We start from the raw sequence: 144,179 nt of genomic DNA, 5'->3' as shown, positions 1-144,179 counted from the left end.
TAGTGTAAGTGTAGCTGTGTTCAGGTGTGAATATGAAATTTACCACTATAAAGCTCCCTAAAGAACAGCAGATATACAGTACATATAGGAGGACCAGAGCTATCGTAGGACCCAGGAGTCCTGAATCCAAATCAGCTGCTATACTCTCTAGTCTACATTTCTTAAGGGTAATGACTGATGTTTATATAGCACCTTTCAACCACGCAACAATGTTTAATAAATTAGAGTAATAAAAAATGCTGTTAATCAAAGACCAGCTGTCCAACATGGGGCTGGCTTTGTGGATTGTGTTGAAGGCTATGAGGGCAGCTTTTGTAACTGTCTAGCATTCGCTAATTTTTAACCTGATAATGTTTGTCTTGCTGGTTGAACAATGAATTCTGTCTGTGACTCTGCAGTTCTACTTCAAATAGGAAACCATTTTGGGCAGGGGAGGATTTTGCAAGTATAATATACTTGCAGACTGTCAGGATGCATTGTTCTCGGCCGACACAGTGTATTCGCATGCTTGAAGATGGTGGTTTATAATTTTAACTTCAAATGTGGCAGTCAGGGCAGAAAATCAGATCAGCAAACTTGAGTTGCTATGAACTACCCCCTCCCATGTACTTCTCTCAGATACAGAGTACATAGTTAGTGACAAAAACAAAGGGAGGAATTGGATGTGATCATTTTCTGTTCTGCTTATTGTAAGCCATTTACTCTTTCATGAATACAGTCGCGTAAAACAAACTTGCTGTGTCTCAGTTACTGCATTGTGTGTGTGATGGATTCTTTAATCATTATAGTTTGGGTGTCTAACGTAGTTCAGTTTCTGTAATACTCAAAAACTCATGCTATCTGAATTTAGGGCCATATTTGGTAACAGACAAAACCATACGATTATATTTTTGCAGCAAATACTTTATGGGCTGTATGCTTCCTCACGCTGTGCACTATGGAGAGGAAAGGAAAGCAAAAGACCAGAAAACCTAGTAAAACAGAGCTGGAATTTGCAAAAGGCTGCACCACATCCTCCCCCTTTTTCCTGAGATCTCAGAGGTTATTTTGGAGGAACATCATGAAAATTGTTGGGGTTAGGAGCTGTGCTTGGCTTGAGGGTAACAACTGCTCGAGATGGGCTCTTGATGCCCTGAGGAAACTTTGTATTTTCAGATGGATAAGTTCACTAACACTAATGCTGCTCAGAGCATCAATCATTTCCACTCCATTAAGTTTATTCCTTCGAAAGGAGTGGGAGTACACAGCACAGCAGATGACCCAACAGCAGTATGAATCAGTGGTAAGCCATGTCGTTGGAGGCAGAGGGACTGGAGAGTGGGATGGAGGGGCAGTTATGCTGCAGGGATGATCCAAAAACTGCTACATAAGGGGCAGGATTTCCCATGGATCACTGGGCTCCATCTGTTTAGTATCTAATGTCCTGTGCTACTTCTGCCTGGCCACTAAGCCCCGCCCAGAATGGACAATTTGTTGGGATTTCCTTTTTCAGAGTTTTAGAATAATTCCCCCATATGTCCTGATTGCTTTCACTGACGCGGACCATATGGCCTTTGTGCTATTAAACATCAAGCCTAGTGAGACAACAGTGAAAGCCATTTGAGAGCAAAACCCTTACTGAAGGCTGAGCATCTGCAACTCCCACTGAACTCCATAGGCACTGCAGGTGCAGAGTGTCTCTAAAGAAGTTCTGAGGCCCCTCAGCTCGCACTGAAGTCTGTAAAAAGACCCGGCATTGTGAGTCTGCAGGATCAGGCCTGTATTTTAGAAGGGAGAAGCATTGTGCTAAACAGGATTCCAATACTACCTGGTGTTGAGAGCCTCCTGCAAGGGGGTAGTTACCCCTGACCTCTATTGACTACCCAGGGGGAATTGAGAGCTCTCGGGATCAGACCCCAGTAGATTTTGTGTGCTCTGAGAGGAAAAGAAAACCTACTTTTTCTTTCAAATTCATTCATACTGAAACACCACTAAGAAACATTGGAAAGTTTCTTGAAGAGCTGTAGCTCACGAAAGCTTATGCTCAAATAAATTGGTTAGTCTCTAAGGTGCCACAAGTACTCCTTTTCTTTTTACTCAGTTTTGTGTTGCAGTATATCGGGGATGGGTGTCTAGGTGGGTTTAAAAATGTTTTAATCTCTCCGTTACAATGAGCCTATTGTAGTAATTTCTGGGGCTACTGGGCCTGATTCTCTTCTCACTCACAATGGTTGGAATTAAGTGCAATGCCACTGAAGCCAAGGAGAATCATACTCATTGTCTGCAATGGGTTTTTTCCACTAGGTTTAACTGCATTAAACTGCAGTTTGTTTGTTTTTTATATTGGGATTGACACAGCTGTTGCTTAAAGTCAATAAGATTGCACAGACAGAGAAGGCCAAATATGTCAGGGATTAGAGTTTATATAATGTAGCTGCTGCGTTGGATTGGTTACTCATTGATCGGGATAAACACTCATTTCCAAGTGCTGCTACTTCCTACTTTGTAAAACACACTACGTGGAAATGTGCATTTTATTAATTAATGAAATACTAGATTAAAGTTGAAAATAAGTATTTAATTGCTAGAAGGGGAAAAGGTGTGGTTGAAAGATATTCATCAAGTGGGGTTACAGAGTCCATTAAAACATCTACGTTCATGGTTTGCCACCTGCTTCCATCTAACGAAAGCCAAACCTGAGCCTCCACGTGAGAAGTTTTATTGTTATTGGGCTTGATTGTCTGAAGAGCCCTTGACTTCAGTGGGACCTGAGAATGCTCAGTTCTCAAGCACTGTGCAGGACTGGGCCCTAAAATAGGCCAGTTTTCCTTTGCATACACAATACAAGATGAACAGGCCATAGGCATGGAGTTTTTCTTTTCCCCAGGGGTGTTTCCCCACCCCCACTCCACCCCTACCCCAAGGCCCTGCCCTCACTCCACCTCTTTCCGCCCCAGCTCCATCCCCTCCCTGAGGCCCCCTCTGGATTGCTGCTCTCTGCACTCCCCAAGCCCCTCCCTCAGCCGCCAATGAGCTGTTTGACAGCGTCGCTGATGAGCTGTGGCTGGAGGGTGCTAAGCATCAAGTATTTTTTTTCTGGGGTGCTCCAGCCCCGGAGCACCCAAGGAGTCAGTGCCTATGGAACATGCCACTGACTGTTGAGTAAGTCACTTCTCCTATACTTTCAACTTGAATAATAAAACTAAGCCTGCCAAAGACTCTCCTCTGTTTAAAGAACTCCACATGCACATATATGGACAGTTTTGCACGTACAGGCAAAAAACCCCAACCTCTACACTCTGGGGATGGGGCAAATAGCTCCTCAACTTTCCCTGTCTCAACCACTAGAAATATTTCTTTCATTCACACGTGATTGATTTTTATTTCATTAATCAAGAGATTTACAATCTGTTTAGAATAAATTCTCATATACTAGAACTCAGTGTGTAGTGAAGAGGAATGAAAAGCGCATGTGTATCTGTGCATCCTACTGTGTAGATTTGCTATTCTGGTTCATGCAAGCCTCTGCTTAGATTGGGGCCTGATCCTAGCTGTAGCCATTGTTTATGTGAGTCAAGAGGAGTACTCACATTAATAACGGCTGCAGGATTGGGTCCAGAATGGAGCTGGTCAGTAGGAAAAAAAATGACTTCACTAAATAAGGCTCAAACTTACAACACTTATTATGTGAGTTTAACTCCCACTGATCACCTAGGAGCAAATGTAATAAGGTTCCATTGTTTACGGTACTGGAGTCGGACCGAGCTGAAATGCAGTTAGATGCTAAAGATACAGGATGAATTATTTTTTATAGTGTACACAGTGTGCAGGGTACTTAATTACTAACTGCTAGGGACATCAATTCAGCTGCAGCTGGAAGATGACCCCTAAAAATTCATTTTGTCACCTGCCCACATCATATTAGCTGCATTTGGAGGACCAGTGAGACCTCTGCTCTTTGGAAGGGGGCTAGAATCCAAGGGGTGTGAAAATGTAGGGGAGAAGGGAACAAAGAGGGGAATGGAGGTGAGAGAAGTGAAAATGAAATGTTTAAAAAAGGATTAAAAAAGTAGGACAAATAATCTGAAAGAAAACATGGACACAGAGAGATTCTCAGCAAGGGAGAGAGGGAAATACCCAGAGACACCTTGTTCCACTCCAGAAAGCTTGTTCTAGATACACGTTGAATCATTGAAGTTTCTGGTAATTCCCCTGATTTTTGGATGGGAGATGGGCTGACACCTCTCCCACAGACCTGACCCACTCTGGATGCTACAGACTGACCTGACATTTCATTTTGGAAAAGTCCGTTCCAAAGTAGGAGTGTCCAAGACTAGAATGGTCATCCCAAAGTGAGCATAGATGCCCCACAGTTACTAAACCTATTCACAGGCATGAATCACTCGACCTAGGGGAAATCTGCCTCAGGGGTTCAAACCATGCGTCATATTTATTAAGTGTTGTTTCAGGCTGCTCTGATGGAAAGATTGTGCCTGTGAATTTACAATGTCACTAAACCAGCAGCACTGCATGCTTTGTTTAGTGCAAGGAGAGTTGTTCTCCCTGGATTGTCAGGAGAATTTAGAGACACGATAAAAAAATCTCTAATACTCAGAGAGGCCTTGGTCTAGTCTGGACAAGTGTTGTACAGACTGCCAAGAAAGTTAATTGATTAATTAACAGTAACCAACATAATCTAAGGAAGGTCACCCCAAACAAGAGCAAATTAAAGAGAGGAAGAAAACTTGTCCATAAAGGAAGGATAAGATTTGTCCTTGTTAACTGGCTGCAGCTTAGGGTCACCATTCTCCCTCTGTACAGAGATATTTGCCAGAAATGTAAAATGTTTTTATGACCGATTAACTGGGCTGCTAATATTTTAACAGCAATAGAGTACTCCATGAGTAACTGTACTATGCCTTAGGACTGGTGCCAGAGCCTGAATCCTTTACTCACAAGAGAATCACTTGCACAAGTATACTCAGTAGGATTTTTCAGGAAATCTCTCATTGTTACACTCTCACTAGTGGCAGTGGGAGTTCTAATGCGGACAGGGTACATGCTTTTATCGCCGTGTTATCCATACCTGATCTGAGCAGAGTTACTGTCCACAGAAGAAATGCAGAATGGACAACAACCGTGTAAGCTTCTGTACATTGACCTGCTATTATTGATATTACTATTGTACTTAGGAACCCTAATCAAGGATCAAAGCCTCATTGTGCTAAGCACTGTATGGCCAATTCAGAAGTAGCATAGTCTAGTGAACAGAGCACTGTCTTGAGACTCAAGAGATGGGGGGTTCTACTCCAGCTCTACCACTGATCTGCTGTGTGACATTTGGGCAAGTCACTTCCCCTCTGTGGCTCTGTTTCCCCTGCCACCCTCTGTCTTCTCATTTATTCAGATGGTAAACTCTCAGGGATTGGGGGAAGAGGCGGGGGTGGCAGCCTGGGGGAAGGGGTGGAGTGAGGGCGGGGAGGGGTTGTTCCGGGCCCCGCACACCCTTAGGGACTGCCCTGCTCAGGGCAGTGACCGTCTCTCCCTACACAAAGGGGCCACGCTGGGGTCCCTGTGTACTATTGTAATACATACTGTAAATAATAACCAATGGAAATCAAGTTGGCCTTAACTTTCCATTTCAAATTTGTACCTTGAATGGTTAGTGACTTTATTTCTTCCTTAGATTTTTGAATGGTACACTACTAATGCACCTGACTCCATCTGCTGTTTTTCTTACGTTTTTTAATTTAATGCATGTCATTGTAATCCTCTGACAAGGAAACGACAATATATGCTACATGCCTCGAATGTGTACATTGTTCCAGAATTGTGTACTACAGGGTTGCTTGGACATGTCTAAGACCCAGAGACTGCATTCTATGTGGCGGCTTAGCCACTCAGCGGCTTAGGAAAACAATAGCATCGTTTTGATATCAGTTGCATTTTGAATGTGTTTCCTTTTTCCTTTTGCAGAGGGGTTTTAGCTCCACATAATTGTTTAAAACACATTCAGATTGAAGTTTCCGATTTCAGGATTTAGGGGAAAAGAGCCCAAGAGTGTAACAGGTGTCTCATTTACCCTCTCCCCCTTCCCTTCTTCATTTTGCCCAGTCTGGGTCTTTGTTCTATCTCGGGCTTCAATCTGCAGCCTCTCCTAACAGTTTATGCCCAAGACCCCGGCTTCAAGCCCAGTCAGACAGGTCTTTTCCCTTCAGGTATTGAAGCTGCCTCTGCGGCCTTGGAGAGACTCATGTTCCCTGCAAGTGTAAAGTCTGCTCAGGTTTCAAAAGCAGGTCTCAAAAACTTAGGGAGGACAGAGACTAAAACTATTGTTGATGGAGTGTTCTCTGAGAACTGTGGGGTCTGAGTCTCCTTCCTGTACATTGGCTTCGGCTGCTCAGAGAGACCCGATGACCATTCCTGCTGTGGTAAGTGAAGACCCGGGGGGACAGGGGGCCTTCAGAGTCATCCAGACTGCCAAAAAAGAAGAGACCATATAGTCTAGAATGAGAATCCAAGAGAAGGGGAAAGCCACCCTTTTAGACTGGGTTTAAGGAGACCTTGAGTCCTGGGATAGGTACTGCTGAGGCTTCTACTTCCTCTGATACCAAGACCCCAGCGCCAGGTAAAAAGATCATGAAGATCATGCCAGGTTCTGAGAAGCCATCTGGTAAACAACCTTGAGCAGCATCGACACCAATACTGGATCCGTGTCTCCGAAACACAAGGACTCATCTATGAGCAAGGCTAAATTGTCTTCAGACCATGGTGGGAGAGTGCCTGGTCAGACTACCCCTCAGTACTATCTAGGCTTCCTGGTATCATCCAGGTATCATCATCCTTTTGCCACAAAGACCTTTAGATCCTGAAGAACCTGAGTTACCTTTGCTGAGTGGTACTGAGAGAGATTCCTCCCTTGTATTGACTTACCTTCTGGAGTTGAGTTACCCTCCTGAATCCAGGAGATTGGTTTGTCTCTCTTGACCTGCTGGACACTTATTTTCATATAGGCATGCACCCATCTCACAGATGTTTCCTACATTTTGTAGTTGGCAGGGACCACTATCAGCATTGTATCCTACCCTTTGGCCTCTCCACTGCCCTAAGAGTTTGTATTAAAGTCTTCTAGGCCATCACAGCCCAACTCCCAGTGTAGTTTCAAACAGAACTACACCAACACAAACTAGATATCTTTTGGAGTATTGCAGCAGGGTCTACGCAGGGCAGTCGGAGTGCAGCCCATTGTGCACTTCGCAAATGATGCCCCTCTTGCGCACTTTGTCAGCACCATGTGAAAGATTCCTAGTCTGCTAAGTTAACAGATGTAAACAGGTTTCAGAGGAGCAGCCCTGTTAGTCTGTATCCGCAAAAAGAAAAGGAGTACTTGTGGCACCTTAGAGACTCACCAATTTATTTGAGCCTAAGCTTTCGTGAGCTACAGCTCACTTCATTGGATGCATGTAAACAGTGTATCTAAAATTTGTATGAAGGTAAATGCGTTAGATTCTGATTCTAATTTTATGGCCTTGCTGTGTCAATGCTAACTCTTCCCCTACTTCCAAAGCAAACTTTCTGTGTCTATTTTTCTTTCTATCGCAGCTTCAAAAGCTCCAGGACTCTGCTCTTTGCCAGATATCCAGTGTTTTATCTTCCTGAACTTCTTAAATGTGGCTCCAGCCTTACCCCACTGAAGTCAATGGGAGTTTTGCCATTAGTAAACCTATTATGCTTAGCATTTTCACATGGTGGCCCCTTATTCAGGGCCCGAATCTAACTTCTGTGTCTGTTTGGATTGTCTCTAAAACAAAGCCAGCGCTCTTCCAAGAGTCAAGTAGATCTTTCAGACTTAAAAATAGTTTGGTTAATTCTATTTCCCATTTGCATTATTCTGCATGAAAACAATTTTATTCCCAAAGAACCCAGCACAAATTTCCACACTATGCTGCTGCTCTGCCATCGCTTTCCCAGAAGCTAGTTAATTTGTTTACTGTGCCTTGCAAGTCCAAGTTCCTTTTATAAATTAACTTGTAGCTGCCCCTCTGCTTGGCTGCTCTCCACCTTCTCTCTTGGTTCAAAATGAATGATACCAGGACTGTCTTTGAAACAAGCCAGGAATGTGAGGCTTTTTTGTTCAAACAGCAGCATCACCAGTGAAATCTTTCTCCCCCTGCCAGCTGGAAATGTGCCTCATAGGGGATTGTAGATTAAAATTCTGGTTAGTTCTTGACTTTTTTTTCAGAAAGGAAGACCATCTATAACTTTGACTGCGTTTGGATATAATTTGAATCTCTTTGGAAAGTGGGTCAGTATTAAGGAGCTTGGCATGGAAGGTTTTGAAGAATCTGGTTTCTTTTTATGTTGGTAACTAATTTAAAATCACTGTGATCATCAGGTTTAAGTGCAGTTTTAAAGGGGAAATATTGAACTGGGTCACTGGATGGGTCCTCTCTGACTCTGCCAAGCTTTAGTACCTTCTGTGAATACATCCAAGAGGTTCTGTGCTGAGGTGGGTTAGCTAATGTGAATATTTGTTATGTTTAATAGCTCCAAATGTCTTTAGCCAGTTTGCTTTATCTGCTTAAGTGAACTGCTTGCGGAGATGTTGCTCATTGTACTTGATCCCCATGCATCATAAATAATAATAGTGTTGTGTCAATGTCAGGTGCTCCATATTTGGTCCTATAAACATAGGGTGTTTTTTAAACAATTGGCAGAGTTGCTCTCATGTACAGAACATTTATTATATGTGAACTCTTAGCAGCTGCTGCTGCTTTTTCCATTGCATTTAAGTGTCTGTAAGGGAGTTCTGAGTCTCCCAGTGCTGAAAGTATTTGCCTCTCTTTATGATGTATATCGTGCTGCTGACAGCACAATCTGTGAAGACAGATTGAGTCTCTAGCAGCATTTAATTTTGGTGGTCCCTCTGCTATCAGTTAAGAGAGATTTCACAGGATGTAGAGTTTTAAGTTAGAGGATAAGTGGCATGAAAGCTTAACTGAAGTAATGAGCGGCTTTTATGACGCCCGTCAAACAAGGCATGAACTAGTACTTGCTTCTCAATGAGTCTTTGTGGAGCAACTTACCAGTGTGTCCCCTGGGACAGTATACTGGCCCTTGTTTGTGTTGTGTATTGCATTAGAAATGATTTACTCCACATGTATTTCAAGCCTGTGAGAAAAGCCAGCCCACAATGCTTTGGGCTGGGTAGCTTAATTTTTTTATTTAAAGTAAAGTTAGTGCAGATGAAAAGTGCTGGATTGGCTGGGGTCCTCTGTTTTACCTCTGAATAGATAAAGCACAGGCAGGGACCGCAGCTGCTGGTGCACCTCAGCCAGATCCTAGAGGGAGTGCTGCTGCATGAGTGAACACGTCAGTCTTCATGGCTCACAGTGTCAATCTGGGAAAACTGGCTGTGCCATTGGTGAATTCTGTGTGAGATTATGAACTCTCTGTGTGTATCTTTGCCAAGCTGCAAACTCCACTTTGACTCTGCAGTGCTTTGCCTTCTCTAGTGTCCCTTTGCCTCCATGGTGGACTGAAATTCCAAAGGTGGATGGCAAAGGGCTAACAAAAGAGGGCTAACGTTAATTTATGTGCCTGCCATACCTCTGAAATGTAATAGTTCTAGACAAAAGACTGGCTGCCAACCTAGGGTGACCAGATAGCAAATGTGAAAAATTGGGGCAGGGTTGAGGGGGGTAATAGGTGCGTATATAAGAAAAAGTCCCAACTGTCAGGATTGTCCCTATAGAATCGGGACATCTGGTCACTCTATGCCAACCAGGAGAACTGGTTCAACAGGGTAGAGATCACCTAACAATGAAGTCACCTGGGAAGATTCTGTGATCACCTGCTCATTCTGCCCAGGGAGTCACCTGACAGAAGAGACTGGAAGTTTATAATGGGCAGAAGCGGCCTTTGCTCTTTCAAGGGAAGCTAGAAAGGGAAAATGTGTGTAAGGTTTATTTTTTGTATGGATCTGAGTATTGCATGTGTGATTAAGTGAAGAGTAACTGCGTTGTATAACTCTGGGCAAAGTGTCTGTGTGTTATGTGCTATAGCCACAACGTGCCTCCTGAGAGAGTTAGACTGTAACCCAGAAGGTTCACATCTTCAGTGAGATTCTTGGAGAAGGTGTGTTTAAGCTACTGGGGTACCCTGGGGATCAGTGCTCTTTCTGGAGGCCTAGGCAGGTGGGTTGAGGGACTCTTCAAAGAGGTAACAAGACAGAATTGGTGCACCAGTAGTGTGCCAGAGAGGCCAAGGGAGGTAACAGTGTGCAACTTGCTGAGACCCAGGGAAGTTTGAAATACCAGGGGAAACCAGAAATGAGATTCCCCTCACAGCAATCTGGTGGGTAGCCATATCTGACACACTGCTCACTCGAGTGTGCCTCTGCTGAGCTTAGCAACATGTTGTAAAATTAACGCCTATTTTGATGGTGGTTTTTTGTGATGGATGCGAATATGCAAAAGTTGACTCATTACTGACCTGTGCTGGATTCAAACTAGTGGCCTAGAGGAGATAGTGTTGGTATCCTAGGGTTAGTCCCTGAAGAGTAATCTAGTTCCTTCTAGTTTTATTTATTTTGAATGAAAAAACATATCCACTTCTGACACTGAAGTACAGTGTTGCTATGAGTGGTAGAATATGGCATTGTAAGAGGTACCATGAAAAATTATCAGTTGTGCATGTTCCTTTTGGATGACTAGGTGGAAATGTATGTAGGGACAACTTATTCTGTTGTATGCTCCAGCTGTCTCCTGTCAACCCACCTCCTTTCTTCTCTTTTTAATCATATTCTTGTTCTCCCTGTTTATCTCATTCTTGGCTTCTCTCCCTGTCCTATCCTTTTTTTCTTGCTCTGTGCTTTTCTCTGTCTTTGTATCTTCACCCTTTCTCTGTTCCTGGGTTCTATTTCACTATACCAGCTTTTTCCCCTCTCCATCTCCCCCTCCTCTTCACTTCACTTCCCCTCTGTTTTTCTCCTTCTATCACTTTGTTTTCCTCTGCTCAGTTTGCTTTCGCTCTTTGTTTCCCTTCTCTTCCTCACTCGATCCCCTCCTTTTCTCTAATTCATTTTTCCTCTTGACTTTTGAGACAGACACATTTTTAAAAAATTCTTTCCTAGATGAACAGATTTTATAAAGACGTACGCAACCCCCTAAATGTTAAAACCAATCCCAGCTAACATTAAATCAAGAGTGAGTATGACCACACTGTGCAATCGCAGGGGAGCTACACAGAGTGATTGGATTAACAGCTGGTGCTAACAAGCTGTACCATGCAGCTGCCTCCCCACTGCATTACTAGCTCCAGCATTAGCAGCACTCAAGCTTCAATCCATTTTCCCCCAGATGGGCCAGCTAGCTAAAGTATTATTTAACTTGAGCTAGAGATTTTTGTGTGTGGACTAGAGTCAGGTTAGGGGCAATAATTGAGTTCTACCTTGAGATACACTGCAATGAAGATAAGACTATTCTGTATTATTGACAGTGACCCTAATTTGACTCTTTTTCATTAAACACCTGAACCAAAGCCCATTGAAGTCAATGGAAAGAGTACCACTTCAGATGACTTTGGAAAGGGTCCATGAAATACAAACCCACAAAGCACTTAAGAACATGCTTAATATGAAGGCTCTTGATAAACTGGAGAACTGGGCTATAGGCAGCAAAATGAAATTCAACAAAGACAAATGTAAGGTGCTACACTTTTACATTTGTGAAAAAACAAATGCACAAATATAGAGTGGGGGAAAGCTGACTTGGGAGCAGCACTGCTGAGAAGGACCTGGGAGTTGCAGTGGATCACAACCTCAACATGAGTCAGCAATGCGATGCTGTTGCGCAGAAAAGAAAGAAAGAAAAAAAAAAGCAAATGCAATTTGGTTGCATTAACATGCATGTGTCAAGGTTCCTTCCCCACTCTAAACTTTAGGGTACATAAATGGGGACCTGCATGAAAGATCCCCTAAGCTTATTCTTACCAGCTTAGGTTAAAAACTTCCCCAAGGTACAAACTTTGCCTTGTCCTTGAACCCTATGCTGCCACCACCAAGCATGGAAACAAAACAAAGAACAGGGAAAGAGCCCACTTGGAGAAGTCTTTCCCCCAAAATATCCCCCCCAGCCCTACACCCCCTTTCCTGGGGAAGGCTTGATAAATATCCTTACCAATTTGTACAGGTGAACACAGACCCAAACCCTTGGATCTTAAGAACAATAAAAAAAATCAATCAGGTTCTTAAAAGAAGAATTTTAATGAAAGGTAAAAGAATCACCTCTGTAAAATCAGGATGGTAAATACCTTACAGGGTAATCAGATTGAAAACATAGAGAATCCCTCTAGGCAAAACCTCAAGTTACAAAAAGACACAAAAACAGGAATAGCCATTCCATCCAACACAGCTTATTTTACCAGCCATTAAATAAAAGGAAATCTAACGCATTTCTAGCTAGATTACTTACTAACTTTACAGAAGTTCTGAGTCTGCATTCCTGATCTGTTCCCGGCAAAAGCATCACACAGACAGACAAACCTTTGTTTCCCCCCCTTCTGATTTGAAAGTGTCTTGTCTCTGGCCAGGAGGGATTTTATAGCACTGTATATAGAAAGGTGGTTACCCTTCCCTTTATTTTTATGACAGCATGCAAGTCACGGGAGGTGACAGTACCGCTCTATGCTCTGCACTGGTTAGGCCTCGGCTGGAGCACTATGCCTAATTTGGTCATCAATTTATACAAGGATGTAGATAAACTGGAAAGGATCCAGAGGTGAGCAACAAAGATGAGCGAAGGGATAGAATGCAAACCATATGAGCAAAGGCTGAAAGAATTGGGTATCTTTATTTTGGAAAAGAGATTAACAGGGGATATGATAGCGGTCTTCAGATACTTGAAAGGCTGCCATAAAAAAGATGGAGAAAAGTTGTTCTCTTTTGCCATGGAGGTCAGGACAAGAGGCAATGGGTTCAAACCACAGTTTAGTAGATTTAGATTAAATATCAGGAAAAACCTCCTAACTGTAAGAACAGTAGGACAATGGAAAAGACCTGTCTAGGGAAGTTGTGGAAACTTCTTCCCTGGATGTTTTCAAAAGGAGGCTGGATAGCCATCTGTCTTAGATGGTTTAGACACAGCAAACCCTGCATCTTGGCAGGGGTTAGACTAGATAATCCTGGCAGTCCCTTCTAACCCTATGGTTCTAGGATTCTATGAATATTAAGCAATGAGTAGGCGCAAGGGTGAGAGCAACCATACTGCAAGCCACACTTGAGCTACACAGAGTGATTGGATTAGCAGTGCAGGGTATGTCTACCATTGGAGCTGGAGAGGTAGATTCCAGCTCAGGGAGACATACCTCCGCTAACGCTGATCAGACTAGCATGCTAATATAGAGTGGCATAAGTGGCGGGATGGACTGCTGCCTGAGTACATGCCTAGCATCTTGGATGGGTATGTACAAGCCTGGCGACAGAAATTCCAGGCCTCAGGGCCAGGGCTGTCCTTAAAGGGGGTGGGGACTGGGGCAGAAGAGATGAACCTGTCACTTCCGGGACATCCCGTCACTTGAGGGACCTACCCCGTGCCGGCCCGCGGGGCCCAGCCCTGGAGTGTTTGCGCGTGCCTAGGAGCCCTGTGGCCCGCCCAGGCGATCTAAAAAGGGCCCAGGGCTCCTGGCCACCGCTGCCACGGGCCCCCAGGCCCTTTTAAGTCATCCAGGCTCCTGGGCATTTGCCCCGTTTGCCCTTCCCCCATCAGCAGGCCTGGATATGTACTTGGCATGGCTAGCCCACACCACTGCAGCTACACCCTTGTAGGGTGCTAGCTCGACCAGAGCTAGTGTGGGTATGTCTCCTTGAGCTTGTTGGGAACACTGGGGCATGGCCACTAGGTAACTCGAGGGGATGGAAGACCACGAGTGTCGATGAAGCCCCAACTCAAGCTGTTGTTCAGCCTCTCGGCACTGGGTGCCGGCAACAAGCTGGAATTTACACCTCCTCTGCCAAGGGCAGACATACCCACAGAGCGATTGGATTAGCTGTTGATGAGTGGTGCTAACTTGAGCTCTAGCCTGTTGTTGCATTCCCACTGCATTACTAGGCTCCTTCTAGTAACTGTTCCAATGAAGACTAGCCCTGAGAAAGAGAAATAATGGACATGATCTGTGCAAAAGTATTGGACTCTTCATTTTTCAAACGGTCTGATGACTGCTGAGTTTTGGTGAATTACTCTTTAGCACTACTGATGTCAGCTGTTTTTGGTACCATTAAATATCAATACACCTAGAAATATGACAGGAACCTTTTGAAATCTGCATTAGTTTCCTTTTGTTTATATAGCCCTCTCTTTTGGTTTGGCTAATGTAACTAAATATTAACACAGCAGAATAAGGTTTGAGACATGCAAACCAGATGTACAGTAAATCTTTATGTAAAGCCCAGATACTGACAAAAGACATTCATTTGATTGGGGCTGGTGCGCTAGCCAGGCTTGGATTTACTTATTTAGAAAGAAGAGTGACAGTTATACTGATAAAGGTGATTGAATAGAATTGTTTTATAGGAAGGAATAATAATTAGTTAATCTGAAAACCAGTTCCTAACAGATAGTATCTTAGACTAACAAGGATAGCAGGACAAAAAGAAAAGGATTTAGGAGGTATTATAGTTTGGTACATTGAGAATGGGCCTGGTTCTTTTCTCAGGTATGCTGGTGTAAATCAGGAATAATGCCACCAGAGTGTCACCGGTGTAAAATTTGTGTAATGTCAGAATCAGACTCATTTCAGTTCTGAACAAACAGCAGATATAGATAAGTGATACCTTAAATATAGTAACGGATTCAGTTTTATAAAGCTACAATTTGCAGGAAGTCATACAAGCTTCCAGGTTCCAAACACGCATCTTAAAAGGTTAACAGGGCAAGTACACCTGCAGCCACACCAGTTTGCACTGTAATCTCACCAGCCCTCACAAACTCCACATCAGACCAGGTCAGTACCTGGTTAAGGATATGTCTAAACTGTGCTAAAAAACCCACGGAACGGAATCTTAGAGCCTGGATCAGCTGACTCAGGCTTGCAGGGCTCAGACTGCAGAGCTATTAAATTGCAGTGTCTATGTTCGGGCTTGGGCTAGATCCTGGGCTCTGAGACCGTCGCACCTCCCAGGGTCTCAGAGCTCAGGCTCCAATTTTGTAAGCCCACAGCCTGAGCTTCATGAGCCTAAGTCAACTGACCTAGGCCAATCATGCCGCAGGCCTTTGTAGTGCAGTGTAGACATACCCTAAAAGATCTTCAAGGTACTAGCAGGAAAACATATTAGTGATTTAGAAGGAGGTGCTTTTCCCTTTGAGTCAGTAATGAATTTATGTCCAAGCCTGGTGTTGGAGGAGCTGTCCAGTTGCAGGTGCAGTCTTTAATGGTAAAATGGTCTGCATCTCTGCTTTATCCAAAAGTCCCCAGGGCACTTTTTGTGATAGCTGGGATGATAATCCTAGCATCCTGCCAAAATTCTAACTCAAGTAATTACATTCTACCGCCCTAAATTTTCTGTTTTCAAATTAATAAGAAGATATTCTTCACTTTCTGTCCTAAAGAGTTGACTTGTGCTGTTATAACAACTGCTGTATTCAGTGTTGCATGAAATGACCCCCCTGTACATTTCCTTTTCTTTTACGCACCAGTTCATGGAAAGTATTGGATAAAGTTGCCAAGCATTAGCATGAACCTGGAGCCATTAATGGATCAGCAAAAAGAACGAGGAGTACTTGTGGCACCTTAAAGACTATCCAATTTATTTGGGCATAAGCTTTTGACACGAAAGTGGGTTTTAGCCCACAAAAGCTTATGCCCAAATAAATTGGATAGTCTTTAAAGGTGCCACAAGTATTCCTCGTTCTTTTTGCTGAGACAGACTAACACGGCTACCACTCTGAAACCTGTCACCATTAATGGATCAGACTCCAAAAAATGGATTGAAATCTAGTATTCATCTCTTTGGGAGTAATTTATTTTATTTTTAAAAATGCCATTCCTGCGCAGTGGAATTCAAGAGGAGCTGGAGCACAAAAGTTATGTTTAGAAGCAAGCATCGCACGTGTTTTCTTTCTATGTAACCCATTTAAATACACACATTTCACATTCCAGTCACACTTTACAGACATTAACATTTACTTTTAAAAGTTAAGCTACTAGAATTAGAACTCAGGAGATCTTGGCTGCCACACCTGTGCTTAACTCACTGGACTCCCTCTTTCACAGTGACTAATGAAGGCCTTTCCCCGCCCCAGTACTACATGAAACTTACACCAGATATTGCTGATACAATGGGAGAAAGAATGGAATCCCAGGATTTTCCCACTTCTTAGAGGTCACATGTTATCTGTGCTCCTTATAAAAACAATTTGGTTGAAATATGCTGAATGTAAATTTTACACTCAGACCCCATTGATTATATTTAGGGCCAGAGTCTCAGCTGATGTCAATAGAGCTACGCTGATTTACTTCAGGTTCAATGGGGTTACAAATGGTTTACACCAGTTGAGGATCTAGTACATAGTCTAACGCCAGGGCTGTAACCAGGGTCGGGTGAGCGGGGTAGCTTCCCAGGCTGAAAGTCATGGGGGTGGGAAAATGGGGCAGGGAAATGAAGGGGAAAAAACAGTAGGGAGTGCACAGATGCTTGCTTGCCCGGGGTACTAAAATGCCTCGTTACAGCTCTGTCTAAATCTGTAATCATCCTTCTCAATGGCTGTTTTTCAAAATGTTTGTTTTTCTCTCCAGGATCATCTACCTACACATGAAATGTGCTAAATACAGTAAAATGTGCTGAGTCACAAGCAGGGAGACTTAATCTGAATTCTTTTCCTGGAGGAGCTGGCTGATAGTAGATATGGCTTCCTATGGGAATGAGATCGAAAGATGGAACCTCAAGCAAGCTGGCCAGATTGCAGAACTGTTGGAGCCAGTGGTCTCACCTGATTATGGAAACAGGCTCTCGCCACTTAAGTCCATCAGCAGCTTAGACCACCTCTTAGATTCTGCTTACAGCTCTTTCTCTGGTGGCTCAAACGTTCCAGAATATCATTCTCCACCATATTATAATGAAAACTATTGTCTGCCCTTAGAGCGATTGCCATATATGGACTCGGAATATGTAAGAGGAATTTATAATCCTAATGCAATAAACTCTGATCCTAAACCCACACATCAGCACAAGTCACTGGAGCTGGGTAGTCATCACAACTCCGACGATACTGGGCTCAATGGACAATACAGAAGCACTCCTACCCATGGGACTTTATGTCAGCCACCATCACCTCTGGCTTTACCCCCTCGTCCACCATCACCACCAGCACGACTTCATAGCTATAAAGCTACCAGAAATTTTGAAATTACAAGAGGGAAATCTAATTCTGGAAATCATTTTGACTATAGTGTGCAACTAGCTACTTGTGCTCAGGATATTAGCAATGTCCTTCTCCCCTCTGATTCAGGGACAAACTGGGTATTCAGGTCAAAGAATGAGGGGCTAATGCCTGAGGAAAGCAAAGAGAGGGATCCATCCCAAGATGGCACAAAGCAAAACAAGCCTCATATTTTCATCAGACCCTCGTCTATTATTTTTCAAGAATATTTAAAGTCTGACTCTTTGGCTAAGACCCCAAATCTTTTCTGTACTCAGAATTCAGTCCAAGCTTATAAAATTCCTGAGGAGATGAACTCTAAGTCCTCTCATCCACTGCATACCAACCTCAGTGCTGTTAATGATACACAAGAGAACAAACAGTATCTTTTTGCCTGTGGAGTACACGAACCACTCTTTAGAGAAGCAGATTTGCAAAGCAGAGTCTCAGAATCCAGCCAACAAGAGGGACAGTTTCCCTGCATTCAGTGCCCATTCTGGACTGAAGAGTATTCAAGCTTGGATCAGGATGTATTGGAGAGTAGGGCAGGCTTAAAATACATGGACAGTCCTCTTCCAAGTGAAGATGTGTCTGAGAAACTGAACAGCTCCGAGGACAAGAATCAGTGCTCTGGCTCCAAAGAAGAAAACAGGAATGATGTTTGGGAACTACTTCTCAATCAACATATCAAAATGCAGAAATCACCACTGTCCTACAGCTTGGAAGGTGTAGAAACAGAGCCTATTCACCATGGGGAATTGGATTTTGGAAATAAGCAATTTTCTGATAGTGCTGACCAAACATCTTATTACAGACCAAACAATGACTCCCCATCTCAATTTCCAAATGGACTCCAGAGTGAAACACAATCTAACAATAGCAGTCCTGACCTTAACATGAACCCAAAGGAAGAGGACACCCTAAATCCTGTTCATCAAAGAAAACACCAACTTGAATTTCAAAAGAAGCTTGAAAGACAGCCTCAGGATGATTCTGCCAGTGAAAAAATAAACAGGCAGACAACTCCTCTCCTTTATTACCTTTCTGGTGGGAAAAACACCAACATTCTGAGTCACAAAAATGACACTCAGCAACATGAGGACTCAGGGAGTTTGCCTAAGACCTCTCCAAGGAGCAATCACCCTGTTTCTGCACAACCTATAGAGATAGAAAGAGAAATTAACCAGCTTCAAAAGAACAAACACCACCTTCAGTGCACAGGGGATGATACCATTAATGAGACTGATGATGTAATTCTGGGGAGCTCTGCTTCATCGGTGGATGAGAGTTTCAAGAATGATTACAGGGAAAAACTTAAAGTTGCTCAAAGAAAGGTCCTGAGAGAAACATCTTTCAAAAGAAAGGATTTACAGATGAGCTTGCCCATAAGGCTGAAGCAGAAACCCTCCAAAAGACCGTCAATTGAACATCTCAGATCTTTGTCCTTATCCAGTGCAAATGAGGATGCCAAGTTGATTCCTCTTCCCAAGTCTCTGGAAAACAGCAGCAAAGAAGAAGAAACAAAGAGGCCACAAGCTGCTCGAATAGGAGGAAGAAAAAGGATAACAGAAGAACAAAAGAAATTGTGTTATTCCGAACCTGAGAAGCTCAATAAACTGGACGATCAGCAAGATCAGGGTGATCTTGAAAGATCGGAAAGCACCGGGGTCAGGTCGGATGAAATTAATGAACAAGATGCAATGGCAGCCAGAAGAAAGATTCTGGAAAACCGAGGGAGTGCGCTTGCCAGCTCCAATCTCTCCAAGACCGAGTTGAAGCAAATCCAGCATACTGCACTTATTGAATACATGGAACGAAAGATTGCACAAAGGCCCGCTAGTGCTCTGCACAAACCGCCCCTGCAGAAGAGGCCTTCAAATGCTAAGAGGCTTGCTGAGGGCAAGACTTCCAAACCAGATATTACCAGAAAGACCCAAAATAATGAGGTAATCTGCCAATTTCTCTCTCCAGAAAGAATTCCAGAACCCTCCCCTGCTTTAATTGCCACAGGGATCTGGACCAATAGACACAGTGCTAGTTCTTCGGCTACTGAGACAGCACATTCAAAACCCAAGTCTGCTGTCAGGGAAACAGACGGAAACTGCACCAGCAAATGTGCTTCAGCTGAAAATCTCATTCCATCAGGGGCTTCTGCATCCAGCAAAGGTCGAGAACGATCAAAATCGTCATCTTCTCCTGCACAGGTATGAAAGATATTACAAGGTAATTTCCAGTTTTTGGCCAGACTGTGAACCCTTTGCTTATACTGGTGAGTAGTTGCTCACATGAGTCCCATTGCTCACCAATGGAAGTAAGAAACTAATAATCTGATCCTTAGTGAGCTATAGCCTGTTCTTGAAACCTGGAAGAAAAAAAGGAGGATTTTGTGTTTGTTATTCTATAGGAAACCTCACAGTTGTTTGCAAATCGTATGTTTTGAGTTTGGTTGGAGGAACAGATTAGAAGAGAGAATATAAAATTAATTGTTTGGAGTTCTAAAAGCCATCCTACCAAAAATGTTTTAAAATATTATGTTTAATTAAATGACAATAATGGTTGTTAATTGTTGGCATGCATAGTGCTTTGCAGACAAACTGTAGATTTTTCTTTTTTTTAATGGAAAACAAGTTGCTAATAAGTTTGCTTGGAGGTTGAAAACTTAAGTGCATTGCCATAGATAAAAGCTCTTACATGCTAAATATTACATGCTCTTTCAGGGCTGGTAGAACAAACAGGGCTGGTAGAAATTCATCTGAAAAGTCCACAAGGAAAGATTTCTGGATTTTGAACCTGATTTGACCATTAGGAGAGGAATTTGGGTAGGCTGCCAAGGAGGTAGAGGGGTAGCTTGCAAGCCTGCTGTATCCTAAGTATCTATGAGGAAACTAGAAGAAACGTTTTTCTCCCAGATAAGTCTTTTGAGGGAACAGCTTTTAAGTGGTTTTTGCCCTGAAAAGCAAAGCCATATAGAAATCTGTGGGTTCCAGTTGACAGAATTAGTGCAAATATTTTATTTATGTTTGTCTGTCTCTTTTGGCTCTTATGAAGTCTTCCTTCCTATACCTGAGTTTCACTTTTGACTTTTTTAATTGAACCCAGATTTTCAAACTAAAACTCAGCAGAAACCACTGAGCTTTGTCTAGTTATACATTGCAACTTTGCATCCTTCCCAGTTTTCTCAAACCTCACACCCAGCCACTTAAAAAAACTGAAGATAGCTAGACAGATACTTTTGGATAGTTATCCTGATGAAATTAGATTTCCTGTTTTTCTCAGGTAGAAGTAATTCATGGACACTGCAGACTCGCACAGGATGAATATGTGTTCATCACTGTTTATTTAGAAATCTGTTTTATAGGACTGAGATTTCTGTTTCCTAGGTTGGTGGCTCTCCATTTGGTAGAAGAGAGAGAACCTTCCATGGATCCATCTCTTCTCATAATACGACTTCCCACACACTGTTTAGATCTCAAAATTACTCATTCTGGGATAGCAAGAGGGTCTCTGGGCTACTTAGGGTACCACAATTAGGAAAATAAAACAATGGTTCTCATCTGATACCTCAGATACTGTGGTGAAGAGCATGTGATATAGATATTTACATATATAGAACAACATTGCTTAGCTACCAACAGCTAGCTCACCACACACCATAAAAGACTACAATGCTGAGTCTTTATGGATGGTTCCTTTTGCCCTTGCTCTTGACACAACAGCCTTGAGTTTAAATAATATGATGATGTGGCTTCTGGCAGACTCTAACACTTTAGAAGCCTGTTGGAACAGGTAAAATTGGCCATTTGCTTTATTTCCTACATGCTCAGCGAACATTGTCCCAGTGTCAGGGCAGAAATATGCACTTTTCAGTGCCAGAATTTGGAGGACAATATATATGTCAATATTTCTGGAAAAGACAGATAAGGAAAATAAACAGAGGCAAAGGGGAAAGAGAAGAGAAAGCCTTTTCCCCCGCCATTAGCATCTTCTAGCTAATGGAACTGCCACTGAGATAAGAAACTGCCACCAAAGATGCCTATTTTCAGAACTGTAGACAAGCAAAGGTAGAGTCAATATTTTGTTCCTGTATTGTCTATCAGCATGACAGGTGAAGATTAGCCGTCTATTTGACCATTCAACCTCATGTTCCCATGGCTGTAGCTTTGAATTTTTCAAACTGTGAGCATGTTCGAGCTTAGCCTTGTGAAGAGTAACCCAGAACAATACCTATGAAGGCCATGAATGGGTGGGTTACCTCTGGGTTGGAGGATAGACTAGATTCTCTGATAAGCAGAGGGGATTGATACACAGTTGCGAAGAACCTATAGATAATCAGTCTAGTGTGTGCCTAACTGACTGCCTCCTAGCCTGGAAAAACCCATCTATTTTGGATAGTTGAAGGATAATGGAATCAATTTGATTATGATGTATCTGTAGGATACCACTCACTGTAGTATCCAAGTGCAAGTAATAACCACTATTATACACTGGGATGAGCTGGACAACTCACTAGAAGTCCCTTCCAATCCAAAAGATTCTATGATTCAACGACCATGAAACAGATTATTGACTGTCTGGGCTTCATTAGATTGTGGGGCAGGGTTGAGCACTGTGTAAAATTTCTCTACTTAGGCATGTAAAATGTACCTTCCTTGATACTTCTCCTGTCATGGAGAAGTTTGTCATGGAGAAGTTTCCCCTTTTTCTAAAGGGGAAACTGATGCTAACTTGGGAGAGAATGATGGGAATTACATGACTGAAAGGAAACAAAACACTTAAAATGCTTAGTAAACTGCTATCTGAGCTACTGTTGAGTTTCCACCTTAGTAGGCTTGGGGAGGTGCTGAGTACACAAAAGCAATAAGAATTTACAATGCTGCTCAAGTTAAGTCTTCTGCGTTTTCAGGACCTTCATAGATGTACAACTTTTCCGGCATCATCAATTCAAGGTTGTGAAAACTATCCCAGCATCCCCAGGTAAAGTTGTGAGAACTACTCTACCCTCCCCAGATGAACATTGATTTAGAAATTTTTTCAAACACTAGTGGCCAGCTACATTCACTATGTTTCTTTGCAATACAGTAAATTTAATGTGATGTTAATTTTGATGCTCTATAATGTGATTGATTCCTAACTGAAGTCTGTTGTTTCCTAGTTTTTTTTGGAAGTACAGGTCCTGCCAATGTTGGAAATAAACATGTGTTAGCTAGCAACAACAGTGTTTAAACACAGTTCTTGCTAGCAGGGTTCTAGAACGGTTTCCCTGACAAGCATGCACAAGGATTAGAAAGGTGTTATTAAACCATGCTTCAGTCTAATCCCCACCCAAATACCCACATGGCTACTAATAAACGTGTTTAATCTGTTGTCTCTCTTATGGCCTTGTTACAGAATTCTAGTTTAGTTCTCAGGCGTAAAACAGAATTTAAAAAAAAACTGGTCACATGGCCCTGGCCTACAATGAGGTTTTTGTTTGTGGACACCTCTCACCTCTATTCTGTAGAACCAGTTCAACTCCACTAGTGCTAACAACTGTTCAGAGTGCAAGTGTAGCTCAGAGCAGGGTCGGATGCTCCTCCTGCTATTTACAGTCAGAGAGGCACCAGTGCTAAAGCAACAGTGGGAGAATTTGTGAAAATCCTGAATGTAGACACAGCCATTCTGTTAGACGAGTGCTGGTAAAACCCTGCTCCCATCAGCCATGTTTAGATACAGCTATTTCTAGCATGGCTTCTGTCTTTGTGTGGACAGGGCCTAAGTAGAGAGACTTTTCATTAAGTGGTAATTCAGGCACCTGTGAAGTGGTCTGATATATGAATCCATGAACTTCCGTAGCCCCTCAGACTGACACTGGTATCATATAATTCACAGCGCTTCAGTTGAAGCCTGACACATCAATGAAGGAGGCTCTTCCATGCTAATAAAATGCAGTGTTGCATTTTCAGCAAGGAAGCGCTGTCATTTTAGGGTGGATGTTCCCAAAAGAAATGGATAGTATCATCATGGCCTTAATAATTGCCAAAGTCGGGGAAAATCTACCTCAGAAACTTGTAAATGTAGAGTCTGGTCCTGAGAGGTGTGGAGTATCTGCAACTCCCATTTGAAGCCGGTGGGGTTGTTGGCCCTCAGCACTTCTTGGGCCCCAAATGTACAAAATACTATTTAGAGATTTTAATCTTTTAAAAAAGATCATGGAGGAAATCATGCTTAGTTCAGAGACAAAAGGATTTCAGACATTAAAAGCACTGCTTATTTTCTAAGCACTTACCTTATATTAGCTATTCCTCACAACACCTCTGAGGTACAGGAGAGGTGTTCTCTCTATTTTATAAGTGGGGAGACGAAAGCACAGAGGTGATTAGACTTAACCAATGCCTCAAAAGGAGTCAGTGGCAGAGAAATCTGGAGTTTGATCCCCCAGCTCTGTGCTTTTCCCTCCGTTCCAAGCTACCCCTCAGTCTGAGGTTTTTTAGTGAAGGTTGTGAGGGATCACAATCCCTCCCTGTATCACAGGGGTGCTGTGGGGATCAGTTAGTTAATATTTGTACAACACTTTAGAGATGAAAAGTGCTATACACATGCCAAGTTGTTGTTGTTATTATTAGGTTAAGCCCGATGTCCTCATCCAGTTTTCAGTCTGTCCTTACCTTGTTATGGGGAGTTTTATCTGAGTAAAAACTGAGTGAAAACAAAGTAAGTGCCACTGGATTTAGTCCTTTATTATGCATCTGGCTATAGGGAAATAGACTGCAATACAGCTGTCTTTACTCTGCTTCTTTTATTTACCCTTCTTCTATTTAGCCTTTGTGCTGCCTACGTGGCGATGGCTGAAATAATGATATCTTATTTCCCAGCTACGAAGATCCAAAAGGGAGGGACGGGAGTTTCTTCTTGAGAAATGTTGGTTAAAGGCAGCAACTCTGTGCTTTTGCCACCAGGGACTGCTGTAGCAGCGCAGAAAAGGCAATATTGCCTGGCAGCCTGCTCTGAAATGCTGAGTCGCTTCCAACCTCCACGTGATGTTAGCCAGGCATAATACAGCCACTGCACCACAGAGATGCATCTCCCGTCTAAAGGCTTTTACCTGACGAGAGATCACTTCAGGGCCTACTCCTGAGAGGTGTGGAGCTTTAGTGGGAGTCACAGGTGCTCAGCACTTCTCTGGTTCTTCTCAGTGATCCTACAATCCCACATCCTTAGAATAGGGTTATTTATTCCCCAAATCATTTTCTTTCCTTTTAGGTAGCCTTCAAAATAATTTTTGCCTTTTTGTGGAACAAAAAAGGTGTAAAATGTACACAAAATATGCATGAAAAGGGCTGGAAGCTCTTTACAGTAAAAGACTCCATATTGCAAACCACCATAGCTTCCCCTCTTTTCCTCACTTGAGTGCATAGCTCCACCATCTGATCTCTGCCAAAAACAGCACCTAAAGGGTAGGCCAGACCTGTCCACAGAAGAACAACACAGAGATCCTGTCAGAATGCTTAAAGCATGGAGTTTATATACATTTTTAATAAACATTTACATAGAAAAGCTCCTAGTACTTTAATCCAATATCGCTTGCCTAGAAGAATTGGTAGAGGAACAATCAAGTCTTGCTTCAACCAAAAAAATGACACCAAAAACTGCTTGTTAACACCCACCATTAGGACTCCCATTGTTTTGGCCATTCTGTGTAGTGGGGCTGCTTGATACAGGGTAGCCTGTCTCAGCAGGACTTCAGTGGTCTGTCTGAGATTCCTGATTCCGGTGGAGCAGCTTCACTTCAGCAGATTATTTTTGATGCAACTGGAAGTGTGGGTGAGTCCATGTGTGGTCAGAAACTCTTAATACAGGGCAAGTGAATATGGGAGAGGAGGGAAATCCTGTAGGGACTGATTTTGCTGGCTATTAATTCAGGTGACTAAGTTCAGGTTTCATTGTACTACATTTATAGAGGAAGCCATAGCCTCCTACTGTACAATAATATCTCCCTCTACCTCCCAACCCACCAAGTTCTGCCACTGTGCTGCATAATACTGTAGCTGTGTTCCGCTGAACCTTGGTGGCAAATCCAAACCTGTCAGTGAAACTGGTGCAGATTTACTATGTTTGGATATTACTTGCTCCGAAAGATGAGAGCAGATTATCTTGCAGGCCTCACACGTGTGCCTTTCCTGCTTGTTGGAGAGTTCCAGTTGTCCCAATGTGCGTACTGTGTTAATGTAATACTGACCCTGCTGACAAGAAGGATCTCATTCCCTCCAGACAGGAACTGGCTAACTTCAAGGCATTTATCCAGAAGTTACCCAGCTTCTGGCAACCATTCTATTTTATAATCCCATTTGAAGTTGTTTTTTTCCCCCCTTATTACCCATTACCTACCACTTTCTTCTCGTAATAACTACAGTTGCTGCATTTACCCTGCAGTCCAGGTCTCTCGCTCAGGCCCAAGGAGTCTCTGACATGTCTACAGTGCTTTTCTTAGGGCTCGTCTCCACAGAGACTTAGGGCACAGCAACCCAGGCTGTGAAAATAGAGTGTACTCACCTGCTGCACACTACATAGAGTGCATCAAAGTGCACAGTGGAATTTTCCGTGTGCGTCAGCAGGGTCCACACAGCTGTAAATTTACACCCCATCGTGCTGTGTGCTGCATCTCCATGTAAACACACCCTGAGGTTGTGGAAGAAAGGGATGAAGTAATTGTGCCATCCTGTCATGATGCTGTCTCACTATGAGATCATGCCGAGTCATAATACAACAGCATCACACTGATACAATGCCATGACTCAAACTTTACAATACAACGTCGGGCTGGCACACTCTTCAACTCTGATTGACAAAATGATTTTTCCAGCAATTGAGTATCATTGGTGGGCCTAGATTACAAATGCTGGCTCAAGGTCTTGTGAGGTTTGTATTTTACCTGCATTAAATAGTTCCATATAATAAATAAAATGCCTCCAAAGGGTGGCGTTAGTAATTAACTAATGTGAAATATGATTTGAAACTTTAGCTTTCCATCAAAGAATGAAGTTGACTTGGTGGAGGAAAAAGACTGTATTAGAGATGAAAAACAGCGAGTCTGTACAGCCAGAGGAAGGGGAAAGTCTATGGAAGAAATTGGAATTTCAGAAACTGTAAGACTTTCATTGTTGAGCCAAAGCACAGATCAGCTTCATCACATGAAAAGCCTGCACATCTTGCCAGTGCCTGGACTTGAACGTGGTAAAAACAGCTCAGCTGCAAACCATCAAAGTGATCTGCACAGCACCAAGTCTGTATCAGGAAATCTGCCCAGACAAACAAATACTGAAGACGTTGCGGGGCTCAAGAGATCAGATACAATGGTCCAAACACTTGGAAGGCTTCCTAGCACAACAAAGCCCTATGGCATTTCCTTAAGTATTGAAAATCTATCCCCATGGTGTGTATCCTCCCTGGGCACATTGCAATCTCCACTATTACATTCAGAGTCTCCTCTTCATTCTCCACTGGCCCTGTCTTCTGTGGAAGAGGACAATGTTTTCTTTAATGACTCCGTCACCAATGGCTTAGAAATAACATCAAAGCCTTCCTGTCTCTATGGACAAAGTGATACTTTAGTTTCAAGGACAGACATGCCAGAATCTCTCCTGACTGTATTGTCTTTGCAAGTTGCCTTGGAGGGAAAGCAAAGTAAAGCAGAACAAAAAGCCAGGTAACCTTTCTATTTCTAAATTATTGCTCTGTTGACATGTGATCTTCAAAATAATCACAGTACAAAACCATACCAAGCAGAAAGGACAGGCGGCCATATCTCTATGCCTATCTCTACAGCCTTCCTCCGTGCTCCCTCTTCATAAGACCCCATTCAGTTATCACAGATTTTTAGATAGAGTTAAAAATAGTGTCTGTGAAAAAGCCATTGTATATAATAAACTCATTAAGAAATTTGAATGGCCAGAGATCCAGATAGTTTGGCCATTTATGTGCTAACTAATTTGTGCATTAATGCAACCATGAATTTGGTAATTGCATGTGCAAACATCATGATCACTTGGACGTGCAATAACATGCATACACAAAACAAACAGTAATTGCACATGCAAACTGGCTGCAGAAACTACAAATGTTTTGTATGTTCATCCGTGCACCTAAGTTGTTACAAAATCTGGATTTAAAGGTACTTTAAAAAGATGGCTGTGGTTATTCTATATAGCAAATGCAGTATGACTACAATTATTTATTCCCTATAGTCAGTAGCCTCTGCCATCAAAGCTTCTGTTTTAAGTGCTACATGAAAGCCCAAAACTTTAGGAGGAAACCAGCACAAAAGGAGAAGCCTCGACTCCTAAAACTACTGACTGAATGGATTAAATAAATGTTTCGCTTTTATCTACAAAACAAGTGTTACCTCCCCACCCCCATACGCAGCAACAACCCACAAAACCTCAACAGCTGCATGTACCAGGATTGTTGCCTCCTGATCGCCTCCTCACGGCCAGCCCAGGCTCCACTGCGGCTTACCTCTGGTTTCCCTCTTCAGTCCCCTTAAGACTCCCACACAGTCTTTTTTGTGGCTAACACCCTCCTCCCTCCAAGTCTGAAGTTTTGGTATATAATAGAAAGAGTTCAAAATAATCCTCAAAATTTAAGACCATCTCCCCAACCCAAATGTTTATACTCAGCTCTGGCCCTTCTACCACACAGAGCTCTTTTCCTATTATATCCCACTCTGCTCCTCATGAAGCCCTCACTCTTGGACCTTCCCAGCAGGAGCACAGCCTTCTGGCCCTGGCTTCCTTCTTCTGTCAGCATCTCCCCTGTTCTCAGGGAGAAGGCAGCATATATACTGCCTGCTTTCAGAGAGCTCCTCCTAGTTGGCTGGGAGAGAGGGGAGACCTGTCCCACACTGCACTTCAGGGCTCCTGGTCCCAGGCCCTTAAAGGGACAGTGTCCTGGGTTTTTCCTCTCATCCAACTACTAATTCCCCATTACTGCTTTGACCATTTCCTGAGCCTTAGTTTAATTGTTTCTGGAACAGGGTTTTCTTGCCCCTTTCAGGTTTAAAGGGCCAGCATGCTCAGCTACACTGAACAATTTCCCCTTTGCCTATTGCCTTCTGCTTCCATATCTGCATTCAGCCCATTTAAAAAGAGAAAAATATTAACCGGTCAGCTGTTATACCTCTCCTTTAATAAAGAGTTAGAATTAGAAAATGAGTGTTGTTTATGAAGAACAGATTGAGGGAGTGGCTACCTAAACTCAGGTGATACTTTCTGGGTTAGAGGGCACTTGCTGCAGAAATAAATAGAAGGTACACAGTAAAGTTTCTTCCATTCACAATATTGTAGCTGGGTCACAAAAACTGTTCTGAAGAAAATACTTGGGGGGCAGCAATACTTCCCTTCACTACAGGGGGCAAAGTCTAATCCTGATTTTCTGAACTCTGGTGAATCAAATCTCTGGATAGTTCAGTTATGCCTCTTGAGGCTGCACTGTTTGAAGCGCCAGTCCTCAATTACAGAAGCAGATCTCCCTTGTCAGTCAGTTCCTATGGCATTTAGGAGCTGAGCAAAGCAACAGCACTGCAGCACCTAAGAGATCAGCAGGAATTTAGCTCCAAGCCTGTGGAGCTGGGCACTCAGCTGAACTGCAGCTCTCAGATATTTAAATATACAGTTTTCCAAAGCTTTCAGATTTCACAAAGACATTAGTAAAATTGGGGGTGTTTTACACATGCCCGTGAAACTATTGTGAATGGACCAAATTTCTAGCTAACGGCTTTCAGTGGGAACACAGCAAGAAGGTGCTCTGCAGGAAAAACCATACTCCACTAAATGCATCATCAATGTACCCGATGGGAATGTACACCCTAGTTGAGCTCCTAAGGAAGGTGGGGAATGGCGTTGGGCTCCTAACGTCTGTTCAGGGAGGAGACAACCCCTTCTTCTCCACCTCCTTTACCCTCATATTAGGGGAGGGCAATGGGCTGCCAGCAATAGTGCTGGGACAAGGTTAAAAGAGTTGTGGGGGCTGACAGCAGCCCTCCACCAGGTGGTACAAAGAAAAGATGACCTGCACTGGACGAGTTATTGCAGCTGGTTCCCAGATGTGTTACTCAATAAAGTTGTGCCCTTAAACCACATTCCTGGTATTTTGTCTGTTCTCCTGTGGCGTCTGGCACAATATGATAGCAAGCAGTGCCGCAATGGCTCTGCTTCCTTGTGTATTATGCATTCATCTCAAGGAGTCAGTGTACAACGGGGTTTTTAAATGTTTTCAAAGGAGGCGTAATGCGAAGGGATGGAGCTGGAAATGGGAGACTGCATATTAACTGAGGACCCCAGAAATGTGAGGGCCTGTACAATTAGCACATATCTAGCATTGGCCCTGCCCTGTGGCCCGCAAGCACAGTGAACATTTATCACAGATTCAGAAGCTCTGAGACTTTGAAAAAGGTAGACATGAAAATATCTATGCCCTGATCTGCCAGAACTTCTGGTGGAGCAGTGAACGTCCACAGTGAATGCAACTTCTTTCTTCTTTCCTGTAGATACCAGATTCCTGAGAAAGAGGAATCCAGTCATGGAGGTCGGCATGAGGAGAATAAAGACAGTAGTACAGTTGTGAATTCATGTTGTCCAGATGTCAAGGAACTAACTCCTGAAATCCCTATCCTGTTCCCTAGAAGAGGAGACAATGAAGAGACTCAGGTGGAAAAAGAATGCAGTGTAAAATCTCTGGCTGGCAAGGCTTCAAAGGGAACCCCACGGCAGCAATTAGAGTCAAATGATATTGCACTTTCCCAGGAAAAAATAAATTGCCACACAGCATCATCAGCTCAGTCCGAGCAAGGAGATCAAATCAGTAGTTCAGCCTTAAATGAAAAAGCAGCGTACAACAGCCAGAATTGTGTCCTGCCAGAAAAGGAGACAGACTTTCCTAAAAGGAGACTGAAATCCCCTGAAGACCAGAGATATGAAGAACTTGCTATGGAGATAATTGCCACAGACAATTCTCTGGCTGATATCCTTATCCCTCATCCTACTAGAAAAACTGCTCTAGACCTCCTGGAGGGCCTTTTTCCTGTTAATATTTCAATGTCTGACAGATCACACAGGAATAAGGGAGCTAGGATGAGAGAAGAGGTGCAGCCTGTCCTGGAAAATGAGTAAGTAGTTTGAGATTACACATTCCTTTCTGTCTCAATGTATATTTGTCTCCTTCGTTCACTGGAGCATCAGAATACCTGGGGATTCTGTTTTTTTAAATGAGCAACAAATTCTGTGGCCCATCTTCTGGTTGTCACACCAAGGAAGGTCTAAGGAAATAGTCATAGCTGTACATAAGAAAGAGAGGTAGAATTCTGACTGGGAAATACGGCCCTGAATAGCTATGCTAGTGCCCTGGATGGATTTCTTTTTTGTATCACATGCAATGTGCCAGACTGGAAATGTTTTCATGAGAGATCCCAAAGTAGTTCTGGAGTTATTAGAAGGGAACATGATAATTCTTGGCTGTCAGAAATCTTATGCTCCAGATATTTTCAAAGGTTAGAATATCCCTGAGTGGGGGGGAAAAATGATTCTGGATAATCTAGAAACACATGTGAATAGGAACCACATTGTTCATGAACTAGGCTCTAAACATTTGTTAACATATTTATTTTCCGCTTCAGGAGCAGGAAAAGTATTGACGGTCCAACAGAACCATGTTCTGAGACTGAACACAGTGCAGGTCCGAGTACAGAAGATCCCAATTCTAACATGAACCAAATCCTAATTAAGAACAGAGATGGCTCAAATGACCTTGATGACATCACTTCCAAGAAAGTAGGTATATGAATGTGAAAAGGACTGTGTGGGTCTCCTTACAGTAACTAAGATATTGTCATACATTTGGTACGTGTACTGTTAGAGAAAGCACTTTTATCAACATACTTTAACACCATATCAGTACTTCAAAGTGCATTGAGACTTTCTGGGCCAAATTCATCTTTATTATAACTCCATTTAAAGTCATGATGAATTTGGTATATTTGACTGTAACTGGTAAATTCTGTCCTGTTTTATTCATCTGCCAAAGACATCCACTGTGAGAGTGATCAGGGATAGACTCTGAGCTGAACGCTTCCTTGCAAAACTAGCTTCTGTACACTAGCTGATTCAAAATTGTACAGTATTTGAGACCAGATCTGAACCCTAAATTGATTACATCTGGCAATCTAAGTGAAAGATGATCTTTACATTTAGGGGACTGGCAGCAGTTTCTGTTGATAGCAGCAGTTTCTGTTGATAGCATCTGTCTATTGGCTTTCACATGTGCAGAGAAAAAAAAGATAAGCTTAGACTATGATTCCTAAAGCAGAAATACTGTGCTTCTTTAAAAATAACCCATATCACTCTTCAAAAGAATTAGGCTTGTTAGTTGTAGAAATATGGCCAAATTAATTATAATCTGCCTACTTAAAATTCTTCCTACAGTGGATGTGGTATTCTTCCCTACGCACTGTTTAGCGGCTGCTCCCTTCTATGTCAGAGTTGGCTGCATTTCAGTGAAAGTTGGTGTGATCCTTCTCCCACTCTCATCTCTGAGCCTTCTTTCATGCTGCCCACTGTGGATGGTACACCCTCCCCAAATCTGTTCACCAACCTACCTCCCTTGCCTCATTCAAATCCCCCCATAGAATTCAGTTCTGTTATATTGACTACAGGAAGTGAGTTGAATTAGCTTTTAATGGAACCATCACACTGTGTCCATGTCTTACTGAGTAATTATATGCTCTTAATACTATAACCCTTATCCTCCTTCCCTTTTTGCCTGTAAGGGCATGTCTACACTTACCTCCGGAGCAATCGATCCAGTGAGGGTCGATTTATCGCATCTAGTGAAGACGCGATAATTCGACCGCCGAGCGCTCTCCCGTCAACTCCGGTACTCCACCAGGGTGAAAGGCACAGGTGGAGTCGATGGGGGAGCATCAGTTGTCGACCTACTGCAGTGAAGTAGCTCTAAGTACAACTTCAGCTACACTATTTTCGTAGCTGAAATTGTGTAACTTAGACCGACTTAACTAGCCCTCCTTGCCCCGTGTAGACCAGGCCTTAATTACCCTTGCCAGGTATGTTATGCAAACTCTTTGGCTTTATTGAGGCAACTACCAGACTTTCACTCTTGGGGGTGAAAATAATAATATAGTTTATAAAGTCATTGGAACTTGTTTGTAACTGTCTTTTGTACAGGCTTGAAAGTATTAAAAAAAAAAGTTTAAAATCTGGAGGAGACAATCTGTGGAAAAAGCCAGTGTCTGTAAGCAGTTTGGATTCTGGGAGTTAGTAACAAAGTTTCCAATTTTTTTTTTTATTTCCCCTGCAGAAGGAACTTATTTCTAGCATCCAATCCAAACTGCAGACCCTCTGGGAAGAAAGGGAACTTGTCCTATCCGAAACCAAGGAGTATGCTCTGCGTGGCAAAGAGCTAGAGGCAATGGTACAAGATGTCTGCAAGCCCAATGAGTATGAGCGCTACCTGATGTTCATTGGTGATCTGGAAAAGGTAGTGAGCCTGCTGCTCTGTTTGTCCAGCCGCCTCGCTCGAGTCCAAAATGCCATGAGGAAAATCAATGAGAATACAGATGCTGAGGAGAAGGTGAGTCACAAAAGGATTGGAGATTTAGCCTCTTTATTTCTTTCACACTTATCTTTCAAGATAGACCTTCACTGGATCTATTTCTCTGTCTCAGAACTCTATAGAGATATGGATAAAATTAGATGCAGATCTGAACCATGGCTGGCTTTGCCAGTAGTAGTTAATAATTGGCTTGGCGTATTTCCATGGCAGAGAAAGAGTGAGCCTCACAAACAATAATTGCTCAGTGGAGGAAAAGTTAGGCTCCTACCTAAAGCAGGAGTGCAAGGTGGTGATGGGAACAGGTAAGCACTGTGTAGATGCTGAACTATAGTTGTGGCTTTTGAAATTGTCAGTATATGGGACTGGGGATCTGGGAAGCCACTTAAACGTCTCCTGTTGGTGTAGAACAAAATCCTGTATTCCAGATGTTTTCCACTGAGGATAATTTCTTCTGAGTTTGGAAATCCTATTTAACCCAATGGCCTTGTCTTCACTAGGGGGAAAAAAGTGTGTTCCGAACTGGAGGTGAAATCCCCCAAAGTCTTTAACTCAACCTGCTAACTCATGTGAACACCACAAATTGCCTTGTCTTCAATAGGAATTTAACTTAAGTTAGCTAACTTGAGTTAGAAACACTGCTTTTTTTTCCCCATAGCGTAGACAAAGCCATTATGTCCTAAGAGATACTTTTTTCTGCTGTCCTTGTTAAATAAGGCGTGCCCCTTTCCACAATACTACCCACGTGGCGGATTCCCAAATGAGGAACAAGTCGAGCACAGAGTTCCTTCTGTGATCTTACCCCCATGAGCAGCGCTGCTCCTTTTCTGCAGAGCTTTGAATTCTTGTGGGTCATTTTTCTTTACATTATCAAATGCATACAATCAATCCAAATTCAGAAACTCACCACCAGAATCTTATCATGTGATGCCCCCTGGAGATTCAGAATATGTCTGCCCTGGAGTTGAGCTCACGGAAGCAAAAGTGGTTTTAGACAATATTTTAAATTGGTTTTGGCTAACACAGCTTAAAACAAGGTGACGCCTGCCCTCTACTCTTCAGTCAAAGCACATTTAAGCTGAACTGGTTATAGATGTTCCCAGCGAACAGTTAATTTCTAGTGGGGTAGTTCCCCTAAACCAGCTACACTGAGAGCTCTTCACATTAGTTAGGGTACTTTACTCAGGACTTTGGATAAAGTGCTCTAAAGCCTTGTCTACAATTTTTACAAAAATCTCCAATCGTTCAGCTGCACAAGCTTTAACAACATTGGGAGCCCACGCCTCTCAGGCGCAAACAGCCCTGTTTAGCATGGAGTTGATTAGACTTGTTCTGAGCAGGTTTAATTGATATGGTACTGAAAACGTCCCACATTGCTAATCTTACTAAAACCAGGCCAGCTGAACTAGTGTTCGCAATGGTGGAAATGTTAAAATTCCCTAATGTAGGCCAGGCTTAAACAAATTAATATATACTGTTTTAAAAGCCATCCTCACTTAGTAGCTACTCTTGTTTAGCAGGTTACTCTCTTCCAGGTACATTAATAGTTATAGTTTATTCTTTTATATAGTTTATTATTACCAATAATAATTTGTTATGCACTGACACTATATTTGGCTCTGTTCAGGCCACAAATACAAACACTTTGTGCCCTAAAGGTTTTACAGTCTACACAAGACAGATGCAGGGTAGACCTGACACACAGAGATAATTAGGATTTTAAATATATTATTACTACCTTTGACTTGCTTCCTGTGGGCAACATAAAAAGTGAATCTTGATGGGATTTGCCAGGCACCTTTACCTTGCAAGCCATAAGGGACAGTAATGTAGTCTAGGAGAAGCCATCCAGAATCTAAAGCCACAAGGGGAAGTAATTAAATTTAATACACTGTGGCTCCAGAATGAAGATCTAGAGTCTGTCAGAAATTATTGATTTTCATGGTGTATGCTGCTTTTGCTTTTTCCCTACTAGCAATCATTACATGAACGGCACAACCTCCTGTCTAGACAGCGGGAAGATGCAAAAGATCTGAAAGAAAACCTGGATCGCAGGGAAAGAGTGGTTTCTGGTATCCTTTCCAAATACCTGACTGACCAGCAACTCCAGGAATACAAACACTTTGTTCAAGTGAAGACCTCTTTACTGATAGAGCAGAAAGACCTTGAGGAGCAGATTAAATTTCTCGAGGAGCAGCTGGAGAGCCTAGAGAAGAGCATCCTTCTCTGAGCCACATCAACAGGCCATCCACTTCCAGGAATGGAGGATTCGGGCATTGTGTTGGAACTTCATACATATTCACTGCATTGCTGCTAAGACATGAACATGGATCAGTTTGATGAATTCCTATTAGTGTCATAGTGTTGATAAGTCCTTAGATGGTCTAGGGACATGTTGGAAGGGTTTTTCCTCTTTGGATGAGCTGAATGACAAAATCTTACAGTATGTAGCAGATTGCATCTTGAAAATGACTGATGAGACGTGTCACCCTTATTAATTTGACATTTTTCCTTCTCCCTGTCATCTGCCCGTTTCCACACTGACATCATCTCAATAAAAGACTCATAAAAATATTTCCTCTTTGTGGGTGGGTTGAATATTCAAAATAAGAAATTATGTGGGTGTTTGAATTGTGAATTAAAGAGAGGATAAACAACTCCAAAGCACAATGCCATGGGCCACTTAGTGAAACTCCTCTGACAATTTAATGATAGCGTCCCCGGTTAATACCTTCAAGTGACGTGTAATAATGGAACATATTGTCACAGGAATAATACTGAACTCTTTTAATCAGCAGTAAGTCCCCCGGCCTTTTATGACTCTGCAGCTGTAGAATGCAATGGCTATTTCATCTGAATCTGGGTGGGATGTTCAACAGAAAACTCACAAGGACTGCAAGAAGAGCTGTGGGCATGGGTTCCCGCAGGCCACAGAGAAGTATTTAGTGGTGAAGTTGACATAAAGGGATGCTCTCAAAAATGGTAAATCCAAAAATTGCACCTACCCTCGCTATCTGCAAACTCCACACAGTGCTTCCTAGGTGACTGTTTTTCAAATTATTGCTACACTGTCTGTTTGTTTTTCTTCACTTAGTGCCAATCACCCAGCACTTATTATGGACCCTGCCATGAAAAACCACTGTGCTGTGATACAACTGGTTGAATTTCAAAGAGTTTTTGTAAACCATGAGTACAAAAAAAAAAAAAAAAGACTTTAAAAGGTGGGGAAAGTTACTTGACGATGTCCTTTTAAAATAATGTGTTATTGAAGGTCTTTCAAGTGATATTACTGTATTGAAATTGTTTCATTTAATACTCCTTTACCACTAGATAGATACTCCTTCATCACTAGGTGTATCAGCTGTAGGTTCCCTGAACATCAAATGAGAAGTTCACGAATCTAACTGGAGCTTCTTCCAGATCTGGGCAAGAGGGGAAGGCAGGTCTTGATGTTTTCACAAGTGACAGAAGTCACCAACATTTGTTATACTGAGAAAGGGAGACAATTTTATCCCCTGCATCAGAAAGAAAGGCTCCTTGGGTCTGATGCAGCATAGAAAACTTCCATGGTTGATGCCCATGGAACTTTCATACATGCACAGCCAGTGTTCATAGAACCGTGTTGCAAATAAATCTCACTATTAATTATCATCCTTTATTTCCCCCTACCAAATATTGTGGGTTTTTTTCCTTCAGAGCCTTGAGGTTTCCCTCTCCACTTATACATACTGCTCCTCACCATTAAATACGTCACTCAATCACAGGTGGAGGTAGCTCTCTGGGACTGGCCAACCCTCATACCTGCCAGCAGAGGTTACTAAAGCATGAGCACAAGATACCACCTCTGCCACCAGACTGAGCAAGTTCCCACTCCTAGAGGTCGTGATTTCTGATCCTCCATATTACACTGCCCCAAAAACCCTCCACCCATCCCCCTTTCCTGATTTGCTCCAGTTTTATCTGCTTTTCTGGGATCAGCTGCAGTGTGGTGGCATTCTTCTATGTTGGCACTTCAGTAAGGGCATACTAAGAACAAATTATGTGAGATAGCCCTGCACGCAAGGTGATTCCCCTTGCCCTTCACCTACCTGCCTTTGTTAGCAGTAATGAAAAGGTTAATCTTTTATTTTGTAGAATTGATATCAGTAATAAAATCTGTTCCTCTTGGCTCATTTTGAACAAAAGTCCTCCAGATCCTGAGGTGAGATGAGTAATTAAAAAAGACATGTTCTCATTATTTTTCAGTTCTTGCCTTGTCACATAACTTGCTGAATGTGAGGGTTGTCTGGTTACTTAGTATGCAGCTGTACAATAAATGGAACCATGGTTCGATACAGCCCAGACACCAACGAAATTGTGCTCGAAAAGGCACAGGTCTTCTCAGAGGGAATTGCTTTTAAAGCTTAGCTTGCATGCAGGTTTCACAACACAGAGTGAAAAATACCCTGCGATGCTATGAACAGCCTTTGCTGCGATAATAAGCCTTGCCTTCAATTCTTGAAAGTCTGTGACGCACGTACAGTATGCTGCCTGTCTTTTAAATTTATTTCGTATAAGGCACAGTACTGCTTGGCCTAGGAAGCAGACAGCAGTGAGCTGAAACCAAATAACTTAAAGTTTACAACAGAATATTTATTTCACAGTCAAGAGAGCTCGATGTCACCATCTTCCAGAAACACCCACAACCAGGAGAGAGCCAGGGGCAAGGAAAGCTCAGCGAGGACCCCTGAGGAGTTTTACTCATACTTCCAACATGGGAGCTGGGGCGGGTTTTGAGCCTCCCACACAGAACAGTCAGGTGGCTCAGCTTCAGATGACCTACATGGATTGATGGGAATCCACTGCAGCCCAGGGCCATCTGTACAAAAGCTTACTACTGCCCATCTTCCTGGAGCTCTTCCGCTGCAATCTTCTAAAGGAGTGTTCCACAGCACAGAAGGGGCTTAACAGAAAACTCTGAAAGCTTCAGACTTTATGGACTTTTGCAATGGATCTCTTGCAGAATTGGGAATGGGTCCCATCCTAACCTGACCCTTGCAATCCACAAAGCCCTGTCCACATGAGGGCCTCCTTCGCACGAGGAGCCAAGTGCAATATTGCCAACCCCAAGCATTCAAAAATAATGCATCACGCTCTCCCCAGTCATGAAACTGGCTTAAAATTATGTTCTAACAGGTAATAATTCTGGTTGTTGTTTTTTTTTTTAAATTTGCCATACTTTAGTATTAGGATACACTCAAGCCACGTTTTCAGACCTTCATCTGCAATAATTTTTTCTCTGTAACCTCAGACCTTTTTTTAAAAAAATAAAACCAGATTCTCTCATATGCACAGGATTCCAAGAGCTGGGACTTGAAGAAAACCACCAAGTAGCATGAGACTTGTGATAAAATTGTGAAAGCTGGCGACACGGCAAGTAGTACAATCTGGCCCCAAAATACTATTCCAGTCTTATGTCCAGTCCAAATTGTGTCTGCCTTAGTCATGTGACTAATTTTAGTGAACTCAGTACTGGTATTAGCAGAATTTGGAAAGTCAGTAGTTATTTTAGACTCTATATGATTTTTTTAAAGGTACAGTATGTTATGCATTTCAACTGAATATTTTAGCACAATTTATCAAAACTGTTGTATTTTAAAATGTTTCTTTCCTCCCCCTTCCCGAAAACTGGATTAGTGTAAATTAAATGCAGATGATATTTCTATGCATTTAAAAATTTATTAAGCCATGTTAGTGCTTTGGAGTGTTGGTTATGCTGAAATATAGAATTATGGACAGAGAAATAACACATTTCTTTCCAACCATCTGCTTCATTATTGTTTCATTACCTGTCAGTAGCAAACACTCATCATCATTCACAGAGATCCTTGTATATTATTGTATGTACATCTTTATACAATGGAAGAATAGGTATCAATGAGAAAATGCCTTCCTATCTGATGCTGCTCTTCATGTCTAGACAGACAGAAGGTCTTCATACAAGAGTATTTCAGTGCAATAGATAATGTAACAGACATAGCAGAAAATACATCAGATGTAGATTATTTTCAAAAGCATTTTGGTCCTGATTCTCCTCTCACACAATCAGGGGTAACTCCACATAAGTCAGTTGAGTTCCACCAGGATGAAGCCAGTGGTGAGGAAAACTAGACCCTTCATGCTTAAATGACCTCGCCTGAACAGCATTTGAAATGAGTGCATGATTTACCAACAACACGAAGTTCAAGGTACCTTAAAAATCTCCATCTCCCCACTGTCAGGTGAATCAAGCCACAAATTTACGTTCAGTAAAAACAAACCTAAGTAGTAATACAAATATTGTAAATATTTTAAAATTCCAACTAAATCAGTTTTGGGTTTGGATTGAAACATTTCTCCTGCACTGTTTGCAACTCAGGTATTATAGCCCTGGAATCAGAACATGAGACTGAAATTAACTCTTTAGTACAGTTTAACTGTCTAGGATGAAGGAAGTACACAAAAGAAACAGTAGAAATAGCAATAAGCAAATTAGGCCCCAATTCTGCATACAATCATGTACATTAACTCAGTGGGACTGCTCAAAGTTAAGCACATGCATGAATATTTGCAGGATCCGGGCCTTGGTCTCAATAATCTAAGGTATTATTAATAACCCAAAGAAACCTTTTACTATATACAGATTTAACATGACAGTGCCCCTTCAGAAGTGGACTTTAAAAAAAAAAACCCTACAAATTAAATGTTCAAGGAATGGACAATTCTAAAAGATCATTATGGATATTTTTGTTAAATCTATTGAATTGTTTGTATGAATATATATCACGAAGTTTGATTTGAAGGTGCAATGCTTTTTTTCTTTCAACTGCTGCTCCTTATACAGAGATGTTTGCCAGGATAACCACTGTAGTTCAAGCTTAACTTTATTAGAATGAATAAAAGTTTTAAACCACTGGAAGTGGTGAAGAACAATGCCTGGCATCTGCCCCATGTGCCAGTTGGCAATGCTACCATATGGGTGATCTCTCTGTTGAATGGAAATCAAACGTATAGTCCCTTTCCCAGTCCAAGAATATAACTGTAGAGAGTTGTTTATGAGATGTAAACTGTCTGCTTGATATTAAAAATGGGAACTTGCTTGGTATAAATAACAGTAGCTCAAACAATCCCTCTCAAGGCATCCTGAGGCAATGATGTAGCTTTAAAACTAGCAGAAATTAAAAGGGTATCCTTCTGGTCTCTCACAGCAGAGGTGCAGTTGGCTTGGGTACTGTGCAAATTCTCACTCTTAATATTTTGGTATTTGAACATAATGCTTGATAGGTCTATCTTTACAACTACCAAACTTTTTGATATGACAAGGCCTTAATGAACAAATACCACAACTAATCTGTTGTCTAAAAAGTAGTTACAGTGCCATGTATGTGCTATTTTTATTTTTCCTAATTCCTCTGTCATGTCTCTGTCTAGGTTTCAGGAAAGTGTAAAAGTGCAAGTGTTGATGAAATATGAAAACAACTTTTAAGTAGACAAAGGGGAAACTGCCTCTGAGGAGCATTAGGAGATGTGGAGGTCAGTTCTTAGATTAGTGCCCTAAGCCCCATGATAGCTGTGGTGTAGTTCAGGCTGCCCATATGAGACTAGTCCTACATTCCTTGTACATCTAAAATTCCCACTGTGGGCTGGAGTGTTCTGCTTTAAAGTTAGGGGTACAGCTGGGGATATACATTTAGTCTGACCTTATTGAGAGTTAGAGAGTCTTTTTTAAAAACCTACTTGGCCCAGCCCTGAATAATTTCAACATTGGTGTAAAGGCCTATTAACCTTCCCACAAAGAGCAATCAGCTGCTAGCACTCATCGTGCTTTGCCTTTCAAGTAGACAAGATAAATACAAACACCACCTCATCCCAATAGTGCTATGCCCCTGAGTCTTGCAGGCTTTGCTCTTCTAAGGTATGGAGAGTTCCAGTATGTGTCAAGAAAAAGTCCCCACAACCAGCAAAGGGGAAGGAGGTTGGGAATGTTGAAAACAGACATTTTCAGAAGAGGTAGGAAAGTTTCTCTCTCCCTCTCCACACCCATTGACCCAATGGCAGTCCACAGCCTCTCATTTGTTCACAAGCATTATCTCTGCAAGGTAGCAGTTAGCTCTAAGTAAGGAAGCCTTTTATTGTGAAAACCGTGACCCTCCAGCGTTTCCATTTACATCCAGTTTTTTTTCACTCTGGCTTGCTTAGGTAAAAGCTGGGAGCAGGAAGAAACAAGGTCATAAAAGGACCCAGCATTACTGCCTTCAGAGTCCAACAGTTCTCTGAAGCTGTAGATGCTGAATATGGTCCCGATTGTGCAAGCCTTTCCCCTGAAGTCAATAGACGTTCTGCCCCAAACCAGCACACAACTAAAGCTCTGTGCAGTGCAAATAAATACCTCCCCCATACATTGCTAGTGGCGTCACCACATATATTAACCTTCCACTTGTAACCTCTAATTTGGGTGGTGGCTATGGATTGCTTCACATGCATTTTTTTCTCTTCAGCAAAGATAGTGACTTTCCCTCTGCCAAGTAGATTAAGGAAGTCCCAGTGCCTCTGATCTTCATTCCAACCCCTGTTCAAAGCACTGGAAAATTACTGGTTTGCAGAGTTGCAGGACACTGGCACCTCACCACTACTAGACCTGTTGGACTGCTTCTTACCCAAAGAGGAAGTTAGATAGGGAACAATGTCAAGAAGGAATCCACTCACTGCCAGAGGGGCTGAACGAGGCACTGCAGCAAATCCCCAATGCAGTCCTACAGAACTCACAAAGTGACAGAATAATCAAAGTCCAGCTGAAGCCTGCTACCTCTCACTTGGTTAATCTGCAGGCCTAGTTTTCCGCACAAAACCCAAAGAGGTCGCTTCAGCCCACTGCCCAAGAAAGAGTTAATAGTAGTGCCCTGTAGTGAGAGCTTGCCTTAGTAAGGTTTCATTACTTGCATAAAACAAACATAATAGGTACTAGCATAGTGGGCAGCAACTAATTACAACTAACGCAAGTGGGATACAAAGTACTGGTTGCAGAGAGTGATGTGAGGGGAGGAGGCAGGGCAGGCATAATGTTAGGTGGGAAAAGCCTTCTCTCCTTAGGAGAGCAGGTTGGTGGGGGAGGGCAAGAAGCGTTAGTGACCACTGCAGGATAGAACGATCACTGTATTGGCACGAGCCTAGCAATGGGAGTCAGGCTTATGCTGGTGCCATGGAAATAAATATGGCAATTCTAAAAAAAAAAAAACCAATGTGTTCACTAGGGAGCTGAATTCACACCTACTGAAGTAAACAGGAATCTTTCAATTGATTTCAGTGGGTGCTAAATCAAGCCTGGATGCACAAAGGCTGCAATGAACTCCTTTTGGCCAAGCCTCATTGCATGGAGCCCCACTTTAGACAGACAGATGACTGAAACAGTCTTATATTCATTGCAGGATCTGAAATGGGTCTCCCAATCCTAGGCACTAGTGTGAATTAATGAGGTTCTACAGTAATTATTAAGTGCAATGATACCCCTGGCTTTGGGAACTCATAGCAACATTCTGAATGTAAATTAATTCTAAGCCAAGAGCAGAGCCACTTATCGCACAACTAGTCCTCAATGCCCAGAAGGGAGCCCAGGAATTAGACATGAAAGACTGAGCAGGCAGTTGGAGTCATGCAACCTCTCAGATTAGCACCAGAGGCAACCCAAAAACCACTCAAGAAGCAACAAATGAACATTACCGTTTGCCCCTGAAGGCATCTGACTTGTCATAACAGAGACAGCTAAAATGTCACAAGCCCCCAGAAGCTGAGCCCCCTTGTGGCTGAAGCCATGTACTAAAATATTGTGTGAATGTACAGGCTTGGTTTAGAGAATAACAAGGCTCCTCTTTCACAAATATTAACGTGAGGGGGTTTTCTAACAAGCTTTCTGGTCATGACTTTTCCCTATCCCAAGCTACCTCATGGAAGATGCCACTTCAAGAACAACTTCTAGTTCATCACTTACCCTTTCCCTGTCTCATGGCAACTCCTGCTGTGAAGTGGAAAATGGCACCAGCTTCCACTTCCGTGGCCAAGATGGCTGCTCCTTCCTACTCTGGAGGTGAGTCTCATTTGCTCGAGATATAAAGGATGGGGCTGGTGGTGGGGTTAAGTGGTGATCAAATGCTTTGCGTCAATGTCCTTGGGAGGCAAATGAGTCCTTGCTATTCTATGTATTTATAATGCACGCCCCCCCCCCATCATTATGTTATCTAAGCAGAATCTGGTATATGGCAGCTAATGATACACACACCAGGGCTTGCAGGGACTGGAAGAAACTAGCCAAGGCAAAGCATGTGGGAGGGGTGAGGAACCCATAACAAAACATCATGTAGCAATAATCTTGGAAGCTTGCACATATTGCTCTGTTTCTGCATCACCATTGTACTGGTAAATATTGAGGGAGTGGCTATGCTGAGACCACCTGCTTCACTAAGAAGAAATAGGGCAATAGCTCTGTCATTTAGAGAGAGAATGATAGCATCCCATATCCCGCTCCCCGAGCATATTACATTCCAGGATTGTTCATTTGAGCTCCACAGGAACCCGAATGTCTTGGTAACTCTACAACAATTGTGAGTGTTTTCTCTAAAGGGTCTCCCTGCACCCTCTTTGGGGTACTATTTATGGGACAAAATATCATGCAAACTGGTCTCCTCATGGTATTCCAGCTACTCCGGGACTGAAAAGCCATGAGGAGAGAAGATCACTTGTTACTATGCTCAGAAGTGGCACCCTGATGCATAAGGCAGCTTGAGCAAAATGCTAACACAAGCCACACAGACAGATCACAAGTGTGCTCTGGCTACAAAGCAAGGGCCCAATCCTCTGAAATGCTGAGAACCTCCTGTAGAATGCTGAGCACTATCATCTTCCACTGAAGTCAATGCAAATTGAGACCACTCAGCTCCTCTCAGGGTTGGGCCCTAAGAGGCAATCCTCACTATGGGCCTGAGCCTGATCAAAGCACTGATCCAAACTCCTGGGGAGGTTGAGCTGGGATCTGAATTTCAGGGCTTGGCCCTGTATCTCTCGCGAGTCTACAGTCAAGCTCAGCCTTGAGCTCAAGTCACATAACATTTTGATTCTCTTTTGTCGACTGTTTATTCTCAAGAACGAGAAAGCCGGCATGGTTTAAATACATAAATACATGATTTACCACAGCAAAGCTGAATGGATTCTTCACACTAAATTCCTGGATTGGATCCAACCTCAGCTATGTTCTTAGACAATCCAGAGACTTTTCTTTCTTAATGTAAGAGGGGTGTGAGACAAAAGCAGCAGAGAGGGAATGCTGAGCCTTCCAGACAGTCATGTTTTGGGTAGCTGTCCCAGGCAGGGAAAGCAGCTGATGTGCAGCATTCCCTTAATACGACATGTACACATTCTCCTGCTCACACACAGAGCTCTTGTCTGCTCACAGGAAAAGGATTTACTAACATAATGCTGATATGAACAGAGGGTATCTAATTTGTCTGGTTCAAGGGCACCTTAATGTTCTAATCTAAAATCAGTCCATTTTGTTCATCACAGTAATAATTGTGATGAACAAAGCTGAACTTAGTGAACTGAAAGGGATCAAGCTAACACCCCTGGGGATTCAAGTCCTCTGACAGCAGAACAAGTACAGTGTGGACTATGGCAGTGCAAACTCCCCCCTGTTCTTGCCAATATGCCTCAAAATCCTGACTGGGGAGAGGCTGACACCTTCAAAGGGCTCCCGTTCCAGATCTGACCTGGTCTGGCTTGTGGAGTCTACTAAGGATCACAACACAAATTTGTATCGCTAAAGCCTTCCTCTTGGACATGAAGTAACTTCACTTACATGTGCCCATAGCAGCATTATTAGTGATGCAGGCCCTTTAAATCTGTAAAGCTTGATAAAGCCCAGACCGTGCTAGCTCTTAGATATGGCTGTCTCTGAAGTCAGCTAGCAGAAGGAAGGATACTGCGGGCGCCAAATTAAACAGGATGAGGAGAGTATGATGAAAAACCTCTTTAAATGAATTCCAGTGGGGTAAAGTTGCTTCTAAAGACCCTAGTGAAGCTGCTGGTAAGCTTTTCTATGCAACAAGTAAATCTTCTCATAAAAAGAGCAAAATCCAGAAAGGAAGATTATTGCTAGAGGAGTTCAGAGCTGCCTACAAAGGCAGACAGAGGGTGTTAACTAGCAAGTCATCATCCTGTGAGCAAAAGACCGTTACTTTCTCATATGATCAGTTTTCTGTGGCTCAGACCTGTGTGCCCTCAGGTCAATGGAAGGTAAATCTCAGGAAATGCTCAACACCTTTCAGAATTAGAGTGGAAGGATAGTCTAATAGTTGGGGGCTGCTAGGCTGAGACTCAAGAGACAGGGCTTCAATTCCCTGCTTTGCCACAGACTTTCTACATGTCCATTGGCAAGTCACTTAACTTCTCTGGGCTCCAGTTCCCCAGCTGTATAATAGGGATAATAGCACTTCTCCACCTCACAGGGGTACATGAGGCTAAATACATTAACCATTGAGAGGTGCTCAAATACTCTAGTAATGGGGGTCATCTAAGTATCAAAGCTAGATAGCATTAGCCCCTAAAGTCATTTGCCCACAGGGAAATGCTCTTGTGACTTACACCTGTGGCTTATATTGTCTCCTCTAGTCTCCATATGGATACTGTCACTTGTAGAAAATGAGTGAATGGGAGGAAGGAGAGGTCTCTGGTATGAATGAGGAGTGTATTTGGGGGGTAGGAGAAGACCCTGCCTGTTATGTTGAGATTAGGTAGGGGTGGGCTGGGGTTTCTGACACATTGCATGATGGTTGCAGTGGACCATAGGAAAGGGTCACTGTTTTCTATACAGCAGAAAGTGTTGGGGAGAAGGTGAGTCTGTATGTTGGGATGGGTGAGCGCGTGGAGGACAGAGTAAAGATTAGTGCTGGGCTAAAGTTGGAATCTACTGGCTTATGCTTCTTCCCTGTTAGTTTCCTGATGTGATACTAGGCAATGCGCTTTGTTGTGATGTGGGAACCTTGCGGGTACAGTAGCTTCAGCACCAGTTCCCTCCCTGCTCGGAACCTTGGTGCCAGTGGTCCCCTGAGCCTAAGAGCCTATGCTAGCATATAGGCCCTGTGTTATTGTTGTCAAAACAAGTAGCTCCTTAGGGGAAAAACATCTCAGACTTGTACAAACAAAACTAGGCCCAGGAAGCTAAACTAGTAACATGAAACACACCTAAACTACCTAAGGGCCAAAGCTGATCAATTGCTGGTTGAAGTTTAATTTCATCTGTGCTTTATTGCCACTAAAACCTTTTTTGTTTGATTATATTTTTAAAAGCAATACCCATAACCTCTCCCTCAAGCACAGGTCTAGAAATACAATATCCTGTTATATAAAACGTGTCTGTCTAGGAAAACCTTATGTGGATCCATTTTGAATATTAAGCCTTTAGTTCTGTCTCTGATTAACCGTAGGTGGGAATCTTACAGCTTTCAGGATTGTCTGAGCAGAGAGGCGGTGAGAATTCTTTCACAGATAAACTCCTCCTGTGCCCCGCTGCTAGTGCAGGGTCTCTGCTGTTTTGTTTCTTCCTACAGCAGCTAAGATTTCACTCAAATTTTCTAGCTTCTTTTGGTTTAAAGATTATGGACCTGATTCTCCCCTGCCTAGGGTCCAGTGTAATCATTTACAGCTCTGCCATATGAGAGCACGGTGGGAACAAAACACTGGGGACAGATTCTATCCCCTGCATGCTGCTCTGGCAGTGGGTAGAAGCTGCAACTGGCAAAGGAGAATTTCTCCCATCACGCACACAGTGTAGGGCCACTGTACTGTGCTGTCCCCCCGCATAAGCCCCAACATAGGGGAAGTGCCAGGAGTGGGACTGGCAGAAGGAGGGCCTGTAGTGACCTGGGTGTTACTTGGCAGCCCAGAGTGCAGCCCCAGGGCCATTTCAGTCCCCAGAGTAGCCCAGAATCTGGAGAGCACTAAGGAAGCATAAAGGCTCCCCTCCCCTGTGGTTGCATCCTGAGCCCCTGAGTTGGTAGCATTTGAAATTCACTGTGCACAGACTTAGGTAACTACAGGAGCACTAGGGAGTGGAGAATCAGTCCCACATCCCTGGAATGTAAACCGCTGTGTTCTGCCCAGCTAACGTCACCTCTCTGAACACTGCACACAGCCAGAGAGTAGCTCCAGTACAGGAATAAACTGAGAGGTATGGACTGATCTTTGGGACTGCCCATCCCCAGGCTTATCCCTACTACATTCAGGGTACAGGCAGGTACTGACCAGTGGGCTGGTTTGTGGTAGCTGAGCAAACCAGCGCTTTCCCCCCAGAAGTTGCCATCTTGTGTTCCAGTATCCAGGCTTTCATAAGTTTCCAGCCTGTGTAAATCAATGCACTGAAGTCTGCCTGAGTCTGCAGACTGAGAGAAACAAGAGAACTAAAAGTTGTGGGCTGTCCCTGTTCATCTCAAGGGGCTGGAGAAGCTGAAGACTAGTGGTGACCATTTAAAATGTCACCATTGTAAATACTTTCGCTGCTGGTTGATAGCTGGCCTGTAACTGACTGAAGCAACAAGGGAGGTTGTTTAGAGCAGCAGTGGTGGAAATCTTGCTCAGTCTTCTTGTTTTTTTACTCTCCTCTGCTGTTTGGGGGTGGAAGATTAGGCTGAGAGGAATAGTTGTGTGAAGGGGGAAGTAGAGGAAGCCAGGCAGGATGGGCATGGGGGTGGACCCTTCCAGAAATGTGTGGTGGGTCTGGGCCCACTTCAACCTTAATGCCTCCACATCCATGCCCAGGACAGGAAGGTCATACAGAGGGAGAGAGAGAAAGGGACAGGAGTCCCCTGGGATGTCATGGAAGGCTTGGCTTATTTGTCAGGACCCCCCCACCCCCACCAATGATTTGCTCCCTCCCTCAGATTTCATGCCACACTCAAAACCCCACACTGCAGTCACCCCGCCAAGGCCTGGGGTCCCTTCGCAGCCAGGCACTGCTGCCCTTTAAAGGGTAAGGGGTATCATTTTGAGGAACATGTGACTCTAGCTCCCCCTGCTGGGGCTGAATAATAATACCCAGCCATTATATAATGGCATTTTCCAAGTGATGTACAAACATTAATTAACATGCTGTCCCCGCAGCAGCCCCCAACACAAGGTGCACTCGGGTTTTACCCCCCTTTTTTTTATCATTAATGAACTAATAGCAAATGAACGTTCCTCAGTATGGTACAGAACACGTGCTCTGTCTCCCCCCCTTAAACAAACAACAGGCTCTTTGTGCCTAAACTGCGTCTGTGCCAAAGGCATGTTAGTGCAATCTTAATTTGGACATTTCTTCATTAACACAAATCACTGGAAACATCAGTAACTGTCATGATGCGGTTTTACTTTGATTCATATGTAAATCAGGAGGCAAGGGAATGTAGGTCCCAGAGTGGCAGTATGCAGAGCAGGAAGGAGAGGAGGAGAAGAAAGGAGAGGGGCAAGTAATGGACAGGACAAGGAGGAGGCTCTTACTCATGTTATGTTTCTACCGCACCGTATCTAAACACACTTGGTAAAGAAACAGTTCCATCACAGTGATTAGCACTTGACTAAAAAGTACTCGCTCCTCCCTCAATGCCTTTGCAAGTCAGGGATTATCCCATTTGACCGATGGGGAAACAAAGGCAGACAGGTTAAGGTCAACATTTTCAACTCTTTCCGGGTTCCCACGTGCAGCTCCCACTGAATCCAGCTAGAGATGTGGGGGATCCAGCAACTTTCCGCATCTGGCCCTGTGTGTTTCAAGGTCAGCATGTTTTTTTTTAAAGGAGACACCCCAAAGGGAGACATTTTAAAAAATGTTTAGCCTAAATGTGTTGTGAAATGCCACCAAGGAAGATGACACCAGAACTGATACTCCGTTGACAAGAATTCCTTGCTTCTAGTACAGTCATTAGCCTGAAGCTAAAATCTTCCTTAAGAGGTTCTTTTCCAAGGCAAGCTCTCAAGATTTACACAGAACCAGCCTGATTTTGAGAGGGATGTTTAGCATCCCCCAATAGGTCATTAGGGACCTGACACTGGGAGCATGTCATTGTGTTGTTATCACACAGCTTTGTCTTGGAGGCCAAAGTCTAGCCTTTCTGCACTCACTCTGGGAAGTTACTATTGGGTGGAGCTATCTATCTTCTGGGTTTGTTTATTGTATTTTTTCATAACAGCACCTCTCAGTGTCCTATCTGAGCACTGACTTTCTGAGTTACTGGCATTCTTTGGAAAAGGCTGAAATATCTATGTTGAGGGGGGAAAACAAACTAAGCAGCACAGGCCAAATGTTACTTCTTTCTGACCTTGAGTACAATTCAACTAAAACATAATCTAGTTTTAACTCACCTGATGTGGGTGTCACACTATGAATTTTGTAGTAAATCAGCTCAGTGTGACTACATGTTTATAAAATGTTATGCTAGATTTGGATTTATATTTACAGTGAGGATATCATTATGTAATTAATTGTACCATCAGATACTAGGGGATAGCCAGCTACCCGCCTTCCCTTATTGTGTAGTATGTGCTGTATTTATTAAAGCATCAAGGACCAAATCTTGCAGTCATTCATACAGGTAAAATTCCTATTGAGTTCAGTGGGGATTTTGCCTAAATAGGGCTTGTTAGATTTGACCCCAGAGTAATTTGAAATAATGGAGAGCTATAAAATCCATCTGCTTGTAACTTCAAAGGGCAAGATTTTGTCCCCAAATAGAAGAATAAAACTGATATAACCTTGATCATTGCCAAGAAATGTGCCTTTCTGATTTGTTGGGAATTAAATACTGTGTCTCCTTTACAATCACAACTGTAGCACATGAAGAAGAAATGCAGAACAATAGAGCCATTGGTTTGAATTCAAGTTATAGTTCACTAGAATTCATTTCCATAGAATTACAATGGGTTCATTCTTAATACCCCGGAATACTGTTTGTACTTGTGGAAGTCACATGGTATTGGGAACACTAACTAGTGCCTGGGTAATTAATATCTAGGGTTTAAAAAATTTGTTTACTAAGAAGGTAGGCATGAACTAACTGAGTCACCATATAAACTTGTTGATGGAATTCTGGCCTGCCCGCACCCATCTATTTTATAGATTGCAAACTCTTCCCTGTTTGTTTTGCAAGGTGCTTAACACACCCTTGAGCATGGTCCAAATGAATTATAATAATGACACAGAGGCTTTGTCTTCACTGCAAAAATAAAGCATGTTTTTTACACTGAACTAGCTAATTCAATGTAAAATCCTACACAAGGCACAGGTAGCTTTTACCTAGATGTAGATAGTCAAGGACAACTCTATAGCCTCCATGTGGGGTGCTTTGTCTCCACTTGGATTTTACATCAAGACAGCTATGTTGATGTAAAAAACACATACACCCTTTTCCCTTTTTTTCATTGAAGATATAGGCACAGTTTGTTGTTCTAAGAAACTCTTACTGCAAGTATGCTTTTTATCTGCAGGAGAACATGAAAGGACACTTTCTCAAAAACAGTATAAAAGATTCCAATGTAAAATATGAACATGGATTGAGCATATCCATATTTTATCACTTAGCCTCAGAATGATAAAGGGCTGAGTCACTCAAGTGATAGTTTTCATGCATATAGCTACTGAATATTTTTACTAGCTAACGTGCCTTTCCTTTGCAACATGTCTGCAATATCTCAGGCTTTGCAGTGTGCCCATTTGGGCTGAAGGAACAGAACGAGGTGTTTACTGTCAGGTGGTCTATAAGGAATTCTTAAGAAATTCATATAGGGTTATGCTGTATTCATTGCATGGGTTTTTCTTCTGGAGCAATGGGGGTTTGATTTGCATTTGCACTGTATCTATCATATTGATCATGTTGACACCATCAGCTACAGAACCAATTGGCTATTTTTTTTATTTTTTTTTTACTCTACCAATGCCAAACATAGAAATCATGAGGCACTTGGTCATTGACATTTGCTTACCCACTTGATTAGCTCAATATATGAGCAGGGCCCATGCAAAACAATCCATTATCTTCTGAGATAAACCGGGCCAAAGCTGTCCCTGGAATCAAGAGTTCCACTTGGCATGAATGTGGCACACTCCATGTAGTATTTTTAACGAGGGGAACAAAAGAAGGTGGGGAGGAGAGTAAGATGCCTTTTCCAGTCGGCACTAGTAGTGCAGTATGGCTTGTGGAATGTTTCAACAAAGCCTGTTGTTATGCAGACAGAAAGAGGAAGTCTTGGGTTTAATTCAAGGCTGAAATCAAAACATTCCAAAAGTTACTGACTTGCAAAGAATTTCAGAGCATGCAAGTAGTGTGGCACTGCAGAAACTTGACCACCTAATGGGGATTTAACAAGCAGAGCAAACATAATTATACTATCAGCTTTGTCCTCCTATGGTTGAACTGTATGCTGGTTTTTAAATAGCTTCCACTTTTAAAGAGAAAATTATTGTGGTCCAGTGGACTGGTCACAGGAGTCAGATCTGGATTCTGTTCCTAACTCTGCCCCTTAACTCTCTCTGGCCTTAGGCAAGTCAGCTGACCTCACTGTGCTTGTTACACTCGGCCAGCTCCGCAGCTGGTATGACTCCAAAGTAAATGGACCTAAGCCCATTTACACCTGAATATCTGCCCCTCCATTTAGAATATAGGATAATATCTACCTACTGTAGCAAAGAGCCTTGAGATCTGCTGAGGAAAAAGTACTACATAAATACAAATCATCAAAGGGACTTAACAGAGGGGACTAACTGGTCCCTTTAGGTTCACCATAAACTTTGAAACTAAGTCAAAATGCATGATTGTATACACAGAACCAGACACATTAAGAAATTTTATTTAGGTTAGTTTTACTTTAACCAACTTTATTACACTCATTGGAAATATCACATGGCACTAAACACAAAATTCACATGCTCTTTGGAATTATATGTTGAACTGTGTGAACATACAGACAGAAGGAAGAGGCACAAGGGAAAAAAAATGATTTAGGTCATTGATTCACACTGTTCAGATATACATTGTTTTAGTAGAGGTCATGCAGGCATTTTGTTATGAAATACCTAACATCATTAAACCTTGGTTTTATAACTCTTTATTGTAATTGGGTCAAACACAACACTTAACATTTATAGGACAAGCAACACAAAAATAGTCACCTAAACTTGTATTTCCAGTTGGCTATCCATATATAAAAATCTATAGTCTGAGGAAAATTTCCCGTAGTTAGTTTTTCACCTGAATGTCCCACTATCATACATTTTAAAAGTCTGTTAGATTCCTTTAAAGGTGCATTTGTTAAATTACCATCACACTTAAAAGTTCACAGTACTATCAAAATAGCTAGTTGGTAACATTAGTTTTGTGGTCAGAAAGTTCTAAAAAAAAAATACTAAAGCCAACAATGGTAATCTAGCATTTAAATTGAGGTAGACAGGTTAGTGTTTCAATTGGTAGGGTTGCTTTTTCTCATTGCATAAATGGTTTTGTATTCTACACATAGCAAAATACATTAGACAACAATTAGAATAGTTGCTAGTTAGCATTTCTAGCAGAGAAGTTTGTTTTTAAAAAGTTAGAGCACTAAATAATCTTTTAAAAAACAAACAGATTTTCCTTGTCACTATCTATTTGTTACCAAATTAATTGTAAATGTCATACAGAATTATCCATCTTCCTTATTATGTACCTTGTTATTTAAACCTTTAGGATAAAAAGCCATTTTAAAGTAGGTTTGATCTATCTTAAAATCAAGGTGTAAATAAAATGTGCAACAATCCCTTACCCTAGTCCTACTTTCCACCTCAAAGAATTACAAACTCACTGGAGGAATTTGTACATTAAGAAGATTGTATGTTAAGCCTTGTAACCTGTCCACACTGCTTTTTTTTTTTTTTTTTTTTACACTATTTCAGACATTAGGCATAGAGTTAGGGAGTCTTTGTGGATTAAATTAACGCATCAGTACATAGGTAGGTACGGCATTTTTAAGAGAATCTTGTTTTCTGTGGGCCTGATCAAGCTTTGTTGAAATCAATGGAAAGACTGCCATTGACTTCAATGAGCTTTGAATTCAGACCCTACACAGTGGGCTGTTAAACACCTTTGGGGGGGGAGGGGGGGGGTAGAAGACACAGACTGCTTCTGTGAAAGAAGACCAGGGCCTAGATCCTCAAAGCTCTTTAGGCACCTAACTCTCATTCATTTCTATGGGAGTTAGGAGCCTAAATATCCATGAGGATCTGGGCCCAAGAAAACTTCTATACATTATTTGAATTACTTTGATTTCAAGAAGACAGAGACTAGTGACTGAAGAACAGCTCAGAAACTGGTCTGTGTTTCACTGTGGCCTCCTCCTCCTGCTCTTCCTCCACGGCTTCGACAAGAGAAGAATAAGACAGGAAAGTCCCCCTAGTCTTAGGCTTCTTCCTTGAGCCTGCAGATGCATTAAGGAGCTTATTTAAGGAAGAAGTCTTCTTCAGACCCCTGCTTAGATCATAGAAGGGCATGTCCTCAGATAAGACTCCAAGGAAGGTGCTGGTGGAGCTCAAGATGGAGGCACCAATTTTTGGATTTTTCTTGATTGGAAAGGCATGTCCAACACTGTTGTGAAGGTCAGGATCACCCAGCAGATGCCTGACTGCGTAAGAGGACCCTTCCTTTAAGTAGTGGTGTGGCTTTTTCCCACTGTAGTCTCTCAGATGAACCTTGACACGGTATGTCTTGACCAATGTGGTAATGACTTCTTCTTGGCCATGTATGGCAGCGATGTGGAGGGGCGTGTAACCTCCATAGGACTTGGCATTCACATCAATTTCAGTGCCACCTTTCTTGGCCACCTCAATGACCTTCCCCACCATGTCACAGTTCCCACTCTTAGCTGCCCAGTGCAGAGCTGTAAACCCAGACATGAAGTCCCTTTTCCCTGCTAGATTGGCATCGCTCAGCAAGAGGCCATGAAGCCGCTGGGACCACTGGCCGGCGGTGGCTTTCACCAGCCATTCGTGCTCCAGAGACTCCAGGGGAACGGCAGCAATGCACCCAGTTTCTTCGCTCACCTTCTGAGTCTTTGACACCCTTCGCAGGTGGGGCGACCTGGCACCCGCCTCATCCACTTGCCTCCTCTTCATGTGCGGGGATCTGGGAGAGGCCGGCTCAGGGAGGTCCAGCAGGGTCCCCACCTGCAGCCTGGCTCTGTGCCCAGGCTGCTCCTGCTGCCTTGGCAGCTCCTCAGCCCCTACGGCCGGCTGCGGGCAGCGCACTGGCAACATGCAGGGCTTCTGGGGGGCCCCTCTCCTGGGGGCCCCGGGCATCCCCGGGGGGGCCCCAGGCGTCTCCCCGTCCTGGCTCTGGAACAGCCCCCTCAGCTCGGACACAGGCTTCAGGGACTGGCTCTCCGCGGCTGCAGGGGGCGGCTCGGGGGCGCGGGGCGGAGGCGGCCCCTGCCCGCCTGCCCCGCTCTGCCCGGCGCCCTCCGGAGGCGCCTCGGGGGGCTGCGCTGCCTCGCCCGGCTCCCCCCCAGCCTGGGCTCGGAGCTTCTTCCGCAGCACCACGAACTTGACCCCGTCCAGCTCCTTCACCACGGCCACGCTGTTCACCAGCGCCGTGAAGCGCTCGCGGCGGGCGGCTCGCTCCCCGGGCTCGCCGGCCTCCAGCAGCGGCTTGAAGCGGCCCCGCAGCTCCGCGCTCCGCACCTGCCCGCCATGCTCCCGCAGGAAGCCCAGCAGGGCCGCCCGGCTCGGCTCCGGCTCCGGCTCGGCCATGCCCCGCACCTGGCTGGGAGCGCGGCTCCGCTCGGCAGTCGCTCCCCGCTGGGGTGGGAGCCGAGCCCGGCCGGGGGGTGGCGAAGGGACCGCGAGCGGAGGTGTCTGGGATTTGTAGGCGAGACGCACCTGAGTGTGACCCCTGCGGCTTCCCAGGCAGGGCCCGCGGCGCCCCCTGTGCCTGCCCCGGGGCGCGCTGGCTCCGGCCGGCGGGAGGGCGGGTCCTGCCCGCTGTTCAAGCCGCGCAGCAGAGGCCACCAGCCGCAGGGCTTGGCGCGGTCCCCAGCCCCCAGGGCTGCGCTTGGCAGCGGAAGGGTTTGGCCGCAGCATGAGCAGAGCGCGTCGCACCGTGTGGGTGGCACCCTGCGGGGCTTGTGCAAACCCGCATCCTGAGCGGAGACTCCCCTGGGAGCCCCTGCCCCCGGATCTGCTCGGCGTATGGTTAAATGCGCCCATCACCGTCGTCTTTGGGCACCGCCTAACTGCGGCCAATCAGCAGCCTGTGCCGAGGATCAACAGCTTGACAGACAGCAGCGAATTCAGCCTGGTGACTCCCGTCCCACCCCCTGTAGTGTCCGAAAAATATTGTCACTATCTCCTAGGTAGGGAAATCGAGGCATAGAGTAGGTACTGAACACTGGCAGCTCTCATTGACTCTTCCAGGATCAAGCCCTGAGTGACTCACCTAAAAACCCACAGTTGGGGCCAGTTCTGCAAGTGGCTCCACAAGGGCAGAGCCCTGGGCTGTCACCAGCACAGGAGCTGGGCCTAGATTCTAACTCTCTGTTCTGGGTTGCTTGTCGCTGAAAAAAATTAATCCTTTTTGGGCTGCCTCTTTACCTGTAGGGCCTGAACCCCCAAAGGGGAAATGTATCCTATTTTGGAAATTCTGAGCAATCAGTTCAGCTGTTTGAGTTACCCACATGTGTGTGCATGTGGGGAGGAGGGCACAGCAGAGAACCACTTTTCAGTATTTTTTTTAAAAAATGCTTCATTCCCCAGGGAAATGCAGCTACCTGAGGAATACAGTCCCACCCATTGTTTTACCAGTGCCTGTGCCAGCTAAACTACCTAACAGTTCAGATAAAATGTAGAGCTTTTAGGGCTTTGTCCTGAGAGAAGCTGAGCAGCTGGAATTCCCACTGTCTAATCTGTGTAAACACCACTCCAATTTCACTCACTCCATTAACTTTGGAAGGTAATTGAGCAAAGTTGTGTCTCATAGAACATTAGTTCCAGCCATGTGGAGATTGCTTGGACTGAGTTAACAGTTTCATTGATTTACTTCTGCCCCTACTTGCTAAAATAATGATTTTTGTCTCAGTTATTATCAAATCAATGACACAGCTTTACATATAATTACTTTGCTTCATAAAGCCAGATGTTTATATTTCAGAAGAAGCTTCCATTCTTCCACGGAAGAATCCAATGCACCGCTACAGACTAGGGACCGAATGGCTAGGCAGCAGTTCTGCGGAAAAGGACCTAGGGGTGACAGTGGACGAGAAGCTGGATATGAGTCAACAGTGTGCCCTTGTTGCCAAGAAGGCCAATGGCATTTTGGGGTGTATAAGTAGGGGCATTGCCAGCAGATCGAGGGACGTGATCGTTCCCCTCTATTCGACATTGGTGAGGCCTCATCTGGAGTACTGTGTCCAGTTTTGGGCCCCACACTACAAGAAGGATGCAGAAAAATTGGAGAGAGTCCAGCGAAGGGCAACAAAAATGATTAGGGGTCTGGAACACATGAGTTATGAGGAGAGGCTGAGGGAACTGGGATTGTTTAGTCTATGGAAGAGAAGAATGAGGGGGGATTTGATAGCTGCTTTTAACTACCTGAAAGGTGGATCCAAAGAGGATGGATCTAGACTATTCTCAGTGATAGCAGATGACAGGACAAGGAGTAATGGTCTCAAGTTGCAGTGGGGGAGATTTAGGTTGGATATTAGGAAAAACTTTTTCACTAGGAGGGTGGTGAAACACTGGAATGCATTACCTAGGGAGGTGGTGGAATCCCCTTCCTTAGAAGTTTTTAAGGTCAAGCTTGACAAAGCCCTGGCTGAGATGATTTAGTTGGGGATTGGTCCTGCTCTGGGCAGGGGGTTGGACTAGATCACCTCCAGAGGTCTCTTCCAACTCTGATATTCTATGATTCGATTCTATGATTCTATGATATTTGAACATCTGATAAATTGTGATCCTTTTGAGTTATACTCTTCTCTGCAAACAAGATAAGAAAAAACATATGAATTAAACTATATTGTATAGCTAAACAATCTCCGTAAACCACTTTCATTAGTATTTCAGAAGGAAGTTTTATAAATACATTGCCACATCTGTTATTTCTAATTGCATTTTTTTAATATCTAAAATTATTAATTTTTTGTAAGTGGTTCAGAAAACTTCAAGCAACTTTCCCCTGACATCACTGGGTGCAGGATTGGGCCCAAAGGCCTTTTTGGAAGAAAGGAGCAAATGACACCCATTCCTTAAGGCTTATTTTCTTTTGATCACTTTGTTCCCAACCAGCTCATGAAATGGATTCTTGAATGACCCACCAGTTTGACTGGAAAACAACAAAGGAGCCTGAACATAAAATAAGTGGAGTCAGCATGTTGGGAAGGCAGAGAGATAAAAGTAACTGTCTGTGCAAGAATGAATGGGAAAGGGAAAATAAATGTGTTTAACTTCCAGTGTCTTAAACTTGGAAACTATGTAGTATAAACCATTTCTAAGCCCTGCATATTATTACCATTCATGGTCCAGCCTTCCTCATGGTCTTCATCTTTCTCTGCTCCCCATCCCTCTACTCATCTGGCACTGTCTTCCTTTCTCTTCCTCCACCCATATTACTGTTGGTTCAAGAGCCTTCTTCTGAAACTCCCACTGGCTGCATGGAATATCCTTTTTGTATCTCTTCACCTTATCTCTCTATCTCTTCAAATCTCATCTGAAAACATATTTCATCCCTTGACAACAGCTGGCACTTTTCCTCAAAGTGTCTGTGCTGTGCTGTACTGTACTAATGTTCTCTCACTTAATTCCATGTTATCTTAGCAGAGCCTGTAGCTCTGTAATGTTCCTACATTGATTACTTCAAGCCTAACATTGCCTCACCATGCCTGTCCTATTGTTTGCACAGTAACCATATACTTTGCTGGTGTTGTCTCTTGTGTATGGTATTTTACTAATGCCACCCCTGCATTAGCAATGCCTTTTTGTTTATAGCAGCCCCACGATGCTGGCTGGCTTACCGCAGAGATCTAATAATAAATAAGCATCCAAAACTAATTGCTATGACTTGCTTTAAAGGTTGGTTATTAGAATCTAATACAGATATATGAAAGCCTAAGAATTCATTCTGTATCCTTTGTGTTGCAAACCTTTCCTCTCACCTTGTGCCTATCCTTCACTTCTTATGTTCTGTCTCACAGAGCATGAACAAGAGGAATATGCTAAGGGAGAAGAACTAAGGACGATAGGGTTTTTGGAACCACTTGCCTTATTTTACAAACATTTGTGGAGGTTTGGTGGCATTCCAAGGAGACACTGTTGGCACTGGTTAAAGTCAAGCTGGGTGCATCTGTGCTTAGGCTGCCTCTACACTGAGAACTCTGAAAATCAATGCAGTTCACGGGTGCTGACGACTGCGTGAGCACGCCTGTGGGCTGGCCTGCTGTCTGGACAGCTCCCATGAAAGTGACAGCAGGTTGCATCTCAAAAGCCATGAATACCTAGAGGGCCACATGGATGCTGTTGTATCTTTGCCCATTGCCTCTGCATTGTTCCCCTCACCCAGCAAATTGTTGTCCCCTGACCACCAGAACCCCATCTGCAGTAGCTTATGAAGGTTTACTACTCAGTTTAGGGGGGCTCCACATATAACCAGCACTCTAGTCTCATCCCAGCCCATCCTCTCTCCACACAGAGACCTGTAATCTTGTGGGATGGGGAAAATGTGCTACAGAGGCAATACCCCTCCTTTCCATGTTCCTCAGCTGGGATCAGTAGATGTGGTGTCCCTTCACCCACCAAAGTGGAGGGGAGCATAGGGCCATATGATGATAATAAAAGCACTGGAAAAATGTGCGGAAATGTGTCTTGCATTGTGATGGCGCTGAATAGATTTCCCCACTTTAACTACTCTGTCCCATAAACTCTTTCCACAAGTTACTCTCTTCTGCGCTGTGGCTTATCTACACTTACAGTGCTGACGTAGTGCTTAATGAAGAAGCTACCTATGCCAACAGGCGAGTGTCTCCTGTCAGAGTATGTGGCTGTGTCGATAGGAGAAGCTCTCCTGTGTACACTGGAGGTCAGGCTGGTATTACTACATTGCTTGGGGAGGGTGGATTTTCCACACCCCTAGCAATGCATAATACCAACATAAGTCGGTAGTGTAGACCAAGTGTCAGTTACACATGCTCGTTCCCCCCCCACCCCGGTTATCATTATGTTAATAGGTGTGTTTCCCTTCACAAACTCTCATTTATTGAGTGTCTGTTAAAAGGTTGGTACTTATGCCTTGCACCAATTAAAACAAAATACAATATACCTGACTAACTAAGCTGTACCATTTCAGACCCATGCTCATTTGTTTGTATGTTGTATCCCTAGCCCTCAGCCTTTGTCTGGTTGTGTGTTTAGAGTCTTTAGACTTTAAACTCTTCAAGGCAGGACTTGCTTCATTTCTGTATTTGTACGTTCCCCAAGCATAATGGGGCCCCCAGCCCACTTGGAGGCCTCTGGGTACTACTATAATATAAATATTTAATAATAATAATAATTAGTAATCCTGGGGTGGTGGGAAATTGTGTAGTCATGTGGGGAATCCTCACTACACTATTTTTGGGTTCATGCAGCTACTTCCAGTTTTAATTGGATTAAAAAAAAGAATGTCCATTTGTGGCTCGCTGGGTGATCCTGGGCTAGTCACTGCACAGCTCAGTGCCTCAGTTTCCCCATTTATAAAAGGGAGACTGATCTCTTTTCCAAAGCATTCTGAGGCCTACAGATGAAAACCTCTATATAAGAGCTGGGCATCATTAATTAATATTGTAGAATGGCAAATGCTTGGCTTGGTCTTGTTCATTGATAAGTGGTTCAGACCTGGTGAAGGTTATCCATTTATAGACAAGTCCCCTGGGCTTTTCTATCTGTATGGTGTTTAGTTTATTTCTCCATAACTGATTAAGAAGTAGATTGAGTTACAAAAATGATGCTGATTGATGATGTCTTTGAATACCACCATAAATATATTCCGGCAAAATCTTTTAATACAGAGAATAATCAGCTGGAACCGTATTGGTGTTGTGGTACTTAACTCCTTTGAAAATTCCAGCCTTAAGGGAAATTTTGCCTCCCCCTTTTTCCTTTTGCCAAAAACCTAAAAAGTACGTATTTTTGGATTGGTTATTTATGGAACACTGCAGGCTGCCTCTCAGATGATTTCGAGCCAACTGTCATAGAATCATAGACTTTAAGGTCAGAAGGGACCATTAAGATAGTCTCGTCTGACCTCCTGCACAACGCAACATCTTGGTGTTTCCAGTTTACCAGCTAGGACAAAAGAAAAGTACAGAAAACAGAAAAAAATCTTTTAATTTTCTGCTATTTATATTTTAAACCAAACTTTGCAGCTTTCTAACTTTATATCACAAACATTGTCCCTCTTTTAATGTATTTGACTGGGAAGTGTTTGTGAAACATCGCAGCCCTAGGGACCCATCAATATTGCCATGTTAGCAAACACACCTAACTGTGGGCATTTTGCCATTATCCTCAGTAGAAGGAGGATAGTATTGCATGGTTGCAACAATTCAAATGATGCAACACCGGAAAATGAAGTGGAATATCCAGCATCCATATCCAGGCTCTGCAATCACAGTACTGTCTGTTTAATCTTCAGGGTTAAGGTGGAAGCCTTGCCAGTCCAGTGCTCCTGCTCCTTGGCACAGGAACTGTAAAGCTGTGTAACAAAGAAGCCACGTGACTTTGCTCTGAACTGTAAGAAAGGTGAGGCATCATATTGCAATACAGACGAGAAGAGGAAGGAAAAATGCAAGGATGAATGGGCAGGGAAAATTCCAATCTTCTTCCAGCATAAGGAGTGTTGGACAGGAGAATCCTGCTTTAGAGAATATTGCGGATTTCCCTTTGGGCTGTATGGCACTGGGCACTGATGAAATTTGTACCTTCAGTGAGGAAAGGTAGATTTTTCTCCTATATGAAATCCAACAAGAATGACCAAAGCCACAATTTTCCAGTTTCCTTGTTGATATTTCCCTGTGAAACAAAGGCTGAGTTATGTGAAGGCAAAGAGCTCTTCCTTTGTTCCAGAGAGAAATGCAGTAACTTTCAATGAATACACAATCAAACAAAAGTCTGGGAAGGAGGGAAAACATCTAGAGATAAAAGGCATTATCCGATGAAGGAGTAAGGCTCAACTGCAACTCAAGGGCCAATTCAAAAGAACATTACTAAATGGACAAGAGTAGACAGCATTTACATGATATTTGCCAGATAATTACTGCCTGCTGTTCCACACAGATGAATCTCCTTGGGGCTGACTCTGCCCCCCGCTCCTATTCCCACAGTAAATAGCCCCTTAGTTCTGAGTTCGACCCATTGAAATGGTTGGGATTACTCACAGCATCAGCTTCAGTGAGGGTGGGAGAATGTGGCCCTTTATGATTAGGAGTCAGGGGATTGGGTTCTGTTCCCCGCTATGCTGGTTACATGCTTTCAGACCTTGGGCAATTTGCTGGGACTGCTCCAAGGAGTAAAGTACAACTCAGGGTGTGTGAGGAGGGAAGAATGGGCCTGATTTTCAGAGGAGCTGAGCACCTGCAGCTCCCACTGACTTTAACTGGAGTTATGAGCGCTCAGCACCGCTGAACAATCAGGCCGTATAAACACAAAGTATTATCATGATTACTAATGATATTCAAAGACGCTCAGCTCCTCAGCGGTCTTGAAGCTAAAGCAATGACTGTGAAGCCCTCCAGTTTAAGGCATGTTGCAGTAAAACAAAGGCAGAAGGAATCATTTAAGGTCCACAGAATGTTTACTTGTTTGGCCTGTGTTGAATGATGTGGAAGAAATCAAATCCAGCCCCCATCTCGGCCAGTGCAGATGACATAGGAAGATCAAGGGTTTTATCCAGCCCTGAAAAATAGGTGACCGTGTACAAAAGGGCTGCATGTGGCTTTGGTATGGCATAAATGGGAAAGCTAGGAAATTAGGGGCAGGACAGTCACTTGCTCAATGTGCCTGCACAGGGGAGTAAAAGGCCATACAGTGCCTCCTTTTCTCTCCTGCATGGGCTACCTGCATCCTAGGTCACAATGTGAGGGGGCCGGAGGAGAAAACTGTCCCTCTTACTCTCAATGCCTCTGCCAGCACATCTGATTGGGGCAAAGAGGAAAGCTGCACCAAGGAAAGGGCTGGTGCACATTCCTTCCCCCTCTCCCAGGGCAAGGAAGGAATTAGGGACCCAAATGTGAATCTTTGGCTCACTAGCAGCTCACTGTTCTGTTCATGGGGTAGCTAAGCTTACTCAGGGCTTGTGGCAAATCCACAATCTAGCCCTAAGTAAGCGTTATGTTCAGTAGGCAGAAATACTCCACCAGAGTTAGAGATCCTGGCAGGAACGCCCACCCAACTCAATAATAATATAAATTTAATTCCTGAGTGCTTAAGAACAATCTGCAGAATGATAGATGTCTTGAAGCCTAATGGGTCTGAATCTCCTGTCTGTTACACCAGTTCTGCATCAACATAAAGCCATTGAAATTAACAGAGTTGCACTGCTGTAGAGCTTGTATACAGGAATAGAGAATCAGGCTCCCTATCCTTAGGAACAATGTGTCCTCTGAAATAATAAGGTGTTAAAAATAAAATCCTCATGCTGTCTATCTGTCTCTCTAGGCATTTATCCTGTGCTGATCATGGGGCTAAGCACCTCTCAATGACACCCCTTTTGGTGCAGCCAAAGAAAATGAGAAGAGACATCAACCTCAGAAAGGGAAAATGTTTCAACAATCAGGCACCATCTTCACTACAAATACAATCAGGTCACAGGATGCAGCTACAATAGAATGGTCTCTTGACCCAGTTACCATGTCTCTGGATTTTTCCTCTGCCTTCCTCTCCATCTTTACTCTCTTCGGGAGTGAGCCAAAGCCCACTGAAGTCAATAGAGTCTATCCACTGGCTTCAATGGGCCTTGGACCCATTGGGCAGTTTTCCCAGTGGCAGCAGCCCCACTGGGGCAGTTTTCTTTTTACTGGGGAGAAAGAATCTTGATTGATTTACTAAGTGCATCCCTATCCAGCAAAGCACTTATGTATGTGCTTAACTTTAAGCACAGACATTGGCTTCAGAGGGAATTAAGCGTATACTTAAAGTTAAGCAAGTACTTTAAATGCTTTGGTAAATTGGAGCCTTAAAGATCACCTGCAAAGAAAAGGAAAAAAAGTTTGCGGGTTTTTAATTAATTTATTTTTGCTTCTTTATGATGTAATAAAGAAGGTCTGCAAGGTTTTCTTTGCCTTTTAAGAAATCTGCCTTTTGTGCACATTAGAAGTATCAGGTCCTGACTTCCCTGTTTTTCCCTGAGGATTCCTTGGAGGACTGGAGAACCTGTGGGAACGAGACAAGCGGAGATGACAACCTGAGATCTGCGAGAGGAGGGGACTTTTAGTGGGATTTTTGCTGGTTTGTTCTAACATCTATTTAACTCAAACTCCATACAAACAAATGGGAGGGGAAAGCTTTGTTGGTGAAGGACTCAGCAAGCCTATGCCATTGGTCAAGGGCTGAGAAAGTTTCCACTCCAATTCTCAAAGGCTCTAGCAACACAGGGAAGATGATACTTTGTATCCTTGTAAGTTCTAAGGTACTAAAATTATAGAACAGAACTTTTTTTTTTTTGGAGGTGGGACAGGGAGGGGAGAGAAAATAAACTAAGCAGGCCTACTTTATACAGCACAAAAGAAGCAAAAAAGGGCATGGGCTTACATTTTTTCAGCTTACATTTAAAAATACAAATGAAGGCCCTGATCCTGTATGCAAGCAATTTTGGACTTAATCCAACACCTACTGAAATCAGTGGAATAACTCCCATTGACTACATTGGATCAGGCCCACAGTTAGTCCCGTTAAAGTCAGTGGGACTACTGACAAGCATAAAGTTATGAACCTGGTTGAGGGTATTCAGGATCAGGCCATAAATGTGTTTGATAAACCCTAGATTCAGGAAAGAACCCATAAAGATGACATCTTGGCAGCCTTGCTGTCAGAGTGCAGATTAACACAGGAAACAGCTTGGAAGTGAATGTACAAAGGGGAGATGGGCTCAGGAAAGACAAAGCAATATGTCTGCCAAAGAGCAGTGGGCTTATCATACTTCTTTGATGTAATCCACAGTGCAACTCACTCAAATGATACCTAATTAGAAAATACCTCCAAATTGCTGCAGGGAAAATACATCCTAGCACTTTCATCATAGGACCTGGTTTCTGTAATAGAGACTAGAAAGCTTATTTCTAATGACCCTTGCCCCCTTTACTCCAGTTATCTCAGCTACCTCTGATATTCATATCCTGTGGTTTTATTCCTCCAGTCACATGCTTGTCTGATCTCCTGCAAAATGATTCAGGAACAATGTGACGAATAAAGGATCATATTGATTAAGACAAGATTTTATACACCTATTGTACCACAGCAAACCGGCTCATTACTGTATAATCTAACACTACTTCATTATTATTATTTATATTGTGGTAGTACCCATAGGCCCCAGTGAGGGATCAGATAACACATGTAAAACACACATAACACAAAGATGGTCACTCTCCAAAGAGCATACAATCTAAGTATAAGATGAGAGGTAACAGGTGCATACAACAAACAGACTGGGGGAGTACAAGATAACCGTGAGATGGACAGCGATGGAACCAACAGTGGTCTCAGTTTTAATTTGTTCATTGAGTGCGCAGCTCTGTGAAAGTTTCACTAGTGGTGATATTTACATACTTAACTGTGGGAGGTGGAGAGGTTTAATTCAATAATGTTCGTAAAGCATTTTAGATCCTCTTATGGGAGGCACTAAAAAAGCTATTATTGTTTTAGCTTCTTTTAAAAGACATTGCTAATAGCAGTCGGCTTTTGTGGGTACATAATTATTTATTCTCAAATACCCAAAAGCATGCTAGGCATGCCACAGAAACAGGTAACAAAATACATGAAACAGAATGTTTAAAAAAATTAGGCATCAGCTGGGGAGGGGGAGAACTGTCTGATCTCTGCCTCCTTTGAGGCAGCAAGGGGGAAGTGAATGAGGAATGAAAAAATTCAGCCTCAATGGTTAAAGTTTGGCAAAGTTATAAGCAACTGAAAACAGGGTCTTATAATGGGATGTGCTGGGCAATCTTAATAACAGGTCGTGCTGCTGTAACCCACACACCTCCTGGGTGTGGTGTTCTGTCCCATCTAGTGGCACCAAGGCCACTTAAAGAGAGAGATTAATGAGTTTGTTCTACAGCCTTAGTTAGCAGCCAGTTGGCTTTTAGCTCATGTGGTAGAGGCTCATGCACTAAGGTCCAGAGGCCCCAGATTTGATCCCGACAACCGGGGTCTGTCAGCATTACAAGTGGGGGCTCGACCAGGATTTCATCTGGGAAGTCTCTGAAGCTCAGGATGTGCTTCCTCAACTAGGGGAAGTATGTAACCCACATACATCCTGGGTGTGGTGTTCTGTCCCATCCAGTGGCAATGAGACCATTAGAGAGAGAGTTAAGTGAGTTTGCTTTACAGCCTTAGCTAAGAGCCAGCTGGCTTTTGGCTCATTCACTCAGCTCCAGAGGTCCCCAGTTCAATCCCGCAGCTGACAACCGGGGTCTGTCGGCATTACACTACCAGTCCTGCTGATAATATTATAGACTAACCAATTTATTTGAGCATAAGCTTTCGTGAGCTACAGCTCACTTCATCGGATGCATAAAGTGGAAAATACTTTATGCATCCGATGAAGTGAGCTGTAGCTCAGGAAAGCTTATGCTCAAATAAATTGGTTAGTCTCTAAGGTGCCACAAGTCCTCCTTTTCTTTTTGCGAATACAGACTAACACGGCTGCTACTCTGAAACCTGATAATATTACAATGCATTATTTGTTAAGTCTTAGCCCTGCGCAAGTCACCACTCTCCATGCTCCAAACAATTTACAGTCTAGCAAGACAAGATGCAACGGGAGACCCCCGCAGAAAGTCTTACTCTAGCGCACTTCCCCTCTCTGTGATGTGACTAGACTCCTTCACCTCTGGGTTCCTCACCTGTTTGCTTCACTGTTACAGCTCAGTTGCCAGAACCTCCTTCGGGCCTCCTGTGGCAGGAGCAGTTCTCTCCTGGCATGCCCGGGGAGAGCCAACCCGGCCCGCACATCCCAGCAAGGAGGGAGGCGGGCAGGGCTCCCTCAGTTCTACTCAGGCTCGCTGGGATTCTCCGGGGCTCCCCAGGGGAAGGTGGCTCTGGGCCCTCGGAGCTCGTGATACGGATGCCCCTGGCTGCGCCCTGAACCAAAATCCATCTGTCTCTGGCACAGGGTCCGCAAAGGCGCGGGACTACAACTCCCAGCATCCCCCCACGGGGCGGCACAGCGGCGGCGACCACCGCCCGGGTGCCCCCCCCCGGCCCCTTTTGCGGGGGAGCCTCAGGCTGAAGGGGTGCGGGGGAGGGTGTCTTTGCGCTGGCCCTGAGCCCCCCCTCCCTCGCTGACTCCCTCCCCCCGCAGGCTGGGGGGGGCTGAGGGCGGCTCCCCGTGGCCTCTCCAGCCTGCAAAGGGGAGTTTCCAGGAAGTGGCCATATTGGATTCATTCAGCCGCATCGATCCGGGGAGAAGAGCGGGGCTCCGGCGAGGCAGTTTCCCGGCCAGAGACCCCTCCCCCCGCTCCCGCCATGGCGGCCACGGACCTGGAGCGCTTCTGTGTGAGTGCGAAGCCCCGCTCGGCGCTGCCCCCGGGCGCGGGGGCTCCGGGCAGCGCGCCCCCAGCGCGGGCTGCAGGCGGGGCGGGAGATGATGTGTCAGTCGCCGCTTTGTGCCGGGGCGCCCGGGAAGTTCGGGGAAGACGCGCTGGAGGCAGCTTCCCCCCTGGGGCCGCGCCGGCGGGCGCTGCCCGCCTCTGGCTCTGGAGGAGGGGAGCGCAGCCCGGAGCCGGGCTCAGCCTCCCCTGCAGCGCGCGTGCGGCCGGGGGTCCCGGCTCTCCGCCAGCCCCGGACCTCCCCTCTCTCCCCGGGGCGCCCAGCCCAGCGCGCGGGGACGGTCCCGCTCTCCCCGTGCCCAGCAGCGGTTCTCCCAGCGAGCCCCGGGCCTGCGGGCTGGAGGGTTGAGCCGCAGTTTGGGTGTAAAGCCCGGGCTGGGCTCTGCTGCAGGAGGATGCTCTGGGGCTCGGGCTGCGGGAGGGACAAGGGGAGGGGGCGGTGACAGCGGGGCTCCCGGCGTTGCTAGTACGCGGGGGTCAGGAACTGATCTCCCGTTGGGCTTTCGCTGGGCGTGGGGAATGCCGAGCTGGAAGAGATGATCGGGGCGGGGAGGTGATCAGTCAAATGCCTTCAAGAAGAGGGCCTGTGTCTGTGAGGAGCTGGGTATTTGCAGACGTGTTGCAATGTTTAACTCTACAAACCCGAAAGGTTTTTCTTCTGTTACGTTGCGCAAGTTGTGACACAACAAAGGGACAGTCCCGCTGAATTTAGGTGGAGCGTCTCCATCCAGTAATGAAAGAGCCAGAACAGCAAGCAGGAGGCTAGAAAGGCAGTCAGATCCTTCTGGGCCCGATCCTGCCCGTTTACCCGGCGCACTCTCATGCTCTGGGGGGGAGTCACTCTGATACAATCTCACCGGGCTGGAGATAGATAAATATCCTTTGTTTCTGTTATTCCACTCATGGTGTAAAGTACTGCTTGGCATGATTAAGGCCGGCTGAATCATGCCCTATTTGAACTTGTTCTGGGGTAAAATATTTGTAAGTACTATATTCTGTAATTCACATTAAGTACCACACTGCTTCTTGAGCAGTTCCATTTAAATCAACCTAAGGAAGACAAAATCTGGCCCTTAACTTGTGTTGTATTTTGTAGTGCTGATTCATTCTTGCTCTGTGTTACTTTTCATTTATCCCTATAAAAAAACATGTTAAATCTCTGTTTCCCCTGCCCCATGAGATGCTTCTGTTTTGTACAGCTATACGTCCTATTCATTGTTTTCTACAACAAATAATTGTTTTCTTCAGAATAAAAGAAAAAGCTGATTGTTGAACTCCTGTGCATGTCATTATCTTATCTAGAATATAGCAAACGTTTGTTTAGTTGGCAGATGTGTTTGGCCCTTGCAAATCCTTAATTGTGTAAATGTTGGCATCTAAACAAGAAAGAAGCAAAGGATATTTCTATAGCCAATCTTGTGGGTGCTTCTGGATGATAAAATTAATTTACAGTTTGACCTGCACTTTTATAAACAAAATCAGCTATGATTTAGTGTGTGTCTTAATGTTAGGTTGGAAGTTTTAGAGAAACATTGCAACATTTCTACAAATACCACCTCAGTGTTTTGATATGCTTGTTTTGAAAGAATAGATTACAGACCTGTAGGGAACAGGTGGGATGTTACATACATAAAATCACAATATAAAGTGTGGGCATAGGTTCAGAGCCAAATGGCAGATGCTGGTATTGAAGCTTCATTCGATAGGTGCAGAAATATGCTTCCAGCAAACAAATGGTCACTCTGCAATGGATTTAAGGATACAACCACTTCCAGAAGAAAATTTCCATCCAGCCTATTGTATAGTTTCAATGTGTGGCTTGATGCATAAATGATTCATAAAGAAGTTTATAGTTTGTGAATACCATTGTGATGCCAAAAATGCTTGCAAAGGAAGTTGAATACTCATGTGTTCATAGGTATGCATTTATATAGGGATGAGAAAAATAAATAAAGTGAGTTAAGGCCTTGTTTACAATAATAATAATTGTTTGGATACCAGTTTTATGTCAATGTCTTGAAACACTGCCAAAGGCTTGCTCTCCATAGCTAACAGTATATATTACCATAAAGAGTAATTGGCACAAAGAAAAATTGGCCTTGTGTTTGAAGGTATTTTTTTAAAGAGTACTTATGTTTTATCTTTGTTCTTGAGTCAATGTACCAAGAATATTGTATAATAAATCTGAAGCATGATTTAGGTGAGGAATAGAAGGGTGGCAATACATGTTGGATAAGTGCTACCAGAAGTTGATCTGACAGAAATCTGTTGGCTTAAAGCTGTTTTTTGTCAAAGGCTTAAAATTGTGTTGGAAGGGTACTCTAAATAAACAGGCTGATGATGGATCTTTCTACCTTTTGAGAACGGAAAATGTCTTCACCACATTAAATAGCATAGTTCCTTAAACTCACCATTTTGCATTTTGATGTTGCTAAATAAATGGGGCTGGAAGTGACGGTCATTTGAATGATAGACGTGTCAGTTGTGCTAAAACAGATAAGTTCCTTCTTATAATAAATCCTTTCTACCAAGAGTCTTCAGCTCTGCTTCATTGCTCTGCAACCTGGCATAACATTTCTCAGCTGGAGAGTGAATTTTTAAAAGTGATACTTGGGGCACAGGGAGAGAAATCCCCTGTCAATGTAATTGAAAAACTGTAAATTGTTTAAAGTTCACATAATGCAAGTACAGCTTTGTTTTTTAAAATTAGATGTTTCAAGACTTTTTTTTGCGGGGATGGGGTAGAAGTAGAGAATGGAAACAGAATAATTTACGTGGAAAGGGGATGTAATTTTTTCCCATTTGATATTTATGTAAGAATTTCTAGAATGTTAGCTTGCTGCGTATGTGTGACATTAACGCTGACCTGGTTTAAAGCGAATCAATAATAATTGAAGATGGGATCAAGCTGGAACACCAGATGCAGCACTCACTGAACTTCTGAGAAAATAGGGTTCATTCCTGCACCCTGTGGACTGAGCCTTTCTTTAATAATAAATAGTTGACCTTTAGGTAGAGCCAGATTTTCAAAAGAACTCAGCTCCCATTTAGGCACCTACATGAAGTGGCTGGATTTTCAGAACAATCAGTGCCCAGCAGCTGCCATTGAAAATCTATTCATTTTCTTTAGGTGCCTGAATGGTAACTGACCTCTTTTGAAAATCTGGCCCTATCTAAAGGCCAGGGATGCCAGGTCAGGTGGTCTCAGTATTGCCCAAGTAGCAGGAGAGAACATTTTATACTTGAAAGAAACAGGGAGGGGAGAACTAAATATCTCACTGGTGCGGTTTCTAATTTATATAGGAAGAGTCCCAACCCATTTCCTCCCCATGTTGACAGTGGACCTGCCTAGATGCTCTGTTACATGAGACAGCACCTATGGAAGAAGGGCGATTGTGTGATTAAAGTGTTGTGTTGTGAGAGCTGAGTCCTACTCCCAGCTCTGCTACAGATGTTGTCATCTTGGTCAAGACACCTAACCTCTCTGTGGCACACTTCCTCAACTGTAAAGTACAGATGATAATAGTTCCCTATTGTCAAGGAGCAGTGAGGCTAATTTCTTTCAAAATGACTGTGATGCTCTAAGCTCAGAATCCAGAGTCCTTATTTACACAATTAGCATGTTCTCGTATATACTGTGAGGAGCATCATGGAAAAACCCTATATATATAACTTTCCAAAAAAAAAATCTGATTAAATAGTCCTAGTGATTGTATAGTGTAATGGTGTGATCAGTTAGTTGACACTGACACCTCACAATGTTATGATTCTTCAAATTAAGAATCTGTATTTAAATCTCCAAGTGCATACTTCTCCAGTATAGTTCTCCACCATGTCTTCACAGCCCGCTCCAACACAATGAAGTTCCTTTGAAGTAGTAATATTAGAAACAATCAACAAAAACAAGTGAAAGGAAAATTCACCCACAGAAAGCTGCATTTAAGACTGCATTCATTCTAGGCTGCAGAATCGCACCATCAGTGCTCAAGAGTGCTTTTGTTCTTGTAAATATAGTGCTTGTAAGATATGTTGGTTTCACAGCCCTGGAAACTGTAGTACTCTGTTGAGCCACACAACAGCTACAGCACAGACATTGGCAGCACTGGCTTTCCATCAGTGGGCTCCAGCCCTGACCCAGAAGGACCTGCTCTACATAGGGGAGGATAGTTCAGCCTCTGAGCCCATTGCTACCCTAGAGTGTCTATTGACATGGTCAACAAATAAAAACCACCCAGCTGGTTTGTGATGTGGATATCTCTCCCCTGGGAATTGGACGGAGACCAGCAGTTCGTTTCATATAAATTACTAAATATCCATCCAATGTTACTGAGCTGGGATGCACTTGAACCAACATCCTATACATGAAAGGTATTAATTTCATTATCAGTCCCCCAAGCCATCCTGTGCTTAAGAGGTGACATGTGATTGATTGTGTGCTGCCACAGCCACTGGCAGGAGTAAAAGGATGTCAGTATATCTGCTGTGCTGTGCAACAGCCAATCACCATGGGCAGAAAATGCAAGGAGCAAAGCAGAAGGAGGATAACAACGGCAGGGAAATGCAATGGGCCTGGAAAGAGTTTAAACAGATGGGAGGGGAAGAAGTGGGAGAGCAGGCACTGAAGAAGAGGAGTAGAGTAAATGGAGCTCAAAATGGGACAAAATGTGGAAACCCACAATTAAAAATAGTCCCACTTTTTTCAAGGCCTTTGTAAGCCAAAAAGCCTGGCAAATTTCATTTCAACAAGTAGCATAGTGAAGGGTCCGATTAACCCACTAATACATTAATTGATAGGTGCAAATGCAGTAAGTCACTTTGACCTTAATTCAGGCAGTCATGTGCCCTCAGAATGGCGCATTAGTATGAGTTAGAAGGAAGGTGTCAGGCCTGATATTCAGCCTTAACACTGGATGTTCAGGCATCTGTTGTTTTGTCAGTCCCCTAGGCCCTGGATTTTGAAAATGTCATCCCTAATCTATATGTGCAAATACTGTGACTGCACAGATTGGAGATTTCTGTATGTTGGAGACCAGTTGGAATAATAACTGGGCATTTGCGCATAGGTAGACCTGAGTTGTATATGCAGTTTAATGGTTGCACAATCGTCCTGAAACTAATGTAGCTAGATTTTTTTTTTTTTTAATTTTTTTGGTGGTTTGTGTAGAAAGCAGTAATATCCTTCTTTTAAAATCTTGCCAGAGAAACTGTTACTTTTAAAGAGGAAAATGGAGTGTCTTCCCCAGTGGTGACAGGATGGTGGAATTTTTGCCGCTAACCTCATGTGCCTGTTCGATTTTGACAGACATTTAAGAGAGTCCAGCGATTGTTGCCTGTTGGAAAAGCTATGAGCTTTGTTGTATTGTTGTCACCTGTTCATTTATGTAGCTAATGACCTTGAGAAACCACCAGGAAAAACCTTTAAAGTATCTGTAAGGTTTCACCAGAATTGGATGAGTCTTGCAAAACTTTCTACATTGCCTTCACTGCTGGTTTTGTTTAAACAGGAGTTTTCTCCTTAACAGCTGGTATCCTCCTGCCTATTGCATGTAGTCACTTCACAGTCTGGTGTTTGAGATATCATAGTTCTTCCCCATGAAAAGGATTCTGCTGGCAAACACCAGCTCGTGTGGCCTCACAGAATGATGTGGGCATGAGGAACAGACTGAGCATAGAAGGGAGAAAGCTGCATGTATCCAGTTTAGGACTGAACAATTGCCAATGAAAAGGCCACTGGTGGGGCAATGCAGGCCCCAAACTTAGGTTGGATATTTTTAAAAATAACATTTCAGAAATATTCCCATGACTTAAACAATTCCAGCGAAAATAGTTTTTATTTGGATTCAGACATTCTCCTGCAGATTTTATAACCCTGCCCATTGCAGCGTTTTGCTAGGACTTGGGAGCCCTAGAGAGAAACAGACTAGTCTGTTCTTATTATCTAACTTGAGTGTTTACCTTTGACCTTGTGCTCAGTTTGGAAGAGATTATTTAAATAGGAACTTCAGAAAGAAGTGAGTTTTAAAATTGTTAACAGATCAGGGAGCAAGTGCAGCTGCAGATCTGCTACTCTGAATTGGAATGTGCAGCGTATTCCGTTCCATGTGCTGGCTAGATCTTCTAACTGGGGTATGTACCTGCCTGAGGAGTGAGGATGGGAAATGATCTTCCTCACTGTTCTCCTCCCAGTGGGGCTGGCACTGCTGGCTGCACTTCTGACCCACAGTCTGTCCCCAAGTGGCCTGCACAAGCTCATCCTTCTTTGACCCACAATCCGTCAGGTTACAAAGAAGAGTGTTTTAACTGTATGTGCGGAACAAATGTCTGCTGGAAAAGTATCAGCTTTTCCAAATGTATTGCTGTTTCTGTCAGTGCAAATCCAATGTGTCTCTTCCTCCTGTAATATAGAAACAATATGTTACTCCAAGTGGGAGTTGGGAGCATCTTTTTAAATACGTGTGATCCCTGCGAGCTCTGAGGCAGTGGGAGTAAGAACACACGAACTGGAGAATCCTAGAACCATCTGAACCCTGCATGCCCTCTGGAGAAGCAATAACATATGCAAACCTGAAGAACAATTCTCTCTTTCTGGGATGCAGTGAGATGACAGGGCCCCTTTTTTGGTTTGTGGCTGTGAGATGTCAGGGAATCTCCAGCACTGTGAGGAGCGGTAACGTTTTGGGAGCTACATTATCTCTGGGAAGATTATACCAATGTTATTTCCAGCTAAAATCAGGAAAACTGGCCCTCTGTCTTTTCCTCCCAGTGTACCGGCTGTTCCTGTTTCCTTCATCTCAAGGTTTGATATACCCCAGTGGGAACTATGGGTGCCTACCACCTCTGAGGATCAGGTCATTAGTGTCTGTGGAACTTTCTCCATCATGCCTGTTCTTGTGCTCTTGCAATATTTCTTCCTGATAATCTCCCTATCCCTTTCCCATATGCCTCTTTGCTTGGAGTGGGAGAGGAGGAAATGGAACACAGTATGTGAAAAACCAGATTTATTCCTTCCAATTGTGCAATACATTGAAGGAATCGAGTCTCATGAAACAGGGAGAATAGTGCCCCATTCATTCAGGGCCAGGATATCTGCACCATATCACTTCCAACTTCATCAAGTGTGTAAAGGGGGAGTGAGAGAGTTTTGATTTGGGGGCTTTTAATTTGGACATTGGTCAAAGACATTTGTATTGATTTTTGACTGATAAAATGTGTACATGCATCCAGAACTTGAGCTGGGCCGATCTTAAATAAAACCAATAAAGTCTGAGGCAAAAGGACCCTGAAACAATGGGATGTTGGATAACAGGAGCGCCCCATGCTAACTTGTAGAACTGCTTGAGAGCTGAGGAACTTGAGCAATTCTGTTCTCCTGAACCTTCTCCTCAAGTCTTGGGTCTAGGCCTTGAAGTCTCCCTTTCAGAAGCTTGCCAGCTGGCATAAATAGCTGTGTAGGCTCTGAAACATGACAGATATTTTTGGGGTGGAGCAAAGGGTGAAGGGGTGGCAAATGTTCTCTGAAATGATGTTATAGGGAAACATTATTTTCTGAAAAAAATCTGTGTACAGGCCCATCCCACAATGGGATCTGTAAAGTTTCTGCCAAATATATTCCCCGTTGTGCTATGAACTCTTATAAACTCCCAAGCTAACTAGGATCTGGGGGCGGGCGGATTTGTCAGTACTTGGATGGGTGACTTTGTTTAGAAGTTGAAATTCCTTATTGTAGCCAAAAAGCATGTCTCTCACATACATGAAATTTCAGGGATGTCAAACAGCTACAGTAGAAGTTCCCATGAACTGTCGTGCCTTAGAACCAGAAACATCACACCCCTGCTGTCTCCCACCCATCCGGCTCTGCACTAACTTACTTGGGAGCTGTTGGAGACGCAGGGAAAGATGAGAGAGTTTGTACAGAAGGTGCTCCTAGGTGCGTGGGCCTGTTCCCATCCAGTCCTGAGTTCTGACTGAACTATTACTAAATGACATGCCACAATAAGCCCCTGCTCCATTACCTCTGCATTATCTGACCCAGGAAACTTTAAACTGTGGATTCAGTGTGACATGTTCCTTGCAACTGAATTTCATTTGCCCTAGGGTGTGCAAGGAACTCGTATGCTGCCTTCGAAGTTTGTACTCAAGCTGAACCATTTAATAGTAATAAAAGAGGTAGATCAAATCAGTCCCTAGAAAAAGGGCCCTTTTAGGCAGGTTGTTAAATGATGTGAATTCCAACAAAATGCCCTGGTGAATGAGGGCAGAAAATTGTTGGACTCTAATCCCACCCTTTCTCCCAGCTCACTTCAGTTAGTGTACAGCGGGGGTGGGCAAACCTTTTGGCCTGAGGGCCACATCTGGGTATGGAAATTGGGCCATGAATGCTCACAAAATTGGGGGTTGGGGTACAGGGGGGTAAGGGCTCCAGCTGGGGGTGCAGGCTCTGGTGTGGGGCTGAGGATGAGGGGTTGGGTGTGCAGGAGGGTGCTCCGGGTGGGGACTGAGGGATTCAGAGGGCAGGAGGGGGATCAGGGCTGGGGCAGGGGGTTGAGGCAGGGGAGCGCTTACCTCAAGCAGCTCCCAGAAGCAGCGGCATGTCCCCCCGCTGGCTCCTACATAGAGGGTCAGCCAGGCATCTCTGTGCGCTGCCCCATCCGCAGGTGCCACCCCTGCAGCTCCCATTGATTGTGGTTCCCTGCCAATGGGAGCTGTGGGGGCGGTGCTTGGGGCAGGAGGCAGCATGTGCAGCGCCCTGACTGCCCCTATGAATAGGAGGGAGGACATGCCACTGCTTCCAGGAGCCACACAGAGCGGGGCAAACCCCAGACCCGGCTCTCCGGCAGGAGCTCCAGGGCCAGATTAAAACGTCTGGAGGGCCGGATGCGGTCCCCAGACCATAGTTTGCCCACCCCGCCTGGCGTACAGTATGGGTTCAGTGGGAGTTTTGCCTGAATAAGGACTGCAAAAATGGGCCCTGAGAGAACTATTTCTGCTTTCTGCATCTTCCATAGGCGTCGTAGCGTAAGGGTTTATTCTGCAGTATCACGGCTGAAAGGACTATGTTGAATTTCTCTTCTTCTATTTCAGTTTTGCAGTTAGATGCTTTTTGAACTGTATTGACTCTTCAGATTAAAGGTATTTTGCAGCTTTCTAAAGGCCTCAGTTAATAGGATATGTAGTAGTCATCTTATTAGCCTGATGATTTTGAGGTAGCTCTTGGAGCCAAGTGGTTTTGGTGTATATGTATAGCCTTGCCTCCAAGATTAGGTTACTTGTTGTCTTCCTGATATTTGCCATTAAGCACCAAAACACAGCATACAGTAGTGGTATTTGGACTGTCTGAGTTAGCAGTCAAAGAAAGAATAGCTTATCACCATAGAGAACAATTATATGAATTCAAAGAGATTTGGACCTGATTTCTAGATATGTTTGGGTATAAAATGTTGACATGGCTAAAACAGTTCTAGACTTCCATTCCATATAACCCCTCTGCTTTTTCTCTCCTCATTTCCTCACCACAGCCACCTCCTTCCTTCTTCTGCCTATTCATGTATGTCTTCTCCTATTTTATCACTGTTAACTCCACCCTAACGTGTGACATCTGTGTAGTATTGTCTGACTTTGTATTGTCTGGTCTCGCAGCTTTGATAAGCTGTAAAATTGCATAATTCTTCTGGGATAGCATATGAAACGTGAGGTATTTCGAAACATATACAAGCTGTAAGTCATTTACCTTTTTGTACTTTTCATTGTCTTTCTTTATGAAAATCGATAGAAAATGAATCTTGCTCACACTCACACACATAGAATTGTCCATTGGCTGGAAATGGAAATTTCTTGGAGATACTGTGCGTTGGATTGTTGTGTCATGAGAACTGGAAACTAAACCCAGCGATGGCTAGAATTAATTGGCTCTCTTAAGAGTAACCCCCTACCAAAATCCCTTTCTGCCTTGCCTAAAAAAGTATTGAATGATGGAATTCATTATAAACAGGCAAGGAATTCTGGAAACATATGCAGGAATTAGCCATGTTTATTTTAAATAGTAACTAAAACAAATAATCTTTGTGGCTAATATTCAGCATGCAGAATAGAGCAGCTGGATAATTACATAGTATGAATCAGAGTTATCTTCTCCTCTTTCGATGACACTTCCTTAAAAATGCCATTAACCTTTACCAAACCATTATGTGGTGTAGAATTGCCCACTAATATCTCTTTGAGGTTGTGGGCCAAACTTCTGCTTTCAGTTTGTCCAACAGTCATTCATGTTGCTCTGGGTGGAACTTGGCAGTGTGTCTCATTCACTTGCAGACCCATTGCTCAAAGTAAGGAGAGAGGATGGTTGGGAGGGAAATGTGGTCTAGTGGTTAGACCAGGGGACTACAAACCAGCACTGCCACTGCCCTGTTGTGTGACCTTGGGAAAGTCACTTACTGTGTCTAACTTGAGGGGGATGGGGTGGGCAGAAATAATGCTTATCCCCTTGCATAGGGCTGTGAGGGTTAATTAACTAAGGCGCCTAAGGAGCTGTGTAAATAATATCTGAAAGACAAAACTGAGGGTAATTTACTAGATGGCTTGGCATGGGTATTTTTTTAAATAAGGAACTGAGGAAGAGTGTCTGTTCTAACTTTTGCCTTCTCAGTCAGAGGTTAGTTCGTGAGAGAATGGAATTCTTATGCAGCTGAAGTGCTGAACTTTCTCATCCCTTCAAGGAAATGTCTTTCATTTTTGGTTCCATAGTTTCCTTCTGTTTCCACTGCTGTTCTTCATTCTCAAAGGCAAAGTTTGTATTTGCAAAAGACATTCTATGTGGAGCACCTGACTTGCTCATACAGATCCTGAAAATATAGCTTATGGGTCCAAATATCAGATAAAACAAGAAAATACAGTGGTTTGTTTTAGTTTTGCTTTTAACATGAGAGAGGCATCTGAGCACAGCTCTATATGACACGATAGATATTGTATGCAGTGGTGGTTTAGCCGTGATGGTTGCAGGATATTCGAGAGAGATGGTGGGTGAGGTAATATATTTGATTGGACCAAATTCTGTTGGTGAGAGAGACACGCTTTCGAGCTTACACAGAGCTCAAAAGTGTGTCTCTCTCACCAACAGAAATTAGTCCAATAAAAGATATCCACAAATATCTATCATGAGGTATCTTCTTTCTTCATATGTTTGATGTCTCTAATATATGGAGTTACAGGTGTACTTTGTGACCGAACCAAGTCTGTTGTGTCAATGGGCATCTTTCCACTGACTTCAGTAAACTTTGAGTCAGGCCCTGTGTGGGGAGACAATATGTTCCGTGGTTCTTGCTTTCCTGATTTGGTGTTCTGGGGCTCTGGGCCTGCTTGCGCCCCCATTGAAGACCATTAGAATTCTGCCACTGACTTAGCAGAAATAGGATTGTGCCCATTATATGGGAAAGTTTAAACTAAAAACCAAAGCCCCCACCTTTTGGATAATTATTTAGAAAATAAAAGAAGCCTTCATGAGAACATATCTATTCAGATGAGGTTTTTGTTTTTACCCCTGTACGTGAAGCTTGAGCTGACTGTATCCTATAGATTGTGTTGCTCTACGTGGTTTTGTCTTTAAATCTTAAACTGAATATTGTGGAGGAGTTTTTGTAGTTTTTGTTTAAATGTTGTGTTCCTGATACTGGATTTTCTTGCCGCTTATAGTTGGTCCAATAAAAGATGAGAGAGGCATCTGAGCGCAGCTTTATATGTCATGGTAGATATCGTATGCAGTGTTGTAGCTGTGTCAGTCCCAGGATATTAGAGAGACACGGTGGGTGAGGTAATATCTTTTATTGGACCAACTTCTGTTCTCACCACCTTGTCTCCCTAGCATCACTGACAGGCAGCCCAGATATGGCATTTTTTTTCAAAGCTCATATGTAGGGCAATCTTCTGGGTGTTCAGTCGCAATGACAAAATGTACATCTAATCCTTGTTTAATTAACGTGATTTAGATCTTGCAAACATTGCAACTGAATGGCTAAGTAAGAGATTAGAAAGCAAATTGCCATACACTTTTTATCAGTTAAAGGATTTAAAGGGGAATATAAGTCAGAGCTGGTCAGTTCATTTGTAGAAAGCTGAAGTAGTGTTGTATTTGTAGGTAGTGTTTGTTCTTAGATGGATGTACAGTATGTAAGCTGAGACGGGCAGCAGTGTATACCCTAGCTGAAGTTTACCTGACACAATAAATGTTGCTTATAAAAAAAATTTAACAACCCCGTCCTCCCCAAGACGATGTTGTAAAGCAAATAGCAATCCACATAATTCTGTGAAGAGCTGCTTTGGGGGTGAAAGGCTGATTAAACGCCGTGGGAAAAGTTGTATATAATACAATTATAGAAGTTGTAGAACAATAGAAGAATAATACAAAGGTGTATATAATACAACAATAGAAGTGTGTGTATATAATACAACCGTTTACTTGCAAGAGCTGAGGAAAGCGCTGTGATGTGCAGGCATATATAGAAATCCAGGCTTCTAGATTGGTTCTGAGATTGCTCAGCTTTTGGTTTGCTATTTAAACATTGTTACAAAGTGGCGTAAGAAATCACACCACCATTTAGGCAAAGGGGAGCAATTTGGGAGTTTTGTTTGCGTAAGAATTAGAATGGAGTTCTGTTTGTTAAATGAGCCTGATAACAACACTTACATAGTTGGGTGACCCTAGAATTAAACATTCAGAAAACAGAGCACTTTATTCAGTTTATTTCCTGGGAGGAGCCTGTCTAGGGTAGTCCAGGATTAGGGACCTATGGTATAGGAAGGGCAGTGTGAAAAATAAACAACAATGGACTGATTTGCAAAGATGTTGAGCACCTGCAGCTCCCAATGACCTCTATGGGCTCTGGGGTTGCTATGAACCTCTGAAAATCAGCCCACAGACTTTCAGGGTGGGTGCAGTTTGTTTTCATCTTTTGCTAGTGTCACTTTATGGACAGAGGAGGATCCAAACTCTGACTTTTCTTGCCTGTGCAATTTTAAGTCACTGTGTTTAATTTTATTTAACATAGATTTTGTTGTTCTATGTTTGGTTTCTTTAATGACATTTGGTGCCAAGTCTGGGCATCTTGAAGCTGGGGGAGATATTGAATAATGGCGTGAGTGTTCTGTGAAAATTCTTGACATTCTTAAGAAAAGGGTTAAAGTGGAAGAGTGGGGCTGGGTAGGAATTGTTTTTCCTGTGTGTGATTTTTAATTCTGGAGAGTGCAGTGCAGGCCAGGAGCTTCGTTGAAGACTTTGTTGTCATGAGTTCTGTGCTACGGGAATCAAGTGACTTACATGGTCTCCTTTGTACGAAGAAATACTGTGACTGTGATGTCAAAACTCAAATGTGAAATCTGCAGTGCTTATTTTGGAGCGTGCTTGTGGGCCTCAGTGGAGAAGGAAATGCAAATACGCAGTACTGTGCTGAGAATTTTGATGCAGGATAGTAATATCACCCGGGTAATAGCAACACTGAATTGGTAAGGAAGAGGTCTCACAGAGCTGCCTAGAGGATCCAGCTGTTAATATAGGGCCAGATCACCCCCTACCCTCCCTGAGTTTCTCCATGTGTGGTTCTGAACCCCTCTCTGTGGAAGGGAGGGGGGATCAGTACCTTCATGGCACCATTCCCTTGTCTCTCTTGTCTGGACCCTACAGAGGGCCCTTGTTGCAGTTGGGGGGCCTTGTGAGGGCAGAGGGACGTAGTCAGGGTGAGCAGAAGGGGGCAGAGTTTACATCCTCTCATCCAGAAGTGGATGGTATATGCCGGTTTCATACCTCTCGCCTTGCCAAGGCCGTTTGTGAGAGAGGCCAGAAAGAAGTGGCACCAATAAATTATTAATGCAGGAAGCTTAAAATACAGCCAGATCCAGTCCTTTCGTGTAACGGGCTCTCTCCATGGCTTCTGTGTCATGATCATTCATTTCTGATGTCAATAATTTTCCACAATGAAAGTGAGGGGGTCACTCAATTTGTGTGGGCCTTGGGCAATTTGGGAGTGAAATGCGTGACATTCTGTCAAATAAGGTGCACTTGAGCTGTATGCCTCGTGTTGAGCAGCTCTTTCATAGCCACAGCCACATTGCACAAATAACCATGTTTAAACATTGTTGTGGGCCAGCTGCTTAAGAACATGGTTTCTGGCCTGTTTGGACCCACCCCCCCCCCCCAAAAAAAAAAAAAAAAGGAAGAAGGAAAAAAGAAAAGTCCCTGTTAGGAAACTGTGTGTTAAACCTAGTAGAGTCTTTCTGCAGTGTAGCAGCTCTGGTGATTTTATCATGTCCCATGATATTTGGTGGTGTTTCATAAATCTCCAGCTTCTGGAGTCAGATGATAAGGTGAGAATCTCTGTTTTTATATGAATGAAAAGTAAGCTTCTAACCTTCATGGTTCAGAAAAAAGCTTGAAAATGTGACCCCTTCAGGTTCAAAAGTCAGAAGACAAATCCAAGCAAGGAAAACAAAATTTATTATTGTCAGAACCTTATTATTTTAGCCAGTGTTCTGATTTGTAGGGCCTGGCACCCGATTTTCATAGAATCATAGAATAACAGAGTTGGAAGGGACCTCTGGAGGCCATCTAGTCCAACCCTCTGCCCAGAGCAGGACCAATCCCAACTAAATCATCCCAGCCAGGGCTTTGTCAAGCCTGACCTTAAAAACTTCTAAGGAAGGGGATTCCACCACCTCCCTAGATAACGCATTCCAGTGTTTCACCACCCTCCTAGTGAAAAAGTTTTTCCTAATATCCAACCTAAACCTCCCCCGCTGCAACTTGAGACCATTACTCCTTGTCCTGTCATCTGCTATCACTGAGAACAGTCTAGATCCATCCCCTTTGGATCCACCTTTCAGGTAGTTAAAAGCAGCTATCAAATCCCCCCTCATTCTTCTCTTCTGTAGACTAAACAATCTCAGTTCCCTTAGCCTCTCCTCATAACTCATGTGTTCCAGTCCCCTAATCATTTTTGTTGCCCTTCGCTGGACTCTCTCCAATTTTTCCGCATCCTTCTTGTAGTGTGGGGCCCAAAACTGGACACAGTACTCCAGATGAGGCCTCACCAATGTCGAATAGAGGGGAACGATCACGTCCCTCGATCTGCTGGCAATGCCCCTACTTATACACCCCAAAATGCCATTGGCCTTCTTGGCAACAAGGGCACACTGTTGACTCATATCCAGCTTCTCGTCCACTGTCACCCCTAGGTCCTTCTCTGCAGAACTGCTGCCTAGCCATTCGGTCCCTAGTCTGTAGTGGTGCATTGGATTCTTCCGTCCTAAGTGCAGGACTCTGCACTTGTCCTTGTTGAACCTCATCAGAAATCTTTTGGCCCAATCCTCCAATATGTCTAGGTCCGTCTTTATCCTATCCCTACCCTCCAGCGTATCTACCACTCCTCCCAGTTTAGTGTCATCCGCAAACTTGCTGAGGGTGCAATCTACACCATCCTCCAGATCATTAATGAAGATATTGAACAAAACTGGCCCCAGGACCGACCCTTGGGGCGCTCCGCTAGATACCGGCTGCCAACTAGACATGGAGCCATTGATCACTAACCGTTGAGCCCGACAATCTAGCCAACTTTCTACCCACCTTGTAGTGCATCTATCCAGCCCATAATTCTTTAACTTGCTGACAAGAATACTGTGGGAGACCGTGTCAAAAGCTTTGCTAAAGTCGAGGAATAACACGTCCACTGCTTTCCCTTCATCCACAGACCCAGTTATCTCATCATAGAAGGCAATTAGATTAGTCAGGCATGACTTTCCCTTGGTGAATCCATGCTGACTGTTCCTGATCACTTTCCTCTCGTCGAAGTGCTTCAGAATTGATTCAAACGTTTGTGGTTGGGGATACTGCTTACATGAGTAGTTCTGTTAATGAGGGCTCCCAGAATGAACCTGATGATGAGCCGATGATGCCTTGCCTTGGCTGAGGTCTTTCTGAATCCATAGGAACTCTAGAATACACTGTCAAGGTACATATTTTACCATCATGTCAATTAGATCTGTTCAGGGCTAGACAGCACAATTTATAAAACTCTGGGGGCCCATTTGTGTGCTAGCACCTCCCCTGGTAGGAGAATGTCACTGATCCTTCAGCACAGAATAGCAGATACAAAGACATGCTTTCCTCTCTGCTAGCCATGTAATAAACCAGCGAAGTCTGTGCTGAGGCAAAAGAGAGAAGCTCAAATGCAGCAGACTGTAATCATAATACAAATAATGAATACAAACCCCACGTTTAAATGCTTTTATTGATCCATTGGACTTTTGCCTTTGCTTTGAAATACCAGGCCCTGATTCAACAAAACACTTAACTGACTTCAGTGACTCTTAAGTGGGTGCTTAAGTGCTTTGCTGAATTGGGGCCCAGTTGAGACTCAGTATCACCTGCATGGCTATTAGACATAACAGCTTTTAGCATCACAAAGGTCAGGGAGTCTCATCTCTTCTGTCTAGCTTTGTACCATCAATCTCTCATCATATGGTGAATTTTAATGCTGAGAACTGTGCTTATCAGGCCACAGCTAACAGTACTATGATTATCAACTGCCTCTATAAGATTATGCATAGTTTACCTAAACTCTGCATAGATACTTGCTGTGCTGTCTGCCTCAGCACCTCTTAGCCATCATTAACCTGTCCTGAGCTGTGATTTTACTACCTCTTTGATGCTATTATTTTCTAACCAGCGTTCTTACATATTGTCAAACTTGCTGGACAGAGCGGTAATATAATATTTTAATAGTGCTCAGCACATGGGTTCAGGGAAGGTAACGTTTTAATCTGTAAAAAAAATCCTGGGTCTGTTATGAATTTTAGTCTGAGCATTGCTAGTATCATAAACGTGCTCCTGAAAGGTCAGACAGTGGTTTCACCATTACTCCTCCTAATCGGCCAGGCCAAGATAAAGAAGCTTTACTCCGTGAAAGTCGGAATTGGTTCCTGCTGCTCAGCCCCTGAAAAGTGTCAGGTGGTGGGTGGTCTCTTTAATAACATACGAGGGGATTTACAAAAGGAAAAGATGTAGGATCAGAAGGGTGGAAACTTGAAAGAAAATCATCTGGCATATTATTGATATACTAGCATTAACTTTGAAAGCCAAAGTTTGGAGCCAGGGGCTGGCGTCAGGAGACCTGACACTGATTCCCTGTGCAACCTTAGACAAATCACTTAACTGACTTGTGCCTCAGTTTCCCCATCTGTAAAGTGAGGATATTAACATCTCTCTCTCTGTAAAGCACTTGGAGATCGTCAGAGGAAAGGACCCTATGTGACGATGGTCTGATCTGGTTGTGGGCTCTCAATGCCTCTCACGATCATGCCTTCCATATATGGTAGTATTGTTGTAGTTATATTAGGGTTAGTATCCAGTGTAGGTTGCAGCCATTAGAGGGCAACATGATCTCTTGCTCTTGCACAGATCTGACATCCAAACCAGCAGGGAGCTGTGTGGTCAAGATACGCATTGTGGGTGGTGGGAAGGACAGACAGACAAAGGTAAGGCGTTACAGAATGAGTAAGCCTCTGAGATTGCCTCACCCTGCCCACTTACCTGTCAAAAGGTTAGCCAAGTTATTCTGCGTAATCTTCCTCCCTCCCCCCCACTTAGTCATAATTAAGATTCTTTTGGAGGGGCCTGAATTACTGCAGAACTGCAGCAGGAATGAGTAATTTCCCTGTGCCATTCATTTTTCATTTGGGAGACAAGTGGATAGCATCTTAATCAATGCCATTGACTTTTGCATTAATCAGAGTGTTTGATGCATGTACCATTGTATCAGGGAGTGGAGAATGAGAAGGTAAAGTCATTTGCTTTGTGATTAATAAGAGGCCTGATCCTGCCATGTGCTGAGCATCCTCTATTCCCAGCAAGGACCAATTGTGCTGAGGGTATTCAGAACCTCACAGGTTTGAGCCCAGAAACGGCATCTAAGGGATATTTAGTATATAAAAATATAACTTCCCTCCTTCTTTTCATCTCACTTTTTTGAATAACTGAGGGCTGAGAACTGCAATCTGTCTCCTTAACATTAGTTTCTCCTTGTATCCCTGTTCACAGTGTAGTTTGGTTAGACTGTAAACTCTTTGCTCCATCTGTTCTGCACCTCCCCCCCCGGGTGCTACTGTAATACAAAAGAACAAACCTCATAATACATTTGATGTTATGGTGTACTGATGGGTGCTGGGCTAACAATGCCAATTTTATAGCATACCCAAGCTACAAAATTCAGCTCCTGGTGTGATGGTGTTTGAATCCAGGCTATTGTTCTTGGGCTGCTTCTTGCTCTAAGGGCCAAATTCTGCACTATGCACATGTAACTCTTAACTACTTCCCTAGAACCCAGGGCGCTCTGTAAACGAAAATATATTCTGTCAATGAGAGTTTCCAAGCTGGAGAAGCCCTTCGGTGCGACGCACCATGCAGTGACTGTGTGGGGTTGGCTTCCAGCGTTTTATTGAAGAAAGCAGTAAACAGGCTCAGAGATGCAAGCTTTAAACATGGCTGTCAGTGAAACTTGTCACAGTTTCCTGGCATTGAAACTAGAGGACTCTGTTCCAGTCCAACCATTCGTTCTTCCAATTATCGCATTAGCTCTTGGAATGCTGCAACCTCAACTGTGTTCTAATTAGAGTTGCCAGCCCTCCAGGATTGGCCTGGAGTCTCCAGGAATTAAAGATTAATCTTTAATTAAAGATTATGCCATGGGATTAAATCTCCAGGAATACGGCCAACCAAAATGGGCAGCCCTAGTTCTAATTAGACACCTTGGCTGGAGTGAAGGCGGTCAGCGATTTTGTTCTGATTTTTATTCTTCCAAGCCATGACAACACTGCAGGGAGTGTTCTCAAGGGCTGGGCTCATTGGAGGGGAACCCTTTATCTATTAAATTTACAATTTGTGACTTTCTTAAAATAAAGCCATTTTTATTTATTATGAAAAAGAACCCTTTTTTTTTTTTGCTATGTCTTTGCTGCTTTGCCTGGGAAAACTGCCTGCTATTTATCTTTGTTTCACATGTTTTAGTTTGCCATAGAAGGGGGGAGGGGAGGAGTTTAGAAACAAGAAAGTGCCACGTTTATATAATCCCTTAGGGTCCAAGCCCAACAGTTCTCACTCCTGTGGTGTTTTGCCCTAGTAACAGCTGCAGGATTTAAATATGAGGTCTTGATCCTCAAAACTTTACTTACAAGTTGCTCGTGTGCTTAAGTGTTTGCCAGAGTTGGGTCTAAGATTTTAAAGAACATATTGGGCATCAGACTTAACCAAATAAATTGGGAATGTGGCACCTGCTTATTTTTTGCTTTGAGCTGCCGCGTTGAGAAGAAAACAAAATCATTAAAAAACATCAGGGCTGTTGCCTGTTAAAAACACAAGTGTCAGTTGTCAAACAGCCTTTCTCATTAAAATGAGGTTAAGATTAAAACCGGCAGTTGGCAAAGACCAGATTTTTAGGTTAAGTCAAGCAGGAGGACCTTTTCAGGTGAGTCTCTGCTGACAATCCCTTCTGAGTACTTACCTGCACACACTGCATTTCTGAGAACCCATAGGGGTCAGATCCATGGCAGGCATAAGACAGCACGACTCCTTTCTTCGCCAGTGGCCTGCTGGGGAAATGGTACACGCGAGAGACAGCAGAGTTGGTTTGATGGTGGCACTCCTTATAAAGTGCACATGTTGCAGTGAAAAGAGGCTTTTGGGGAGTAGGGGCTGGAAAATGGGATGATGTAGTTTGAAATTGATGCTCATTTGGGGATGAAAACAGGAAGAGTTCAGAAGCAAGAAAACTACATCTGACTTCATTAAAGAACCACAACCAAACTGGCTGCTGCTGTTTTTTTCTCTCTGTTCCTTTATTACCTTTTCCTGCTAGCTGAAGCTTGTTAGTATGTAGAATGGCTGATGCCCACCCCTTCATTCAAAAGCTTCCTGGTTTGGTCCCTCTGACCTTTCTCTGCTGCAGCCTCTCCTTGGGCACTTTCTGTTTTGACGAAGAAGGACAAAATGTTCACCTTCCGTTAATGATATGGTTTCTGGCCAGTTGGTGACTGTAGAGAGCAGAGGCTACATCCTACAAGGTGCTGAAGGCTCTCAGCTCCTAAGATCGTAGTGGAAATCAACACCCACAGAATTTGACCGTACAGGCCTTGAAAATAGTCCTGCCCAGGTTGTTCCTTGAAGGCCATCTTCCTACACTCCCTGCTCCTCCATAGGCCCCTCAATGCAGCTGGCCACATGCATGCAGCTCACCTGTACAGAAGTGCAGACTCAGGTAGCTGCACATCAGCCCAATCTTGCATTTGCTTTGCTTCCATGATATTCCTCTCAGCGCAAGATTGCATGCATCTCAGTCTGTGGAAGTTGCTGATGGATGCCTCGCTCCTCGTGAGAAGCAGGGAGATTTCAGGTGAGCAGGGGAAAGAGGAGGGAGAATGCAAAAATACATGAGGGGGAAAATAGAGGAATGGTTGGGTGGCGGGCAAAAGGAGAGATGGTGACAGCTGTCCAAGAAAATGGCATCCAGGACATGAGGAGGAAGAGGCTGTGACAGGAAAATGTGAGGAGCTACTGCCTTATAGCAACACCTGCTTTCTGTCATCAGTGGTTTGACCGTGGTTGGGACAAAGAAAGTATCCCTCCCTACTGTTCCTCTTGGGTGTAAAGAGCAAACTACACCACAAACATAACAGGAACGAGCCACACAGGCAAAATGGGGTCCAAATAGCTGTGTCTGCTGACTATATATAGTGTTTAAGGCCTGGCTACACGTGCACACTGCCTCTCTAGTGGCTTCTGAGACATAGAAGACAGTGGGGACCAGTAGACAGCTTGCAAACTATTTAAGGGGATACAGCTGAATTCTGATACACTACACCTCCCCACACCCAACTGTATTTACTTAAGCGTGCAGTCTCTGTTTTGTAGTAAAATTCTTAACACCTTTTCCACTCTATCCTTAATGAAATCTTAGCTCTTTTAGGGTATGTTTACACTGCGAAGTTGTCGACAAAACTTTTTCTTTCACGGGTACTTTAAAAAGCCCCCGTACGAAAGACAAAAGTTTTGCTGACGCAAGTGGCAGTGTGAATGCGGCTTTGTCGGCAGGAGCGCTCTCCTGCCGACAGAGCTAACGCCGCTCGCGGGGCTGGAAGCATTCTGTCAGCAAAAGTGCAGACAAAGTACCGACAAAGGGCGTTTACACACTCTGACTTTTGACACAGCCTTGTCGCTAAAAGCTGTGTGGTGTAGACCAGCCCTTAAAGACTGTTTAAATCCATAGGATTGAGGCTTTGATGTCTTGTTGGTGGGGCCGTGGATGCACTAAAAGTAGTAGGTTGAAAATGTGACTCTATTCCTCCTTCTTCCCTGGGTCCCTTTTTGTAGCCTTCAAAGTCAGTAGGTGGGATCTTCTAGCTGCTGCAGAGGATGTGTTATAATCAAGGCAAAGGTGTGAATGTCAGTTTGTATATGACCAGACCTGAAGAAGAGCTCTAGGGAGCTCAAAAGTGTGCCTCTCTCAGCAACAGAAGTTGGGCCAATAAAAGATATTCCCTCACCTGCATTGTGTATGTGAGGCATATAACTGCTTATATGGCTAAGTGAGTGGATACTGGTTTGAAATGGTATGTTTCTTGGCCTGTCTTGATCAGTTATCCCTGGTGTTTTGCAAATTTATTGTTATTAATGGTTTTATTTATACTGCCAAAGTTTGCTCGGTACTTCACCTGTGGGGTCCCTGTCCTGGTGACCAAACAATCAAACCATAGGAAGAAATCCATTTCCTTGTGGGCAATGGTTGGTGTCATGAAGTTTCCTCTGGCATCCTCAGCCATAGTATCATGAAACTAATGCTGCCTGTTTGTGCAGTTTAAATGGTATGCTGTACAGCTCACTCAAGGATTCTCTGGCATGATTGGCTTAGTTAAAATATTTAAAGGACTTTGGAGCTGTTAATGAATTTGATCCCGATCTTCTGATAATTCTTTCGTTCCCCACCAAATCATAGGCTCTTAATACAAATAAGCCCTTATTGTCCCTGTTAAAACTCCAAAGAATATCTCAGGGCATAGACAATGAGTCGTCCTTGTGGCAACTTAGAGACGAACAAAAACAAGGCATAGAAAATCTTCAAAGAGCACGTTGGAAGGCTCTGAGTAAAATCCTGATGGCAGCCTGTCATTGGGGTACTGAGTGACTGGGAGGATGTTATTTAACACTGCAAGGTCTTTCATTGTGGGAATCTGTGTATCACAGAGCTATACTAAGTTAATAATTACCATGTTGCAAAGTTTACAAAAAAGTATTTTTTCTCATCTAAGAGGAACAGGCTAAAGCCTCAGAATTATTCACAGACCCACTGCAAGCTGATTGGGATGTGAATAAACTGGAGAAAGAATCTCCATAGCCCCTGGAAGGCCTGGCTTGTCAGAAGTGGGGAAGCTTATCTAGACCTCTCCCTGCACAGCCTCTTGCGTATATTTGTGAATTAAAGTAGTAATTCTCCTTAGCTGGTGTTGGTACCAAAGAACAGAAGCATTACAGAAGATGCAGCTGCTGTGGACTAGTCAAATGGGACTAATGATTTGAGGAAGAGCTGTAGGATCAGGGTCTGATTTCTTTCCTTGTGGGGTACACCATAGCTATTACAGTTTAAATATCTAACTTCACTCTCTCATACTGTCTCTTTCCATTTTCCATTGCAGTGAAAACAGGCTAGTCAGTTTCATGTCCTGACTCTTCTGCATTAGCTCAATTCTGCATTGTCTGGGTTGCAGATTTGGCAGGGGGATCAAATAAAATACGGTTTCCACTGGATTTAAACAGGGCCAAAGAAATATTTTTATTAGTCTTTTTGGCTTCTGTAAAAGCCTTGTTGCCTCCTTACTCTTTGTCACCTCTATTAGTTGTCACACCTACAATTTAGACTGTAAACTCTTTGGAGTAGGAGTTGTGTATTTCTTCCGTGAAGCACCTAGACACCTTTGGGTACTGTTTGATTATCTGTGTCACTTTCATGCCGATGGTACCCACCTTTATTGCTGTTAGAACTGCATTAATGTGTCACTGAGATAACCTGCTAGTGTGGTGAAAGCAGATGTGTTGAAGATTGTACATTTGAAATCTAGCCATCTTAAAAAGGAGATACAAATAGTTTCAGGTACTCTACCAGCCCTGCACTAGTTATGGTACTTTGATAATCAGTTTCCTATATTTTTTTAAAAATGTCTTCCTCTCCTTTGTTGTTTATATGAAAGATCTATCCAAACAACAAGAGAAACTGACTATACAGGGAAACTGATTCTACACAAAGAGCTGTGAAGAGCACAAAGTCAGCGAACTGGAAAAAATAAAGAAAAATATTCCTTTTTCTCTAATCTCTGTCCTTTATATTAATTTTTGTTGGTACCTCTCTCTCTCTCTCTCTCTCTCTCTCTCTCACACACACACACACACACACACACACACACACACACACACACTTCAACTGAAGTGTGATTATTTTTTTTTAATTGGTGGTTGAGCTACCTTTCCAGTCAAAGCCACTAGAGGCTTGCCATAGAAATGGAACAAATCAACTGCCCTTGCCATACTGGTAATGCCTCCTAGATAGCTGCAGCAGTGGTAGGATAACAGCAATGCAATGTTTCAGATAGTAGCCGTGTTAGTCTGTACCAGCAATGCAATGGTAGTTTTCTTTCCACACATTAGTTCAGCTGACTTCTGCTTTGCCCTCAGTGGCAACAGGATCTTGGATTTGGATCAGATTATGTCACCATTGAAAAAAATAAAAAGAGAAAAACAACAACATCACAACAATACTGGACACATTTTTGCAATTCACTGAATTTTTAACCTCACCACCAGTTTAGAGGTTCAGTGTTTTAACAGGGTATGTGCAATGCAGCTCCTTTCTTGACAACTACTGCCCTGCAACTAAACATTGTAAAGAGAAGCAAAAGAAAGGCTGTTGGGGATTTGGCTTTTCTCCTTCCCTTTCCTCAGCATGTTTTAGTTTTTGATTTAGCTTGGCCTTGCTAGAGCCTGCTTTAAAATCAGTAATAGTGATGCCGGCTGTTGCCTAGGAACCTCTCTCAAGTCTTTTGGGGGCATTCTTATTCTAATCATAGCTCTCAGGCAGCCTTGTTTATTTCCTTTTCAGACAGTGGTGATTATGGAAAGCATCTTAAACTTCTGGTGTATGTTAGGCTTGATTGACCCCCCTCACCCCCCACGCACGACCATAACAGTCCATTTTCTGTGGAAGTAATGTGCTTTCCTGCCGCATTGTCTCTGCATCAGAATGACTTTACCTGATAATATCTTAACCTGTGTGACCAACTCGGGGGAGGATTCTCTCTGAGTGATGTGGGTAGGGGAAAAGGGAAGCCAGCCTTGAGAGGCTGGAGTGAATGTGGGCGGAAGCCTCAAGGAGTTCTTTACATGTCCAGATGGTGCTTTTGCTAGTCCCTGTTACAGTGTGTTCCTTGTAAGAAGCAAGAGGAAAAGAGACAGAGAAAACACTTGGACAAAATGTAAACAGCAATTTGAGGAAGGCGCAGAAAGGGGACAGGGGAGAGGAAATGTGTAATTTTTCTTGAAAAATTTTGTGCATTAATTTTTGCTTATGAAAATAGACCAAGAACAACTGGCCAAACACAGTGCAGGCAGGTGGTGGGCAAGCTCCCGACTCTCCATACATCCCATGCATGGGAACAGGGGCCCCTGCCTGCCAATGCATTTCAGGTTTGCGGTGCCTGTCTAGCGCTTGGTCTATATTACAGAGTTAGGTCAACGTAAGGCAGACTCTGTAAGGGTCTACTTACAACGTTGTTCCCGCTGATATAAGTCGCCCACTACACCGACCTAATAACTCCACCTCCACGAGTGGCGTAGCGCTTAGGTTGACGTAGTTAGGGTGACGCAGTATCTATGTAGACACGACGTTACTTACAGCACCTGTTGGCTGTTACCCCTGCGCGAGGCTCAAAGCTGGAGACCCATTGCCCTTTGGCTGATGTCGTAGGGCAGACACTTACAGAGTTAGGTCGACATAAGCTGCCTTATGTCGACCTAATTCCATAGTGTAGACCAGGCCTTAACAGGCAGCTCAGGCCTGAAATGCATTGGCAGGCAGGGGGTTCTCAGGTATGGGATGTATGCCCGCTATACCTTCTTTGGGCCAAGACTACAAATCATGCCGAAATGTGATGGGAGGTATGACAAAGTTCCTCCTCTGCCTTGGTGGGTCCTACGCTTATTGGCAGATTTGCTCACCTCAGAGATTCAAGGCAGCCCTCAGTTGGCCACTTTTGCAAGTGGCTCAAACCTGCTGTTCACTCAGCTAACCTCATCACTGGCCAGCATGGGGAAAAGGAAGGAGAACAATCCCTGCAGTCTCTGATGATCCACCTAGTGGGTCGGGAGACAGGCCAGAGACCTTCCCCTCTGGTGGGACCCACAGTCCAGGTCACTCCTCCTGTATCCAAAAGGGAGTTGGAGGGATGGGAGGAACCCGGGCCCACCCTTTACTCTGGGTTCCAGCCCAGGGCCCTGTGGATCACAGCTGTCATGTAACACCTGTGCCATGTAACTACCTGGCCTACTTCCCCATGGCCTCCTCCCAACACCTTCTTTATCCTCACCACAGGACCTTCCTCCTGATGCCAGATAGTGTTTGTACTCCTCAGTCCTCCAGCAGCACACCCTCTCATTCTCAGCTTCTTGCGCGCCTCTCACTGACTGAAGTGAGGTCCTTTTTAAACCAGGTGCCCTGATTAGCCTGCCTGTCTTAATTGATTCTAGCAGCTTCTTAATTGGCTCTAGGTGTCCTAATTAGCCTGCCTGCCTGTCTTAATTGGTTCCAGCAAGTTCCTGATTGTTCTGGAACCTACCCGTTACCTTAGCCAGGGAAAAAGGACCTGCTTAATCTGGGGCTAATATATCTGCCTTCTATCACTCTCCTGTTACCCACGGGTTGGTGTGCTCTGGGTAAGATGCCCCATGTTATGTTACCCAGGGGTTGCTGTGCGCTGGATAAGGGGCCCTATGGTACGTTACCCAAGTGTCACTGTGCCCTGAGTAAGGCCCCCATGGTACATTAGTTGATAAACAATGGGAAATACTTTTGGTGTCTAAGCACTTGACCACATTTGAGCCTGAACAGACACCATCTCTCTCTAAGGGAGAGATCATGGTCAGATTGTCTTTCTGCTCCAGGGAGAGCATTGTGATAATTTTCGTCTGAAAGACAGTAACAAAAACAGATCTACACCCACAGAAAAGAAGGTTCAGTCTTATTTCAAATGTGGTAGCTGCCTCAGCTATTTAAAAGTTCCTCTTGTAATTAAAAGTCTTTTTTAAATAAAGAGAATATTTATTTATTCTTCCCAAGGCACAACTGAAGACAACTTTGACTTCAGATGAAATTAAACAAGTTAATTTTTTGTTTAGGAATCTTGCTCTCACAGAGAGAATGAATTTCAAGTTACTCCTTTTGGAGCTTTCCCCTCCCCCATGGGAATATATTTTAAAACATGACAGCCTATTAACTTTATTCTAAGTGTATGGCTTCTGTAGTCTGGCTGTGTTACACACTGGACCATCAGGGCAGAGTAATGAGGGATGGGAACAGGCGCAGAAAAACCTGATCAGATAAGTAGACACTTATCTTTTCCACCCCGTGCTTGTAATTAAAAAAAAATGGCTGCATTTAAATATGTCACAACAGCAAACGTGTAATTCCACAAAGGAAATGTTAGGATGAAACTGAATAAGCAGTACCCTAAAATGCCATTTCTGGACATTTGCTTCTCCATTAGGTCTAACTGCATTTAGACGCAACTTGAAAATGAAAAGAAAAACCAGTGTGTAAATTCAGTGGTCTGCTCAGTTAGTTTTGGTAGTATTACTTGGCTGTGTGGAGAGAAGGTGAAAGTTGATTGTAAATCTAAACATATATACAACATAAACACTTTGCAACAGTTCTGTTCTGAATCATTTGAACTAAGGATACTGGATACAATTTCCCTTGTCCATTGATTCCAGTGGAATCAATGTCCCATAGATTTTAAGGCCAGAAGGCACCATTAGATCATCTAGACCAGAGGTGGGCAAACTACGGCCCGTGGGCCCGTCCTGCCTGGCCCTTGAACTCCTGGCCACAGAGGCTAGCCCCTGGTCCCCCCCTGCTGTCCCCCCTCCCCTGTGGTGTGCCACCGTGGGGCAGCATGGCTACGAACTCCTGCTGTTCTGAGCTGCATGGTAAGAGGAGGGTGGGGTGGATAAGGGGCAAGAGGTCCTGGGGGGCAGTCAGGGAGCGGGGGACAGTTGGATGGGGTGGAGATTCGGGTGGGGGGCGGTCAGGGGGTAGGGGGCTGTTGGATAGGCGTGGGAGTTCCGGGGGGGCCTGTCAGGGGGTGGGGGTGTGGATGGGATCGGGGCAGTCAGAGGACGGGGAATGGGGGGGTTGGATAGGGGATGAGATCCGGGGCGGGGGTGTGGATAAGGGTCATGGGGGGCGGGCAGGGAGCAGGGCGGGTTTGATAGGGGGTGGGGTCCTGTGGGGGGGCGGTTTGGGGCATGGGGTCCCGGGAGGGGGTGGTCAGGGGACAAGGAGCAGGGGGGGTTGGATGGGTCAGAGGTTCTGAAGGGGGCAGTCAGGGGGCGGCAAGTGGAGGGGGCGGATAGGGGGTGGGGCCAGACTGTTTGGGGAGGCACAGCCTTCCCTACCCGGTCCTCCATACAGTTTCACACCCTGATGTGGCCCTCTGGCCAAAAGGTTTGCCCACCCCTGCTCTAGACTGACCTCCTGTGTAACACAGGGCACAACACTGCACCCCTTTACTTCTGCATTGAGCCCAATAACTTGTCTGTTTATCCCAGGGCTGAGCTCAGCCTTTTTAGGTACTTTCGTAACTAGTAACAGTGGTTCTGGATTTTCAATTGAGCCAATTTTCTTTTTCCCTTTTCTCTGTGCAGTGGCAGGCAGTGTCTGTGTGAATTCTCTGTGTCCTGGTTATGCATTCCATTGGATGCCTTTGCCAGGCAGAGGTCAACTTTGCAAGGTGATTAAAACTGTAAGCATGTTTGTCAATTTCTGGGCCCAATAGACTAAAGCTACAAGGAAGAATAGTAATCCTGTGGAGTCTCCGGGCCAAATTCAGCCCCTGTGTAAACAAATGTTAGTTTATTGAAGCTTGGAGCTGATTGGTTATGTCATCAGGAGTTTGGCCTGTGTCTTCTGCTGGGCTGATGACTTTCTTGCTTGTGTGTATTTACTCAGATCCCAGGGCACAGCAGAGTAAAATCCTGGGAGTAGAATGTGCATCCCTGCTGGAGCAGACTGAAGGCTTCATGCCTTTCTGTCTATCTGTGATTTATTAAGAGAGACATTTTATTACTCTGAGTTATTTCCTCCTGTGTTGATCCTATTTATTTATTTCTAAACCAAGCTTCCAGTAAAAGTGACCAGCTTCTTCTTCCACTTGGGGAGGAAGGAGACAGATGGGATTGCAAGGTGTGTGCATGGGGGGAGGATGGGAGAGACAGGAACAGCTGAAGAAGAAGAGGAACTGGTGTGGTCACAGATGGTGAGGTGAGAGGGTTCATTTGCCTTTCCTTGTAACATGTACCCCTGGAAGTGTGATTGAAAAAAGCTGCTTAAGGCAAAGCCAAAGGAAAAAGATCAAGGGCTCTGAAGGAGCTCCAGACTAGCTCTGACATAATTCAGTGCAGGTACCTCTCAGAACACAAAAGGGGGAGGGAAGTGATCAATTAAACATGGGAACATGGTTTTTTCCTGCTTTATTCTCCACAAGCTGGACGCAGCTGAATCTTGCCTCGACTTTTTCTTCCGGAGTGGTTCAGCAGTTCAGTTCAGACAGCTGCCTCTTTAAGAAAATTCCCTGTTAAGATTAGATTTTTTCTACTGATGCTTGGCTATAATTACCACTATGTCTGGAATGTGGATATCAAAACATAATAAACCTCTGTGCGGGTAGTGCTAGGATTACCTCAGTGACTCGGAAACACGCTCTGCCTTGAGTACAATGGTAACGTTTCTTGTGATTTTATTCCTTGGCCCTTGTGTTATTGACTCTCTTTTAATGCGCTCTTGCTCAATCGACTCTGTTTGCTTTAACAGAATGAAGAGAAGCGGAATCTTTCCCTGGGGGGCCACGTTGGATTTGATAGTCTCCCAGATCAGCTTGTCAGCAAATCTGTCACACAAGGATTCAGCTTCAACATCCTCTGTGTGGGTAAGCAGAGTTTACCATAAATTAGGGAAATTCTTAGTAATAGTAATACAATGAATAATAATCTAGTAGCACATCAGATCCATGGATGTCGGAGCACGTCACAAAGGCAGATAAGTACCGTTACTGGCATTTTACATCGAAAATGCTGAGAAGTTAAGGCCAAAGTTTGTTCAGTTCCCTGCTCTGTCACAAAGTCACTGTGTGACCTGGAGCAAACCACATAGGCCTAAATTGTCATAAGCGCTAGTTTACTTTGTAGACCCAACTTTGGATGCCTCTGGTCTGCTTTTCATAAGCTGTGAGCTCCCTCAGCTGTGTTCAGTATCAGTTGGGGTTGTGGGTGTTCTGCCACTGGCCTGTCAGGCACGAGGCACTCAGAATTAGTGGGCACTTTTGGCAAGTTTTGTCCTTAAATGGCTTTCTGAAGGTGTAACAATGAGTCTGCAGTAGATCTGGGAACAGTGTAAACCACTTGTGAGTGTGTGTTACAGGTTCCCCTTGGAATAGATCTCCAGAGTTAAAGCTCTCTAGCTGGGGCTGTAATGGACTCTCATCCTCTTAAGCTGTTTTTGTAGCAGCTCTGGAGATCCCTAATTCAGTCCCGAGTGTGCTGGCCAAGGTGGCAGCCATTGCAATAGCACTCAGAAGTCCAGACTGCCATTAACATAATGTCATGTTTTATTGTTTCATGAGGGAAACAGTGTTCCTCTTTGTAAAGATAGTTGAGGGGGGTTTTTTTCTGTTGAAATATTCCACATATATAGTGCTGGGCAGGGATTATTATTACTTATTTGTTTGTTATTAATAATAATAATTTTATTTATTATTAAACTTTTTTGGTCAATAATGCCAGTTCATCTAACCTGCAACTTTTTGTGGGAAAGGTTTTGATGAATTTTTCAACTTGAAACACTTTTTTCAAAAGTTCCAAAAATGTCAACATTTTTTCAATTTTGTTTTGAAATGTAAGCTAATTAGATTTTTAAAAGTGATTGAAATTGAAATGAAATATTTTTAAAAAATCAAAACACAATTTTTCAGTTGGCCAAAACTGGGTTTTTGTTTTTGGGGATTTTTTTGGATTGTTGGTCCACAAAAGTTTTTGATACTTTGACTTTTCAACCAAATTTGGGACAGGGAGATCTTTCAAATTCTCAAAAATGTTCAAAAGATGGAAAAAAAAATTTCCTGTCCATCCCTACGCATGGGTTGTTTTAGCTGCAGCCAGATCGTGATGGGAGGACAAACAGAATCAGCTTCTCTACCTGAGCTGATGTGGGACATATGAAGGGCCCTACTAGATTCACAGTCATGAAAAACGTGTCATGGACCATGAAATCTGGTCTTTTGTGTGCTTTTACCCTATACCATACAGATTTCATGGAGGAGACCAGCATTTTTCAAACTGGGGGTCCTGACCCAAAAGGGGGTGGTTAACCATAAGGTTATTTTAGGGGGGTCATGGTATTGCCACCCTTACTTCTGCGCTGCCTTCGGAGCTGGGCGGCCAGGGAGCGGTGGCTGTTGGCCAGGTACCCAGCTCTGAAGGCAGTGCCCCGCCAGCAGCAGGGCAGAAGTAAGGGTGGCAAAACCATACCATGCCACCCTTACCTCTGTGCTGCCGCCTTCAGAGCTGGGTGGCCGGAGAGTGGCGGCTGTTGACGGAGGGCCCAGCTCTGAAGGCAGCAGCGCAGAAGTAAGAGTGGCAATATCATACCATTGCATCCTTACTTCTGCACTGTTGCTGGGGGTGGCTCTGCCTTCAGAGCTGGGTTCTCGGCCAGCAGCCGCTGCTCTCCAGCTGCCCGGCTCTGAAGGCAGTGCCCGACCAGCAGCAGTGCAGAACTAAGAGTAGCAATACCACAACCCCCACTACAATAACCTTGTGATCCCCCACAACTCCTTTTTGGGTCGGGACCCCTACAATTACACCTCATGAAATTTCACATTTAAATATCTGAAATAATAAAATTTATGATTTTCAAAATCCTATGACCATGAAATTGACCAAAATGGACCGTGAATTTGGTAGGGCCTTAGACATATGGATATGAGGATGGGGAAATGAAGTGGCTGATAGCAGGCTTAAGAATCACTATCACTACAGCTAGAAATAGTAATGCTTTATAGCTGAGCTGGGTCCTGATTGGAACTTTCCCAGAATTTGAGGGTGGGCGAATCCAGGGTTTTGAATTGGACCCATTTCTGTCCCCAAAGAAGGATGGAATTTCCTGTTTGCCTTCAGCATAAAACATTTATCTCTAAGCATGCTGACCGGTTGCTAGAGAACAGACCTTACAATAATCTCATTATCATTTTGCTTTTTCTCTTTCAATTTGTGCATGATTTTAGTAGCTGATGCCACACAGACTGCTTGAAGCCAGTCCTTTCCGGTGATGCCTGGGGTGCTGGCTTGCAGATGATTTTTTTGTTTGTTTGCTTGGCATGCTTTTGTTTTAGGCTTAAAGTACTGCAATCTGCAATAACAGTTGAAATGCTTTTGGGGGCAGAGAATTCTTCCCAGCACTGGCTCTGGACCAGTGATCAAGGCAGGGGAAGTGATATTTTCAATATCTGGAATGTGTTCCAAGATCTCTTCCTGCCCAGACTGGATACAGCTTTACATAGAGTGGGCAGTGGAATACTTCCTTTATTCTGATCCTGACCCCTTTAGGAACTCCCTATCTACAACTTTTTTTTTTTTCATATACAAAACCCAAGTAAACAGCATTGCTTGTACCCAGAGTTTAATGTCAAACAAGGATGTTACCCTGAGTTTTGTAATGCCCTTCTTCAAAAGCAGTGTGTCAGCAGCAGAAGACCATGCATTTGTAATTGCCACATCTATTTTTTGAGGGGGGAAGAGGTCAGACTAGATGATTCAGTGGCCCCTTCTGGTCTTTAAATCTATGAAATATTGGGAGAGATCATCAATTTCCTATAGTTCCCTGGCAAAGGGAGAAGAACCCAATTACAGCTGTTGACTGCCATTACAAATTCTTCCTCCCAGTCCTGACCCAACCTGGACAGGAGACTGCTGGGAGAAAGTCAGTGCTTCCTAACAGACTTTGGATAAGGTCAGCCCTGAGCTTTCCAAATGACTTCCCTGTCAGGTGGGCTTGGATCATCAGTTGGTTTCTGTCTCCTTCAGATGGCACTTAGCCATTGTTGGGGGATCCAATATTTGGCTCTCCACCATTCTATCTACAGTACAAATATTCCACGCAGTATTTGTTCTCCAAGGTTGGAGCAGAAGGGTTTCAGAACCTGCTATGCTTAAAATAAAAACCTTGTATCAGGCTTAAGTACCTCTCTAGTCTAGCAGCTTGCCAGTTATCCCGTTCTCCCATAACCATGTCAGTTCAGCTCAACTGATTGGTGAACCTTAGACTCTCTTTATCGGTTCCAAAAGGTGATGGCCAGGAAGGGACATGCCTAGTAAAGTTAAAATGGTGGCCCGTCAATGCTGAAAATGTAGCACTATAGTTTAGCCATTATATCTTGTACAGTTTGCCTTGGTGTGTGGGCAGTGCATGTGATCATTATTCATCTGGGGAAGCTGGCCTGGGAGAGACCCTCTGATCCAAAGGTTCTGTCCATGTGCCCAGTCAATAAGCCAAAAATGCAAAGCCACTTCACACCGTTTTGTTTGGTTTTTCTTTGCACCATTGGCCAACAGAATTCCATAACCTTCTCGTTCATTAGAAATAGGTGCTTCTTGTAGGCCAATCTGGAGAGCATCGCAAACCCATTTACTTACAAAAAGTATCAGTTCAAAGCCTTGTCAGGCAGATTTTCAGGAAAGAATCTGGCTCTTGATCCGTTCTAGGTGTCTCTTGGTGCCTGTAGGTATATGGGGATCACAGACAAAAATTTTCCCCTCAACTTTCCTTTATTAATTTTCTTACTTTTATAGTCTTCTTCCCACTGAGCCTGTCTCTGGGATCCCCATTTGACTTCACATTCCATCCCTCTGCTTGTCTAAATTATTCAACTTGGCGGAGATTTCTTCTAGCTCTTCCTGCACAGATGATACATTTGGAGATGGGGATGATTCTAAACCAACGGATCTCTGCTGCCTTGCTCCTGGGCAATGCTCTGCCAAGACAGTACAGCAATATGGCACTTGGTATGAGGCCTGCAAGACCAAAACATGTGACATTGGTTTAACTGTCCCCACTCCCAGCTCCAAACAAGTGCCTGTTAGTCTTGCTTTACCTTTGCCACAAACCATGCTGATGTGGATTGGAGCTTGTGCGTAAGGGCAACAATGCAATGTTGGGGGAGGGGGAAATGACTAAGCTCTGCACATCAAGAGATCTATAGGAGGAAACCATCTCTACAGCTTAGGCATTCCACTCTCTCCGGATTCTATCACCAGATCTCCCCAGCCCGCTGAGGCTTTTGTTAACTCATATTTAAAAACATTCCAGCCCCTCTTTGCCTTTGAGCAGCTTATCGCTCGTTCAGAAGTTTGCCTGGGTGGCTTCAGATGGGTGCCTGAGGCAACGTTTCTTTTGCTTATCTCCTTGTGGTTCCACCTTGGCTGGTTCTGCTTGATGTGTGGCCTCGCAGCCACTCTCGCACCATGCAGCACCATTTCCTGCTCTCTGTAACGGGCAGCCTGGGAATGTTTTTGGAAGATTTATTTATACCTAACCAGATCTAAGGAGTGTTTTAAGCCATTTGAATGGGATTTGCATTGGGTTCTTAAGAAATAAAACAGCCAAGCAGTGTTTCCCTTTTCCCTTGTTTCAATGCTGCACGCGTTTGCCTGCTGATCAGCACGTACTGATACCCTGTGCCTCAGACTGGGGCGTTTCCAGCATGTCTGTGAACTGTAGGGGTGTGGCTTGTGGGTAGCGTGTGCTCACATCCATGCTTCACATCCCTGAAGAAGAACTCATGGTGCCTCTAATCTTCACTCTCGAGATGGCTGGATGGGGGGCAGCAGCTGCTAGGAGATCAGAGCAGGGGGAGGGGCCATGTGGAGCAGCCGTCTGACAGGCAGTCTGGCTGGCCCAGGGCAGACCTGCAACCATAGACCAGCCATGCACAACAGAGTAACAGGTGTGTTGGCTGGCAGGTTAAGCTGACTTAGCAGGTCCACTTCTGTGAAGGGAAGGGGGCTAAGGGTTTCTGTGCAGTGGGAGCCCAATGAACCTTTGACCCTTATTAATGGCACATTGGGGATGAAAGGATTAAGAGTATAGTTGAGGAACAAGCAGTTTTAAGGCCTCTGGGCATTTGTTAGGGTTGACCTGGCTTTGATTGGAGACTTAAAGAAAGGTTTTGCAGAGTGGTTGCATAGGAAGATTTCTTAATACTTCGCAAGCAGCATTTGCTAATGTAAAATGACCGGAAACCATCTCTAGTACTTACTAACAGGCCTGGTTTCCATACTTAGGGTATGTCTGCACTTGAGCTTCAGGTGTAAATTTCAGCTTTGGTAGACATACATACACCAGCTTTGATCGAGCTAGTGTGCTAAAAAGAGCTGTAGCTGCTGAGGCAGGAGGGGATAGTGGCCTAAATAAGTACCTAGGGTCCCAGGCAGGGTTATCCTCGGGGTGGCTGTCCTGTCCTGCCACTTGTGCTGCCACAGCTACACTTCTGTTTTTAGCACGTGAGCTGGATGAAAGCTAGCATGGGTACATCTACCTGAGTTGGAAATTACACCTCCATTGGATGTAGATATACCCACAGAAGCCTGAGCTCCAGGGTGCCTTCTTTGCACATGCTCAGTGCATGCACATGTAGATCGCGGAGTTAGGCATGCATGTGGCAAGACAGTTGCTTAGTTGATTGTGCGCACTCACAAACTCTCCATTCCCACAGGCACGCTCAGGAAGTGCCCATTGACGAACAGGCAGCCCAGGACTAAATAAAAAGCAACTGAGGTTATTGCTGAGGTTATTGAGGTAATCCACTCCAGATTCTCAATCCTGGCCTCTTCCTCCCACATTCTGGGCCAGATTCACTACTCTCATGCTTTTACTCTAGGGAGGGATTTTGCCCTATCTGCTAAAAAAATGATGTATTCTTCTTCGAGTAGTGTCCCTATGGGTGCTCCACTGTGGGTGTATGTGTGCCCCTGCACCTCTAATCGGAGATTTTTGGTAGCAGTGTCCCGTGCATGGGCCCTCCCTCCTTCCCTCCCTCGTGGTCTGCCTTGAGGCTATTTAGCACTGCAGGGGCGAACCCCCCTCACTTCCTTCTCCCTTTGGCCTCAGACGGAATGAGCTGTTGTCCCTTCCTTATCTGTGTCTATGCATCCGATGAAGTGAGCTGTAGCCCACAAAAGCTTATGCTCAAATAAATATGTTAGTGTCTAAGGTGCCACAAGCACTCCTCGTTCTTTTAGCATAAGTAGTGTTTGTTTTGTTACCTTTGTTCTCCTTAAAAGTAGTTAGGCTAGTGTTTCTTTATTTTATTTTATTTTATTTTATTCCTTTGGGAGTAGAGCGGCCACCTCGGTAGGACGACACCCGCAGCTCTGAAGCAGGGCACCGATGAGGAATAAGGGGCACCCTGCTGTGAGTTCTGTTGCGGCACCCTCCGCACCACAGCTCTGAAGCAGGCACCCGAGAAGGGGTCTCCTGCTGTCAGCTCTGCCCTGCTGTGAGCTCTGCTGCCCCACCGTCCCCACAGCACCGAGGGGCTCCAGCAGTCAGGCTCTCAGGCAATGGTACCATCCCTAAAAGAGCGGCACAGAGAAACCCTTTGGTACCAGGTGCAACAAAACTCCCATCTAGGAAGTGTTCTGCACCTTCCCAACCATCGATACTGACAACATACTACAGACACTCCTCTGTGGCACCACGTGAGCCCATGGTAACACACATGCTCTGGTACTCTGGAGACCTGTGGCCTCAGTACCCAGGGAGAGACAATTACCTTATCATCTCTAAAATAGTGGCACCAACAAACTCTCTGTACTGGGCACTACAAAACTCTCATTTAGGGAGTGCTCTGCCCAACTGTCGGTACTGACAACATACCACAGACGCTCCTCTGTGGTACCAAATGAACCCATGGTACTACATGAGCTCTGGTACCCTGGAGACCTGATAATTGGGGAAGAACCGCAATTCCCATTACTTGGTACCAGGACCCCAGTATCAAGCACATCCTGGCACCCAGAATCGCTCTTGGCATCGGGCTGTATACTGCCAATACCCTAGTCAGCGCCACCTTTACCCACTGAAGAATCTGACACTGGCCAGGAGGAGATCATTTCCCTGGCCCTCATCGTGGCCCATTGTCACACTACAAGGGTCCTTCCCAATCCCATCAAGCCAGCCTACAATCGCGGTACGGGCCCCCTGAGGTAAGCCCACTGCCCATGCCCACCTTCCTCCCTCACCCCCGCCAAGGTCATATTGTAATTCTTGGGCGATGTACACACACATGTTGCGACCATCCGCGGTGTCTGTCAGGGAGAGTCCACCAGATGGTTTGCTACAGCCTGGCTTTCCAGAGCACCTGAGTCAGTGCAGGAGGAAGCTTTTTCAGAACAGGAAAAAGAACCTGAAGAGGAAGCTACCCCTCCGGCACACTTCTCCTCATCGCTCCCAGACAAGGCTGTGCTGCTCACCCCTCATCGCTAGGTGAAGATTTTAAGAACTTTCTGGATCTTACCAAGAGGGTGGCAGACAAGCTGCAGATTCCCCTACAGGAGGTGGCAGATACACATCACAAGTTGGTGGAAATTCTGCACACCGCCTTCTCATCTAGAATTGTCCTCCCAATTAATGAGGCGATTCTAGATCCTACCAAAGTCATCTGGCAGACATCAGCCTCCATCGCACCATCCAGCAACAGAGTGTAAAAAACAAAACAAAACAAAAAAACTCTCATTCCACTTCCTTAAGGTTCATCTCGCGGTGGAATCAGCTTCCCACTTGGTGTTTGCTCACCCACTAACGCATAGATTCTTTAAGGGCATTGGGAATCTCTTCCAACATTTGACACCACCTGCTCCAGCCTGGGACTTTTAACCTAGTTCTCAGGGCTTTGATTAGACCTCCCTCTGAGTCCAGGGCAACTTGTTCTCTCTCACACCTGTCCATGAAGACACCATTACGAATTGCCATCACCTCAGCTAGGCCCATAGGAGAAATAGCGGCCCTGATAGCACATCTATCGTTCACAGCCCTTTTTTTTTTTTTTTAAAAGACAAAGTAACTCTAAGGCGATGTCCCAAGTTTCTCCCTACTTTCTCTGCACTTTCCATATGAATCAACAGATCCGTCCCCCTGTTTTTTCCCAAAACCACATTATGACAACTGGGAGATAACTGTGCATATGCTAGATATTAGAAGGACATTAGCATTCTACTTGGACAAGACTAAGGACTTCAGGAAATCCCCCAAAACACTTCCTTTCGTCCACAGAAAGATCCAAAAGCTCTGTGATATCGGCTCAAAGACTATCCAGATGGGTCTCTAGTTGCATTAATCACTTATCGAAGGTGCTACTTACTTCTATCCAGAGTCCATATGTACTCCAAGAGGTCAGTTTTTACCTCAGTCACATTCCGTAGGGATGCCCCTATCTCAGCAATCTATAGAGCAACGACTTGGGCCTCTGCCCATGCTTCCACAGAACATAATGCAATCACTGAAGATTTGGCCACTCACACCATCTTCGACTCCACAGTACTCTCTGTAGTAAAAGACTCCACTCTGAAGTCCCAGCCTCCAGCAGTGGGTACTGCTCGGGAGTCACCTACAGTGGAGCACCCATAGGAACACTACTCGAAGAAGAAGAGGAAGTTACTCACCTTGAGCAGTAACAATGGTTCTTCGAGATGTGTGTCCCTATGGGTGCTCCACAACCCACCCTCCTCCTCTCTACTTTGGAGTTCCCTATAGGGCTCTGCGGTAGAGAAGGAAGTGAGGGGGGTTCGCCGGGGCAGTGCTAAACAGCCTCAAGGCAGACAACGAGGGATGGAGGGCCCATGTGCAGGCTCAGTGGGACACTGCTACCAAAAATCTCCAATTAGAGGAGCATGGGCACACATACACCTACAGTGGAGCACCCATAGAGACACACATCTCGAAGAACCATCATTACTGCACAAGGTGAATAACTTCCTCTTCCTCTGTTTCATAAATGGTCAAAATCTGAAATCCTGGGAGGGTGGAAATAGTCTTTTGTCTCACAGAGGGAGAACACGCCTGCCCCGCTTGTGCAAATCCCCAAAGAGAGACAAGTGAAAAGGCCAAACAAAGGAAGCCAAAAGCCAAATACATTGGGCACTGCTAAAACACACACAAAAAACCTCACTATGAAAAAACCAGAATCCGAAGACTTAAGCAGACGTTTCATGTAGTTCTGTCACAGACCCATGGAACGTAGACCACACTGCACTGACTTGCATTGTTAACTGTATTAAGTACATGGAGATGAAGTGAGCTGTAGCTCACGAAAGCTTATGCTCAAATAAATTGGTTAGTCTCTAAGGTGCCACAAGTACTCCTTTTCTTTTTGCGAATACAGACTAACACGGCTGTTACTCTGAAACCTTTCCTTATTGCTTTGTGAGTACATCATAAAAGGTATGCAAAAATTGAGCCAAGTACACTGTAACATGTGAACAGAAGCATTTGAGTTGAAGAATCAGTCAGAACTGAACGTCCTGTAAGTTGTGTTGTGTTTTGTGTTGCGGGGAGAGATAGCTCAGTGATTTGAGCATTAGCCTGCTAAACCCAGGGTTGTGAGTTCAATCCTTGAGGGGGCCATTTGGGATCTGGGGCAAAAATTGGGGATTGGTCCTGCTTTGAGCAGGGGGTTGGACTAGATGACCTCCTGAGGTCCCTTCTAACCCTGGTATTCTATGATTCTCCCTAACTTCATCATTTTGGGCTCTGAATCTGGGTTGGAGGCAGCAGAGGGTTCTGGTTACGTTTGGTTTGATTTTGTTTGCATGTTCTTTGAGATATTCGGATGATACAGAAGCAATGTGCTGGATAAGATAAGAATTGGAGGCCTTTGGGAATAGGGCAGTAGGAACATCACAATGATTATGCCTCTCTGAACTTGGGGGAGTTGCAGTAATCTCTCTCAGTTTAATTTTTGTTGTGGTCTGTAATTAATTTACTCTGAAGTCCCTTTATGAATTCCACTCTGCAATAAACTGGTGATTCTTCCTTTCTAGGTGAAACAGGCATCGGGAAATCCACACTAATGAACACACTTTTCAATACCACCTTTGAGACGGAGGAGGCCAGTCACTACGAGAATGCAGTTCGCTTACGACCGCGTACCTATGACTTGCTGGAGAGCAACGTGCACCTAAAACTGACAATCGTGGATGCAGTGGGGTTTGGAGACCAGATTAATAAAGATGAAAGGCAGGTCACATGCCATCTAGTTGCCATTTCTGCACCAGCCTCTAGTGTTCTAACATGTAGCTATATGTGATTCTCCCTGCAGACAGAGCCTGTGAATGTAACAGAATGTTACAGACAGAGCCTCTGTTACTGGGTACCCAATTTTCCCATTTGGATTATGAGGAGTCTTGATTATGGCCGCATTAGACTGAAGAGGACAGGAATGAGCCGCTGTAATAAGTATGGGAGAATGCTAGAGGATGTTTGGCTAAGAAGAGAGAGTGAGGTTAGTGAGGCAGGGAAAACTGTAACATGTTGTGAGTTGTCTTAAAGAATCCAGTGTAATCCTGCTGACTTGTTTGCTTAATTCAGTGAAACACACACCAACAGACCCAATGTCTGTAATCAACATGGCTGTCTTAGGACACCCGCTGAGGAGCAATTCTTACCTCCAGACTTGTTGAAGAAGCCGTAAACCTCTTCTTCTTTTGTAGCATTGGGCCAGATTCTGCCACCCTTACTCAGGCTGAGTAGTCTCCTACTCTATGAGGAATCCTGTTGTGTGCAAAATCTGTCCTTTTATTAGTGACGGTGGGGGGGTTTGTTGTGTTATCACTCCATCAATCCAAAACGTATTACCCAGGGGAGCTCACTCACATCATGAGTCAGAAAGAGGCTGGATTAGTGGGGAACATACAGAACTGCGTCTTAAATCAAAGATCTAGTTAACTCACTCAAAAACTTACTGAGCCAAATCCTGAGGGGTGCTGACCATCTGCAGCTCCTTTTGAAGTCAATGAGAATTGCAGATGCTCAGCACATCTTAGGTTTCGTCCCATTGTCTTTAGCAGGGAATAATAGTCTCTTCCCTTTCAGATGGCTTGGTTAGCTAACCTGTAAACTCTTACAAATCTAGTTAAAAAACCAAACCAACTGTGGAATAGTTGGAATTGCCCATTATAACAATGATCAGTTTGTGATATTGGTTCTTCTCACCCACTCCCATTTAACTGCCCATGCACCTTGTTTGGATCAAATGACCTTTGCAGGAGGTCAGACAAGGTGATCATGACGGTTCTTTCTGGCCTTAAAGTCTATGAGTCTAAGTCCCTGTAAGACATCTTGTAATAATTTCAATTGGCCTCCTTTCAGAGTAGTTATAATCTGCCATGGCTATCCAGTGGTAAAGGCTCTTCAGGATTCCTGGATTCTCCTCTTTGTATTGCTATGCTACTATATCGAGATACTTTACACCTGAAATCTGGTCAAAGCTTGATGTATGGAAGTTGTCTGCTTTCCATAGTTCAGTTCCACCACCATTAATCCCTTTTGTGCTGCAATACAGCCTCTGAAAATACAATACGCCTTTTGATTAGAAGTTGCGCATGTGAACATAACATTCTACACGTTGCCAGTGGAGGGCTAAAATTGTTTATGCCTCTTTGTAGATGGTTTTAAAATAATGGGGCTGAGAGAATGCATGATAACTTTAAACTGTCAACTTCATTTAAACTGCAGCATTCTGGTTGCTAATGGCATCTGTTTTTAGTTACAGGCCAGTAGTTGATTACATTGACACGCAGTTTGAAAACTACTTGCAAGAAGAGCTGAAAATCCGTCGTTCTCTCTTTAATTATCATGACACAAGAATCCATGTCTGCCTTTACTTCATCACTCCAACTGGGCACTCGCTCAAATCCTTAGATCTGGTAACGATGAAGAAGCTGGATAGCAAGGTAAGGCGTTTAAGGCATGCATCCACTCTTCAAAAGTAATGTATGCTTTCAGTTAGATGTAAAGCAATATTAATGCATAGCATCTTCCATACATGGGTCTCAAACCACTTCACAGACATCAACTGATGAATTCTCATAACAGCTCTGAGAGCTAGGTTGGTTAAAGCATGGATCTGCCTGATCAGTGACTCCATATAGATACTTTCATGCGGTTCTGTGTTCATTTCTTCTCAATGGCTTCCATATAAAATTTGCTCTTTTTGCAAGAAAAACTAGACATTAGTTTGAAAATAGTCTCTTTCAAGTTTTTCTGCTGCACCCATCGCTGTAATAACTTTGCTTGTGGTCTGAAAATCAAGCTGGGCTGTTTCTGGCTCATTATCTCTTGTGAAAACAAGAGAGTCTCCAGTTGAAGAGTTAACTATTGTTGTTTTTTGGGGGAGTGGGGAGAGAGGAGGTTTGCTGACATGCAAGCCAGGATAGGCTCCAGCTCGCTGTCCCACTGCAGTGCTACCTGTATTGTCCTGTCAGTAGTGATAACTGGGGCAGAAAGCAGTAAAAATTGAGACTTCTTGCTAAAGGTAACAGATTTTGCCCTTGGATATACAGATGGAGCAATTGTTGAGGAAAAATGTTCTTACGTATGGACTTGACTTATCACGGCTGCACTTTAGAATTGTTGTCCCTATTTTCACATTGGAAAAGTAAGTCAAAGAGGATAAGTGACTTGCCCTAGATCAAACAACAGATCAAAGTCAGAGGCAGGAACAGAACCTACGTGTCTCAATGGTCTAACTCCTGTATCATACTGCCTTCTCAAAGTATTCTAAGGGCAATAACTTAGCACGGTCATACGGATCCTAAAAAGTAGGTCTATTTATAGTCCAGCTAATGGTTACATCTATATTTCGTTACATAGGTCCTCAGGCAGTCACTCCCTTAGGTGGCAAGTGGTCATGTGATTGGTTTCCATCATATACAGGGTTTACAGTTCAGTTCAATGGCTCTCAGCACGCCCACTATACAAATTGTTCCAGCACCCCTGAGTTGCTGTTACATTAACATCACCGGGCATCTGAAAACTTTCCCCTAATAAACTCTGGCTCTTGGTGTGATGACAGCATTATGTGTTCTCTAAAGTATGTTTGCAAGAATGCCCATGTGTGATTTCCCTGGTGCCTTTGTGATGGTGGCGGTCCCACTAAGCTTTTACATTCCTTTCCTTGTGCATTCCCTTCCCTTAACATCTCCTGCTGCCTTTTTAAATTGGCCCTTATGTAAAGGGGCTGTTGGCCCCTTCCTGAAACTTAGTGCTTTTTTGGTTGGCCCTCTCCCAATACCAGGATAAAGGGGAAGGGCCAAAGAGGAGTCAGAATCCTGGGACTGACAGGTCCCCAGAGCCAATAGGGAGAGGCCAGCCCTCTAAGTCAGCCAGCTGGCCACGTGGGCAGATCTTTATTTGTTTATAATTGCTGTTTAATAAATCGTATGTGGTTAAAACTCAATAGTAGTGATCACTGGGCAGAGAAGTGGACAGTGAGGAGAGAGTACCCCAGAGTGGAGCTACCCTAGGCTCTGTCCTGAATGACCCATGATAAAACTGGGGGTTAAGCCCCCCGCGGATCCTGGGCCCAGCGTTCTTGGGGTTAGAAGGACTCTGCTGCATGGGAGAGAGAAAGAGGAGTCCTCGTGGTCCAGCAGGCACCTGGGGAAAGGGAGTTGGGCCGGGGATTCTATCGGATTCCAGCGGGGTAGTATAGAAGCTAGGAAAAATTATAGCAAGACCATTCCCCTGCTTCCGCTAGGATCATACCAAAATTAATCATTTGTAATTGGGCGTATATGAGAAGTATTTTTTTCAAGTTGGCTAAGCCACTTGGCTAAACCACACTGACATGGTTCCATTGCATCCCCTCCTGAAGCCTTCCGACATTGATTGTATTGCATGGAATGATTACCTAGGCTTATGATGACTAGGAAAGGGGAGACTGGTGATCTTTCTTCTGTTGAATCCAAGCCTGTACAGATATTTTGCATTTCACTACCACCTTCCATCCAAGGATCCCAAAGTGCTTTACAAGCTTTCATTAATTTAGTCTCTCAACACTCTCCTGGTAGGCTGGTAAATGTTGTCATCTCCATTTTGCAGCTGAGGAATCAGGAAGACTAAGGCTATGCCTACACTATGCAGCTTTGAGTGACACGGCTGTGCTGCTCCTGCCGTGCTGCAAAAAGGCCCGCAGTGTAGCTGCTGTTTGTCGGCAAGAGAGAGCTCTCCTGCCAACAAAAAAATTCCACCCCCAACAAACAGCAGCAGCTTTGTCGGCAGGAGAGCACTCCTGCTGACAAAGCGCTGTTCACACCGGTGCTTTTCATCGGTAAAACTTTTGTCGTTCGGGGTGTGTGGTTTTTTTTAATATCCCTGAACAACAAAAGTTTTGCCGACAAAGTTCCGGTGTAGACAAAGCCTAAGGGTTTAATCACAACAGGTGTTAATGTCAGTGAGATCTTCCGAGGATCAAGTTCAAGGTCAGAAGTCTATGGCAGAGCTAGGAATCAAAGCCCAGGTCTACTGAGTCCCAGTCCTGCCCCTTACCCACCAGACCATCCTCTTCTCTCTCATATGGTGTGGATCCTACTTTGGCTTGAGTTCTAAGACTTGTTTAGCAAGGGGCTTCGGTTTTTTGGGTAGGGATCTGATTGTTATACCTCTGCAGTACCATATCAGCAGCCTGAGGCCAGGTCTTGGGTATACAATTTTGATTGCCTATGTTAATTTTAATAATGTGTCTTGCTCTAAGTACTGAATTTTCAAGATTCCTCTAGGGCTAAGGCTTTTTTGCATGAAGTCTTCCATCGTGCCGTAATACCACATTTGTTCTGCAGCTGAGCTCATGGCCAGCTGTGGTCTGCTGTATCTAATTACTTCCAGGCAGCCAGAAACATCTTCAAAGCTGGATTTTAGGTAAATAATAAATGACTGGATGTCTGTTAAACAAGAAGAGGCATATTTGAATTGAAATGTGTCTAGCTTTTCCCTTGGTGCGAGTAGGGAAATAAGAAAAGAACTTTAAAAAAAAAATCATCTCTCTGTGGCACAGATAAACACGCTGAGTTATTCATTTAAAGTGCTGTTCTGCCCTAGAAAGTGACTCTGTAAAACTGGCATCCTGGGGCTCCATGTTTATCATCTCTCCATGATTTCCCAATCAGTATGCTCCATTTACAAGATAAAGCTAACTGCTTGCCCTACCTGAGTTCAGAGATCCCAGATGGACTGTTTACTACTTGCACGTCATCACCAATCAGAGAGGTTCTGCAGGCCAATTTATGCCCTTAGTTGTTTCTGTGCATTCCCAGACTCTACTTTCAGTGACACCTGGACAACTCCATTGCCTTCAGGTGTAACTGGAACTTAGGGAATGGTTTGATTGATGGTGCACAAGCTAAAATAGAATCCAGCTGTGTTGACTCTACGGTGCTAACAGGAGTGTGAAAAGAAGTAAAAATGTATTCACTTCTACTAATTTAGGAAAACATATTTTTATTGATTTACAGAATGGAGGAGTAAGAAGGTGCAGTTTTCCACAGTCCCTTTTCAGGGTGCAATGGCACTTTAATGAAAACTAAATTCAAAAGTGCAGGAGTTTTGCTCTCTGCAGAATGTGTTTGAAGCAACCCTCACTAGCCAGCCTTGTTCGGTGTCCTGGTAGTTTACTACTGCTTATTCAGCACTATATTTTATGGCCTAGGCCTTGGTTTTATTACACTGGAGCAACCCAGTGCTGTGGAAGGGCAAAGTGGGCGAGATCAGTCGGATGACCTCCTGGGTACAGAGTAACGTGAGATGCCATTGGAGCTGGGGAATATTCATCTCCCTATTTTTATTGGGGGTGAGGACAGAGGCGACAATTACTGCTTCGCTCTGGGATCCTATTTGACCCAGGGCTGGCCCTCTCGTGCAATGTTTTTAAATGGAGTGCTTTATAGCCCTTTTATTCCAAAGCTTTAACACTGTAGAATGAGCCAATGACATCTGAGTGAAGGCTACATCCTTTTTAGGAATTCTGAATACACAGTGAATACCTGGATCACATCAGAAAGGGGCATGAAGGGGGTTACCATTAGATCTCAGAAAGCTTTACTTCTGAGGCCTGGCAAGTAGGGGTTTGATCAGAACGAATCAGTAAGAGCTGCCCTTACATATAATCACTCCTTCTCACAGACTATGCGGAGGTTAGAGCAGCAGCGTGAGAACACAGATCCTATTCCCAGCTCTGCCAATGACTTCAGACACTTGTAACCTGATTTTACCAAGGTACTGAGCACCCATCGATTTTACTGGGAGCTAAAAACCAGATGGTAAACTCCTGTGCCTCAGTTTCTCTGTCTTTAAAATGGGAATAACACTTACCTACCCCATATGGGCTCTATGAGGCTCAATTATTGTTTGTAACTCACTGTGGAATCCTTGAATGAAAACCCTGTGTAAGTCCAAAGCATTATTAGCATTGTGGTTTTAGGGTCTACTCAGGTAGTGGAAGGATAAACCTCTTCCTGTTTCAGCCGTGTTCGCTTTGTTGAGATGGGCTTGTGCTGGCTTTATAAACTTAGTCAGGAGTGAGATGAGACTTTGGCTCTGACTCCTAGCTAAACTGTATATCAGTTGATTGGGGCTGTGTCCTTCATATTGCAAATAGATACATGAAGGCCACTGTAAGAGGAATGATGTACATTGGTGGATGGATCAAGTTCAACAGCACTTAAAACAAATGGAGTTTCGTTGTTCTTTTTGATTTATTAGACTTTTTCAATCTTTTTTTTTTTTTTGTACAACAGACCAAACAAATTCTAGAAGCCACCGTATAAAGCAAGTACCAAAAAGAACTATCCATCAGAAAAGACCAAGATATTTTACATGGTCATGGATTCCTCTGTGCATTAACAGCAGTATTCCCGGCACAGGGATTCTTATGACATACATCAAAACAAAAAAATAATAAAATGAAGGAAATCAAAGTCAAGAGGGAAAAGAGTAGGGGAAGAGAGTAATAGATAAAGAGGACAGGGGAGGGGGAGAGTGTGTGCGGGGGTTACCTCCTGCTTTTCATCCAGGCCTCCCATATAGATCATTAGTAGACAAGTTCTTGGAAAGTGAAACCCAGTTTGAAGGGGGTGACATAATCATTGTAACAGGATGCTTTCTGATACCTTCCTGATGTCCTTTTTTTAAAAAAACAGCTGTACATATTTTTGCCAGGTGTCAGGAAAAGTTGGAATAATCCAAGACTAATTTAACTGAAATACCATTATCTTTTTGCTGTTAGCTAATTGCTGGCATTCATATTTGTATTGGCTGCTGATTGTTGGACATGTCATCTATTTAAAAGCCTCTTGGATCTTAAATTGTGGAGCAGAGGATTCTCCTTGATTTGCCTTTTCAAGGCAAACAGAATCTGATCAGCAGGGATTAGAACCAAATCCTAGGAGCCTTGGCTTTCACTTTATCTGAACAGTGCAAGGGCCCCGGAAAATACCAGGGGAAACAGCTGTTAACACAATCTCTGCTTCCTCATCCCCACTGGAAGGGCATACCAAACTGTGTGGGGCCCTTTGCCTCCTGCATTGTTATAGGTAAAAGGCTGAGCCTAGCTAATGCTGTTAGAAGAGGAGGACCTGTTGTCTCTGATAGGGTGTCCCGACAGCAAGTGTGAAAAATCGGGACGGGGGTAGGGGGTAATAGGTGCATATATAAGAAAAAGGCCCAAAAATCGGGACTGTCCCTATAAAATCGGGACATCTGGTCACCCTAGTCTCTGACTACGTGGTCATATTAGACTATTTAATACTAATAAAGAGAGCTGAGCCAAATTGATCCCTGGTTTGGGTTTCAATGTTCTAACCCTTCCTTAGCTGCTATGGGATGTATTGTCAGAGAGAGTCCCAGGTTCTGATCCTTTCCCTGGAGGATTTGGGTTGTTGAGAAGAGGGTATGTTGGGAAACAGGCTGATTAAACTGTCCAAAAATGGAATGACTAGACAATGTTTCTGAAAGCACAAGCCCTGCTTAATTGTCAGCACAAACTGACAGAAATGCTGGAGGGTGCAAAACCTCATACAGTCTGCCCTGGGCTTTCCTCCCAAGGTCATTCTTTCTTCCACACAGGTAAATGGGCCTCATACCCGACCTGGAGAGACCACCACTGGGAGTCCTGGGTCTACTCAGTCCTTTCTCTCTCTGCTCAGATGGTTAACAAGATAGCCCGTTGTGTTGTTGGTTTTTTTCACAAGAAGGACATTTGGCCACTGGCAACTGGAACAAGACGGACAGACTGCTTTCCAGGTTGTCTGTCTGTCATAGGCCCCTGTTGCCATAGTGTCTGAATGATATGTTTATCCTTTCAACACTGCTGCAAAGTGGGGAAGTGTTATCCCATTCTATAGATGGGGCTCTGAGGCACAAAAAGAATAAGGGCTTGTCTATGCAAGGACATTCTGGAAAGTTAATCTTTATTAACTAATGGTATGAATTTAAAGTGGATTAGTTAAACCTTTGGAAATGAATTAAGCTCAGTTGAACTAAAGACACTCTAATTCTGAATCAGAGTGTCCCCCACAAGGGTTTAATGTGGTTTAACTAAACCACCTTGGCAGTTAACTCGGATTAACTTTCCTGCGGCTATGTCTTCGCTAGAAGCGCTGCAACTGCGCTGCGTAGTGCGGACGCTCACTACAGCGATGGGAGAGGTTCTCCTGTTGCTGTAGTTAATCCATCTCCCCAAAAGAATTCTTCTACCGACCTAGCACTGTCTATACTGGGGTTTAGTTTGGCTTAACTACGTCATATCCCTGGGTGACATAGCTGGATCAGCCTAAGTATTTAGTGAAGACCTGGCCTTGGTGTAGACAAGCCCTAAGTGACTTGCCCGTGGTCACGCAGGAAGTCTGTAGTAGAGCAGAGAATTGAACCTGATTCTCCCAAGTCCCAGGTTATCAGCCTAACCACTGGACTATCCTTCCTAACCTCTGGTTCTAGTCACGCGAAGCTTGGGACTGAGTAGCGAAGATCTCAGAGGACAGGACTGAGGTATGTGGTAGGAGCTGGGCAGGAGAATTTGCCAGAGTCCAGCTAGCGCTGTTTGTTGTTTACTTTCATGAGTAGAAACATCACTACAAAAGCCTAATATGGGAAAATATCATTATGGGGCAGCTAGCGAATAGGGTCACTTTTTTGATCCAATAAGTGGTCTCCTTTTCTACCAGCAAGTTAAGCAGGGGGATGACATGAAAGCTGTGGAAAGCCACCTAGCAAGCTACAAAGAGATTCAGAGCTGGGAGAGCAGCCTCGTTTATTTTAATGGCCGTCGATAGACAGCCATTTTTGATGGTTTTGAATTCCAGTTTTTTGAATTCCAGCAGTTTTGAATTCCAACCTCTGTAGGTCAAAAATGTGGGAAGTAGAAAAACATTAGGTGACAGATCAGACTTTCCCTTAATTTGTCTGGAGTCTGGTGTTTCCCTGTTTGGAGTATGGAACCAGTGAAGAATTTTTCAGTGGTGGTTTGTAACATGGAATTTGGCATTTCTGGGCAGAGAGAAATTATTTAGAAGCACTTGCTGAAACGGGTCCCACTTCCAGGAAGCACTTGCCATTCACCACCAACAGCTGCCACCTCCTGTATCCCAGAGGACACAGACAGGTCTGTAAACTGATTTTCCCTACCCCCGCATCTCCAGCTGCCTTCAGACTCCGTGCGGTCTAGCATCAGACACATAGCACCTCCAAGGGTGGCCTATAAAAGCCCCAGACACCACAAATCATTCACAACTGGCTGCCTTTCCTTGTGCCAGGTCCCCCAGAGAGAAAGCAAAGCCTGTTTTCTCACTTCCCCCAATTCTCCCCTTCCTCCCCCTTAGTGCTCTCTCCTTCACCAACCCTCCAGAGGGAGAACATGAGAGGACTTTCCACCCTAACCCCAACACTGCAGGCTTCTGCACAGTGTTAGATGATAGTGAAATGGCTTCCTGCCTGAGAAATGTAAAAACGGCCCTAGGTTTTGCTAGACTGGGCTATACAGTGAATGTGAACGACTTTCTCTCCCTGTGGAGTTTAGCGCAGCTGTGGGAAATGGCTTTGCAGAACCCGGCGTGAGGTAACTGTACGGTGTTTGTTTTGGGTGTGAGCTGCTGATGTGAAAACACTGTTAAGTAATGCCAAGCGTAAGCACGCTGGCACTTCACAGCTGAGTGTCATTTCCCAGTCACTCACTTCATCTGCAGGAGACACACGCACTGTGGCACTCAAGGAGAGTTTTAGCAAGTGTTAAAATAAATTGCTGCAAAGATTCTGACAGCAAGTCCCTGCTCTTCCCCCACTGAATCACACTGTCTCATTTCACACTGTCTGTAACATTTCAGGGATGAAATGGCCTAAACAAGACAATAGTGAAGCACAAAAGTATGATCTTTATTGATCATGGCTACGCCTACGGGAACTACCAAAGTCCTGTCCCAGCACTCACTGGGCTAAGGCTAAAACCAGATAATGTCTTGTCTGATTTTTTGCTTGTTACAGAGGGTTTCATCTACTCGTCGTCCACATTAATCACAGGACATTTGTCCTTTAACTTCTCCAGGAGTTACTGTTGCAGAAAACATAGTTAGATGGTGGCATCCTACACCATCCAGTGCTTAGCTGTACTGGGGCTGCTGCCTGTCTTATTACATGCAAAGTGTGTGGCATATTAAGAAATTTAAGGTGGCCGTCCAGGTGGCACAGCTATTGTTAAGAGGGTCAGTGCTATAGCGGCTCAAAACCCATCAATATGCTGCTCAGCTAGGGACAATGATTGGCTGCTGCTCCCAGATCTGCCCAATAATGGTTCCCCTGGTTTCTCCCCTACTCCCACTATAGGTGAATATTATCCCCATCATCGCCAAAGCAGACACCATTTCCAAGAGTGAGCTGCACAAGTTTAAGATAAAGATAATGAGCGAGCTGGTCAGTAACGGAGTGCAGATCTATCAGTTCCCCACCGATGACGAAGCTGTTGCAGAGATCAACTCCGTAATGAATGTGAGTAATGCTGCTTATTGCCTTTCCTCTGAATATTGTAACAAAGGAAACTGCTGGACAACGACACGTTTTAAAGTGGGTCTTCAAGGGGGTTGTGTGGATACTAGATCTGTGTTAAAGATGAGCAGTGCATCTGACAGAGGCCTAAGGCTGCTGCTAAAGAGAGGAAGGGACTATTTTGTTTGTGCCTTTAAACGTCACTGTACAGGAATTTAATTAAAGTGTGACTGTTACTTAATCTCATACAGCTTTTATGAGAGGCCATGTTCTGCTCTAAAATAGATTGCATGCTGATATTTCAAGGCTGGGTTTGCAGCAAGTCGAAATATGCTTTACAAATTTTTTTGGTTTTTAAATGTTTAGAAAAAATTAGAAATTTTCTGACTTTAGGGATGAGAAAAGAGAAAAGTGTTCAGTTTTTTGAAGTTTGGGAGTTTTTTCCATCCCTTTTTCAGAAGCAAAATGAAAAAAGGAGAAAATGGAGAAGAGTTGAAGGGAGAGGAGAAAAACTGAAACGTTTTTGAGTTTAAATGTTTTGTTGAAGACTCAGTAGATTTTGAAACAGAAACTTTGTGCCGCAATTGTTCATCTTTCTTTCTTTCTTTCTTTTTTTTTTTAAAGGCCATTTTTCATGGTGGGGAGGGGAAGCTTTGAATTAAAAATTTCAACCAGCTCTAGTTTAGAGTCTCCTAAACCAAGGAAGCTAAATAGATTGAGCCCAACTTAAAATAAAAATAGGGATTATTGTACTCTGCTGTGGTGTTGGTTTTTTTAAAGGCCAAATTCAGCCCTGGTTTAAGTGAGTGTGAGTCTTGCTAATTTCCATGAACTGGGCTATCTGAAATCTGAATTGCGCTTTTGAGTAGAGTTGGTTGAAATTTTTCATCTGAAATGGTGTGTTTTGGATTTTTTTTTTAACTAAAATTGGCTTTTTCCACAGTAAATTTCTATTTTTGATTAAATGTTTTGGTCTCTCACCAAAAAAATAAAAATGGAAATTGGGTCGGGGGTGGGTTCTGGCAACCCAAAACTGAAAAAATTGGGGACAAATTTGCAATAAAACAAAAATGTTTGCCCCATTGGTTGAAATATTTTGGGTTTTGGTTGCTGATTTTTATTTTTTATTTTTTTTTGACAAAAAACTGAAAAATGCAGAAAAATGTTGATGAAAATGAACATTCTTTTGCTTTCATCAAAGTTGTTCATGGGGAAAGGAAGAGGGAACATTTCCCCATGAGTTCTGCTTTTGAGTGTACTTCCTTCTAATAATTAAGGACCTCTGTTAGCCCCTCCCCTTTGAAATCCCTGGGAAGCAGACCAAGATTGCAGTACGTTTAACAATGTGGTGAACTCTGGATACTGGCTGTAACTGGGAGCATAATACCTACCTGCATCCGGTACCACTATAATACCTAGCTCCTAGTGTTTTCTGTGCTCCTTATTCCAGCAAAGCTCCCATTGACTACTGAGAGCTTTGCTGGCAGACCAGCAGGTAATCGAACCAGTCTTGTACCTATCACAGTAAAACCCTGCATGTGCTGGTGTTTGGGGAAGATCAGTTGTCTGGTGCTTAGGCAGGAGGGGGTGCAGTGTGTGGCTGGGTGGTCATTCTGTGCTGGTAAGTGCCATAACACTTATTGCAGCATGACTTTCCAGCTTCCAGCATCAGTACCACGACAGAGGAAAGAAGCGGTGGTATGAGGAGAGTAGTGAGAATGTAACACATGTTCTCTAATTGATATTTGCCTTGGGATGGGACCGAGGCACTGAGTGTCTATAGCTCTCTCTGTAAGGAGACATTCAGCCATTTGTGCTGGGAGAAGGGAAGATGGGAGCTACTCTGCGGGCTGTGTCCAACAAACACTGTCTGTGCTCAGCCAATGGCCTCCTTTACTGCGCTTACGAAGCTGATGATGTCGTCTTGATGCCATGTTCCCTAAACATGTTGTGATTTCCACCCCCCCACACACACACTCCTCGACACCATGTCTCAATAACTAAGATGCGTGATGTGTCCTGCCAATGTCCCATCCTGTGCCTTCATGTGAGCTGCTGTGCAAATCACCACTAACAAATGTCTTTGTTTTTATGTTCTTCAAAGAAGGCATTGTCCCACCCTCTGTGTGCAGATAGGGCTTAGCACACTGGGGTTGCTACAGCCATAAGAACAATCTGGCAGGGAGGGGCCTCTACTTGCTCGCCATGGAAGCCAGTGATGCTTTATATGTTGGGAACAGCTGTAGTTTGGAAGTAACTGTCCAGGGCATTAATAAAATCTCTAACTGACTCAGTGCCAAAGCCGGTACCCGAACCTGCTGTGCCATGCTCTGGCTCCAAGTCGCACTGCAGAGCTCCACGGCAAGCAGGTGTTGGGCACGCAGGGTGCCCTATGCCGTTTCAGAGTGGAGATTGGTTTCACTCTGAGTAACAAAGATTCTGCGCTCAAGAGAAATGATTTTGAAGCAGATTTTGTGCCTGAGCGAGAAGAGGCTCATGGCAGCTTTGTAAGACTGATGCTTGTGAGAGACTCGAGCGTGTGCACTGAATCCCTGGGCTGGTTCTGTTTCAGGCTCATCTGCCCTTTGCTGTTGTGGGCAGCACTGAGGAGGTGAAAGTTGGAAACAAGCTGGTGAGAGCTCGTCAGTACCCATGGGGGGTGGTGCAAGGTAAGAAAGTCAACAGCAGGGCATGTTTCAGAGCTGTGAAGCCCCTCAGTGTGTGTGTATGCTCACGCTCTCTCCTGCATGTCTCCCTCCTACCACCACGTCAGCGTGTTGGGCGCCAGGGCAAGAGACCTGAGGACTCTGTATCACCATTCAGGGCTCCTTTGTTGAATCAAGTTATCAGGTGCTTTAACCCTGCCTGAAGGTGCAGTGTGCTTATGGTTGGGTCATACCGGCAGGTGCATTCATTTTGCTCCAACCAGGCTGGAGCAGGTTCTGAGTCTCTTTCATGAGCGGAGAGAACTAAGCTCTGGGTCAGAGAAGTTCCAGCAGGGAAAACCTTAGGAGCAGCCAATTTTAGGGCGAAAGCGTAGACTGAAGTTTATGTTGAGCTGTTGTTACCAATGAAACTCAAGCCTTGGAAGGAGGGTTGGCTTTATACAGTGTGTGGGAGCTCTTCTCAGAGCAGGATGGGAACTCCAGCTGCTCCTGAGGGTCTTTCTGCTTCTCTCGCTTCCAGTGCCCCTTCCAGCAATGGTGGCTGTGTGCTGAATGTCTAGGTGGGGGACTGTAACCCTCCCTAGCTTGTTCAGGCTGCTTCCAGAGGCGTTCACTCAGTGTTGTGCTGGGATGATTAGTGCAGTACAAGTGCCCTCCCTCGAGCGCTGCTCCTCCTTATGGAGTCCCTCTCAAAACACGTGGTGGGCAGTCTGGGCAGGATCGTTCACCTGAGCCCCGTGCTGCCAAATGTACAGCTCAGAACGGCAGATAGACCCAGGTTGAAGGGAAATGTATTTTTTCTGGATTTTATTTCCTGTTTTCCGTGAGTGGGGCAGAGTCTTGGTGACAGAACCGCTCCCACCCACCTTTGTGCACATGCCCGAGCATCCTTCTGTGACACCCATTTCCATGACCAGCAGTGTATGCGAGGCACCAAGTCCCATAGGTCCTCCCATTGAACGGCCATTAATTCCTTTGTGCTCATGACCCTAGCTCTCGGAAATGCTGTCCTAGCCCTAGAACCTTGCACCCTGGTAAGGAGCAGATTCCGGCCTATGCAGATTATTCCTAAACGGAAAGGCCCTGCTTCTGCAATGCTCTCCTGTTGGAAAGTTTCGCCCATTGCACCAGAGGTACACATTCCCTGAGAGAGGATCTCACTGGGATTAAAATATCCTGCCCGTATCCTTGCAATCTTCCTCTCCGCTCAATCTCCCCCATGTTTGCTGAATTTCTTCCCTTCTGTTTAATCAGTCGAGAATGAAAGTCACTGTGACTTTGTGAAACTGCGAGAAATGCTGATTCGGGTCAACATGGAAGATCTTCGGGAACAGACTCACACCCGCCACTATGAGCTGTACAGACGGTGCAAGCTGGAGGAGATGGGGTTCAAGGACACAGATCCTGACAGCCAGCCATTCAGGTGAGTGACCTTCATCTCCCCAATCCACTTCCAGTAGCATTCCAGTAGTAATCCTGCAAACCTTCCATCCACTGGAATCCCCACAGGCAGAGAGCTTGCAACATCAGGCCACTAGACTGAGACCTGCTAACATTGATTTTGAACCTCTCGGCTGATTAAGATGTTTTTTCTCTTCTCCGTCCCCTCTGCCTTCAAGCAATTGAGAAGGGCATAGCCTTGCTAGTCACTATTGAATAATACTGTAGTGTCGCATTTGCTTTTTATCCAGCCTTCAAGAAACATATGAGACCAAAAGAAAAGAGTTCCTTGGTGAACTGCAGAAGAAAGAGGAAGAAATGAGGCAAATGTTTGTTAACAAAGTCAAGGAGACCGAATCAGAACTGAAAGAGAAGGAAAGAGAGGTGGGTGTATCAGAGATCTGCGAGACGAGCCCAAACCACCCGTTCAGCTCTGAAGTCCAGATGTGGATGAAGTGTGAGCTCTTGAAAGCTGTGAGCTGAGCACAGCAATCAGAGTCACGTAACTCCCTGAGTAGCCTACCCCAGCACCCGAGGGTGGGTCTCAAATATACGCAATGGTATCTAGCTACATGCTTATGTGGGCCCCATCACCGTGGGATCTGGACAGCTCACAAACGTTTATGAATTTATCCCTGCAGTAGCCCGGCATGGTAGGGAATGATTCCCCTTGTACAGATCGGGGAGGGAGGCACAGAGGATGACATTTTGAAAACCACCTAAGGGTATGTCCACACAGCATTTTGAAGCAAGTGGGAGTGAGTGGGAGCTCAGGTTCTGAAACCTAGGGAGTAGGCCAGAGATTCTCAAACTGGGGGTCGCTCAGGGAGTCACAAGGTTATAATGTGAGGGTCCTGAGCTTTCAGCCTCTATCCACAAACACCGCTTCGCCTCCAGTATTTATAATAGTGTTAACTATTTAAAAATGTAGTTTTGTTTGATAAGGGAGGTCGCACTCAGAGGCTGGTTGTGTGAAAGGGTCACCAGTAGAAAACTTTGAGAACTACTGGAGTAGGTGGACTTCAGAGCTCAAGCTCAAGCTGCAAAGTGCTGTATATACAACTAATTTTAGAACACTAGTGCAAGCCCGGCTAGCCGGAGCCTGTTGACCCAGGCCGGGGGGGCTCACTCCAAAATGCTGTGTAGACATACCCTAAGTGACTTAGAAGCGTAAGTCCCATTGAATGTCAGTGGGGGCTTAGATTCTTCTGGAAATGTTATTCTCTGTGCCTCCCTCCTCCCCATTCTGTACAATGGGAATAGTTGCGTAGGTCCCATTGAGGATCAGTGAGGTCATAGGCTCCTAAGCCACTTCGATGCTTCTGAAAATTAAGGCTTCTCAGAGGAGCTGAGCACCCACAGCTCTGGTTGACGCCAGCAGGAGCTGTGAAAATCAAGCACTTACTGTCATGACTAAAATCACAGAGGAAGCCTGTGGTAGAACCTGGAACTGAACTTCTATCTTTTGAGTCCTAATCCAGTGCCCTGGCCCTAAGACGTCCTTTCCCTCTTGCTGTTATACATTATAATGAGTGGCTAGAGAGAGACACTGAGACAGACAATGTTGAGGTTGTCATGTTGGCTTGCCCTTTACGTGCAAAGGCGAGTAATATGCAAAAAGCAGGTAGTTTAGGCCCCTGTCTTGCAGAGAGAGCAGCAATGTCAGACCCTGAGTCTTGTGTTGAAGCTCTATGACCTTAGTGGGACTCTGCACAGCAGTAAGAGTCTGTGATTGCTGCTCCGTGGTGAGAAGTGGGGCCTGGGGCAGTTGCCCAGTAGACGGTCGTGGAGGCAACGCTCATGGAGTCTGTCTTCTACCAGCTACACGAAAAGTTTGAGCATTTAAAGAGGATACATCAGGAAGAGAAGAGGAAGGTGGAGGAGAAGAGGAGGGAGCTGGAGGAGGAGATGAATGCCTTCAACAGGCGGAAATTAGCAGTCGAAACCCTGCAGTCTCAGTCCTTGCAAGCTACTTCACAGCAGCCACTGAAGAAGGATAAAGACAAGAAAAAGTAAGCGGTTTAATTTGAACCTTTTTCAGACATTCAAAACATTTTATTCTTTCAACAACTTGGTCGTTTTAGACAGAAACAAACATAATAAAACACCACACAAATGAAGCTGTAAAGCTAGTAAATTAAAGGGGATTTTAAATCTTAAACCAGCATTCTTCCAATCCTCCTGAAAGGATCCGGTTATATCTGCCCCCTATAGAAGCCTTGGTGACTGGAGAGAAAATGGATCTGTCCCTTTTCAGGCCTGTTAAAAATGAGAATCAGGTGACATTTATGCCCACCTCCTTGATGGCCGGTTCAAGGGACTGGCTTAGCCTGTTTAGCCTCAGGGAAATGTGTTGTCTCTCTTTCACAGGAGAGGGAAGAGGAGGATTCCAGAAAAAACAAATAGTACAGTGTCCTTCAGGCCTGGCTTCAGGCAGTGCAATAACATTATTGTGAGCTGCAGGGTTTGGGACTGTGTCTGTAGGATGCTGAAGGGCTGTTGGCTTTGCTGGACAGTAAAGAGTTAAAAAAAGAAAAAAGGGCAGCTAAAAATGAAGGGACGGTATGAATGCATCGTGGCCTCTTGGGTCTCGTTCCTGCCTATTTTGAATCACTGACCTTTAGATAGGAGGAAGATTTTTCTTCTACCCTATGGGCCAGACTCTGGTACCTCTGTGACTGGCCTCTTAGCATTCCCACTGAGGTCAGTGGTACTGCTTCTGGCATAAGGGTGCTCATCAGTCGGAATAACGGTTTTCAGAATATAGCCCTATGCGCGTGACGGGGGAAAGAGAAAACAAGTGAAACAAATGGTCTGCTCCTGCTCCCATTGAAGTCTGTCTTCGGTGAGTGCAGGGTAGGGAACAAAATGGAAAAGGGGTCACCCTAAAAACTGCTATACTTCTCCGCTGTTCTAACATCTTACGCTGTTTTCTCCTGCAAGAGGAACTTAAATATTCTCTTTATGTTCCATCAGATCCAGAGCAAGCTGGTGGTAACAGTAACTGATAATTTTGATGATGGAAAGATAAAGAACAGGTGTAGCAATCATAATTCAAGTTTACTCTTGACAACAGGGCTTTCAGGTTTGAGATTGCCTAGGAAATATTGTGCTACAAGCGAATATATTATCTCTGTGATGGTAACTACAGTACAGTATGCAATAACACTTCAGTAGATAGTTTGTTTCCTCCCAGGGAAGACTGTTTCTATTATTTAATGTGTTTACTTTGGATTAACATTTTCCTGGTAAAAACCAATTCTGGTGCTGTCCTGCATGCTTTGTGCGCGTCCGACCTGCAGCTAGAATACAAGCACTGATTATAAAATATTATATTATAATGAAAGGATTGTCCATTCAAATGTAGTGCAAATTAAGGCCCACGTGCTAGTGCATCTCTGAGATATTTGGGCTAAATTTATTTCAAACCTTCAAATGTCAGCCATGATTTTGCATGAAAATGATTGAATAACATCATGGGGCTTTTTAGACAAAAGACAAGGGGCCGAATTCTGTCCTCAGTTACACTTGTGTAAACTGAAACTGACGTAAGAAGGATCAGAATCTGGCCCCGCCCTTACAGTATAAAGAATCTTTAAGACCAGAATGACTTGATACTCTGCCCTTGGATATAGTGCGTATACTCCATGGCTGAATAGCCGCCTTTGTTGCTGCTCTGAATGTTGCATAATGTTCTGTACATCTTGTGACTGGAGGATGCTGCTAAATGTAGTTCAGGCCATCACGGCTTAGTGTGTTGATTTGATTACATAGCCTTCAGGACCTGGGAGTTATAATTAATCATCGTTAGCAGTACACAGTGTGGCCTTGTTGACCAGCTCTGCTCGAGAGCTGTATCAATACAGGAATAACATGTTGAGTTGCATCTTGTCCTGATTGTGTGAGTCAATGTAATAGAAGAGGATGCTGCAGATAAAGAGGGAGGTACCTTAAAGTATGAGGGGGAGTTTGCAGGCCTGCGTGCTGTTTAACGAGCACCCAAATTCATGCGTGCATTTAAAATAAACATTTAAATCCTGGGTGACTTAGCACTTGCTGCCTCAGCTTCTCTCTCTCATAATTTTGCAGTATTTATTATCTCATTAAAAAAACACAAACATGCTAATTTACATATACTTTGACTTAATTTATTTGAATATGGGACATGAGCTAATTGCATTCCTCATCAGCAGTAGTGTTGGTGGCCATACTCTGGCCAGGCAGAAGCCAGATGGGTTCGCATCTCATTCATGATGCGTTATCTAGATCTCCATTTAGAAATAGATATCATATGCTTCATTATTTAGCAATCGATCTGAGATGTGATTTGAAACTCCCTTGTTATTAGCACATGACTGAATAGTCTGTGTTTTGCCACTGTCATTACAAGGTGGTTACAGTCAGAAATGGGACTGTGTAAAAATGACAACAGATTAACTGAATAAGAATCTGACTGAATAAATTACAGACTATTTATTCTGGCTGACGTAAGTACTTCTGAACGCATGGGCGGGACACTGAGCTGGATTCTTTTGTGGTTTGTGCATCGAGAGGTTTGATAAAGAAGTTCCAGTTGTGGGGGCTCTAACCATGACTAAAAAACCTGAAAGATTCTATCTTGAGTCTCAGATTCCAGGTTCAGTTTGGCATTTTGAAAAATATCACCTTTTTTTACTTGTACACCTGCTGCAGAAGTCATTGTGAGACAATGAATATGGGGGCAAGTTCCAGAATGCTGTTTGTACAGAATAGCAAAACGTTTTCTGCTCAATCAGGATTGCGTGGTACGGAACGTAAGAATCTCCAGCTGGAAAAGGTTCCATTCACCATTGCCTGCCAATGCTCTTACTTTTTAAATATTTTGTCTGGAATGGTATTTCCATCCTTTTTTTTTTTTGGTAATACCGTTATTGCATATCCATGTGGAGACAGGAGGGAGAGTGTGGAAGAGCATTAATGTAGCCTTATGTCTCAACCCATCCCACCCAGCTCTGCCCCTATGGGGACTGTTATAATTACAGCTCGCCAGCAATTTTTTGAGAAAAGAAAGGGTCGGTTTGATGAGTTTTCCGACTTAAAAAAATGTTGGAAAAAACATTCTGAAATTGTTGAAACATCCCCTTTCGACATTATTTAAACAAAAAGTTTTGGTTTTTTGGGTCAAAATGACTTTTCCTTTCAAAGTGTAACTTAATTTATGCTAAACTTTTTTTTTTTAAAAAAAAGAGAACAAGTTGAAGTTGAAATTAAATGTTTTAATTAACTCAAATGTTTTTGATTGACCCCCCCCCCAAGAAACCATTTTTAAAAAAAATTTGTCCATGAAAATTTTGAGATTGATTTTTCATCCTGATTTGGGATGGGAAAATTTTTCAAAGTCTCCTGGAATGGAAAAACAGTTTCCTGCCCAGCCCAAGTTATAATATGCTTAGTAGTAAACATTTTTCAAGAGGACTAGGAGATTTAGCCACACAAGACCCACTGAAATTAATGGGAGCTGTGTGTTTAAATTCCTAATTATCCAGTGTCTTTAATTTGGGATGTTTCACCAGAAGCATAACTAGCAAAGTGCTGGAACCTTGATAGCTTTTACCTGTGCAAACAGCGACCTCTGGTGGATACTACTGAAAACATGCTTCGATGCCTCTTCCTGATTGTGTTGTTGGGTTGTCACATATTTTAGTATGATTTTAGAGCAGTGCTTTTCATATTAACCTTGGGAAAGGGGTATGTGTGTGGAAAACTTCAGTCAGGCTGACACTCTATAAAGCTGAATCTGTAGTTAGTACAGAGCACTATCACACAAGAGACCTGGGTTGGATTTGCAGAGACGGGATTCCTGCTCCCTTAACTGACAAAGGCTGACGGTCCAGTTCTGTTATGCTGAACTTGTGCAGTCATTTACACCAGTGAAAGGAGAGAGTAAAATGCCACCAACTCATAATGGTAGTGTTCTACGCTCACTGACTACCCAAGGTGCAGGGATTGGGAAATCAGGACCCGAGAATGCCACAAAGGATGTTTCCTCAACCCATTTGGTGGATGTAGGAGTGGTGTCTGAACAGAGGACCATCCGCCTGTTCTTGAACAGATAGATCTTCTTTCTGGGAGCAGGAGATAAGTAAGCCCAGGGAGAAGGAATGCGGAGATAGAATAGGAATCCTTGGTGGAAATGCTTTACTAATTCTGTTTCATTGAAGTTCTTGTAAGATGGCTCATTAAATCTGACATTTGATTTTAAATTTCTATAGAGTTAATTTTTTTTCATAGCTTTGATTATTAAAATCAGGAATCGGGGATTAAGGATTTCAAATAATCAGATAAAATGTTTCAACAAGGAGGCTGGCTTTCACAAATGCAATTGTCAGCCAGATTATGCTTTGCACCACCTTTAGTTTAGGACGCAGTTAGCAAGTCCTGAAATGCCAGATCTGTGGTCTCTCTTCTTCATTGTATATGTTTTCTCTAGAGTTTGCTTTTGTTTAATTTCCATAACATTAATCCATGCTGTTTTTGTTTTATGTTTTGTTTCTTTCAGTTAATCGCACGCAGGCCAAGAGTGGACTTTGTACTTTCATGTGTTAAGTTGCGCGAGTTTCCTACCTTGTGTTACTTCTGTCATAACATTGTGTGAGTGGACCAAAGTGAAAGAGAAAATGAGCCTCTTCAGTGTTTACAGTGTAACAATGTATTGTTATCTGTACAGAATTTATGAACAGTTTTTAAGGAAGTAAACGTCATACTGTGTAAATTTTCTGACACAAAGTCAACTAATCCTGAAAATGAGCAGGCTTATTTTGTTTCAGACCTGATGGGCAAACATTCACTTGTAAAGTGACCATAATTGTTTTATCAGAACTAATATTACTAATTAATAGTTACTTTACAGATTACATTAATTTTTACTGCTTAATGGGGCTCCTGATTTGATTTTTTTTTCTACATTTGTTATGAGTAGTGTGAAGAACACACTTTTATTTTTCTAACAAAAGTCACAACTTGAATAAGTTTAGGATTGAAAACAACACTTTGAATGTCCTAACAGGTCCCAAGTGCTCTAGGCTGAGTAACCTACTCTCAGGTAATTTTTTTAAAAAAACCTAATTTCTCTAAACACTTTGTGCCATGCATAATATAAAGAGAGTGGCAATACAAGTCCTATGACAACGTTTTGATTTTTCTTTACTGCTAACATGGAACATTTAAATAGGAAATTTTTCCTTTCCTTAGGGTATGTTATATTATGTGGAACGATGGGATTTTTGTACCTCCACTTGTAACTTAACCAGTGTGTTTTGCTGTCAAGATGTTTGATCATTCATCTTGAACTTTTAAATTGTTTCCAGTGTAAAAAATATACCCATAAACAGATGTGTAATGAATACAAGCAGCCTGATTCTAAGCGGGGCTACATACTCCCAAGTCCCATTAGTCCCCTCCTCTCGCAAATTTTTCTCTTTAACACTATTTTGATATTTGGAAACCATTGTTTAGCCCACAGGGCTGTATAGGGAACAATACTATTTCAAGCAGTGGGCAATGGCCCACCCTTTGCATGATGTAGGCAAGGCAGTTGGTGACTGTGGGTGTGTTAGGTAGATTGTCCCTTTTTCATTTAGACACAGTTGTCTTAGCTAAAAATAGTTAGACTCAAAAATTCCTTGCGATAATGGGCTAAAAGAAAACAAATGTTTTATACTAGCTCCCACTTAGTGCCTTTAGAGTTTTGGTTAACCGTTTCAGCAAACACTGGCTAATTAGGTGTTGATTGTGAGCATGTCCATTTTATTTAGCATTCATTTCTTCTAATCATTTTTAGAGATCTCTTAGTCTTTAAACAAATGTGCTGGCAAATTCCTTATTTGACTTTTAAAAAATGGTGTATAGCCTTGTAATCTGAGCCTTTAGCAGGTCTGTTCAGAGGTAGCATTTAGCTGTATTGTATACTGAGGTTCTTCAACTTGCATATCCTGATAAAGCAGCTTTTTTAATACATGCTCAGGTGTTGAAATATTTTCTTACAGATGTTGGCCTTTTATATGAATATATTGAAAATCATGTCACAGTATTACTTGATATTTGTAAGTAAGAACCTCATGAAAATTATACAGGTACTTTTAAAGACAGACCATTTTAAAAAGAAAGAGAGTTAAGAGAGAGTATTAACACTTATTCAGGACTTTGCTGAGATCTGACCATTTAATTTTAAGGCTGTGCCTCTTTAAACTAAATATATTGTAAAGAATAACTGTCAAATGTTGAGGGTTAATATGTTTTTTAGAATAGATGCTCAAAGAATATAGCATATTGTTACATACACGACAATCCTAGGACATGATTGGCTGAAAATAGTCATGTGGCAAATTAGTAGAAAATCATGGTATTCTTACTCATGTGGAGAAGTTCCATAAAGATCAGTGGACTAATCACATGAGTAAAGCAATAGCTTCTGGTTTATATTATTTTACCTTCTCAAAGGCCAACATTACTGAGAGTTGGAATAAAGTTAACTAATTAGATCACACATGCAAATGAATGCATTATGATTGGCTTTTCAGACAGTAGTTTTCTCCTGATCTCATGCTGCAGCCAACAAGATCATCTATGCAAATATTTTCTTCCTGATTGGCTCATCAGCGATCAGAATACTTTTATTCCTAGAGCTGTAACTATTGTTTTCTTAGTATGTTAGTTAAAAAGAAATAATGATGATAAAAATAAAAACTTAATATCCGTGGCCATAAGAGAGAGATTTCCAGATATTTCTGAAGACATTCAGAATGTATGTAATGATATATTAATTATTAATTATTATTATTATTATATATATACATTGACTTCATGTTGTGGTAAACATCATTGTCCTTTTAGTTAAATACTGACCTCAACTTTCCCTTGGTCATTATTAACCTCTTGAATTGATAGACCATAATATTCTCCCCCAACAGAAGTCAATATATGCTTCTTCTTTTGTTAGTACTTGATTTTTCATTTTTGCCTGAGACCAAATTTAAATGTTTGGTGCATTAAGGTAGTTATGTACTTGCTTTTTATTTAACAAGTTATCAATATAATGTGACACTAATCTCACTCCAAGCTGAAGATTTACCTCTTGTGTTGTAGGCTAGAAGAAAATAATGATTGCTTCAGAAATTATACCCAAAATGAGCAATCCAATTAGAATATTTTTTCTGGTTATTTTTTTAACATACATCTGTAAAATGCTGGCATTAATGGAAAAGTTATCCATTTTCTATCATTTAAACACCCATTACCATGTATTTTTTCTGCTTTTTAAGTTAAAATGTATTTTGGATGTCTCTTAATTTTATAAACGTTTTATGTGTGCATGGAGCAGGTTCCACACAGAAGTGGGTGCTGGGTTTTTTTGATTTTTAATTTGGCAAAAATATGGAGAAATTTGTGGAACTGCTCTTTTAGAAAGTTAACATGCTTCTCAGAAAGTGTTGCATTCATTCACTTTGTCATTCGTACTGTTTTTTGACTTTCAATTATTTCTGTTCACTTTGTACTTATTTTATTAAATCTCACATTTATTTTGAGTTTTGTGGTGTCGTTTATTTGACAGTACTTTTCTAAAACTTCCATCTGCTAATAGTATCCTAATGAAATAATAGTGTAATGATTGCACGCTTATCCAGATACAGTATTTGTTTTCTGTTATGGCTTTGAATTGGGCTCTCGATGAAATAAAAATAGCTAACTAGTAAATGTATCATATGGTGTACAAAAAGAGATGCTTTTCTATCTTGGGGAAAATTCTTAAGTACCAACTTATGTTTCTCTCCTATTGGGCAAATGCTGCTTTTTCAAGATGCTTATAAACAGTCTTCCACTGTGTAATTCTCTAAGAATAGATCTATCAGATGTTTCTCTGATGTAAAGTTGGCCAAACTGTCACTATAGGATCTCCATGAAAAGGTGGGGAATCTGGTCTTCTACTGACACTTCCTTTCAGTGTTAATGGAAGCAACATTCATTTATGCAGGGGCACAACGTGCCCTTAGTTTACTCAGCAAACCTAGGAAACAAATACACGAAATTATTTTGGAGAGACTTGCTAATTAAAAATCTAACTGGAGTCCTTTTCTGAATGTATCTTCCATGGGGCCCTGCTAACTCTTAAATCAAGTATAACTTGAGGAATTAGTGTCTCGATCTGTTTGTCCTAAGCTACTGGACTCAGAAATTACGGTTGCGCTTAAGGAGTAACAACCTTAATTCCAGCCTCAGGCAGACTTTGACCTTAACATGTGACACTAGCTCTGGTTGTGTTTTTGGCCAAAGCTGTCCTGAAACCCAGAGCTTTAAAAATAAAAAGTGTTCCATAATAGCTGGTGTTTTGGGGATTTGAATGGATATGGGTGAAAGAAGGAAGGCATGTGCTGTGTTCTGAAGACCATTGACCAACCTTTGATGGCCTTGATGATACTATTGCCATCCAGCCTGGGAGCCCAGCCTGGATCACAGAGTTAGGAATTGTTAAGTGTTGGAGTTATTAGAATTAGATGAGTACACTTCCCACAGAATCCCAAGCAGATGGAAGTTGCAGCAAATGTGACTTAACCACATCCTGAACTGGAAATTAAGAAACTTTGGCCTATAAGGTCTATGTGTAAAGGGAGTGACGGAAGAGGGTACATAGTTCTCTAGTAGCTGCATTGGTAATAACTAATGGTGAACACTTTGTGACCTGGTAAAATATTTCTCAGGGTGGCTTCTCTCTCCCAAAGAAGTAACCTTTATAATAATATTTTGCATTTCTGTACCACCTTCCAAGGATTTCAAAGCTTTTTTACAGACAATGGTGAATGTTAAGCCTCACTACACCCAGATGAGGTAGGTATTATCTGCAGTTTATAGACTGGGAAAGATAGAAAACAAGAGATCAAACAACTGGTACCTAGGTCACACAGCAAACCTATATGTGGCTCTGCAGCAAAACCCAGGTTTCTTGCCTCCCACTTCTGTGGTATTTAAGAGGGAGGAGTGTGTAGTGGTTAAGTGTATAAAGTCTCTAAGGCACAGACCGGTTTGGCCTCCTTTAATCTTAGAAAATTGTTTTTTCATTGAACTAGCTAATCTCCAGAGGTCCTCAGTTATGGCTAAACTTGAGTACAAGGGAGACGGGCTCCACTTTCCTTCTGTCTCTGTGGAATATCTTTATTTTGGATGATTTCTCCAGCATTACCAGTTGATTTAAAAATCACAGTTCCAACATGAAATCTTCCGCAAATATGTCCCCGTTCAAGTCAGGGGTGCCTCGTGCATGCCTAGCGCTGCATGTTACCAGCCTATGTGCAACTTTAGGTTTTGTGCTACTTTGACCTTTTGTGCTCTCTACACTTGATGCAATTTACCTGCAACTTAAATATTGACTCTCTCTTGTTCTTTCTGTAGCTTTTTTAGTCTTCCCAGTGCCTGCTCCATAACATCAGGAAGACATGTTAATTAGAAGATTTATTAAGGCCAAAACATCTCATGCAGAAGAAATTAACTGGTGCTTTCACCTTTATGCTTGCAGTATATTGCACAGAAGAGAGTATATAGCAAGAACTAAGACATACTGTATCTTTTGATTTGGACAAGTTCTTTTGAAACAGGTTTCTTGATAAATGAAATCTAAGATACTCACTAAAAGATAAATTGCTAATTACGGCTAATGCATGACAAGCACTAAAACCAAGATACTAATCATCTCTGGGGTTAAGAACCCATACAAAGTAGTCATAAGCATTTACACTGTTAAAGTTTCCAAGTAGCAGAGGAACCGTCTTGGTGTGTTAGCATGAATCAGATTTTCAGCTTGCTGCTTAAGCTGCCATTGTACAGTAATGGGAGTTTGATTTGTTCCTCTTAATTTGGTTTTTGGATTGTAATTAGAGAAGTTTCTAATGTCCTTAACACATCAGATGGATTCTAATATTTCTTAGCAATAACTATTTTGTATAGTTTTTTAAATGTAGATTATCAGTGAAAACTTTTATAGCCAAAAGAATCCCTTTATTTGTTCAATTTTCCCAATGATAACACATATGCCTCATGTTTAAAAATCCTCTCCTAAAACTTCTGTTGTCCCCAATTTCTGTGTTTGCACCTGATTCTTCAGTTCCAGGTAATATTGGATTGCAATTCCAGAATCCTTCTCTATCTGCAAATAATCTGTTGATGCGTTGAGTGATAGTGGAACCATTTTAAAGGACAACTAAATGTAATTAGTTCATGACAGGGTTAAGTTTTATGCAATAGGGCCTAAAGCTAGAAATCTGAAAAATGTAGAGTTCATGGTTGTAGGTTATATGTTTATGCCAGAGGGCCACTTCCCCTAAAAGCAAATACTGGTAAAAGGCTGCACTTTCTCTGCACCAAACCAAAAGTATAGAAATATACAGAAGACCATTTTTCATTTTTGTTTAAAAACTTGCATAAACTAGTTACAGGAATAATCTTCATTGCACCAAAGGTAGGTTTAATAAAAAGATGAATTGTGAAATGAATATATACTTTAAAAGTGTACTTTATAGTAAACCTAAATATGTTCAGTGAAAAAATGAAGCCATGTGTCCCAATTCATAACTTTAGGCATAAATCTAGTTCGCTTTACCCTGTTTGTCTCCTTTAAAATAGATAAGAATAAAAACCTGATAGAAACAGAGTGGGGCTACTGGGGAGCTGGTTACAGCTCCCTGATTTTCTCTCTCTGGGGTGCAGGTTTACAGCAACATTGGTGCTGCTCTCAACTTTCCTAGCTATACACCAGATGGAGATAGCCAGAGCACATCCTGTTCTGGCCACTTTCCCTGTCCCAACACATGCCCTGCAATAGGGCTGTGAGTGGGCAGGGGCAGGAGCTAGCTATGCTGGCCCTGTGCCTGCTGGGGGCTCCCTTCATCTGAGGGCAGTCCCTGGCAGGTGTCTCGAGGAAGGTTTCCACTCCCTTTGTAGCGCTTGAATGGTGCAAAGAGCCAAGTGGAGCCAGTGAGCTGGGCCACAGAATGGAAAGAAACGTAGCTTTCTGTGATCTCCACAATGTGCCAGATCTTGGAGTCTGTCGCGAAGTGCCCATTGAACAGAATGGGTCCAGAATTTGGATTAATGAGCAAACGACTGTGTGCATCTTGAGACAGGGATAGTGCATGTGTGCCGCCTGCCCCAGAGAGGGCTCAGAGTTCTCATTGTCATGAACGCTCCCATCACCAGAGCATTGGGGTGCCTTTTACATACACTCAGTACAGAGATACATTTACTGAAAGTCACAGGCACATACCCTGCCATCCCCAGCAATGACCAAAGCAAACTCCCCGAGCTAGCAGATTAAACTGATGTAGAAGGAAACATTTTATATAAAGTATAATTAACGTGTGGAACGTGCTGTTGTAGGCTATTAAGACAAAAGAGCATAGTAGGATTCAAACAAGGATTAGGCGTTGATATGATATTGTCAGTTACACTAAGGAGGGTAAAATTTGTAAGTAAAATATCAACCTCCCATGCTTCAAAACATAAGCCAACCACTAACTTTTTCCACAGGCACATTGCTGCATAATTTTCTATTTTGAGGTTTTTCACCTTCTCTTGAAGCATTGGTATTGGTCAGTTGTAAACAGGATATGGGACTAAATGTTATGACTGTTCTTATGTTACTGTTATTAAAGGGGGAAAATATTAGCCCATTGCAGCCATGTACTTTTGCTTCAAGTTTCAGCACCTCTGTTTCTTTCAGAAACCTGTGTAAGGGCAAATGAATTTTGAATCTCAAATCCTTCTTCATTGCTCTGCTTCTGGATCTCTTCTTTGTCTGACCACAGGAGTTTCCTAATACGTGTAATTGTAAATTACCTTCTCTTTTAGATTAACTGCACGACGTATGCAGCAAGTAGTGATCAAAGGTTGGAATATTATTTGAAATGCCCTGATGCTACATTTAGATCTGATTGTTTGTAATATGCTTTATTAACTGTGGTATATAGCCAATCTCTGTGGCACACATTTAATGAAGGAGAAACGTGACCACATTGATGGGAAACTATTTCACTCTGTATGCATGTGCTTCCATGTTCAGTTCACGTTCATGTTTTGATTCTGATTCAGAATCTCAAACTGCTTGGAAGACAACAGTATCTGAAGGATTTATCAGGAAACTGCTTACAGGCTAACCAGTCCCACAAATTACTTATAGTAGATGATTTCCTATGTTATGGCACGTCTGTGTAAAAGGTACTTGTTTCTTTGTGTTTCGGTGTGCGGGAGGTCTGACTAGGGTGAGGCAAGAGGCAAAAAAGATCCCATCTTTGATAGTGATGTTGATTATCCAGGATTTTAATTAACCACCGGGCTGCCTTGGCATAGGTCCTGCCCATATCCGTCACTGTGGAGCTCACTTAGAACTGTCCAGATGCACTTTGGACTGTTATTTGTTTTTGACTGGTGTGGAGGTGTGCATATTTGAATATTTTAGTATTAAAAAAACCTTGTCTCTAAAAGCTGTGTAGTGTAGACACGCCCTTAGTGTGTCATTAAATGTTGTTTCACACCAGGAAAAATTGCTTGCTAAATACACCATTCAAAAGAAGAGGGTGTGTCCACACGACTGAAAAACTCCATTCAGGGTGAGAGCGGACCCAAGCCTTTTCACCTTACCAGACAAGGTGCTCTGTCTTGCTGAGCTACGTTGCTCTTTGGGAATATTCTATAATTAGCCGGTGGCATTTCTTTACAAGGACTGTTGATGTGGAAACCCAGGCTAGGCCATCCATACAGACCATCAGCAAGGGGATCCAGAATCAACCATGGTACAACTCACCCTCCCCACTCCACAAATTCTCCCTGTTTCCCTAATTACAGAAATAGGTGGTAATAACACGCCTAAGGGCTCAGAAAGAGTTTTTTCCACCACTAAAACTTCACCTTGTATTAAAATACAGAGATAATACCCCTGAAGGCCAGGTTCTGCTCTCAGTTATACCAGTGTAAATCAGGAGTAACTCTGCTGAAGTCAATAGAGCTGCAGTGGTGTAGGAGAGAAGAAAACCAGACGCTTCTCTCGTACGGTATGTTGCAATAATATTTTGCATCCAGATCTTTCCTGGTGTGACACGTTGGCATAGGAGAACATTCCACTAAAGAACAACCCACTCTCTCCACAAATGAGTGTCATTAATTATGACTCTCACAGTGCTCCATGAGACAGAGAAATCAGTATTTTATCCCAAATAAAATAAGGAAACAGACACAAAAGTTCAGTAACTTTCCCAAGATCACATGGTCAGTCAGTAGCAGAGCCAGGATTAGACATGAGGCATTCCTGATTGTCTGTCCTATGCTCAGTCTTAAAGCCCAAGCTGCTTCTCTGCTAGAAACATACGTTACTGGCTGTTTTTGGTTAGCAGAAGCTTTGATAGTCTTGAGTAAGCACCACTGAATATACATTTACTCCTAGGTATAAATATGTACATGCCAAGCCTCTGGCAAATAGTGGTCCTGCCAAAATCAGCTCTAACCACACCAGACCTTCACAAGCCAGTGCAAAGCTGGCTGAATCGGTACAATTCTGCCCAGGAGCAATGGCAGGTATAACCTCCATAATAAAGTGGTTATTTAATATGATAATGATACACAACAGTTTAGCCATAGCTGCTATTGCCACAATGATTTGGCTAATTAACGGAATACACTGATGTCCTTTATAATACTGTGAAGAGAGACCAGTGCAAATCTTGCTTGGAATGAGTGTAATCTGTGATTGATGTGGACTTGTACCAAAAAAAAGAGGGGAAGGGGGGTGGCAAAAGGAAAATACTGATCCATGAAATTGAACTTGGCAACATGATTCTAAATTCTGGTATTACTGATCCTTAGGACACTTGACTAAACAGTATACACAGCCTTCCCATGCTGATTAGTTGCTCAGTCAATAAGGGAAGAGGTGCTAACAAGCCCAGATCGTATTCCCTTACAGGTGTGGAAATTTACATGCACCACATACACCCAAGATAATACTGTCTTCCTTATAGCTCGGGTAAGACCATTGCAGCAGCTCTTCTGTCCTTAAAAGAACAGCAAGTATGTCTGAGCGATATACCATGGAGTCTTATAAGTTCTAATGGATGATCTTTATGTAGATAACATAGCCATGGCTAGCTGACAAGTGACATTTTATTTGTCTGTTGAGGAAGTGCAGAAGTCTAACGAGTACATTTATGATACAGCTGTAACATTAGAATACGTGTTTGGGAGGTGATGCATGCTCTCAAAGGTACAGAGCTGCCAGAATACCTTTGTTGCAATGGGCACTCTGTAGATTTTGCTGTTCACTTTTAGTGTCAAGTCATGTTCCTGATTTGGGAAATGGTGACATCTCTGAATAGGCTTTTCAGTGTGAGTGTGCCTTTTAGAATGAAGAAACCGTATACAAAGTGGGATAAGTGCCGTGGACCAGAATACAGAAAGGTTAAAATTTGGCTTTGTTAAATAGTGTAGGACGAATTGTCCAGCTGAGGGGCAGGAAACTACCCACAAGCTCAAAGCTAGACAGGAAGGAAGATGTGCAATGTGTCTGAGTGTTTTAGGTCAGTTACAGCTATGCTACTGAGGGTGCATAAGAAACAGCATACAAAATGAAACAGCCCTGGGACCAAATTGTCCCTTGACAAACACCCCCTCAACCCTGTTACCTTCAAGGGATTGCATGGAGTGGCATCAGGGCAGATTGTGGCCCTATTCCAATTTTATTACATTCTTAACCTTAAGGAACACACTCAGAAAGCTAGAATTTAGATTACAGTTTATTTAATGAAAACTACAAAAGATAACTTGCCTCTTTAAAAGTCAGGCAGTCAAGTCACAGTTTGTGATAGAAAAGGAAGGCGTTGCTTTTTTTTTTTTTTTTTTCTTCTTGGCTTTTTTTCGGGGGGTCCTACCACAAAATGAAAACGTTCCTTATGCGACTTCGGCAGGATTAATAAATAACATTCCAAGTCCCTCCAGAAACTAGCCCTCGAGATGCGTGGAAAGGCTTGTAAACAGTTTTCTCTTCTGGTACAGTGCATCCTTTTTTAATTCCAATTTGAAAACTTATTTACTACATCCTTGCAAAGAGACAGACTGGCAAACCACCCTGTTCAACCTGTAAGGAGAGCTGTGGTTTAAACTAGTATAAAGCGCAACATTCACAGTTTGTGATAGCCCTGCCTTGCTGTATGACCCCACCCTGTGTTCCAGTGGTTGTCCAAATGCACTCATACACACATCTCTCGCTTGCATGAATTCATCACCCTGCGATAACAACTGTTTGGTACATTTAACACATATTTTTGCAGTTTAAAAGAAATTTGGCTTACACACCCACGCATGTGCACGTAGACACACACAAAGCTGACCGTACCACGGTGCTTACGCTGTCAACATTTTACCAGAACATTTCTAAAACTAAATCTGTTAATTCAGCCACTAACAGTTTTGAGCCCGCACAGCGTAGCTGTGGGAGATGCTTCACATCAGCACAAGGTAAAAAAGAGATGAGCAGGACAAGGATTGCCAGGAAACCTCATCCTTCATTAAGGAGAATGCTGCTGCATAGCTAGAGTGAGGCTTGGGTAAACCCTCTAGCAGTATTAGGACGACACTTACATTCAGGTCTCTGCTTAGCCCCACCCCATGTTCACCCATGCGCAACTGAGAGTGAATGGGCCGGGGCCCTCACTCTGATGAGTTATGCCTGAAGCCCCTTACCTGCACTCATACAAAGGCACGTAACTAGCTTTCATACTGGGCCACAACTTGCAGGATCAAGGCCTAATCTGTTTTCCCTACAGTATTGTTCTGATTACACTTTCAAATTAGTATACAAACAAAAAATTAACTTAAAAGTGCTGGCCCCTGTTTTAAATAAAGTAACAATCACTCTTTCAGGACTCATCCTTTAAAACATTTGCCAGGCTGCTTTAAAACTGTTACAAACTACAGAAGTCAGTTTAACTGCCTCACTGTGGAAATTAGTAGTTAAGGCAAAGAACCAAATGTTTTTAAAAATATATAAATTGTAAAAGAAAAGGTGTTTTTTTTTAAAAAAAAAAAAAAGAGAGAGAGAGACAGTTCGCATGCTACAATATGAACAAAATTCAATTGCACCACATAATCTGTGAAGGTCTGATGCAAAGCCCACTGGAGTCTTTCCATTGGTTGCAATGGATCAGTCCCTAAAAGCTTGATTCTGAAAGGTGCCAGAGCACTCAGAGCATATTTTGAGTTCAAGATCAGCCCTTAAGTAAAACTGGAATTTCCTACACTGTGGCTTAGTCTGTTCTCATGACACATTTTTGTTCACTGTTAAATCAGAAGTTTGGTCCCACCTAGGAATATTTCAATAGACCTAATGGTCCATGCAATGGGAGCGCCCTTCCCCACAAGGCAACTCACCTACAGCTGTTCAAATTATGGAAACAGCTGGTAGAAGAGAACAATGTTATAGTCTGGAAGGGCTGAAGTCACAATGCATGCTGGGAGAGAGCCTAAATAATAGCTGCCCAAGGAATGTAGTTCCATCAGTTCCTCCAAGTGCAGTGTGAAGCCCCATCTGCTGAATTTAGATCCCTGAGTTGTATGACTTCAGCTATCCATAGCTGTTGAGGTTTTAACCCAGCTTTATGCTCAGATCATACAAAAATGGTGGGGAAGTAGCAAACATTGTTTTAGGACACACTTAAAAGGCGGCAAGTTAATGTTTTTGGCATTGCTCTATCCAAAACAAGGAATGCTTTCATTTGACAGCATCTAGCATTCCATTCATCTGACCTATTGGCAACCGCATTTGCTAGTTCCTACACAATTATGGCCTCCCCTAGTTAATTTCAGGTGGCTGTAATGGAGGACAAGGGGAACTACTTTCTCCTTGCCTCAGATTATTGCATGAGCCAGCGATGCTGACCCTTCCACCTTCTGGGACACCATCCTCGTTGTATAGGTGCCTGAATCCATCATAGAACTCATCTGTCTCCATGCTGTCTTCATGAATTTTGACGGAAGTAGGTGTGAAAGTTGCTGGAACTGGCTGACTCACAGTGACCCTTGAACTAATTTGACTTGAATTCTTCCATTCAGAATAACAGTAGGGTAACTTTTCCTCTGGATGGGCTTGGATGGCTTGGTTGGCAGGATTAAAGATATAAACAGCATTGGATGGTTGTAAATGCATTAGCTGCTGATCCACAAGCTCTTTACAATGGATGAATTTGACGCTACTAACCTGCAATGAAAGATACAGAACCATTTTTCTCCAGTTTGTTAAATTATTCTGTCCTCTGGTGAAAGCTTTAATTGACGTGCAATTCTAAGTAAGCTCAGTGAAAGGAAAAAACCAATATCAAATTTTCCAGTATTCAAGGCTTATAATAATAGCTTAGCATTTATAGAGCTTCTCATCAGTAGATCTCCAGAATTTTACAAAAGGTGGGTGAAAATCATTATCCCAATGTTACTGACGAGGAAACTAGGATGTAGGGGGTTCAGTCACTGACGAGCCCAAGGTCACATGATGAGCAAATGGCAAAGTTAAGAACAGATTCTACGTTTTTTGACTCCCAGACTACCTCCATACTCACTGCACATGTTCTTAATGAGCACATGTGTTCTGTAAATAAGAGAAAATGTCTCTATTTCAAGACAAACAGAAATGCCCAGGAGGTAGGGTGTGGCCTTCATCTATCCATATGTTCAACAGACTGTTTTTAGCTGAAGTAAATGCACTGAAAGATCCTGGCATTCCTAAATCATATAAACGAGCAGATTTTCAATCCTGCTCAGCACCCAGCAGTTCCCATTGAGAACAATGAAGAACCTCCTCCTCTTTGAGAGCAAATGAGCACTGAAATGTCTCGAAAATTGGGTCTAATGTGATTGACCCACCTTTCACAATAAAAGACCCCTGTAACGAAATGCAGTGCACTCTTTCCTCCAGGAGTACCTAAGTCCTATTAACACTAAGGGGGTTGGTATCAAAGGGAGAACAGACCCTGACATATACATGCACTCCTGAGAAGTACATTAAAAACGTGCAATGTTGGTTGTAAATACGCCGCAAGCTTTATTCATTTATCTGTGCGCTGGCCTCAAATTTGTGGTTTGAGGCCATTTTGACTCCTACCTGTGCTTTTTTTAGCAGATCAGTAATAACAGGAAACCAGTCAGGAGTCAGCCTCTCCAACTCTAAGGTGATGATCACCAAAGCCAATGTGGAGCCCTTAAACTGCAATAGTTGGTGGCATGCCATACAGTGCTGTAGCTGTTTGGTCAAGAACGCAACATGGCGGGAAGGATTCATCTGAGGCAGCCCATTTAGTAGATGGGGCCAGTTGGACATCACCATGGCATGGAACTGGAGAGAAGATAAATATATACATACATATATATATATAAAAAAAGCAGAGGTCAACAGTGAACTTTGTACGTTTCATATGTTATTGACCAGAAGTGCAAACTAATTTCAATCCACATCAGGAAGTGTAGAAATATTTTCCCTGTTACCATGTGTTACTTGGTTTGTGTTGTACTTGCCAACCATCAAACTGTTTTAAAGCTTATAATGAATGTAAAAGGTCTGTGTTTTCTAACAAATTCTGAAGTCACTGCATTATCCTGACTGCCAACAAAAGACAAGTGGTATTCAGGCCAGCAGATAGGAGTAAATTCAGTTGTAATGCTTCTGTTTCCTCAGTAAATTCATAGTCCAAGCACCTGGCTATGATAGGTGGTTTTCAAACAATCAGCAGCTTAATATGGTTTAAATATCCATCCATTACCATAAAAAGAGAGCCCAGGGTATGTTCATAACACGTGATTTTTGCCTTATAAACACATGATCATTTATTTAAGAAAAGTGTAATTGTTTCTATGAAGTGTTTAGCAAATAATGTGACTAAGTGCCAGATCCGTATGGTCTAATTGCCCAAAACTGTGGTCAAGTTTCAGTGGGGGGCAAAAGATGGTTTGAGAGGACCTGTGTGTGAAATGTAGCAAAAATTCTGACAGCTTTGTATGTACAGTATTAATAGAATGGAAATAGTTAGAAATATTTTTGCAGTGTGTATTTAAAAAATAGAAATAAAAATGGAGTACAGTTGTGCAGTACAGGAATCTTTTTAAAGTCCATTTTAGTTGTCCTTTAAAAATGGGGGTCTGGTTGAATAATTTTTAAACAAAAATTAAAGGTTTTGACTAGCAGTGTTTAAAAGAAATCGACATTTTGCACTGTAACATTCTTCAAAAGACTTGCAGATAGCTAAGAATGTGTGGCTTAAAAGTCACTGTGGAAGGGGGTGGTGAGCGCACGTGCATCTGTGTTTTCTAGTCTTATTTGGTAAAAGAGCTGTTTCCTTAAACGAGAAACAAAACTGGTTTAGACTTTTGCAAAATTCTTAGTGCTTACAATGTTTAAGAAATCCATAGGTGTAGCTGTGTAAAGATCCCAGTGAAGCTTATCTAGTATAATTCTTTCCATTCTCAAAATCTCAGCTGGAGAGCATTTACAACCACTCTGCACTGCAAGCTTCTTCACTGATGGTATTACCTGTGAAAATTGAAAAGAATAATAATAATAAAGAAGCCACCTTACTACACAACGTTGTGCGCGACCTTTTGTTGTCTGTGCATGCAAAGGGATCTGATTAACATATGGGTGCCTTGAGGAGCCAAGAATTGTTTAAATTCAGGTTACCCGATTTCTAAATACCTCCTGACAACACCAAGAGGGAATGTGACCCTGTTTAATATGAAATTCGAGATTCAAGAGCACTGCTTCCCCAGCCTTATTATTTTGCTGTTGTGACGGTCTCTCTGAAGCCTCCTGCTAGCCTGTTTCTCGGTGCTTTTTCTTTATTTGTGGTTATCTTATTTCCTGTGGCCAATGACTCAACTTCTCCTGTACACTGGGAAAATATTGCAAAGCACAACCTTACGGTATGTATTGTGTGAAGGCTTATGAGCATCTCTGCAGAGCATTTCAAGGATGTTGACATGTTCAAGGAGAAACACACTTCTGACTCCAGCATTTACAATACCGAGTTCTTCTACTTCATGACCTTTAAAAAGGCCTTGAGCCCAGAGCTCTTCTCTTTTCATTACAGTTTGAAAAATAAAAGCTTTGGCCACATTTAGATAACAAAGAGGAGAGGATGCAATCTATGCTCTTGAAAGGCAATTTTGAGCTATTATTACAAGCCTTCAATTTTTTTTTTTTTTTTAATCTCCAAATTTGAAATGAAACTAGTCCAAAACGGTTTACATGATTTTTGAGGTGTGCTTTCAAAATGCTGCAAGAGGTTTTAGCCACATGATTATAACTGGGTAATTATCTCACAGAGATTATCTCTTTTCAGGTAAGCAGTTGCTGATTTAAGTGTTTAATGAATGGACTGGGAACCAACCCATGTTTGAGTTATCTGCTCCAAACTTAATTGGATAGAAGTCAAGCCACATCTTCTACCTTCAGGAAAATACATACCTTCTAACCTTCCTTTGAAGAACTATTACCCTGTCTTGGCTTCCTTAATCTCCCAATTTCCCACCACTGCAGCACAAGTGAAGGACAGAGCTTTAATAATATACATCTTTCATTCAAGGGACTCATTACACTTTCCAAATGATGGTTAAGTAATATCAAGACAAGACAAGTGTTATTGTTCCCACTTTACAGGTTAGCTAACCAAAGGACAAAGAGGATAAATTGGTAAAAGCCTGGAAACATGAATGACTTCCAAGAATGACCAGAAGTTGATTTACTGTATTTAAATAAAACATACAGACCT

General features: G+C 43.4%; 4 protein-coding genes across 5 annotated transcripts in view; 2 read left to right on the top strand and 2 right to left on the bottom strand.

Moving 5' to 3' along the window:
• Window positions 1–16,879: 16,879 nt before the first annotated feature.
• Window positions 16,880–35,217, top strand: SHROOM1 (shroom family member 1). The gene is made up of 7 exons (XM_077825259.1): window positions 16,880–19,597; window positions 22,297–22,367; window positions 26,392–27,075; window positions 29,914–30,531; window positions 31,039–31,192; window positions 32,736–33,008; window positions 34,963–35,217. The coding sequence occupies exons 1-7, from the start codon at window positions 16,880–16,882 to the stop codon at window positions 35,215–35,217; spliced, it is 4,773 nt and encodes a 1,590-aa protein (XP_077681385.1).
• Window positions 35,218–53,334: 18,117 nt separating this feature from the next.
• Window positions 53,335–55,125, bottom strand: SOWAHA (sosondowah ankyrin repeat domain family member A). Its single transcript, XM_077823722.1, has one exon. It carries the CDS (start codon window positions 55,123–55,125, stop codon window positions 53,335–53,337), a length of 1,791 nt encoding a protein of 596 aa, XP_077679848.1.
• Window positions 55,126–66,678: 11,553 nt separating this feature from the next.
• SEPTIN8 (septin 8) lies at window positions 66,679–130,893 on the top strand. Its single transcript, XM_077823813.1, has 10 exons — window positions 66,679–66,780; window positions 95,993–96,107; window positions 106,270–106,465; window positions 107,994–108,180; window positions 117,095–117,256; window positions 119,826–119,922; window positions 121,174–121,342; window positions 121,611–121,743; window positions 123,181–123,371; window positions 127,898–130,893. Exons 1-10 carry the CDS (start codon window positions 66,751–66,753, stop codon window positions 127,899–127,901), a joined length of 1,284 nt encoding a protein of 427 aa, XP_077679939.1. The 5' UTR covers window positions 66,679–66,750; the 3' UTR covers window positions 127,902–130,893.
• Window positions 130,894–137,922: 7,029 nt separating this feature from the next.
• Window positions 137,923–144,179, bottom strand: part of CCNI2 (cyclin I family member 2) — a 12,278-nt gene continuing 6,021 nt past the window's right edge. Inside the window, exons 3-6 of one of the 2 annotated variants that reach the window (XM_077823816.1) lie at window positions 144,178–144,179; window positions 142,802–142,942; window positions 141,521–141,751; window positions 137,923–140,623 (exon numbers count right to left, since the gene is read on the bottom strand). The exon at window positions 144,178–144,179 is cut by the window's right edge and continues 73 nt beyond it. In XM_077823816.1, coding sequence (XP_077679942.1) covers window positions 140,219–140,623; window positions 141,521–141,751; window positions 142,802–142,942; window positions 144,178–144,179 — 779 coding nt within the window. In that variant the 3' untranslated portion in view covers window positions 137,923–140,218. The remainder of the gene's footprint in view (window positions 140,624–141,520; window positions 141,752–142,801; window positions 142,943–144,177) is intronic. The other variant, XM_077823814.1, reaches the window with a different exon arrangement.

The sequence above is a fragment of the Eretmochelys imbricata genome, chromosome 8, assembly GCF_965152235.1.
Source record: "Eretmochelys imbricata isolate rEreImb1 chromosome 8, rEreImb1.hap1, whole genome shotgun sequence".
NCBI classification, from domain to species: domain Eukaryota; kingdom Metazoa; phylum Chordata; order Testudines; family Cheloniidae; genus Eretmochelys; species Eretmochelys imbricata.
Note: the sequence above shows the minus strand (reverse complement) of the source record. Positions and strands in the feature narration are given on the sequence as shown.

Coding starts and splice junctions, on each gene's coding strand:
- SHROOM1 (XM_077825259.1), top strand. CDS start 16,880: ATGGCTTCCTATGGGAATGAGATCGAAAGATGGAACCTCAAGCAAGCT. Junction 27,076..29,913: donor AAAGCAGAACAAAAAGCCAG/GTAACCTTTCTA, acceptor TCTTTCCTGTAG/ATACCAGATTCCTGAGAAAG. Junction 31,193..32,735: donor ATGACATCACTTCCAAGAAA/GTAGGTATATGA, acceptor TTTCCCCTGCAG/AAGGAACTTATTTCTAGCAT.
- SOWAHA (XM_077823722.1), bottom strand. CDS start 55,125: ATGCTGCGGCCAAACCCTTCCGCTGCCAAGCGCAGCCCTGGGGGCTGG.
- SEPTIN8 (XM_077823813.1), top strand. CDS start 66,751: ATGGCGGCCACGGACCTGGAGCGCTTCTGT. Junction 66,781..95,992: donor CGGACCTGGAGCGCTTCTGT/GTGAGTGCGAAG, acceptor TTGCTTTAACAG/AATGAAGAGAAGCGGAATCT. Junction 117,257..119,825: donor AGATCAACTCCGTAATGAAT/GTGAGTAATGCT, acceptor GTTCTGTTTCAG/GCTCATCTGCCCTTTGCTGT.